Source organism: Hypomesus nipponensis, chromosome 12, assembly GCF_054491055.1.
Source record: "Hypomesus nipponensis isolate SF chromosome 12, ASM5449105v1, whole genome shotgun sequence".
NCBI lineage: Eukaryota > Metazoa > Chordata > Actinopteri > Osmeriformes > Osmeridae > Hypomesus > Hypomesus nipponensis.
The window spans coordinates 7,183,685-7,326,989 of NC_140372.1; the positions used below are offsets into that span (position 1 = coordinate 7,183,685).

A 143,305-nucleotide genomic window follows, 5' to 3' on the forward strand; every position below is an offset into this window, starting at 1 on the left:
AGCTAAAAATGTATTTTGACCGAAAGTTGTTTTTTTTTGCGCTGAAATGTAGTGAGAGCAGTTGACAAGTCAATGTCTACACTTCCTGTCAATTATTTCAGCGGAGTCCTAAATAGCCATGCTGATTAATGTAACTGTGAGAGATTGAAGACAAGGTCTCTCTCTATGTGACTGCTTCCTGAGGTTCACTGGGCTCTCTATTAATTAAAAACCAGTGAAGGTCTTGTGGACTGTGTTCCCTGATGTTCTTTTAGGAAAAAAAATGAGCCTAGAACTTTAAGTTGGGATGTTGTGAACATTCTAGAATGATCCTGTTGTGTCTTCACGGATAATGCGACACGCGCAGTGTTGCGTAACCGGCGAAACTTCTGCTCTCCGTATTTGGACAGTTTAGTGTTCCCTGTCAGCCTTGTTGCTTTGATCACAGAGCAGGTCTGACACTTGTACGTATTATCCTCTTCCCAGCTTCCAGAAGCTTCCTACGTGCTGTTTGGTTGACGGGCTCAGTAAATTAAAAGCCAGAGGGTAGCGGAGTGGATGCCTAATCTATTGGGGGCTTATGGTGCACATTCAGCTCTGCATTGTCACAGGAGCAGTTTGAACCAAGGTGTGGGACAGCTTAGCCCCAGTCTATCTGTCTGACAGGCACCTCATGTTGTTGCTCGGGGATGTGGCTATGTAGAACTTTTTTGAATTTCGCCACCTTGCACTGAACTGAACATTATACCATGTACACCATATTCTAGACAGGGTGACTCACAATCTCAAACTATATGGGGGCATGCGCACGCACACACACACACACACACACGGACATGCAAACACAAGCCTCTGTCGTGAGAGGTTGGCTGTAATTCTCACACCGTTGCCCTTGTTTCTAGCGCAGTCCCAACACATTCCCCGGCTGCTGTGACTTTTTGTTGGCCTCCGAGCGCATCCCCGACCCTGTGCGAGGGGGGAGGAGAAGACCCCAGCCTTCATGTTCACACTATGTGACAGGCCGCACCACAGAAGGACACTGTGGCAGCAAATGTTTAGCCATCAGGGCCCGAATCTGCTGCCTTTGAGTTCCAAGTTCCTAACGTAAACTTGCCAGTGGGATGACATATCTGGGTCTGTCTGCACCGTGGATGAGGTCCCGAGGTTTATGGACAAACGTTACAGAAACATCCTCTTTTTTCAACAAGATGTATCAGTGCCTGCATGTTAACTTGCGCACTTGATGAGGTCATTCAAACTGCTTCTGGTTCAGTTGTCATTTTTCATGCAGGCACAACCACTGTAGTGAGAGGTTTGTCAAACACGGCGTATCATCATGAGTACGTTTGTCATGTTCTTAAAGATTTTGTTCTGTGTTGTCATGCAGTGGCAGGTTTACAGTATGGTACAGTAGGCTATGCCAGAGAGTTGTGACCACTGGTCGTAATTTTCATCAACAGAACAACACTTCAGTGCCTGGTTTTAGCAAAGCAGGCAGACGGCATGGTTGAGGCCTGGTGGACAGAGGAATGTAGACGGACACACACACACACACACACACACACACACACACACACACACACACACATTAGCATCGTCTTGGTAACCTGTCAGGAATGAATGATGGTGTCAGTCTGTGTGTCACCCAAATCCCTCCCAGCACAGATATTTTCACCCATGCTTGGAAACATGCCAACCCGACATGGAAACCGAAAGATGCAGTGTCATTTTGCTTGCCAGTGAAGTAGAGAAAGCGGAAACTACAAGATCCTCACATTTGAGTTCAGTGTAAAAGTCCCTGAAATCAATTATGGGACTCAAGGTCCTTGCCAACATTTGATGTCATCAAGCTTGACGTGCCTGACTCTGCCTGTCAGCCTATTGTTGACTTCACAGGAAATAGATTGTGGTTCGCAAAGCAGGCTATCTAGCGCGTGCAGCTATGCCGCGGTGCCTGAAGAGTTGTCATAGTTGTTTTTCTTCTGACACCCTCTTGGAAGGGAGGGGAAGCAAATCCGGATTAAGTCATGAGTTCCTTACTTTGGGTCCAACGTCAAGCGGCTGTGTGTCTCAGGGACTCTGCTGAGCTCAGGGAGGCGACTGAGAATGATGCAGCAGTTTTCTGAACCGTCCTGGGCCAATCTACACATCTAAAAGTATGAAAGTAAAGGTTCCAGCTGAAGAGAGACTAGGAGAAAGAGAGAGAGAGATAGAGAGAGAGAGAGAAAGAGAGAGGGAGAGAGAGAGAGAGAGAGAGTGAGAGAGAGAGAGAGAGAGAGAGAGAGAGAGAGAGAGAGAGAGAGAGAGAGAGAGAGAGAGAGAGAGAGAGAGAGAGGGGAATAAAATAATTCCTACATTTGTCTGTCTCTTAGTGGCCTATAGCGGTGGTAGAGTTGTTGCTAGGCAGCGAGAGTGGAGCTCACAGTGAATAGCTGAACTGGCTTCTTCCACAAGGACACAGAGCAAACCTTCTCTGTCTGTCACAACACAAAGAGCCTGCATAGAGAGACACTCTAATGAGCTTGATAACCACCTCTTGCTGAACTCCCCATAGTGGAACAGCATTGGAGCTCACTTGAGAAACGTTCAGTGGTTCTGGTCATTGAAGTGGAGCTGGAGAGTTTTGTTTCTTTGGATAACCAGGGCTAAAGTCACACATGAAAGTGTGTTCTAATGACGAAATCACAATCAATCCAGAGATCCGCACAGGAAAGAGGAGAAAAGGGTAAACAAGATCAAATCCAGTGCGATGTGTTAAAAATAAGGGACATTATTATGAGAATGGCAATTATGTTGTGCCATCGCCAACCTGTGATTTGACATTTACATTTAGCAGACACTCTTATCCAGAGAGACTTACTGTAAGTACAGGGACATTCCCCCCGAGGAAAGTAGGGTGAAGTGTCTTGCCCAAGGACACAACGTCATTTGGCACAGCCGAGAATTGAACTGGCAACCTTCTGATTACTAGTCCGACTCCCTAACCGCTCAGTCATCTGACCCCCATTACTGACATAGACCCCAGTGTTCTGACCAATATTATTAGACATGGGCCTCATCAGTACTTTATAGACACAGGACACCATCATAGCCTCAGCTATAATTAGCATTTCTGTTAGATGCAATGCAATACAACTAATTATGCCAATGCTTTCAAACTCTCTTGCGGCTGTAATGTGTTTTAGAGCTTTCTCTGTGAAATTTAAACTCTCTGGAGATACAATGAATGACAAGCAGATATTGTTCAAGCCAGGATTGCTTCAATTATTTTATATTGGTTTCCTATATACTCCAGTGATGCAAACCATATGCAGTGAAACTTTTCAAAGACATTCAAGTCAAATAAAAGTCTATTTATTTAAATCTTGACTCTTAGGGAATAGAAGGCATTTAATCCATTGGGTGAGCAGTTCAATTATTACAATGCATTATCCTAAATTTCTTTCAAACATTTTTCTTTACACTGGGGTATCAGAACAGTGGAAGGAAAATGCTATTTCTACTACCAATTGGCTTTCCACAAAATACTTTTTCAAATGACTAAAACACTATTGAAAAATGAGCACTGCGTAACATCGTTGTCTTTGTGCCACCATCAGGACCTGAGTGATGTAGAGGTTAACGTTTCAAAGCCCAGGCCAATCTGTCACTTTAATCGCAGTGCATCTTTTCTGGGAGAGTCCTGTCAGAAACAGGCCTCTGGGCATGTCAGTGGAACTGCTTCCCTCAGCTCCCCTTAGCATCGTAGGACTGGGATTCAACACTAACTTGATTGGAAAGTCTTGAGTTCCAGTGGTTGTTCTCTGACGATGCTGCAGAGGAACCGGCTGAAATGCTGTGTTTCAAAAAGCCGACTGAAAAATGTGTCTTGTGCTACTGAGAGTAGAGTTAGGCTTTTTGAGTAAATGTTCTGTCACACATCTCAGGGGTTGGTAGCACACGGATTGTGTATGTGCACACCTGTGTGTACGTGTGTGTGTGTGTGTGTGTAAAACCGCTGGGATGTTTCATCAGTGTCATGGCTGTCATGCAGCACTCTGAGTGTCACTGATGGAGAAGGCTTCCTGTGAGCCCTCCATAGCCGCGGGCTGATGTTCATCCTCTCTCCACAGAGGGACTTACTTTCTCTTCTAATGCAGCTTTCCACACCCAAGCCTAGAGTGGAGAAAGGATTGTGAGGATTTTGCTCAGGTCCTTTTTAAAAGTCTTGGACAGAGAGTTTATTATAGATGCTTCAGCAAGTATGACAACTGAAAGGAAGGATTTAGATATTTGAAGGAATGTTGACTTTAGGTTTAGTTTTGTCTACATAAAGAACATCCATTCGTTTCAGCACATCTTTGGATAGTTTTTTGATCTTCTGATATTTAGCTTTTTATTGTATTGGAATTAAAGAGCATAACTAATATAATCTTGTCTCATTTTCATATTCAAAGTGTATTTTATGTGGGAAGCTGATAATTTAGTTGACGCTTCACATAGTTCATTCCTGTAATTTCAATAGCTGTTTTTTGCATGTGCTCAGAAATGACTGAGTATTTTTTCTCTCAATTAGATTTTTCACCTTCAGAAATAATAGCCGACACCTACTGGGATGATGACATGATCGCTGAATTTCATTATCACAGCTCACTGAATTTCTCATCTTGTGAAGTGGCCAAAGCAGTTTATCTGGTAACTTGCTTAAATAGCTAATGAAATTCTCTCAGAATAATTTTTTTACAGAAGTGATGCGTTAACACTTTCATTACTCCTACCGTACTTTTTGCAAATGATGCACAAGGAGCACAGGGGTAAATATCTAACAATAAATAGGGCAACCTACTCTCTCAACTGTGACCTGTTTTTCACTTCAGAAACCTACAGATTTAACAGTGAACAAATCCCTGCCCTAGTAAGGGATATCCAGAGTGACTGGAGGTGCCTGTGGTGTGCCAGACCAAACCAGACCAGGCCAGGCCAGGCCAGACCAGGCCACACTCTAAACTGCTGACCTGCTACAACAGGAGTGTCTGTTGTTAATGTGAGGGGACAGTATGTTGTGGTAGAACAGACGATCAGTGGGACCTGTGTTGTCGCCTTACTGGAGCTGGTTTCATGGAGAAAACATCACGTTTGTCGTGGAGGCCTTTAACAATTTAAGATGACACTTCATTAAAAAAGCTTTAAATGATACGGCCATGCTTTCATTGAATAAAATATACTGATACTGATATAACATTCAAGAAAACCATCAACTATACATAGTGCAGCAATATAACTCTCTGAGGTGAAGAGAAGAGGATTGGCGGCCAGTTCTTTTTCGAGGTGCTGCCTCTAAGTATTGACATGACCTCCTGATCAATCAATGCCTTGCAACATTGTTGTTTACTGTCATGTTTACAAACTTGACACTTTAGGGACAAGTTTCAATGCACAATCAGGACCGACAAAGACTGATGTGTCCACTGGGCTTCTGAGTTTGCATCACTAATCACATACACATACTCACACACACACACACACACAAACAGACACACACGCACATGCACACACACATTCTCAAAAGACCAGGTTGTTTATATAACTGACATGATTGATCATTGAAAGGACAAAGTCACTGGTGTCACATGTTGATGTCTTGAAGCACCTGTGTGTTTTGCCTTGCCTTATTCAGATGTACTTCAGCCTTATTTAAGCATAACATCTATTTTCTTTTATTGAGTTCATCAAGTTAAGTTGGAAGGATGGTGGAGAGTCTTAACATGAAAGGAAAACCTGCATTCCTATGAGAAAAACACAAGAATGGATAACAGTAATTATTTGAGTTACCCAGGAGGCGAGAGAAGAGGAAATGGCAAAGTGGTGTTAGTATTGATTATTCTGGTTGCCCACTGATCTGATGAAATCGGAGTGTATTTTTCTTCTTTGTGCCTCTTTTGTCTTTGGGATTTGAAGAGAATGTCACAGGGAACGTGTGGGGAGTGCAGCCATGGACCCCCCAAGAGGGGCTGCAAACGATATCTCAATGAGGTAATGTGTTCCAGAGTCTGTGAAACGTTGATAAGCCAGGTTTCAGAAATGAATTATTTTGATGAGCCCGAATTGAACGCTGCCATCAATCGTGGCGCTGCACACGTCTCCTTTAAAGAAAGAAAGTGCACAACTGTTCCAGCTTACAGAAAACATGTCAGTCAATGCTTTTTCAAAATGATGAAGATTAAATGGTTCAAATATGGCCCCAAACAGATTGTACTGTGCCGTATACCTTGATGAATCATATGAGCTTTTTTCCTTTCTATGTAAATTCACATCTTTGCCTGTGGCCCTGGAGGGTGGAGCCCATTAACTAATAGTGTTTATGTAGCGACGTTGTAAAACCTGGTTTGACAGCTGTGAAAACGCCCTTAGACACAGACACACTGACCTAGCCCTGTTTGGCTAATTCATACCTCTTACCACACCTCAACATTGATGTCTGGTGCAGAAATATGTTCAAATACCAACTCTTTACTGCATCCTGGCTAGACTGTTTAGCTATTTAGTCCACAAAAGGATTACACAAAGCTCTCTCCATTCACGGGTTTGGACTGCTGGGTGTCCTTTTGTTTGTGACAATGAAATCCTAACCACTGGAATTATAGCGAAAATATGGTCTTGTGAGAGGCTAAGTAGAGTAAATACTGAGGTTTTCAACCATGCCCCCTGGCAACATCAATTCAACAATGTCAAGCACTCATGTACTGAATGTGGAAGAAATGACTGAATGAAAATACCACATTTTATTTCCTAAATTGTAGCCTTCTCCACTGACTTCATTTTCAATGGCCTTTGATAAATTGTTTCCAATAGCTCGTAAATCAAATGTTTTTGCACAGCTGTTCAAAACAAAAGGCTCTTAAATCATAGCCATAAATCTATACACCTATATTAGAAATAAACAACTAATTGGTTAAAATAAGGTATCCACTTTACAATGGTGGCAATTAGCAAATATTTTAAACTTAACTACATATATAACTATGTGCACACATATGTATAAATATATGTATGTATTGTGTACATACAGTGTGTCTTTTAAGGCCCATGTATACGACACATATGGCACACTGCAGTTTCACATTGTGTTTTCCTTAACCACTGGTGTTGTCAGACGAGACTCTTGATAACAGTAATTTTCTCCCTAGATTGGAATTACTAAGGAGAGAACCCCCCCCCTGGGCTGCACAGCCGACACCACTGCCTGGCCTGCTCATTGAGCAGAGACCCTACGCTGGGGTGGTGTCAGCGCCAAGACCACTTAGCCCCCGTCGAGTCTCTGTCACGCTTAATATGTGACTGGTCTGGCAGAGTGGGCTACCCTGATGACTGTCTCTGTTCATCCTCTGATATTAGCATAATGTTCGCGTCAGCTCAAAGCCATCCACTGCTGCAGTGTAAGTCATAAACTCTGATTGGCATGACAAGGTTTAGCCTAGAGCAGCCAGATATGAGAACTTGGCAATTAATAGGACACAGTGTCATCAGTTCGATGGTGTCAAGCAGTCAGACGATATACAGGCTGAGGGGAACAGGGGAGAGAGAGCGACTGTAATCGCTGGAACTTAAGTTCATCGTCTCCGGTTTGAACCTTGAGCAATCACCATGTTTTTCCTGGGCAAGGTTGAAACCTAAACACGAAACACTTAAAGCTAAACATCTCCTGATGAAACCTTTGAAAATATACAAGAGAAAATGATTTCCTCCCCACACGTCTCTCTTTCTTGCAGTTTTTTTTTCTGGCATCTTGAATCTTTTAGGATACTTCAACAGAGGAATTGTGGGGCATGCTGGGGTGTCTAAATCACGTTTGGAGAAACCGTTGTCGTGTGTGGTTTCGGAGCGATGTTGACTGGAAGGTTATGGCCATGGACAGCTCCCATGGGGGCCTCCAGCGGCCCTTCGTGCCGGGCAGGAGGAGCATTGCAATGGAGGACACCAAGTCCCCTGACTCCCACAATGGGCTCAGTAGGACAGAGGCCACAGCTATCTTTGGCAAGGTCACCACAGCGCCTGTAGGTAATTGAACGAGGCTCTGCTGTTCTGCAAATTGAAAAATGCACCCGTTTCACTGAAATGTCCACACTGGTAGACCCACTCGATTTGCAATAAATTAAAGAGAAGTCACAGTGTATTTGCATAAAGATTTTATTGAAATCTTCTTTTTACTGAAGGATCAACTCTTGAAAAGTTGAACACAGAAGCAGTGGGGAATTTAAAGAAGCAAACAAACTGACTCATGAATAAAGCCATTTTCCCAAGTCCATCTCTCTCCAATGTTTGGCTGAGATGGCAGGTCCCCTCAGAGGAATTCAAGACCCAAGCTAGCTGAGGCAGTCCTGTAAGTGCACCTGAGAGAAGGGGGGGGGGATGTTGTTATTTTTCCTCCCTAGACCAAAGGTACATCTGTGCTGACTGCTGTCCTTTCCATAGTGAAGAGCCTCTCTATCCTATCACTAAACTGCCACAGCCAATCACGTTCCATGCTCCGCTAGCTCCTGCTCCGTTAGCTGTGAAGCTCCATCAGCTTTCAACAAAGGTCCCTCGTCTCCCCAGCCCCCGGTCCACCCCTCTTCCTCATCCTTGACCCTCTTCTTCTGTCTTCTCCGCTCCTTCCCAGTGCATTGTGCTCTAACCTGGCAGAGCCGGAAAGGAGTCTCTGTTGTTGCGTAGGGTTGTCCTTCATAGAGCTCTTTTCATTGGCATGCTGCCTGGTTCAATGGTGTTCCACACAAGTCACAATTGGCAATTAAGGGAATAATGATTTCAAGTCCCTTTAGAAGCCGGGAAATAATTAGATTTCTTAGTACCTTCACTTCCGGATGAAGGTTGACTTTGTTTGCTCAATATAATGCAGTCATATTTGTGGATGTATTTTTTGGGGGGGATTTTATCATTGTATTCTTTGTGTTTGATACATACAGTTTTTACTGTATTTCTAAAGGTTTTCTTTAAGAACAAGAAGCTGACATCAGTCGTAAAAATGTACGTGGTGAATATGTGTCCTTGGGTTTGCCTGCAAACACGGGCTGCCACCCAACAGTTTGTCACCAGCCCTGCCATGAGGGCTCGTAATGTCCTGTCAAAACCCATTTAACTCTCTCGCCGGTCTGGCTGGCACTCGGCGGCCCCGATCTGACAAGGGCCAGCTCCAGGGGAGGAGAGGGGGAGGAGAGGGGGAGAAGAGAGGGAGGAGAGAGGGAGGAGAGAGGGAGGAGAGAGAGAGGAGAGAGGGAGGAGAGAGAGAAGAGAGGGGAGAAGGATGCTGTCCTTCCCCCAGCCCTTCCCTGGGTTATTTCCAGGCTGCCTGGAGAGGCAGGATGGCCCTTACTGTAGGCTTTCACACATGAAGTCCCAGCTTTCCATAGTCCCAAGTCCATAGCTCAGATCCCTTCCAAACTGAAAGGGGCCAAACAGAAAACGATGGTTTATGAAACAGGAAATATTTCATTTCGTAGGCAAAATCCGGTCAAATTAAATTGGAACCAGTCTTTGGGGTTTTAAACGGATTCTTCTGGTCTCGGTGCCCTTCCAAAGTTTGAGAAGGACCCAGTCCTCCTGTACCAAAGTCATCCCTGGATCTCTTATCAAGTCCAAACTTCTCCTCAGATCCATGAGAGCTTTTGGATTTGTGGATGTGTTGTTTGCTCCACCCTGCAGGAGATTGAACCGATCTCTGTCGCCTGCTTCATTATAGCACTTTCTCTCCCAAAGTATTGATTTGCTTGGCCTGCTCCCCTGTGATATTAGATAGGATCGGATTGGAGCAACGCTCAGGGCCCGGCTGCAGCCTTCTGAGCAGCCTACCCTGAGCCCTTATCGAGGATGGACAGTGGGTTACATGTTTAGCCGTGGCTGGGGGAAGATAAACCATGTATCGACTGCTAGCCCCCTGGAAGGTGGCTGCCATTGATTGGGCAAACTGTCAATGCTTGACCTCGAAGTACACCAGGCCAATCAATATGCCCAATCTAATGGGGGAATTATTCAAGAAACCTGCCCCTAAAAATGGTCCTGCGTTTTTAAATTCACGTCATGAATTGGCTACCATTAAACATTTGACAATTCCCAATTTTAGAAAAAGCTACTCTATATTTTCACAACTTGGTTTGTGGTCTTTTCCACAATGACATGACAAAAGGTCCTCTTGAATGAAATATTCTCTAAGTGAGAAAGCATGGCGTAATGTACATTGAATATTACCTCTACTGCATTTCTCTGAACACTGCCCTGTTCTCACTTAAAATGTGTATTTTTCATTTCTGTGTTTCAGCGTGGCTCCTGGGTAAATCATAAGTCTGACCTTTCCAAGTCGCTGCTAATCAATACCAGCTGTCTCGCAACAGATGCAGCTCACCTTCTGATTCCGTGTGGTCTGCAGTCCACCAGCCAAAAGACAATTATAGTCTTAAAAAACAGTCCAGGGGTGCCTCGATGCTTTAGTGGTTGAGTGCTTTCATCATGTAGGCTAGGGGCCCGGGTTCAATTCCAGCCTGGGCCATTTCCTGCATGTCCTCCCCTCTCTCTCTCCCCTACATTTCCTGTTTATCTATACTTTTTATATCCCAATAAATCAGAATTGCCTTAAAAATATATGAACTGTGTAAATATGTATAGAAAAAAATTAAAAGGTGTTGTTCTGCTTTAACAGCCCATGCCTTTACGGTACTTTATTATTGAATGTTGCTTTGCATCCAACAACAGAGTATGGTATAAATGCAGCCTGATTTAAACCCATTTAGTCATTTATTTTGCAGCCAGGTGGTCTAGTCTCTGAGAATGAGCAGTTTTCAGGAACTGATTGGGAATTCCCTTTAATGAGTGCTCTTTTGGAAAGCCAGGTGGTGACTGACACCATGTATAGTCTTGCTTTGGTCTGCCTATGCCACTCTTAAAGACATCTGCATTAGAGAGATGTGAGGTGAAGGAGAGCAACAAAGAGGTTTGACATTTGGGTATAGATTCCACTTATCTGAAATCACACTCTCCACGTTAAAGGAGCTGGATAAGCTGTTGGATAAACCCTTCTACGGTTTCCATCGATAAAGGGTTTCATACACCCCCATCGGTCATCATCTGCCCTTTGAATTTTCATTTAGCTGAACATGATTGGAATACATTTCTCACATGAGCAAATGGTAGATCCATAATTCATACCGGATGGTTTGCCGAGTTGCTGAACGCTACGTAGCCCCTTTTTCCACCCAGCAGGTAGGAGGGCTGTGGAGGTTCAATGGGGACCTCATGGTGTTTTGGTCTGACTGAACACAAAAGAAGCACCTACCCTGAGGGCATTGTTGTTTGGCCTTGATAGGTTTCTTGAAAGGGATTTCAGCCTGTTAGGCTGATGTTTTACAACACAGCCGTGAGGGGAGCTAACAGGTGTTTCCCTATCCTCTTTGCCGTCACAATGTTTGCCCTTCATCTCCCTCCCGGCCCAACGCGTATGATAAATGAAAGAGAATTGGTACCTCAGAAATATGATGACTCCACGAAGGATTCACCCGAGAGATTTGGTCACAGCCTTGCAGTCTATAGTCACATCCTCTGAGTGACAGGTTTTAATATGGTGGTTTGTACTCTGACCCACATGTGGAGAATCCTTCAGACAGTGGGCTTGTTCACTGAGTTCAGCTACCTGATGGTAACATGAGCAGATCAGAGACACCAGCCAAATGAGGTCACTGCTCATTGGATCTGTTCCCCTGTCTGATTGGGGTATGGTCGGGTGCTCTCACCTGGTCTGAGCCTCTGCCTGCTCCTGATGCTGTGGACCCCCCTGGAAGCCCACCACACACACACACACACACACACACACAACGCAGACAGAAGAGGCACCTGAGGCATGGCTGTAGGGTTTGTCTGATGTGCAAAACACTAATCTCCTTCAGGGGCGAAACCCTCACACACACTGTACACACCCACACACACCCACACACAATGTTCTCATCATTCTACTGTAAAACTGGAGGATTTCACCAAGGTATACCCACCTCACCGCACATTTATCTTCAGGCTACGAATTAGAATGAATGAACCTTCTAACGTCTGGGACTGTGTTTCTAGGAGTTTTTGCAGAGGTTTTTCCTGTGTTCTTTTCTCATCATGCTGTAGATATATTTGTCTTCGGTGTTGTTCTCAACCCCTGTGGTCCATGTGAGAGGCTCTGAAGCAGGATACTGGTCACTAGAGCGTGTACAAGCCAAAGAATCACACAACATGAACGCATCAATGCTTGTTAGGGCTCAACACGTTCGGTCATGTGCATGATAACCAAACTTCTTGCGCAAGTTGCCAGAAATACAAAGTGCTTCAATGCCACCTTAAAAACTGTATTATTTATCAGTTTGTTGTTTGGTTTCTTGGTGGGTGAATTCAGACAAAATGTTGGTGAAATAGACCTGACAAGGCCTTTTAGATGACCTCAAATGTGAGTGTAGGCTGTGAAACCAGATATTCTTTTATAATACCTTTGGGCAGTGAGTGTGACAATTGCCCTCCTCCTATCAAAAGATGTTAGAGTTGTGGGGCCATCTCTTGCAGACACCATCCCCTCCATAGACAGGACAAAGCCCATAGACATATTCTGTGTGTAATATGATACGAAGGTACAGGTTAGTTGGGTGATACTAGCCCCAACACAAGGGAACCACTTCCACACCCTGTGAGCAAGTAGCCGTCAGAAAGATATCTCTATGTCATTCAGCCTCAAGCCAAGGTTCTCCCTGTTGCCTTTTTCCTTTTAGAATGTGAACCAAATTGGTAAATTATTGTACACTTCCTGAAAGAAGGATTCCTCTGAGCTGTTGAACACAAAGTTTATCCCAAAGATTGAACCTCTCTCAGTTAGTGTGGCCAACTCCTTTTGTGTCACTGTCAGAATAAGGTTGATAGGAGATTACAATCTCTTGGTTTGGAGGAGCCGGTAGGTGTGGGTCAGGTTGAGAATGCCATCCCATCCTGAGTTTATCTGTAAAGATGGCAGAAGAGATTGTGGCTACAGAGGGTATCTGAATGCCGATGATTCTTGACAGCCAGGCCCAGTTACAAGAATAATCCTGAAGAATTCTGTCCTGAAGAACACAGTTTTTGAAAACTGACTTGACTTATTGTGCTAGTATTTTGATACAGGAGAAATAATTCAAATCTTATGTTTTAACGTTTGTAATGAAATATACTGTAGCTGGCACTTTAAATTAACTCCACCTGGAGTACAGGGTTTCAGCTGTTCTGTATTATTATTGCACAGTTTGACATTCCGGCGAAACTGGAGCATGTTATCTTTCCAATTCTCTCTTTTTCACTCAGTGCATTTGAGGAGACAGAAGTTTGCTTTCTGTAAACTCACTTTGAGAGCTTTCTCTTCATGTGAGCACACATCACTATCTTGATGCAAACAGACAGCGCTGGTCGGAACTGTCAAGGTTCTCTGCGCCTTCAGAGATGTCAGCAAGTCCCGCCTCGGCCCTAACAATCCAGGCAGACAGGGGGGTGGGAAGGCGGGCGGGAAGGCGGGCAGGCACAGACTAGCTGCTCCAGCTGGAGGCAGAACAAGCTGTGTCATTGATATGCGCCCGGGGACAGAGATGATGTGATGGAGATATTAGTTTTCTCATCAGTGGAAATTATGATCTAGAAAAAAAGGATCTTGGGAATGGTGGCATTAATGGGGATATTTCCTCACAATCTCATTAAAACATTGATACAGTGTCTCTAGATGGCTGTGGCTGCAGACTAGAATTGCAGAGCTGAAATGATGTTCTACCTAGCTGCACTTCTGAAATTTAGCTTTGTGTTTAGAAAAATGACCAATTTTCTTGGAAATTCTCTTTAAGAGCTGTCATGTCTGGTCCCCAGTGACATTCCTTTGAATATTGGCTTCATTTTCCTCTTGCTTCGCCATTCAAAATAACAAGTCAACTGTAAAACAAGAACTGGGTGAAAGCAGGCAATAAAAATATGCTTTCATTTTTACCCTCCCATAAAACTACTTTACGGGCTTTTTTTTTGGTCAAAACTAAAAGCAGTTGCATACTCTGTTATGACAAATATACCTGCATCTCTTGGAAACAGCTCTCTAGTTGAACAAGGCAAAATCAAAGAGGAAAAACAAAGATGAGGGTGTTTGACTTATTTTCTATCCCAGGGTTCAGTTAGCAGTGACAGGACTAGAGGTAGTTAATGGAATCTGCTGAACCGGCATCTCCGTCCTTTTACCTCAAAGACGCTTCCTTTCCAAATGAATACAGACACCTTTGCAGGAAAAGCCTCTTCTGAGAGAGACCATGCACTACCCACTTATAGGGCTTGCTCCGGGATCTTGGTTAACTGTCACCCAATAGTCTGTCTTTGATGGCAGATGGCACAATAACTCACTTTAGCTTGTGTTGCTCACCCATCAATCGCCTCAAAGGCTTCTCTCTATCAATAGGTGCCTTCTCTAATTTGAGTTCTGAATGTGCAGAATGGTTAACACAACAACTTGAAGTATCTCATAAAGATTAATGATACACATTGCCCCATCTTTGTTGACTATCCTATAGATTTTCCTTGTTCATTAGAAACATGGCTCTAGTCCATGCCTGTTGTTCCATAGGGTCCACTTAGGCATATGGATTACTTATGGGAAATCACAACTGTACTTTGCAACTGACCCCATAAATCAGAGACAAATCAATCTGAGAAAGCATGGAAAAGGAACGTTCTCTTCTCAGCTAGTATCAGCAGATGGCGAGACATGCATGCTAGCTGCTGCTCTGCAGAGCACGTTCAGGAACAGCGGCTGTTGACCTGGCACTGGTGTAGAGCTGTGTTTCATTCGGGGCTCAGAGGTGCTCCGAGGAGGTTCATCAAGCACATGTGGTTCCGGCGGCAGATGGGAAGAGGCACACGTTCCGTTCGTGTAACATTCCCGAGAGTCTCACGCAGTAATTGAATCTGTGTAGTTAGTTGGCCTGACAGCACAGGCAGTTAGAGCACAATTCTCCCGGTGTCAAATGGAATTTTCACTGACCACACAAAGGAGGGTTCTTAAAAAGGAGGATAAAATGGCAGTAGGAAAGTGCTGATTCTTGGCAGGGGCTATGCAGTAGCTTGACAGCACTGCAATAAAAACTTGGCCTGACTCATAACTCTGTCTGGGTTTCTCAAGGCTATTACCCTCACAGAAATACATCATTCACTTCACTTGGTGCTGGTGGAATAGCTGGACAGGTGTGCTACACTCTACATTCACTGGATGTTGTTTTGTCTGAGGCAAAGAACAAATGGGTATTTCCTTTTATGTGGGGATATGTTGATGGTTTTACAGTGAGGGGTGATACAGATTTTTGTTTAAGAAAGCGACTTGCTGAGTGGCCTACTGCAATTGTTCTTAAAGCTGACGGATGCTGAGAGGCACAGTGAAAGGATCCAGGCTGAAAAGAAGAAGAATTATTAAATGATGTGTCGCCTCCATTTCGGTTATACTCAGAGAGGGTGTCACTCTGCATGTTATACCCAGAGAACAGGCTTGTGAAGAGGTGTTTACCCCAGAAGAGTGTTTGCCCTTGTCCTCACTGACCTGCGCTCCTCACTGGTATCATCAACATTGCCTTCAGACTCACTTGAGTCCATTCTCCAATTGAATATGCTAAAGCCTTATAGAAACTGAAGACAATGGATGTTTGCAATATGAGATGCAACTGCTCCATCTACAGACATTGTTTAAAGAATGAATCGTGGTCAATCATAAGCTCCAATGAATGCTGATTTGCATAATAGGTCAAGATTGATTAGCCCAGTGGGGTATGGATGAGGGGTAAGAGGATTTCCTGAAGATACTTTGTTAATTAAATATGCAGTAATTTGCATTAATCAAGGGATCTTAAATAGCTGTTGAATCCCAGGGGTTAACTAGCAAAAAACAAATAATTTGTTGTCTACACTAAATTCATGTTTCAAATGTTAAGTGTAGCTGAAAAATAAATATTCATTTTTAAGATGATCTCACTTTGAAAGTAGGCGACGGTAACTATTGGCTTATCCAATCGTCGTTTGAGAAGTGCAATTCTATTTCTGGGGATATACTGACATTTAGCGGCGTAAGATAATAGACAGAGTTCATGAGGCAGTACGGTTTGTCCCTCGTTGCATATCGTCATGTTGAGAACGCGCATATGGGTGACGGGTGTGTGGTGTGTACGTGCAAGTGGAGAGCTGTTAGGTAAGAACAAAATGTTCTTTTATAGAAAATGCATTTTGTAAAAATAAATGTAATGACACAATTAAAACAAATAACTGGGATTGTGTTGTGGTTGAATGCTTTTTGGACATTTAAAATGTTACCCATGACTACTCACATACAGTAGTGAAAGTGACAAATCAAAACAAAAACAAGCTAGTTTGGTTCGCTAGCTAGCTGTCAGCTGTTAGCTTGCTGTTGATCAGCCTGGGTAGATAAATAGTCTACAGCTAGCAGACGTTATGTGTTATATGCGTGTCTCCTGCGTCAAGACAACCAACGTTATTCAAATATTGTAACTGCTAATCTTGTACTATTTCGATGGTGCTACATGCAAATGTTTTGAAACGTACAATTCTTCAAATGTCCAGGCCTACTGACTGTAACGTAACATGTAGCCTAGCTAACCAGATGGCGAGTTATATAATCTGAAAAATAAGCCTAACGCTGTTTAGGTTTAATCATATTCTCTTTCAGTTCCTCGTAGTTAAAGCGAGTAGGCAAAATTAAAACATTTTTGCAAGGGTCATACACAGCATCACCACAGCTGTACTGTGTTTCCCAGGTCTTCAAAGGATTAAAGCGCTAAGGAGGGATCAGGATGACTAGTGTAAGTTAAAGAGTACACTTAACATCATCACACGGGATGTGGTTACAGGATCCAGGTGGTTTTGGTACTTAATGGCAGCTGTCCCTATGCAGGTGATCTGTGGTCGAGCCAGGCAGGTCCTGACTCACACTGCTGGACGCCAGGCACTGACAGCCTTCCGGGTCGCACGGATCAGAACGTTTTCTGCCACGAGCTCTGACGAGCCCTACATAGCTGTATCACACACAGACTCAGGTACTTCAGGTGCTATATTCTTCAAGTTGCAGATCCAGATCTATGTTGTGAGGAATGTTCCAAACGAACAGCCGTTATTAATTCTAGGTGTGTGTTGTAATGTAATATTATAACTTAGGCGTTCTCTCCCAAATATTCATCTTTTAGTTTTCCAAAATGATACTTCAACTCATTGTCAATGTACATGTTGGCCCCCCTAGGGACTAGAACCGTGTGGCCCGATGAAAGCATGGGGCCGTTTGGCCCTCAGGACCAACGATTCCAGCTGCCAGGCAATGTGGGCTTTGACTGTCACCTGGAGGGTACTGCGGACCAGCGGAGAGGCCCCGTCCACAGGACAGTACCCGACGTCCTCACTACCCCAACCAGCTCTGAGAGGCACGAGTTTGTCCTGGCTCAGATCATCAGTGAGTTCCAGGTAGATGAAAAAATATCATCATCCTTGAAAGAATATTGCCTTTAAGTATTGTTACAGGTACTTTAACAGTGTATTTCTTGAACACTCACAGTTGTTGTTTCCTTTCAGGTTAAAGAGGGTCACATATTAGCAGCGAGAGTTCGCAAGGCGGAGCAGTATTTTGATCATTCAAACGTGGACTGCTCAATACAATCCTGTCCAGAGCTGCTAAAGAAAGGTGCTTAATGCTAACTAGCCAAATCCAAAAGTTGTATTCTCCTTTTTCTTAATACATTTGAGTACAGAATGTTTTATAGTTTGTGTCCACTAGAGGGTGATAAGAGCCTGTGCAAACAGGCTCTTATCAAAACATTTTTGTGTCAATGTCCAGAAAGGCTACCAATGAGCTGGTGTAACGACTAATATGTTTGCAACTCTTCTCTTTTCACGTCAGACTTTGAGTCATATTTCCCAGCAGCCCCCGCCAATGCCATAACCGTGGTCACTGTGACTCACCGAGACACGCCGTGTGAAGAAACAGACGAAGACAAACAGATGTTGCAAAAAGTGAGTACCAGCGCCAGAACGTTTTTCTTACCGAGTTAGCTCCAGTTCTCAATTCTGACTCATACTTATATGACTTTTGACAGTTTGTCAGTGGTGCTAAGGAGATGTGCTTCACCCTGTGGACCGCGGGGTTCTGGGCTGACTTCATCAACCCCTCATCTGGAGAAGCTGTGAGTATCTAGCTGGTGTTTGGTCTTTCATTCTTGCCTATCCCGTTTTACCTGTCGCTCTGCATCATGTTAGGTACAGACCCAGTGATCATTGTGCATTTGGTTAATTAGTAGACGCTCTTATCCAGAGCGACTTACAGTAAGTACAGTGACATTCCCCAGAGTCAAATAGGGTGAAGTGCCTTGCCCAAGGACACAACGTCATTTTGCACGGCCGGGAATCAAAACTGGCAACCTTCAAATTACTAGCCCGATTCCCTTACCGCTCAGCCACCTGACTCCCACGTCCTCATTGTGCTATCTACAGGCTCCATGGCCTCTGGGGTGATCAGTAAAGCATTCCTGTCCCTCTTCCCCCTCACAGTTTTTTGGATCTCAGTCCAGCCACGCCATCCTGGCATCAGAGGATCAGTGGGTCCACCTGGGCTTCAATATTGAGAACCAGGGCTCCTGCAAAGTCATCAACCACGTCCTGAGAGGAACTCCCGTGTTTGTAGGAACTGTTTTTACTAACGCACCTACCAATAGTCATGTTATGGAGAGGCTGCAAGGTCACACTCATGGACTTGGAACTGGAAACTAGCTTCTTTTTAATTGCAAATCCCAATATGAGTGTACAAAGACTGTCCTTATGCACCTAGGACAAGTCTGGAACAGAAACCCACCTACCTGTTGCATTGACGACACATGCACAGGAAGTGTCTTTTAGGATGCCCAAAGGTTGTCTATATACTATATACAACTAAGGCATCAAGAACTGTGTCACTCAACTATGTACTAAGTAGCAGGTAAGGTGGGGTACTATGTTGACTCATGTGATGTCATTAACACTTGATTCATGAAGTTTCCTTTGGCAGCTATGGTTAACAAATGAGAATAATCCATTGAACTACATTTGATAAACACCAGGCTACTTTCAGTAAGAGCCAACACTACTTATATGCAAGTTCATCATGATCATGGATTTTTCACATTTCACTAACACTATGTCAAGAGATATATGACCTGTTGTTGTGATGCACGTTTTCAACAGCATTGTCTGCTTGTGCCAGAATGGAGGAAAATAGTGTCAGTGTTAGGAATGACATGAGGACCTGTTCACAGTTGGTATGCAGAGCTGTGGTAGTTCTCAGGATTATTTTACTCTATAAACCTGGCACAGACTACAAGAAGTGCATTGTCGTACACAGTAATATACAGATATTGAATTTGTATACAGCATTGGATAATCCTGTAATCCTGAAAAGCTTTTCACTGGAGTAATTTAATGAAATTACACAAGATATATGAGAACCTGTTTGTGAGGCTAATATTAAAACAACAATATGGGTAATCCAAATTGAGATTTTAAGATAAATTTGGAGGCTAAGATGTTCCTGCCAGTGTCAGACCTGGAGGAGTGTTATTTGAGTTGTAACATGGATTCTTTACAAATGTCCCTGAAATTTAAATAAATAAGAATTTGGTATGGTGGACCAAAGTTTTTTTTTTTAAAAGAGAATAGGAGAAAATAAACGTTTTATTTTCCAGTAGGTGGTCAACAGAGGCATGGAGGGTGGGATCTTATCTGAGAATACTTCTCAGACTTTCAGAAAGCCTTGGCCAGAGAGATAAATTAACACCCTGCTAAACAAGAACAATCCCCTTCTCAAGGACTTCATATTACACATCCAGGATTTAAAGCCCTTGAAAGGCATAATCTTTTTAGTGCTTGGAATAAAAGGAGGAAGAAGTGTGTTTTCTTACTCCCACGTCCTGCATTACTACACAAGCTCACAACCCCTGGGCCCATTGGGTCAGAGGGGAGCTGAGCTCAGCATGCTTTTATTTATTTTTTCTCTTTTTCTTTCTTATATTCACTTTCGCATAACAGTTCACCAGCACACATGCCATTTTGAAAACTAGACGTGTACTGTGTAGGCAATCAAACAAAGTGCCAGCCAATGTTTTAATTGGACGAAACAGATATACAGCAAAATAAAACTCTTCGTCTCTGTCCACAAACTAGTTTTAGTTTTCTCATACTATTTCATCAAAAAACATTAATTATACAACCTATATAATAGTTCAAAGCAACAAATTGTATCCACAAAATTCATATAAAAATAAATACTTTCTATGTACATGCTGCAGAGTACAATAAATTACCATAACAGTAGACTTGTGAACATCAAATTTCAAGATGGAATCCAATCCCAAACTTTCATTTATGCACCTAGTTGGGAAAGAGCACGCAAGTATGAAAACATTTTCTTACTTACTGATGTCCCTTTAAGTTTGAATCGTGTTTTTGCTAACCTAATTAACATTCAGCTATGTGGTATTTACTGGTACTATGTTATCTTTAAGGTCATTCTTTGCCAATAGCCTAGTAAACTCTGAAAAAAGTAAAGATGAAAGAAAAATAAACAATGACATCCTATATGTGTGGATCTATGAATTAATACTGCTCCGGTACAGTAAACATTAAATAAATTACACAACATAAGAGATAATAATAGGAGATCTTAGACCTCTACATACAGCCACATGTCCTGTTAGGCTCATGGCTACTGTTGAAGCCTTGGCATTGTCATGCGTGGCTGGCTAGTGTAATGCTGAGGAGGTTTGCAACGACAGAGCCAGTGAGCAGCCAGGTGCTGGTGAGCTGCAGGGTGGCGCTTCGGAGCGGGGAGGAGGTGGAGAATACTGCACCCGTCTTGTTTCTCGGCAACTGCAGGTTGCAAATGTTTCCTTCGCAACAAGAGATGCAGACCTAAAACCAGCATCCAAGTCAGTAACTCGCTTTCTGTCCTTGTCTAAATAATGTAACCCCACCGGCATAGAATGCTGTTAAAAAACCCTGCAATGACAGTAGGTTTAATACAACTATATGGTGGTTAGTTGTGAATATTTCAGTTGGAAGTTCTCTTACTCAAAGCATGTGTGTCTCTTTATGAGTGGTGGGTGGGGTTTCTCACCTGGTAGCCGTCGCTGTTGACTTCTGTGCAGCCGGTGGACAGACAGTCCTCCAGAGCCACACAGCGCTTGGTCACCGACACGCTGTCCCCCTGGACGTCCATCATGTGGAGTGTGTAGCAGTACCGTGTTTCTGTCAAAGGAAGTGTTCTTTTTGTATGACTTTAACCAGGTCTTTAAGTGTAACTAGGAATGAGGGAGTATCACTGAATTGGCTGAGTGAAAAGTATAGAAGAAACCGTGATTTCCAGATACCTGGAAATAATTTTGAATCTGATACTGAACGGACACTGTTTTGGATGCATAGTCAACTACCAGAAGCAAGAAGGCATAATCATTCATACAATCTGTGAAGTTTCTGACCTAATCTTGTGCTTTGTTGGATGGATAAAAGGTGAGGAGTCGGGTCATTTCTAGTTGTGGTCTGGAGGAGGGTGTACAGGTACAAAGCAGGCTGACTGTGGGCCTTACCTCGAGGACAGTACATGTCTGGTGCCCAGCGGTTACACTCATAGTTATCTGCAGAGTCTTTGCATGTGAAGCATTTGAATCCACCGGGATGAGGTGTTGCTATGCAGAGAAAAGAAGAACTTCTTTTTCAGTTTGCACAACATGGAATAACAATGGCTTTAACTACATGTAATCAGTTGTACGCCACTTAAGATAAAAGTGTCTGCTAAATAAATGAGAAGTGTAACTCAACCCCATGTCCTACATCCATCTAATTAGCTGCACGGTCCAAAAGCCTAACTATGGCACATAAAACTGTCAACGCATCAAAAAAAATGGACACGTCATTCATTCAACGGGGATACAAATAAAGACATAGAGAACACCATCCACTTACATAAAATATTTTCTAAAGATGCGTTGTTTGCACACAGTATCAAACAATCAATTCCGCTGTCTACATCGTCCTAAAACTCTTTAGAAAAACCATCTGTTGTGATCTGCGGCGGTCTGTTTGCTGTTCCCATTGGCAGCTATTACATGAACAAGAACAGGCCTCTCCATCCACAACAGCTATAGGTCTGGGGGTCACGCAAACTTCACTCACAGAACAAATCCTGTCAGTCATGTGGGGCACAGACGCAGTCATGACCACCACCTCTCCCTCCTCCTCACCGTTACCCCCCCCCCACCCAGCCCTCCCTGCCCCTCTACTAATCCTCCATATCCAAGCCCCAGCGAAGGTCACTCTATACTCCGTATATGGTTAGCCTGGGGCCCAAATGTACGCACACTTCTAGAGGTATTCCACCCCCCCCCCCCCCAACCCTCCATCCCTATGAAATCCAGAGCTGTGAACCTGATCCTAGCGATTCCTCTGACTCTCCTGATGTTAGAGGCAGATTGGGCTTAATAAAGTCTAAGTAAAAGACCTTTGAGATTTCATATGTGACTGCAGGGGCCTGTTGGGGGAAGGGGGCTATTGGTGCGATGGCCGCCCTCCTACATGCTTGTCTCTCTGAGCGAGTGTCAGGTTGTTTTAGCCCTTAATCTGTGGATTTACATACCTCTCACGCGCCGCCAAGCCAGCTTTATCAGACTGGTTTGAGCCAAGAGGCGGAGGGCCAGAGAGCGGTCTCATGTACTCTGGCAGACATACAGTATACTATCCTCAATACAGACAGAATTAAGAGACAATGGTGTGATTCAGGACCATTCTCACTGGGGCTATGACCTTTCAGGGATGGATGTAATTGACAACACTCTGCAATTAAGCTCCACTGCTCTCGCTTTATGCAAGACAGACTTGGGAAGTTTCCATTTGAACCCCTCGGACAAACAAACTATGACCCAGTATTTTGCCACTGTGGACTGTGGCTGGATGATGCTGTTGTGGACAAGTGCCCCCTAGTGATGATGAATGAATGGGGTGCCTTTGCATGTTTTATTGAGAGGAACATGGGTATTATAACATAAATATAAAGACAGTATGGAAGTTATGCAATATACTGTACATGATGGATGGAGCAGGATGATGTCTTTCACTGTAAAATCACGTGACTGGGCACTTTTTGGCCAATCAGCGAGGAGTGCCAGCAGCAGGACCCGGGCCACTGTTGGCCAGGCCTCCATGGTTGGTTGAGACCCTCCACATGCAGGTGTCGGATTGGCCAGCAGCGTCTTCAGAAAAAAACATCCAGCAAGCTGTCAAGAGAGAGGGAAATAACTTGATCTTTAACTCACATATTCAACAGCACACCAGATACAAACCCAGTAGGGTGGGGACATGAATAAATTAAACATACAAGATTGATTTGTTCACCTTGGTGATCAGCTGTTCATCTCAGCCATGCTGTGTTAGTCTCTAATTAAAGAAAGGTCATGTCAACCCCCTAGTTAGTCTTCCAGCAAAATACTTCTGTAGGCTTTTATCTTCAGGCTTGATGGAAGACAAATAGAGCAGAAGACCTGGTTCATTACTTATCTTTTAAGGAAACATTGAACCTTGCACTTCCCAGGATGTAAAGAGGCATTTTTATCCACAGGCCTTTTGACCCTCTCGGCCCCCTGGGTTTTCTGGATGAGTCGTCAATGAGGAAATACAGAGACTAGATTGGTATTAGCTGACAAGCCATTTAGCTCTGACCCTGGTTGTACTGTACCAGTCTGGAACAAAATGGCAGCTCAGCATATTATAGGGAGGTGGCCCCTCTCTAGACCTGCTCTCCTTCCATACTGTTGCCCCTGATGAATAGGACCACTACCCCGTGAGTAAAGCCCCCAGAAAGAGGGGAAGGGGGGGGGGGGTGGCCCAACAAAGTAATTTCATTCAATGATGTTGTTTTTACTTACAAATGAAAATGCCTAAGCAGAGAAGCCATCATAAAGGAATGAGTGAAGAGGTCGAATAAAGTCACGCATAAACCCGCCTACTTTATAAATCTTGGTTTGTACATACTTCCATAGTCCCAAATACCATTTGAGATGTTCAATGGTTTCCAACCACAAGGATGTAACGTCTTGTGACAACTTGTACATTCTAGTCTAAAAGGATCTGAAGTGAGCTAGTATTGCCTTGACAATTCAGCATCATGTCTCCATTCAACATGAACTGGATCTTTCCATCTGCCTCTATATAATTAAAAGCCCCCAAAAGGAAGGATCCTTGTTCCTCTGAATAGTTTATCAGCATGCCACTTCTCATGGCAAATGTGTTATTGGGTCTTTTTTTGTCGTGTGAAACTACAACCAAACTGTGTTGTTTACTTCTTCCTCTGAGCTTAACTGAAAGCTCTTGTATAATAGTGTTACTTTAAGATTTGAACCCAAAACGAAAAAACAATATAAAAATAATAGTTTAATGCTCTATGAGGTATTGCATTTTAATGCAACATGACAGTTTGAACTACAGTATACTGACAAAAGTTCCGGGATGACTGGTTTGTTCAACCCACCTTACTTAGTAAGGTATGTATTTTTGCAAGATTTGTTGTCTTATTACCAGGTTTTCCTTAATTTCACTTCACAATACCTGTCCTCTACTTCATTCATGAATGCACAAAATGTGGTAATCTGGTATTTCGCAAGCCCTTGGGTGATGAGTGTGTCTATACAACTGTAGGAGTGGTAGAAGTTGCATGTGCCAACGTGTTGTTATTTATTTCCAAGCATGCTCACCATAAATACTTGGGATGGAAACTTCAATCATTTCTTCTTTCAATTCTACTGCCAGCCCTGAAAGCTATGAACATATCCGTCATCAACTTTGTATTACCTTGATGCATTCCTTTGTAAATTAAAACTGCAGTGGTGTGTGTTAGGTAAAAAAAAACAACATTTTATTCAGTACAGATTTAAGACAGGTTGATAGATGCCTGGTGGCAGGAAATGGCTGAGGTAATTACTAGATTTGGAGCAATTGTGCTTCCTTTCCTATACACAGGATACAGCTTAGAAACCACTTTCACCCCCCCCCCCCCCCCCCCGCCTGCCCTCCTCCCCTCTGCCTGTCTGTTCCTCATTCCTCTGGCCGTCTGCCAGTAATCACACGTCGAGGTAGGACTCGTACTGTAACTACTCAGATGATCAGGAAAACAGTCAAACTGTATGGTGTCTGACACTATCATTTCAGTCCAAATCTGTCAACTATTCCTCTGAGTAGAGAGAGAGAGACATCCACATGGAACTGACACTAAACATGATCCCCGTTAAAAGCAAACAAACACGGTAAAAAAACTACAGCCACAGTTTAGTAGAAGCCATTTTAATTCTAATTGACCATGTCATCGGCCTTTCCCCTACATTGCTCTTACATCGGGACAGCTTCTCCACCACAGCCAGGTGGGAAAGGCAATCCACGCAATGTGATACTCCAGGTCAACAACAGCCTGTGAATGGGCACTCCTCCCTTCAGACAGAGAGATCCTGGGACTGACTCAGAGCCAACTATACTGCTTTGCTGGTGTACCCAAATCATAGATTTATGAATTTCGAAAAAAGTCCACAATTATTTGTTGAATCTGCATTCATTCTAAGTCAATATACAGTACATGTGTGAAAGAGAGAGCCAGAAGGATAGACACAGTGCAGTGATACAGGTCATAGTGCCAGCTTAGTCATGCACTGATGTCTGACCATTCACTCTATTTGCAAAACATTTTGAAAAAAAAAATGGCTTTGGCTGTGAAATGGCTTGCATAGAAAGGGTCTGTCTATATAGATAACCACCCTCACTTGGAAAGTTATCGGCTAGACAGGATGTCGTCACTGACCACATACCAACTGAGTTGATACGGGAATGGAAACAGCTTCTTGACGTTCCACAGTGACATTGAAGAGGACTACACTACAGGGCATTCTGTACTTGATGCAAGCTACTGTAGCTAACGGTGTGCCCAACTACAATGTACCTGATGGCAATTGGACACAACCTACACTTACACAAGTGTAAATGGTCAAGGCTTTAAAGTGATCGTTAAATAATTAATAATTTCCAATTATTTTCTATTGGTCCGAGTTTTTGTTTAAAAGGTAAACCCCTTTGAAGGATGGCTGGCAAGGCTCCCTTACATGTGTGTTGGAGTGTGTGAGTGTGTGTGTGTGTGTGTGTGTGGGGGGGGGAGGGAGGGGGGTGAGGGAGCACAAATTGGGTCTATCCCACTCCTGCCACCACCAACACTGGGACACAGTTAAAAGGCCAAAGGGAGCTAATTGGGATTTGAAGGGGAGGTTTTTTCCAAGACCCTTCATCTTTATACAGGACTGTGACAAAGCTCACAGATTACCAACCAAAGCTTTCACATTCACAGGATGAGAACCGCTGCTTTCGCCTGCTTAGAATCTGAGCCCCGGCTGATGTTTTTTCCTTTTTCAAGTGCAGTTCAAGACCAGGTCAACTTTATATAAATCTGTTGGCGGTTACTTTCTGTTTTCCCACGTCTAAGTACTGTAAGAGCAAAATATACATGATCAGTATCCAACTATGAGATAGGCAGACGTAGATCTCGCAGCACATCCTCTGCAAGAGTTCTCTCTAGACGATTAGGAGATGTTTGATGTCAAGCTCTGGCCGCTTACAGACCAGACTTTTAAACACCCACACATCAACAAGGCCAAGATAGAGCACCAGTCCTGAGGAGAGCTTTGTGGGAGACAAGCTGCAGTTCAAAGCAAGGGCCGAATTAAACTGTGTGGAAATTAATTCTAACCCTTTCTTTGATCTGCAATTCTAAAGACACCAAAGTCTCTGAGAAAACTGTAGAGTGAATTGATTTTACTTTCCTTTCTCACACGGGATAGACTGTTCGTTCTTCTGATAGTGAGATTTTCCATTCCAAGTATGCAGGCTTGCCTTATTTAGCATAAAATCAACCTTCTGGTTTTCAAAAGATATTACGATTGAGAACAACAAACTTGCAACTGTTCCTATTGAACTTCTTGCTATGTCGTTGCTAAATACCCATGTAAATCACTGCTATGGGTCTACAAGTGGAAGGCCACTTCTGCTGGGTCCTGAGTTGTACTGTACTGTAGAGACCTGCATGGCACACGAATGGGGCAGAGCTCAAACACGTCTCCCCATGACCTCTCTCCCTTGTCAGACCCAACCAGGATCCATTATGCCTGTCAGTTCCAAAGCATGGTTTAGGAAGCCATGTTTCCCACATGCTTGGAAGAGAGACAAGCAGGAGAGCATGTCCACAATCATCCTTTCACCTTTTTAAGGTCCTAAATGCTATAACCCAAACTCTTGGTTTGTGAATATAAGTGAAAGAAAAAAGGAGAATAGAGAGACTCACTAAACCCTCAGGAATCCCCTGGCTGTCTTACTCGAGCCATTTCAGAGCAAACAGTTCATTCTAAAATGTATAAAAACTATCTTGGCTGTTAAAAACAGCTAAAAACAGCTATACTGTTATAACAGGCACCTTTGTGTGGCAGGGCCAACATCACGCTGAAGTGACACTAGACATTCTTCAATGACTCTACCTACATGTGACACGTGTGACCATCATCCACACACGGTGACATAGACAGATGTGTACGCAGACACGCCAGAGCACCAGACGTGTTTTTTCTTGCACTAGGTCAGCGAAAAAGATGCAGGAATTCCAACAAACAAGTTAAATAAAAACGGGCTGCCGTTAAGTCGTTTTTTTCGACGGTGGCATTATTGGTAAGATTTCTAAAAGCCTGCCAAAGAAAAAAAAGGTGAACAGGTAATTCCTTGTTTGGAGTGTGCGTGTTTCTAGAGGGAGGACTCCAGTCCGAACAGTAGTCTCACAACAGAGCCGAAACACTCACAAACAAACAGTACATTCATCAGCGCGCAATGCTGTAACTGTGAGAAGCCTGTACACCTGGACGGCTGGAGCTAACCGTTGATAGCAGGGGCCCCAGGCAGAAGCAATTTAAGCCTGCCATACATAGAGCTGTAATAACACTTTGCCTCAGCATATACAGTTAGTGACTGATGAAGTCCAGGTGTCTTGTGGTTAAAAATAATGTACATGCCAATCAATCAGAGTATTGCTTCACAAACTGGGTTGATGCCTGCAATAGGCTATAACTATTCAATGTAATAAAAGTTTGCAGCTGGGTGGTGGATATCCTTGCATTGTGGTGTATTGGAGCTGCTCTTGGGAGTTTAGAGTAAGACACCCAGGTTCTTTATCGACCAGGCACATATGTCGCGGCTTAGAAAACTTCTGCCATGCACCTGCTGGTCTGTAAGTCAGACCGCGATGCAATTTCAACTCCTTGGATACGAATCACTTTAAATAACGGAATGGATTGGACACGACGTGTTAATAAACTCATCCATTGTATCGTAGTTTGGAGATAAGGCTACATTTAACGCTACGTAAGGGTCATTTTTACACGAATGTTTTAACGTTGAAAGGACATTCAAAAATCAGTACAATAACGACTAGGCGACCAAAATATAATATATATTATAGGTTAATACGTGGGGGGAAAAAGCAAGAAATTATAGAAAAAGATTATTGAAATCTAACTTATTCACTGCACAATTTCTAAGACTTGCAAATAAAATCTAGATATGACTTAATATGCTATTTGGGTACACTTACCAAAACACTTTCTTCTTTCGTTAGGGTTAGGGTTTCTCCTTTCGTCTTTATGTAACCGTAAATGTTTGACAAATATTCATGTATACAAACTAGTTACAAAGCTATGGAGTGGATGAGCGCTTGCTCATGTTGCTTTCATGTCAGATCCTCGCTGTTCGGGTCCAATCAGACGTGTCGGTAGGCGTGCTTTACGCACTTGTCAAATGTGTGGGCGCAAATGGAGAGTGGAGTGTGTGTGTAGTCATTGCTCATGACAGTCATGATACACGAAGTAAAGGCTTGGTCTACATGTGTGCAGTCATTTACAGTCATGTTGCACGAAGTAAGTCTATATGTGAAGTAACATTTTATACTTTAAACTTCAAGTGAATTCGTTAAAGTGTGAGCAAGGGCAGGGCAAAATAAAAAGTGTCAGTTTGTGCACTAAATTAAGACTTAATCTAGTCTAGGCCATCGCAAAATGCAACATTCCTCTGGGTACTATGGATAACTGTATAGAATGTGAGCAAGGTGTCCATTACAAGCTTTTTTTGAAACGTCATGGGAAAAAACTCAGGAAACATTAACATGATGAACATGGCAACAATGCATGCAGTGACCCATGTCATGTCGGTCAAGACAGACGAACTATTTTAGAGAGAGGGCAAAAGTGAAAATGTCCTGAACTATGTATGGTATGCAGTGAACATCTGAACCTCTTTTTCCTCAAGAAAAATATTATAGTTATAGGCTACATTATGTGCACACTTTGTACCATACCCTGATGTTTTTTCTATGTATTATACATGTATTTGCTCTACTTGCTGACAATTAAATAGACAATTAAAGAAACAGTACTTTTCTATTATAATGACACATGGTGATAGTTAAGAGCAGGTCAGATGGTTTGCATGGTTGGCATCTGCTGCCTAACGAACCAAACTGTGTTCCAGACGTTCCTGAACTAAAATCATCCATTATGAATTATATTTGTTTATTTTGTATGTATTTGTTTGTAGATGAGCATGCATGGATGTACATGCATCAGTCAAGTGTATTTGTGTTTGCATGTGTGTATTTGTATGTGTTGACGCACCTGCTTGTTTGTATATCAGTGGGTGAAAAAAAGCTACTGTTACTGTAGCAAAGGCTGGATGGCCAGTGAGAGCGAAGACACTGTCTCATCTGTGTTCTGCCCCGGCTGTATCAGTCCCTCTCACTTTATCCCTGCACATGCCCAGAACGCTCCTGGGGCCTGTCATCAGCAACAAGGCGGAATGCAGAGTCAGTTCATTTTCTTCCCTTTTTATGATCCCAGTCACAGCCACAGTAAGTAGACACGGAGGATGACTGCTCGCCGTATATCATGAAGGGGCCAACTATGACGGTTGTGTTTTTTGTGTGATTGCAAAAATATATATATAAACACGTTTGTTTTGCACTAAGATACAGACGTTAGCTGAATTTCAACCTATTCATGTTTTTCATTTGGCCTCACTTGTAGTTTTTCAAAGAAGAAAACCATGCTTGTCTCACCTGATCAGTCAGTTTACTCTCCTCAGCCCATGTTGAGGTTGCGACTGCCTTTGAGGACCCTGCTTAGCCTTTTGAATAGTCCTGAAACCAACAAGGCTGAAAAAGTGTTGGAATCCCTTCAGAACATCATGACCAATTAGTACAGTGACCCCCGGCTGATAGGGGAATGTTAATCTTGCAAATGTAGTGAAATAACACCACACTACAGTACATAAACATCCGACTCTGAAAGGGCCATGTGGACTGAAATGGCCCTGTGTGTATAGTGTCGGCTTAAGGAGCCTACAAAACATTAAACATATTCTGAACTTTATATATTCTGTCACTTCATACATTTCTAATTAGGCAACTTTTGTCCAGGGAATAGGTGCTGGTACTATAGCAACACAACATACATTACGAGTGTTACGAGCGTATCTTTGGTGACATGGTGAGAGACCTTGAGGACAATTCCAACAATGTCTTCTCCCAGCTGTAAGCAAGACTAGATATACTACCCAACATAAGGGGGAGTACATTTGTCTTTTAGGACCCATCAAGTCAAGAGCTGACCCTTTTAACCCTCTTGACATGGAATCTTCAGTGTGAGACACACAGGAATGACTGATGCCATGGTATACTGACAGTTTCTTGTCAAACAGTGATATTTCGGTAGCATGTGGACTAGCGTGATCCCTGCCCGGCAGACAGATGTCCGATCTGTCATGTCCGACCCTTCAGCAGCACCTTACAAGACACACCCCCTGGAATGAAGGAATGACAGCAAACAGTTCCTCCCAGGAAGTTCTCGGCAGGCTGCCAATCAATGTGTTTCCCAGGTTTCATGTGCCGATTTGAGAAAGTGCTTTGAACGTCAGGACACTGGTAGCTCTCAGCTGTCCAGTTGTTTACAAGGCGACAGTCTACAGTCTATGAACGTGCTTCATCAGATCAAGTGGACTTTAAAATGAAAAAGAATGGTTGAGAACTGCTGTTCATCAGACACGCAAGAGAGATTTAGTACGTTTGTCTTTCTTGTAATTTAGATGTAAATGAATGAAACCCTGCTCATGCAAAACTAAATATTTTTTTGCAGTTGGCTCGAGGAGGCCAGTCGGTTCTTTAGAAAAGTTTCTGCCATAGTGGGACAAAGGCTCTAAAAGATAGTCAGTGTCGTACAAGCATTTCTTTTCACCAATGTTCTCCTCAGGCCAAGAAAACGTCCAAGTTTCCATCACAATCGTCGTGTGTGAGATTCCATTGCTCAATGCAGCAGGAGAAGGATGAGCCACTATGACATGATGTTGTTTAAAAGTCAAAAGAGCACACTCGTTCCCAGATCAGTTTGTGTGTGTATGTGAAGTTTTCTGTAGAAGCAGTATGTGGATGAGGATACGTTTCACAATGTTCCCATTGGCTTGCCTCCAAAGGTTAAAGCAGTGTTTGTTTGTCTGTCACTCTGACACTTCTTCCCCTGGAAAAGCAAATGAAAAATCACTGTCAGACTGACACACACCGATCAGTGGTCTTCTCTTATTGACTAATTCCATGAAATAAGTAACTGCATTCCAACAGCGTTGACAACGTTTCCAGACAATGTTTCCTGTGACCATTGTGACAAATTCGGTTCACCTTCCTCTCATATTCCATTCGGTTCACCTTCCTCTCATATTCCATTCGGTTCACCTTCCTCTCATATTCCATTCGGTTCACCTTCCTCTCATATTCCATTCGGTTCACCTTCCTCTCATATTCCATTCGGTTCACCTTCCTCTCATATTCCATTCGGTTCACCTTCCTCTCATATTCCATTCGGTTCACCTTCCTCTCATATTCCATTCGGTTCACCTTCCTCTCATATTCCATTCGGTTCACCTTCCTCTCATATTCCATTCGGTTCACCTTCCTCTCATATTCCTAAACTCGTCTTCTGTCACTCTCAGGTGACCCTGTCCCTTCATTACAACCTGGGTGAGACCCCAGCCTCTAGGTCATTGCTATTGGCAGTGGAGTCTGGTTTTCCCCTCGGTTGTCACATTGGCAGTCCCATATAAAATGAACACCAGAATCCCCAAACAAGGCCTTTCTTTGTGCACCCTTCTAGGCAGGAAATCATGATGCCTTTATTGGGCTTTTGTTCAGATAACAGGGGGACCAAGAAAGGGACTGGGGACAATGGGTTTCAGGTATCCAGGGTTTACATTCCGCAAACAGAACGGTACTTTTGTGAAGGCCCTAGTGGCATTTTTCCAGCCTGACAGCTTGGGCATTTGGGAGGCTGGCCAGCAATCAGGTAGGATCTCTTCTGCAGTTACTCAATGACATTTCCTTCATTCAGAGAGAGAGGCCTTAGTGATTGAAGAATCCATGCATGCTCTGTCTGTTCTCTGGCTAGGCAATCAAAACGGCTCAAACTGAACACAATGGATGCCACCTGCTCTGATACCCTTTAAAGGTCACACACTGACCATGCTATTCAGCATTGAAGACAGAAACTTTAGAACATTACTTCTGCATATTAAGTTTAGCTTAATAATGACAAATATAAATTGGAGCCTAACACGTAAGGAATATGTGTTCAACCTGTACCATAAAATACATCTATTATTTATGGAAACCAGAGTTTGAAATTACACCATACTGTAGCTACGTATACAAACGCCACCACTGTCTTTCACGTTGCCAATACACTGGTCTATTCATCATTCCATTGCACACCTGAACATAGGGACAAAAATCTGTTGTTATTCGTTCAAAGAAAAGCATATGCAGCACCGGCCTGGTCGGGTCCCATTTCCTCCAAGAACACTGTGTTTTCTTTCAAAACAGAGCCTGCTTTTAAAACACACATCCCATACAGGATCTCAAAGGGCAAACAGAGATCAGATTTATTTGCTTAAATCGTGGCCACTAATCCAAGCATCTCTGGGGCTTTGAGTCCCTTTTCGGTGGGGATATGTCAAAGTATCATCTCCATGGGGATGTCATAGTGAACTGGTCTGGTGGTACCTGTGAGGACATGTCAGGAAGATATTCAAGCAGAGAAGGAAGAAGGCCCGATTTGGGTTTAGTTTGGGTTAGTGGTAGTTTGCTGTTTACCAAGTACAGTGTCTGCATCTGTATTTCAGTTCAATTCACAGGTTAACCTCAGGTGAAAGTTATTTTTTTTAAAGATTAAAAAAGGACAGCCCCAAGATTATTCGCAGTAATACATTACCACTACGAGATAAAGTTAAATATCTTTATTTGCTCTAATTCAAACATTTCAAATTAGTTATACAACATGCACTTATACAGTAATTGTCATTATCAGTCAAGTACAGCAGGCGTACCATATTCCTTCTGAAGCCATCCATGTTCAACAGCATTGTCCATTGTAACAACTGAAAGCTAAATACAGAAACCATACAACCATAAATAATTAGTCCTGCCATGATAACTGCTATCATTTGCAGATGAGCACATATACACAATGTGTACACCCAAGAACATGCTGAAATACAATAACATGTAAAGCAATGTAGGAACAAATTCAACTCTGAGGGTCATTTCTGAGAGGGGGCACATTTCTCCATTGCAAGATTTCTTCTAGTTTTGTCATCAAGGCTCAAAGGGTTGTTCAGTCAGTCAGAAACAAACAATACTGCGTGTCAAAAAGTCTCCAAGAGTTTTCTAAAGGCACTAAGGTCAGCAGGATGAGCCAAAACCTGCTACTGTTTGCAGTGGGCAGCTTGGTCGAACATCAGTTGACGTATTACTCGTGCCACACTGTGAGAGAAAGTTCTAGGTCTGTCGTCTATTTAAAACATACATGTCTCCTGTCCGACTGCAGGGACATCTGATTGGCTGATCAGCATCTCAGCTGCAGGTGGAAGACAGTACCATACACCTTATCCCTTCACCTAAGAACATTCCCAGTATCATCCAATGGTATCCCTTGGTACAGTGTGGTATTTCATTCAATCTCAAAAGTAAAAGGTATCACTAAACCAGTAAATCGCAATCGACAGGTCTGTATTGTAACTAATGCTGACAATTCATGCCAAACACTGTTACTTACCACTAACTCTGAATGATCAAGCTAGTAGTGCCCCTCTCTCATAAGGAAGTTGTTATGTATCATGAAGGTAACAGAATATGCAACAGACTATGCAACAGACTATGCAATACCAAACAGACAAAAAGAAAATAACAGAGACGATAACTACATATCTATTGTAAGCGAGCGAGGAAAATGTGCAACTTATAATTGTGATAAGCTATTTTAGTGCAAAAACACAGTGCAGGTGGAGCTCAAATGCCAATGCGATTTTTCTACAGGTGCATTTTGACGCTTCACAAGAACGACCCCTGTAGATCTACTACAGTACACTTGGAGAGCTCTCAAAGCAGTTAATGCAGTACGCGATTACATTGCATGGCCATATGTACTGTATCATGTAAATATGTACAGGAGCTGAGAGAGTTAGGTGAGGAGGAGGTTTGTCTGCCAGTCAGTGAAAGATGAGACAGTCAGGTTGGCGTTCCAAGAACAGGCAGGGGATGCAGGTAGGTAGGGGGCCATGGATGTCCAGCTATGAGGTGGTCTGTACATGCAGGTCCTGGGTCTATCTGCAGGTGGAAGGAGGAACAAAGGACTGATTCATATACACAAATTAGATACAATGTCATCATATCCAGGGTGCCTTTTTTCTCGATATCATGGCAGCCAGTCCTGTCAGTCCAAGAAACAAAGCTCTCCTGACCTCTAGTGTTCATATGTGTGCACTACAACCAACAGTTATCCCCGTGCTCTGCCATCGTTGTTAAACCACGCCGTCACTAAGGATGGGTGCCACTCCCCAGGTGTAACTTACTTGTTGTGGTTGTACTGGTGGCTGTAGACAGTAGGAGAGGACAGAGGGTGGTGTCCTGAGCGGATGGGCTTAGCTGGAAGACAGACAGACAGACAAGGCAACACCAGACATTAATAGATACTCCGCAAGCTCTACCGAAAAGCAGGACAGCTCCCCCACCTCAACCAGGGTAGTTAATATAAACACATAGTCACCGATCTGAGCAGAGTGGCCCCTCCTGGCCATGTTCTTGGCCCTCACGGCCTCCTTGATGCGGTCCACCTCCGTCTGGTAGCGCTTGCGGTCTCTCATGGCGTTCTCCTTGGCCTCCTTCAGGGCGTTCTCCAGGGCCTTGACCCGCTCCGCCGTGGCCCGCAGACGCTTCTCCAGCTTGGGCAGCTCGCAGCGCAGGTCTGCGTTGTCACGGACCAGCTGCACACACATTACACCGTCGGACACACGCAAACCATCACATGCAGTAGAGCATGCTTAGACAGATTTCAATCATTCATTTTGAGCAATCTTCTTGTTATGTTTTGTTTACCAATAGGTGGCCATATTTGGTTGATCATCTCACGTTAACTTTGGCAGTTCACATGTAGTCAAGGGACAAGTGAGGGATGATTCCATGTGACATTACCTGCTTGTGGACTTTGGTGAGCTGCTCCAGGTTGTTCTCCAGGAAGGAGATCTTCTGTTTCTGAGCGGCGCTGCCCACTCCATCCTCACAGTCCAGCTCTGCGCTCTGAACAGAGGCAGAGCACACAGCAGTCAGTCAACTGAGAACTTACAAACGTCTGCTTAGGACAATGACCCCTCACCACGAAAAGCATTTTTTTTTTTAAGTAGACAATGTTATTTTGTGTGACATGGCCTAGAACATGCATGTGTACCTTCTTGACACGCGTTGTCAGGTCTTGTACAAAGATTTTGCGCAAGTTGTGAAGAGTCTGCAGCTCCCTTGCCTGTGGGAAAAAAAGAGTTTAGAGAACTTCTGGTTGATAAGGACTTTGTAAATGGACGAATCCCAAAGCGGTGACATACCACAGTCTCCTCCAGTCCCTTCAGGTCTTCCTGGGCCTGCTCCTTCTGTTCATTTAGGAGCCTGAGGCCCAGAAAACAAACACGGTTGCTAGTACATGTACAGATGTCTTGACTACAACAGTAAAGAAGCCAGACCTTCAGAACTAGCGTAGAATGGGTTTGAGATAGAAAGGAGAGAATTCAAAAGAAAAACAACAATTTCGAGTTAGATCCGAGGTCAAGGGATACCTACATAAGGTTCTGAAGTTGGGCGTCTTTCTCCTGTTCCTCTGCTTTGAGTTTTTCATAATCAGACATCATCCTCTCTTGCTCCAGCAGTAGTCCTTGGTTCAGACTGGGGAGAAAGCAAGTGGGAAAGAGGACAGCAGACAGAGGGAGAGAGGGAAGGAAGGGAGAAAGGAAGGGAGGGCAGAAAGGTGGGAAGGCAGAGGTAAGTCCTAAACCAGAGTTTGCATTTGTTGAACGCGTTCTGTGCTACCATAGCACAGCAATAAACATCCTGGTCACAACTTTCTTTGCACATGGAGGCGTGCCCGGAAAACAGACGCCCTCAGAGTTGAGGGGTTGCGCCACTCACTCGGTGAGCTTGTCCAGCACCCTCTGCTTGTCCTCGATCTCATCGCGCAGGCGAGACAGCTGCTTCTGGTGGGCCTCTCGGTGGCACTCCATCTGCTCCTCCAGGGTCTTCTGTGTGAGGGGCCACCAGAGGAGGTTACACACCCACACCCACACCCACACCCACACCCACCCACCCACACCCACACCCACCCACACCCACACCCACCCACCCACCCACCCACACCCACCCACCCACCCACACCCACACCCACCCACACCCACCCACCCACACCCACACCCACCCACCCACCCACACCCACCCACCCACCCACACCCACACCCACCCACACCCACACCCACCCACACCCACCCACCCACACCCACCCACCCACACCCACCCACCCACCCACACCCACCCACCCACCCACACCCACACCGACCCACACCCACACCCACCCACCCACACCCACACCCACCCACCCACCCACCCACACCCACCCACCCACCCACACCCACACCCACCCACACCCACACCCACCCACCCACCCACCCACCCACACCCACCCACCCACACCCACACCCACCCACACCCACACCCACCCACACCCACCCACCCACCCACCCACACCCACACCCACCCACACCCACACCCACCCACACCCACACCCACCCACACCCACCCACCCACACCCACACCCACCCACACCCACCCACCCACCCACCCACCCACCCACACCCACCCACCCACCCACACCCACCCACACCCACCCACACCCACCCACCCACCCACACCCACCCACCCACCCACACCCACCCACACCCACCCACACCCACCCACACCCACCCACACCCACCCACACCCACCCACCCACACAAACCCACCCACACAAACACTTACCCACTCACATATACTGTACGTGCAGTCCCACGTACACAGACACACACACACCCATACTGTATACGCACACATACGCACACACGTGCTTACCTTGATCTCCTCCTCTCCCTGCAGCCTGCTTACGCTCTCCTTCTCCTTATCCGACACCACGTGCATTTTCTCTGAGAAAACGACAATCCATTTCAGCAGTTGGTGCATTTAATAACAACACCGAGAGCTAGACACAGTACGGGAGCCAAACGGATGTCTGAAACCTAGGGCACTCAGACACCATCTTAGAATCACAAGCAGAGTGGTGAGCTGACCACACAGCGTAAACGCCTCCCTCGGGTCATAGCAGAGGGTGACTGCGAGGTTCGAGGCCTTGTGAAACGGTCCTGAGTGCTGTGGGAGAGTGCAGCGGGCGCGGCTGCTGAGGCTCACCCTGAGCGTGGAGCTTGGCCAGCTCCTCTGTGAGAGCATCCTGGGTCTCCTCCAGCTGTCTCTTCTTCTGCTCCATGTTCTGCATGTAGTCCATCAGGGACTTGATCTTCGCCTGGTGCTGCAATGTCGCCGTGGCATGGGAGGACACACACACAATATACCCTAATATTTAAAAAGTATATTTGGGATATCTACTGTGCATTACATGGTCATTTAGAAAACAAAATCTTAACTGTGGTATCTGAAATTCTATGAACAAAATACCGACTTTTAAAACACGAAACGATATTGAAGTAAACCCAAATAAGATTCATCCAAGCTTCATACAGTTTTTGCCATTATTCTACTTTTGACCTTGACACATTTTATTCTTTACCCTGTCCAACCGATCCCACACAGTTTCAGGTATGTTCAGGTCAGGACTCAAGGTGGGATCAATGACATCCTTCACAATGCCCCAGCACTTTTACACACGACAGTATGTACGTACTGTATGCTTGGCTACGACCCTCCCGGTTACCTGGGAGATGAGTAACTGGCAGGAGGCCAGCTCCTTCTCATTGGCCTGCATCTTGCGGCTGGTGTCTGCCTGGGCGGTCTCCAGCTGCTTGCTGCGGTTGACCAGCGACTTGACCTCTGACTTCAGCTTGCTGATGTAAAGACGGGCCATGGTGAACTCTTCCTCGATAGCCACCCCGTTACCGTTCCCCTCGGAAGTCTATGGGACACCCAAAAAAGTGTGTTTGCTGTTGTTTGCTTCACAAAATGGATGGACTGTTGTTGGTGTGTGCGTCTGTGTGACTACATCTGTCTGCGTTCTGTCGGTCGGTTAGTATATCTGTAAGTGCATGTATGTATCTCTCTGTGGTCTGAGGTTTGGTGTGTGTCTTGGTGTGCGTGTGTGTGTGTACCATCTTGACGTCGTGTGCGCCGATGATGCTCCCTATATCGCTGAGTTCCCTCAGCAGCAGGTTGAGGATCTCAGACGCTCTCTTCTTCTGGTGACCACTCAGCTCCTGGATATGAGCCAGCTCCCTCTGCACCTCCACCAGCACCGCCTGACACACACAAACACACGAATGACCATCCAAGTTCCGTTTGTGTCAAACATAGAATTTTCATAGCCGTATAAATAGACCGGTCGGTAGAATAGACCGACTCCCTTCTATGAAATGTCATTTCAAATGTCATCACAAACATAATTTTTGTCGTTTTAGACTTCTCACACAGGTCCCCAAATCAAGTCTCTCCTCTCTGTTTTCTCCCCTGTCTCCTCTCACTCACGGTCTTCTGGACCAGCTCCTCTGTCAGCTGGTGATTGGAGTGGCTCCTGTCCTCCACCTCCTGGCTCTTCTGGTCGTAGTTGACAGCCAGCTCCTCCAGGGCCTGCAGCACCTCCTTCACCTCCTCCTTGGCTGCCTCGTTCTCCTGCTGCAGGCGCGTCAGGATGTCCTGCACCTTCACGTAGTCCAACTTTGTCGATGCCAGCAGCTACAAGTACACACACACAAAGGAATATAGAAATAAAAATGCATTCTTACTACTAAAACATCCGATAGTTCTCTTCTAAGTATAGGTACATGTAGTACTAATATATAGCTGCAAGGTGGCGCTTTTGAGCCATTGCAGTCACCTCTTCCTGGTCCAGCATCTGTTCCTTCAGCTTCTCCACCAGCTGACTCTGCTGGTTGATCTCATCATCCTGGGAAAGAACAAATAAGAAATGATTATACACATATTCAAGGTCTAATCATCATACTACATCATCACCGTAACTGCTGGGTCGCCTTCCATGTCGGGCGACATCCAACCCTGGACTTGGGCCGACCCACCTTGTCGTCCAGCTGCTTGTAGAGGTTGCTGATGTCCTCCTCATACTTGCTCTTGTCCTCGCTGGAGACGGCGCTGCTGGCCAGGACCTGGTTGTCGATGACCGGCGTGTTGTCGCAGGGCTCTTGGTTCTTCTGGTCCTTGGCACTCAGCTGCTCTTCTTCTGGAACGTTCTCACCTGGGACCCGGAAGCAAGACAGAGAGGGGAAGGTCAGGGGTCAACGCTCTGGTCTCACATGGTGACGGTAGGCTACTGCATGATTAGAGTGGTTTTGTTCAAGTCACACGCAACATGTAACACTGGTTTGGTGGGCAACTTCTGTGGGTCTGCAGTATGTGTGTGTATTATTGTGTAGGCCATTGTTGCTGCCAATGTGGGGAATGTCAGAGCCAGTGTTAGTGACAATAATCCATCTCGGTGTTCCCAGTTCCTTTCCACTGCTCCTCACCGTTCCTCCAGCGGTTGAGTTCCAGCTCCAGGCGCTGGATGATGTTCTTCAGGCTCTTGTTCTTGTCCTTCTCCTTCTCATACTTCTTCTTCCACTCCTCGGCGGTCAGCTCCAGGTTCACAGACACAGTGTTCTTGATGGTCTTTGCCCTGCGTGGGGGTTAGGATGAAGGAAGTGAGTCGGAACACTCCGATAAGAGTTTTCTCAAGGCCTGGGGTTTTTCCACAGATCCAATCCAGATCGATCCAGCAGATTCAATTTTCTAGTACATTCATTACCATCATTATGAAGAACCTTGGAGGTGGTATGGGAAACAGGCCCTTCCATTGGTGCTTCAAGGCTGGGTTTATCTGTGGCAGATGGCTTGCAGTCGCTCATCCACTAGTGAACTACCGGGTGACAGTAGGAGCGTGTGATTGTCTGCACCTCTCCTGACTTCCTCCTCTATGTCCCTCTTTGGTGTATGCCTGATAAGTGGTTTCATAATCAAGCCCTGACCTTTTCATCTCAGTCCCCTGATGATGAAAACAGAAGGTTTGTCATCTCTCAATGACCCCGGACACACCCTCAGCTTAGTACGTGAACCGCCGCCGCCGCCCCGCCCCCCCAAACCAGCCCCTCTCTTTAAAACGACAGGGCTTTTTTCTCTTCTTTCTTCGCTGCGGCTCCGATGAGAGAGCTGTGTGTGTGTGTGTCTACTGCGCGTGTGTCTACTGCGCGAGTGTCTACTGCGTGAGTGCGCTGCGTGAGTCTGTGCCAGAGGACACAGAGGACAAACAGTACGGCTCGGCTCGGCTCTGGCCGTGCTGGCTGGAGATGGAGTAGCAGGTCTCCCTGGAGCGGAGCACTGTGTTGTGGTGCGCTCTACTGCACTGTCATACCATGTGACCTACAGCGGCTGCAGAGCTGCAGTGAAGCTCAGAGGAGAGAGGAGGACAAAAAGGAGGAGGGGAGAGGACTAGACTAATGAGTCTCTGCTTGCCTTTGTACAATACAACAAGCCCAGCTTAGGGATCTCCCAGCCACTCAGCTAAGTAGGTTGTCATGGTTGCATAATCTACTGGAGACAGGTTGATCGAATGAATTTATCTCCATCAGTTTAGGAGCACTCTTCGATGATGTGAACAGACACAATGGGACATGGATAATATTACCTTAGAGTGGCTAGTTTGTGTGGTTAGTAGTGGGTTGTCTTCACTGTGGTTCACAGTCATTAGCATGCTCATAGCCACAATGGCACATTTAGTGGTTTAGACCCCACCAGATTAGTGGAGTTGGAGAAGGCTAATGTTTAGAATGACCTCAAAGAGAGCTCATCTTTATAATAAGGTACTCACTTGAATTCTTAATTGTTTACAGGCTCATAATCACGATGATAATCGCTACAGATACCATTCCACGTCGTGCATCTCTGACCTTGCTCTCCAGTTTCTATGCTGTTGTCATGGGCAGGAAGGGAAGGACGTTAACTCGTTTTGTAGAGAGGAGTAAGGAAAAGGAGACAGGGGGGTGGAGGTAGTGGGGCGGGGGGGGGGGGGGGGGGGCGGGAGGGGGGGGGTTCACCTCTGTCCAAACATGAGGGTGGACTTGGTCTCTGCCTCGTTGTAGACAGAGGGGGAGCAGCAGATGATGATGGTGGTCCGGCAGTTGCCCCCCAGGGAGTCCTGCAGGATGCGGGTCATCTTGCTGTCTCTGTACGGCACGTGGGTTTTCTAGCAAGCAGACACATCTGTGAGCTCAGACTCGTAGCAAAACCACAGCAGGGTGCAGAGGAGGCCTCCTCATTCCTCAAAGATAGAGTGTCTAAAATACTAGAACTTACGGTGCCCTCAGCCAGAGCGGAGATGACGTTCCCAAGCGCCGAAAGGGACTTATTGATATTTTTAGCTTCGTCCAGCACGGCTCCTTCCGCCCCAGTTTTGCTGACCTTCAGGAGACAGAAAACCGAGTCAGCGCCTGGCTGAGGAACCCTGTATCAGCACCTTCAACTGACAAACCCGGGCGATGGCACACAGTCGTGTATTGACTAAATGTACTGTCCTGTACGCGTGTATGGCCTGCCCTACCTTTTCACTGCCTGCTAGGTCAACCAGGTAGAGTTTTCCGGACAGTTTCTTCTCTGTCTCGATGTTCTCCTGTTTGATGTTGATCAGGAAGATGCTGTGACTCCTGGAACTGTGCTCGTTCATGTCTGCAACAACGCAACAATGAGGCCTGCAGCTTAATGCATACAAAAGTGAACTACACAGCATTGACTGCACAGGTGAGAAGGCAGATACTGTGTGTATGTCTGGGTGCGAAAGGCTGACAAGCTAACAGGGCACGTACTTGTCACAGCCACATGTCGGTTATTCTTGCCCTCATCGATGACGTCCATGACCTCCTCCGGGCTGGAGACGAATCGCTCTGTGCAGCCCTGGAAGATCACCACAGCTTCATCAGCGGTGACCCTCTGAACCACATGTTATTGAGAAAGTGTCTGTAGCAATGTTTTCCTTACCTTGACATAGGGCACCCTGTTTTTGTCCTCGTGTACAGCAAGGTTGGTCTTTGAAACTTCAAAATAGAAAACAAAAGGTGTTCTCTTAAACACACACACACACTTTTGAACATGAAAACATCAAAATCCAGCCCATTTCTTACCATCAAGCAGATCTCTGATCTTGTCCAGGTATATTTCAAAATATGAGACCTTAAGAAATGAAAAGTGAGACAATGTTTGTTATCGCAACATACGCTGCCATGCTGCAGTCAAGAGTTTTGGATCTAAACCTGCAGTGTTTACCTTAATGTGGAACTCCAGGTTCTCGTCCATGGAGTAGATGTGGTCAAAGATGTCATGGGCGATGCGGGGGATGATGCCCATCAGCTGGGGGTCATGGAGCTTACCCTGGGGTGGAGGTGGGGTGGAGGTGGGAGGTTACAGCATGGTACCAAGCATGCTCATCAACAGTGACTAACACAATGTCCATCCCCCTACTGTCCATTTAGTGTATTAGGTTACCAGCCAATGATTCCTTATTGCCGGTGCTGATGTACTTAATGCCTCTTTAAACTTGAGGGCGAATGAGACCCATAGTGCTCAAAATATTCTCAGAACAATATAAATCTACTCCAAATGAATTGTTAATCTCTGAGTAAGACCCTTATGCAATGGCCTGCTTAAACGAAATCCAATATTTTGAATGCTGTCAGAGTGACTGACTAGGTGAGTCATGGTGAAAAGTGTTTATATTCTCAAAGATGCCTTGATGAATCTGAATCACAATCTCTAGGTGACACTATTTATCCCCAAAACCTGCCTCAACATTTGTCTAAATACTACATGTTACACTCAAATTGTCCTTGAACACTCTCCTATCTACACATCCAAATGTAATGGCATACAATATCTCAGTTACAGGTCCCCCTGTTGAACAGTAGGGCAGGACGAAGGAGCTCACCTCCATTGTGTGTGTCTTTCCTGAGGACGTTTGCCCATAAGCAAAGATGGTCCCATTGTAGCCTCCAAGGACGTCTGTGTGAACACAAGCCCGGGCCATGGTTTAGCTGAAACACTGATCAGCAGGAAGATGGCTCACGCCTGGGCCAGAGGACATCGACTCAGCCTACCTTTAACAATCTGCTTGGCACACGCATCGTAGACCTGCTCCTGGGCAGTGTTTGGGGGAAGGACGCGGTCAAAGACATATGGCTTGCTCTGTCCAAAACAAAGCAAACGGTGAATCGCAGGGACATACAGCAGGGCAAGGAGACACACAGACAGACAGGCAGATAAGCAGGAACACAGATACAAGTTGATGGTTCTACAAACATAATAATGTTTCGGGACAAATAAATCATTAGACTGTAATGGGAGCAAAAGCCTCTCAGGAGAAACCCAGGCCTTTTCTAACAAGTCTGCCAGCACATCTCTGGGGGCAACAGGGGATGTCTCTCCCAGCAGTCTGCCACAGAAGCCTCTTTTTGTCCAAAACAAATGTGATTGCATCAACGCTCAAAAACGACCGTCATCAAAAAGAACCCCTGAGGTGCCTCATTTGTGTTGTGCTTTAGACACTTTAAATATTTACAGATACAATAACATAAATAATGTATACACTGGAGGAGAGCTGAGAGAAAGACTAGTACTGTGCTGCAGTGTACACCACAGTGTACAGATGAAATATTGTGCTAAATGTGTGTATTTGTCCAAAAATACTGTATTTGAGCTATTTCGACAATGTATTTATAGATGACGCGTAACCTCGCAATCTGTAGGCCTAATTAACTGGCTGAAATGAGGCAAACAACAAAGTGGTGTGGATGTCACCATCTAACCAACAAACAGTTCCGTATTCCCACCAGATAAGGTGATTAGGCCTACGATCAGTCGACTGTACAGTAAACTGACTGCTTAACGCAGATTAAAATCGTGTCCTGTGAGGGTTTCCTTTCCCAAAATGGAAATAACTGTCAAAGGCCCATTATATTTCGCCAATGTTTCAAAATCAACAGTAAAACTATCAAGGATATAGCCTATAGTATGTGTTGACATCGCCACAGGTGACAAGGCAAAACATAATCTCATTAATGTTACATATGCAAATTCAGCAGAGCGAAATACCGCAGCATTGTTGAAGTCCAAAGTACACCTCAATGCATTGGCCGTATGCAATATTTCTATAGGATTGATCTTGTCAAGAACTGCAGTAGACCGATGCTGCGCAGCCAAAACAACCATAATGGGATGACAATCCTAGGATTGTAAATTATAGCCTATACGGATAAGGGAAATGTGAAAACTCAAATTATGCTGCATAACCTTTTGTGTAGTTTGTGCGTGCGGAGAGTTCATATGAGCACCGCAGATTTCCGCTGCATCGGTTTGCTGATGAAGTTGGTTTTACGCCATTCCCGTTGGCAATGTCTAGGCTAAATAGGCAACGAAACAGGCTACATCATTTAAGATGAAAAAAGCCAATTAACTTACTGTTATAACCACGGTGTCCTCTTCTTTAAATTTGGGAATGTATTTATCTCCTCTCGTAATTTCGGATTCATTTAATGGCCTAAATCGGCACAATACTTTGATACCGCATTCGGCTGCGTCCGCCATGTCTGTCTTTGCAGATAAGCAAAAGCCACAGCAAAAAAACTTAAAGCCGACCTAGTGTACCAATTCTGCGAGTGTTTATCTGTTGAATAGCGTCAGATAAAACGTCCTTCATCGATGCACCTCTCGCCGTCTGGGCAGAGGCATGGGCAGATCATCTGCAGTTGCCCATTAGGCTACGTTATAGCGGTAAATAAAAGTCGAACAATTGCCTCCGTCTAAAATCTGGCAGTAGATATTAAAGTCTGTATTGAAGGGAGCGGCTGAAGATGTCCATTCAGAAGCCTACAGAAGGTGTCCCGAGTTCAGAAACCGCATCATCCTGATCCTGCGCGCGCTCACCGCCCTGCATCAGCACCACTCTTGTATTACTCCCTCCGCCTCTTGGGCTGGTCATCACTCTAAACTCTCAACCAATGCGCAGTTGAATACAAGAGTTGAATTCAAAACGTTAGACTATTAACAATTGAAATACAACTTTGTAAAAAAAATAATTACCAACAGAGCATTGTCTTATTATGTGCAAACTGTTTAATAATGTACCCAAGTCTATGTTTATTGCTACCCATTTAATCAGGCCAGTGCTAGCTGGTACTAATTTGTGTATTTTATGCTGCAATAGAGCCATCTGCTGTCTCATTATCCACCCCAGTTCATGGTGTGCCTGCTTGTATGTGCTGTCCCAACAGCCTTGAGGAGCAAGAGTTCTTCCAGTCTGTCCATTTATAGAATACAACATAACAAAAATAAATAGGATAAATATGTAGCCTACACATGAACCCATATGTTTATAGCTCAGCACAAATTCTAATGCTGATTTTGAAGGACTACTGGGAAAATGTGTCAAAACATAGCATACGTGTGAGACTTGTTTCTTGTGATGTTTGACATCCCCACTAGAGGTAAGCATTGAATTAATAAAGGAAAAACACAAATCAGCAGAGAAAAAGTTCTAAGCTGTCAAAAAAAAGCCAATTTGACATCAAGTTTTCAAGTAAGAGTGACCAGTTTTTAATATCTTAAACATCTGTGCAACATTGTTCAAATGTTACATCACTGCATGACCTGTAATGTTCACAATATTTACAAAAACATCTGGTTACACAAATCATAAAAATCCAAACAATTAGAAATGATGGACACCAATAAACTATTACTAACACACACCAACGCAACAAGTGAGATCAAGTGCACATCATACTTCACAAAGTCTATTTTTGTAAAGTATATATTAGTGAGAAAATATATACTTAATTACAAGTTGAAAACAACCCTGACAACAAAATGTTTGTAAAAGTTCAAAGAGCAAGCAAAGGTAATGGAACACAAGGTAAAACAATAACCTCACTGGCATATCCAAAAGAAAACTAACTGCACATACTCACACACACACACGCACAATCTCAGTGAAAATAAAATGAAGACTACATTTGATCTTTTGAAGAAAAAAAAAAAAAAAAGAAAAAATTGTTGCTGACCTGCGTGGTCAAGAATACTTTCAACTAAGAAAAACGAACAAAACAATCAGTTTAACAAACAGGACGTTACTGGGTCTTGGTGTCTTTACAAGGTCAGAATGGACTTTACCAAAAGAGCACGTGTTCTCTAGACTGCAGACATCCCCTATCATCTTGAAAACAAAAAAAGTGGGAAATGCTTCTTACTTGAAGTTACAGTAGTTTGATAAAACAATGTAAGAAAGGGTATTCTGCACCAAAACAGCTGTGAACGAGCCCATCATTGGATGGAAACCCTCTGAAATGCGTAAACCCTTGTCTACTTTGTATTGCACTTGACAAGTGTGTAGTGAATGAAATACTCTGTAACTATAGAAAAACTAATATTACAGTAGCTGGACTGATTGCACAATCGTGTACAACCTCTATTTCACTGCAGTTTTGTGATAACCTCATGTCGTTTTAGTATCTTTGCTCCCACTGAACACTAACAGAACACTGAAAGCCAAGGTCTCTAGGGGCAGGTAAGAATTTCTTCATGATTCACAATCTTTAATTTCAACAAACGTCTTAACTATCCTAACTAACTGTCTGAAATAGTGTTATAATATTGTCATAATTAACCATACAGTTTTTGAAGCTGACATCTGTCTGCATTCTTGGACCGTCATGGACTGGACTTGCTTGTCCAGGCAAGATATCAATACTCTATTTAAATACTACAATTCCTGCAAGGACCCAATAAGCTATCACTTCTGGACATTTTAGCAATCTTCTGTTGCAACAATAAGCAAGCAGATCTGTAAAAACAAGGTAATGTGTTAAAAAAGCAGACTTTTAAATAACGGAATAGTGATGTTAACTGCTAACAGAACATTGTACAAAGATTATTCCTGTGTAAAAAACGCAGACACACATAAGGCTGGAGCTTTTAACTCTTGGTAGTATTATTGCCATCTAGCATATTGTAAAGCTTAGAAATAAATATGAAATACTGTACATGAATAAGTTATAACATTAAACAAACAAAAATAAAAACATTTAAGGCCTCCAATTGAGAAACTCTTTCACCATTTCTGAAAACATAGGCAGTTAGTGTTTTTTTTCTTCACAATCTAGGCTTAGGTCGCATACTATATTGTACAGTACTCTTCAGGATGGTTACTCTATCTTCAGGAGAACTGGCAAGACAATAATAATAACAATAATTGAAAATCATAAGAAGGATGACCACAAAATCATATTGCAACAGCTGAATGGTCTTCTACTCCAATGTAGCCTGCAGTTGGGTGAGTTGAGTTAGAAGCACAGACACGCGTTCGCCTGGTAAAGTTCATTCTGTTTGAACATAAACGAACGCTTACTTGTGTTGAGTGGCTGTCATTTTCAAGGGGTAACATCATGCCAGTTCACCTGCTGTTTGATACAAAAACAGCAGGTATAATCATAATTGTATAAAAGCTTTACCCTATGCATACAGTCTCAGTGACTGTGTACCGAATAAAAACCAAGACATTGGTACACCTCTGCTTTGTTTTGTACAATAAAAGATAAAATTTGCATTAAGTACGCTTGTACATGACATTATTGTACAATATTTACAAACTTTCTTAGGATCATGAAATTTCCGTATTATCTATATACATATTGAAAATGTATCAGAAATATTTGGACTGTCTATTTTCTTAAATGTAAGATTTTTTTGTCATTTTGTTTAATATCTTATTCTAACAAAAAATAGTTATTCAGCGAGCTGTAGACAAAATGCAACCGTTGCTTACAGTTTCAAAACTGTATTTGTGATTGGCTTTTCCAGCACCTTCAAAGTCAGTCAGGGAATAAATGGAACAAGAATGTACCACTATCCATATTGTAGCACCTGGTAGGGTTCAAACGGCACAAGGCTTGGTGAACGTTGTTCCAAGGCTGAGTATAGTTCTTAGAACCACGCATTCAATGTTATCTGGAGATCTTTCTTCTCTTGGGCTTGGGCATCCTCACCTGCTTATCTCTTGAAGGTAACTGATGAACCTGTTAACAGAGGATTGCTACCATTAGGTCATATTCCATAACGTGTACCACACATTTCCTTTAGCATGCATTTAATGTAGTGTTGACCAGTTGTAAACCAGTTTTTCCTTTTGTTGCTAAATGTAAATGCGAATAGTAACAGTAAATGCTATCGTGCTAATGCTATCTCATGAAGAAGGGGACCGGAGCCAGGCGTCCCTGTCAGATGTGGACTGATCAGAGATGTGCACCGGCAGGGCAAAGGTTGAGGGGTGCTGCGGTGTCGTGTTTATGTAACCCTCTGACTAGCATCTTCCTACTGACACAAAGACAGGCCCTCTGGCTGTCTCTGCTTAGCTTAGCTGGTGGGGAAGTGCACACACAGAAAATATATCTAGAGAGAGATAGATAGATAGAGAGAGGGAGCAGAGCAGGAGGGGGACGGAGGATAAAAGGGTTGGGAAAAGGAGAGTAAAGGAAGAGAGAGAGCACAAGAGAGGTGGGGTGAGAGAAACATTCTCACCGTGCCCGACATCTTGTCCAGCTCACTCATGGCCTCGTGTATAGCAGCTTCTAAGTGATTATTCAACTTCCCAGCTCTGGTGGAAATAAAGGAAGCAATGTTACAACAAACAACAACACGCAGCTCATTGGACACTTTTCAACACTCTATTCTAGTGCGAAAATTCTGTCTGGAAGAATTCTATAGGCTTAGAAGACTATCACTTAACAAATCCACAACTTCCTCCATGTAGACGAGAGGAGAGGAGATGGAGAGTTCTAGGAGGAAGTGAGGGTTCCTAAGGTGAGGGAAAGAGGATGAACAAGCGCTGGTTTTTAATCTCCAGCAGTGACTATGGTTAACTTTTTTGAGCTGGGGGTGGGGGGGCTAATGGTGGGCTTGGTAGGAGAGCTGCTGCGTAGTCACACACAGCACAGGCAAGCTTGCGGCCAGTGCTATTCACCTCACCCTAGCCACCAGACTGGAGCTGGTCTGGATGGGGACTATTGAGGGGATTACATTTTTTACATTTTTTTTACCACAGCATACACACAAGAGTATCCTGTTTCTGTAGGCTGATGCCTTTCTTTATAAGAGCTGGATGTCAGTCCAGGAGAAGAAAACACCAAGGATTTGACAGGGGTCAGATGGCTGAGTGGTTAGGGAGTTGGGCTATGAATTAGAAGGTTGTTGGTTCAATTCCCAGCCATGACATTGTGTCCTTGGGCAAGGCAAGAGAATGTCCCTGGACTTACTGTAAGTCGCTCTGGATAAGAGCGTCTGCTAAATGACTAAATGTAAATGTAGTATTCGTTTGATGGCAGCTCACTTTCTGTTCCGTTTCGTGGCTCTTTCAAGTGCCTCCAGGTCATGAGTTAGTGTCTTCAGTTTCTCAGGCTCCACCTGGGCGAAACAAGCAAGAGCACAGCGTCAGTCTCAACATCATCACACCGTTCTAGTGTTTTTTCTGCCTTCACTAGCCAGACGCAAAAAGGAAATCATCTAATATCAGTCCCTGTTGAGTGCAACCGAATCAAATACAACATTTCAAACCGCACCGCATTTTCACAGACAAAGCAGTGATTCTCCCCCCTAGATTCCAGCTCACCTTGCCCTGGTCTCGGAGCTGCAAGCTGGTGTTGTGCACCTGTTCCTCGCCGGCCAGCTTGCCGGGCCAGGAGGGGAAGCCGCCCCACACCAGGTCCCTCATGTTGAAGCTCCTGGGCCGGTACTGGAGCAGCTCGGACGAGGGCGAGTCCGGGTGGCGCAGGTCCTCCTCGCTGCTCAGGCTCTTGGTGTCGGAGGGGCTGGGCGCGCAGCCGTTGAAGTGGCCGTTGTAGTGGCCGTACTCCTTGGCCAGGGGGCCCTCCAGGCTGGTGGAGGAGCTGGGAGACTGGTCGTCCCCCGTCAGCTCCTGCCTGTGGGGTCCCAGGCTGTCTCCGTAGCTTCTCACGGAGAACTGGGCGCCGCCGTTCGCGTGGGCGCAGCGCTCCACCATCTGCTCCAGGCGCTCCTTGTAGTTAATGGTGGGCGTCCGGCTGCAGGCGTTGAAGCGGAAGCCGTCTTCCAGGAGGGGGGGGGCGTGGTCTTGCGAGCCCTCAGCCGGACACGGGGGAGCGGGGGCCAGGCTGCCCGGCCGCTCCACGCAGGGGCTGCTCCTCACCTGGGTGGAGCACTCCAGGAACTCCTCCCCCCCCCAGGAGGCGCCGTGGCCGTCCAGGCCCGAGTGAGCCTCGCCCTCCCACTGTCCTCTGGGGGTGCCGCAGCCCGGGGACCGGAAGTAGCCGTGGGCGTCTGGCCCTTCGCCGGTGCTCTTGCCCTGCTCGGGGTTGTTCTGGGGCAGGCTCGGCCTGGCCTGCCTGGGTCTGTGCTGCTGGCTCAGGGCTGCCTCGGCCTCCTGGTGGCCCCTGTGGCTGTGGACGGCCGCACAGGGGAGGCTGACCGGATCCCCTATGGAGGCAGTGAAGGCACTCATGGCACTGAGGGCGGGCACGGGGCTGGTGTTTGTGGCGCCGCTCACCGTGGTGGTGATCACCACGTGCATGCCCTTGCTGGCGGCGTCCACCACCGCTCTGTAGATGGCGTCAACCGATTCGCCGCCGCCGCCTGCCGGTAGCCTATCAGAGGCCGGCCCCCCCTTGGGCAGCCCTTCGCCTGGGCCTGGCCGCTCCCCCCGCACCTCACCAAACTGCGGGTGGGAGAGCATGCCCTGCGGCTCGGTAAGGGACGCCATCCCTGCCTGGGAGTTCATTTGAGTTTGGGGGACAGGGACATTGTCAGGTAAACACACCTGAAACAAACAGATTGAGCATGGAGTCTGTTGGGTCAAATCGAACAGCTCAATTGCACTTGTTGAGTCAAATGAAACAAGCCAATTCGAGCTCATCGTGGTCAAGTTAAACAGCAAAATCGATAGCTGTGGTACAGACCTGGTAGTTCTGGTAGAGACAAGCCATGGAGTTGGAGGAGGAGCTGCAGTCTGGGTAGAGGACTTCAGAGTAGGCCTGGGAGCCCTGGAACCTGGGCAGGCCCTGCAGGCTCTGGTGGTGGAGGGACTGGTGCTGGGCCTGGCCGTGGTGCTGGTACACCTGGCCACCCCCACCCCCACCACCCCCACCACCGTGGTGGAGCTGCAGGCTGCCCAGCTGGGGGCTGCGCATACCGCAGTTAAGGGACGTCGGGTCACCTGTTTGGGAGCGAAAGGGAACATGTCATCAAACACAATGTTTGAATGGTAATATACTACCTGTTTTATGGTGACATAAGACGTTGTCTGAATATAAATTTTTTTGGACCATTTTTGTCTACACTGTGGCAAATGTGTGGAGAATGGCAGAAGAGAGAGAAACGAGAGAGATGGAGAGAGGGGAAACGTGTGTGTGTGTGTGTGGTGTGTGTATTTGTGTGTGTGTGTGTGTGTGTGGGACATGTGGCTGGCCACACTAGCTGGGAGGTGACTGGGGCAGCTGGTGCAGTGCTGCAGAGTTAGAGAACTAGCTGGGCAGCTGCGTGCTAAGCTCTCTCTCCTCCTCTTCATCTCTTCCTCTCTCACTCACTCATTCACTCGTTTCCTGTACGGCCAGCAGCCGGGGATCAGCCACTGCGACCACCCGCTATGATATAGCGATGGCGGTTGCCGAGGAAGTTACTATGGTAACCGCGTGATGATTGGTGGCGCTGTCTGAGGCTTTCGGGCAGCAGCCTGGAAGCAGGGGGTTTGAGGGACATGATTTAACAGGCCAGGGGAGGAGGTCAGAGCAGGGGCCTGATGCTGGACTGGCTGGCTGGTGGTGTGATGCAGGGGACAGAGGGAGGGAGGGGCTGTGGGCATGAGCTAAGGGGAAACATGTGACCAAGCTGGGCAGATAATAGTCCATTTTCAGAGCGATATAGCCATGGTTTAGCTACACCTTGCTGTTTGTGAAAGTTCACCTTTTGAGACGGTGGATCTATCCAAGCATTGGCATGAGGACATGGAACCATGTCTCCACCAAAGACATGAAGCCTGGACCAACGATGCACAGTGAAGACTGAACTTAGCAGCACCTCTGTAGGAATAGCTTACCGCATATTTTCAATGGCGTTTAGTCTACAAAACTGAGATGTACAGACTACACGAGCCAAATACAGTCACATTCAACACTGCTGGCAGAAAGAGGGAGAGAAAAAAAACTGGTCTATTCAGTTATGTCAAACCACAGACACGTAGGGCCTAAAACCCTTCAAAGGCTGCTTTCCCGGCTCCATTCACGACCCACCGTTACTATAGCTACCAACTAGCTCAGAAAAGCTTTTTAGTATATCTAGGCTGTGTTTTTTTTCCCCCCTTTCCTTTCTTAACGAGGGAGGCAGATCCTATTTTCGTGTTGATCTGAAACTGAGCTGGTGCATTAACAAAACGAAGACAGCACTGGCTAACCGTCGTTGTGTTCTTAAGCCTGGTCTCAAAATGGAAACGGGCAGCATCTCCTCCTCCACGCAAAGCATTGGGAAACCTTCAGAAAAATGATATTCTGCACAAGCACTGACAACCAACTACCCCACAGAAGACTTAGCCCCAATCCAGTGTGAAACTATTGGATTCACCCACATAAATGGGTTGAATCTGACACTGAAAGAGCTTGTGAGGCTACTGTGAAGAACATAACACCTTTCTCAGTGGCCCTTACCTGGATTAGAGAGAGGCTGGCCACAGCTCCTATCGTTGCTGTTGACAGCCATACCCGGCTGGTTGCTATGACCCAGGGTGCTGTGGAGGAGGTTCTGCTGCTGGGGGTGATGGCTTGGGTGGGACAAGGGTGGTGGGTTGATGTTGGGCTGCCCCAGAGACAAGCTGTCAGGCCCTCCAGGCCCACCAGGCCCCAGAGGGCCACAGTTCCCTAGCGATGCAGCCTGCATCTGGCTCATCATCCCTGGGAACTGGCTGTGGCCTCCTGGGTCCATGGTCTGGCAGTGCAATCCATCCCCCTGGCTGAGGAGTCTCTGCTGGGAGAGGAAACCTTGCTGCGAAACTGCTGGAGCCATGTGCCCATCGCTGTAGTGCATCTGACCTGGGCCGGCCGGCCCTGGCCGGTGGTTCCCAGCCATGTGGGAACTCTGGCAGCTCATAGACTGGAGCAGCTGGGCCATGGAAGTGTTGGGCGGTAGCCCCCCGAGCCGGGCCGCCTTCCTCAGCTGTTCTGCCGGGCCGTTGGGCATGGGCCCTCCCATGGCAGGCTTGTTGAGCATGTTATAGACCATGCCGTCGTGGTTAGGGGTACTGTTGGCCTGCTTGCGCTTGCGGAGAGGGTCTCTCTGCTGGGCCATGAGCTTGTCCCGGAGAGCGGCCCTTCCGCTCTGGCCCTCAGACATGGTCAGCAGCATAGTGGAGTTGGGGGGTAGCATGGGGTTTAAAGTGCTGTGCCCCTCCGCGCTCCTGATGGCGCCCAAAGGGCCCGGATGACCACTGCTGCTGTTACCGCCCGTGTTCCCACCCCCACTCCCCACGCCGTCTGCGCCCCCCAGGACAGCACCTCCACCACTGTTGCCACTCAGTTTGTTTTGATTTGCTAGCTGTGCTTTGGCTGCTGCTGACAGTAAGCTGCTCGCTGGGAAGGAGGCAGCATTCTGCTGATTCAGTATCTGGTTGAGAGGCATCCCCAGCAGGCCTGGGTGGCCCTTCTGGGGGGCACTGGTGCCCGAGGTGGGGGGGTACATGGGGTTGTGCTGGGTGCTGATGGTGTTACTCATCCCAGACAGAAGCTGGCTGGGAATATCTTTGTACTGGTGGAGGGCGTCGGGCTTGGCTGAGGGGCTGGAGGGCATGGCAGGACGGGGGGAGCCCATGGCAGACCTGGGGGAGCGAGGAAGAACCTTCATGCCACCGCCTGGAGCTTGGGGCCCCGAGGGCATGACGAAGTTGCCGTGGTCGGAGGAAGTGGAGGAGGACCGCGAGCGGTGGGGTGAAGCCTCCATCCTGCCCACAGCCGGCCCTGCCATGTGCACTGGGGAGGTGACAGGGGAGGGGGACATGGAGGCGGTGGTCTGGTGAGTCCTTTGAGAGTGGCCCATCGGCCCAGGCTTGACTGTGGGTAAAGGTAGGTTGCTGGGCAAAGGGACAATGGCAGGGGGGATGTTTACATTCATCATTGGTACCTGAGAGTGGACACTAGGTTGGAAGTTGGAGGTGTTGGAGTTTGTGGAGCTCTGACCAATGGACTTACTGGGGATGGGGTCCAAGATGCCTAAAGGGTCTTTTTCAGAGGTCATCTGCTTTTTCTGGAGGGCGCAGGAAGGAGGTATCGCTGGCGGGGGCCCAGGGTGAGGGGCTGGCTGTGTTTTGTGGTGAAACGGCATACGTGGCATATCCAGACTTGGAGGGAAGTTCCCTCGGGGCTTGTTCATGACTGGGCTTTTGGCGGTGGCAGTGGGAGAGAGGGGCGTGCTAGTCCTCCCTGCCATAGCGCAGGATGGCTGGGCTGCAGGAGAGCCGTGAAGCAGCATGGTAGGTGGGGAGAGGCGAGTCCTGCTACTGCCGTGGATGGAGCCGGGGCCTCCAGGGAAGCCACAGGGGTTGTTCCGAGGATACCCATCTGGGCTGCCCATAGAGTCTGTCCTGGGAGAGAGAGAGCCTTCCCCAAACAGCTGAGAGCTGGAGGAGGGTGGACTCAGCATGGCCCCGTAGCCCGCGCGGTACGGAGACTTGGGGCCCAGCTCGCTGTTCCCAAGCCTTTGCTGCCTGGGGTATCCAGGGTAGAGATCCTGATGCTGCTGGGAGCCGCTCATCTCTTGTGGATAGTGCCTTTGCTGGCCCGCCACCATCATCATTTTGAAAGGGTTCTTGCAATCAGGAACCCCAGAGTTGGGCAGCGCCTCGTGGGGCCTGTTCCTTATTGCTCGCTGTGTTGTGGAATGTGTGGAGGCCACCGCTGATGAATCTGTAAAGCAGATAAGAAAACTGTGTTTAAAACTGGGAATATAAATATGATGGTTCTTCGATTTCTTACAATAACATTGCCAGCATATTTGTAATGGGGGGGGGGGCATCAAATAGCCGTCCCGATTAAAAAGGTGGATAATGTGCTACATACTTGTACCTCCCCCAGGGGTGGTCAGGGTCAGAGACGGGTGTGTCTCCATACTCTTGTGTAGCGTTGCTACAGCCAGAAGCTTTCTCTTGTGAATGCAGAGCTTGGTGACATCTTCATCTGCCCTCACATCCTCCGCTGTCCTCTGTTTGACCGCAGCTCCTGGATCGAAGTTAAACACCTGAGGATGGAGAGAGAGAGAGAGAAACAAACTTAAACAGTCCCATTTATGCATTTGCATTTGAACATTGACACTTTGACTTCAACCTTGAATAATCATGAAGTAAACTTTCTACCTCCTCCTTAGAAGAGAAATAAACTGGCTGCATCTGGATACCACATAAACAGCCTTCCACCCAAAGTAACTTTCCACCAACTAAGAGCACAACAAGGCCTTCCCCCCAAACCCATGTGCATCCGGTCACCAGCTTACCGATAATGAAGCCCCCTCACTGTGCTCTGAAGTCACCCTTAATCTTTGGCTGCACTTGGACTCCATTCAAGCTACAACTAACAGAAAACACCAGCTGGTGAAAGAAGCCTTACCCTTGGAAGGATAAGTGGGCACTCCAGGCCACACTTACAGGTCCCATCTGTGAGCAGGTAGTTTTTGACCTGCTCTTGGCTCGACAGCACAGATCCACTAGGGCTGCAAGTTACAGGGGAACGAGATGAAATCAAATGACTGCCTCAAGGCGGACCACAAAAGACATCAGGTTATGGCGTTCACCTACTTATTTCACCGTAATAAGGTGGTTGAGGGTCTTACCTTATGTAGTGGACCCCACTGGGATCCACCTTGCGCTGCCAGCCAATGGGAACCTGGACAGGAGCAGTCTGCCCTTCCAACCCCCCTTCCTCACGATCCTTTCCTCCATTCATTGCTCTGGTTTTGCACACAACACCTCAGAGGATATTACACGTCAGCCATTGTCTTCACAACACATGTCATCGTTGTCTTCCAATGGGGGAGGCCTGTGTTCTGCAACTTCCCTTGCACAGTTGGATGCTTGGCGGTACGGGCTGGATCAGGGGTGAGGCAAGCTCCCTGCTAGTTCTACCCTTTAAGGTCCTTCATGGCCACCCTACTAAATGGCAATAAGAGTTCCATAACTCTATCTTCCATTCAGGGCCATAGACACCAAATCCGATTCAGGAAGACCACGCAGCAACATAGGTGAGAGATGGAGTGAATCATGGGGAAAAAACACTGTGACGGCCCATAACTGGCCAGACACATGTCCATCGGTTTCAGAGATTCAGATTCTCTCTCCTTGTTCAAACATCAATTTGACGACAACAGTAGTTTTCCTTTAGTGACTCCACACCCCACCAGAGATGACATCTTAGTGTTGTGGTATTCCCATGGTTCCTGAGTAGAAGTAAAAAAGCATTTTTGAAAAATAAGACAGAAAGGATTGAAGTGAGATGTGATGATCACCATTAAGCGGTTTTAGCTACAGTTTACAATACATTAAAGGTTGCATTCAATTGAATCAATGCTCTACTTAGCTACAAACAATAGACCAGGGTTCTTGTTTTTGAAGCCATGCAGCTGCCATAGGCTGGCCTTGAATGTGAGAGGGCTGCAGTGTCATGCCCTGGCTAATCCCTGCCCCAGTGCTGACTCATAACTCTGGCTCTAGAGTCTAGATCGAGATCCAGGAGATCTCAATCACACAAGATGTATCTGGAGTCCAGGTATTATGACCATTCAGTCACACGCTAAATGCTGACTGCAGCCTTCCACTACATTTACGCTGTATGAGAATTATACTCAATTGCGTGCTGTGACAGAAACAAACTGAAGGGCTTTACTCATTAAGTACCATTTTAACAAATACAGTAGTGACCACAAACATAGGAACTCAGTGGACACAGTCATAAGATACAGAACATTTAGCTTCTTAACTTCATTTAGAATGACACCGAACATGTGTGGAGTCATTGCACAATAATAGGGGGTTCAGGATAGTTTTCCAACAGAAAACATGGTTGTAGTTTATATATATATATATTTGTATGTATATATATATATATATATATATATATATATATTTTTTTTTATGCTGCAATGGGACAATTGAGTACGGCAGTCTGACATACGAGTGCGTTTGAGTGCGTTGCCAACTCAAAGCACCACTAAGGGTCTTAACAATGCCTGGCCCTATATAACAGTTCTATACATTTAGACCTAGAACAGTTGACAACACAATTGTGAATGCACTCTCCGTGTTGTGTCCAATACAGAAGAGGCAGGCTTCACTTCTGTGATGAGAATATTCGTGTCTTGGTATCGAACCAAATGTACATTACTGGTCATTTGCAATTTTTCAGGGGGAAAATACTGTGACTTTCTCAAACCCACCTAACTGACAAAGTGAAAATATACAGATAAACGCCATATAATATAGCTTTATTTCAAGTTGCATTTCAATTTCAGCTACCACGCAGCTTTCTTATTTTGCAGACTTGGAATAAGATATCCAGCTGGCTAGCAAGCTAAAAAGTTAACTAACAATATAGCCAACTGTCTAGATTGCACGCTAACGAACCAAAACAATGTAGCTAGAGCTATTATTAGCTAGCTCGCTACCACAGTTGACGTTTGCTAACTTGCCGAGGCCACAAGCTAACGCGACTGAAATTTCAGATAGCACGGTTCCAAGATAATTAGCGACTAGCCTAACAAGCGGGCCTTTTTGGCTTCGTAATCGTGAAGGGTTTCTGTCCGAGTGCCTGACTATACTGCCATATCGCATTGCTCTATATCTTAGGCTAGCTAGTAGGAAAAGAATTACAGTCAACTACAGCAGCCTAGCTTTGTAGCAAAATAGCAAGTGCACTTACGTTAGCAGAGTAACTAGCTAACTAACTAGCCAACAAAAACCCTACTGTTGTTGGCAGGCACATACTTTCAACTTAATTCCACGGTAGAAACACTACGATTACATCCAGACATTATAGGTCGAACAATATTTTCGTGTGAGTAAGTGTTGTGTTGCTTGAGTATGTTCTTACAAATTATCCCTATCTAAGTCCGATCCAAAGAACTAGGCTAGCAGAGGATCTACAGTAGCTGGCTAGCCAGCAATCGTGTTGAGCTAGCTAGCTGCGTTGCAAAGCAAAGGGCTAAAGAACCTAAGGCTTGTGCTAGCTAATCTATTCCAAAGTAAAGTATAAACATTAATTTCACAATTCTTCCAATATCAAACGAATTTGTTAATTGATGTACGTGCTAATAGAGTGGGTTTCAACAAGATGTGGTGAGCTTCTGTCTCTTTAAAAATAAAAATAAAAAGCCCAACGTTACCTATCGACAACTGTCTGTGGTTCTCCTAGGTTTGGGATGTGAAGATGGAGTGGCACAACGCGCTTGCGCTGCAGAGCAGTGGAAGATAAACCAAGAACATGTAGCAAAATCAAGATCTGCGCGAAGTGTCTACTTTACTCAAAGACAGTACACAAGTCGAAAATATTTGTTAATAGTAAATAAATTACTAAATTAACAATTTGATGTGAACGAATAAGAATGTGTGGTGACTAATATGTTTTTCACGACCACCACCACAGTTCAACTGTATCACGTACACACACAGAGGACGTAACCTCTCACTTATGGAACTGACAACTCCTCTTTTAATAAAATTAAGATTGTAGTAGGCACCCTCAACTATTATCATGGCCAGCTGCACATAGTAGCATTTAATTAAATAGCAATTGTATGATCTAAATGTCAAAATACTTTACATAAAATAAAACTACAATTAAACACACCTACACACACACATACTACCAGGTATATTCTAGTGCTACACATAACATACGTTGAATATTTAATTTTTTCATACATCGTCTTAGCACTTAACCCGGAAATTGGTTAGAGTTGGAGACCTCGTTTCAGACGGATCTTGGATTGTTTTGAGTGTGACTTCCCACGAAGACGATAGCAGTGCACAGCGAACTGATATCTAGGTTAAAAGACAAACTCTTGTTTTGCCTGCATTAGTGTGGGTCATTTATTATTTATGAACTAAGACCACCATTTGATAAAGAATGCTTAACTGGAAATGTTAAAGTGGGCCTGCCTTGCTTTTGGCTGAGCTGCTGTAGCCTATTCGTGGTTATTTAACCAGATAGCTAGCTTGCTAACGCGTTCAAAGTAGTTACTGTATCTAAAGAATCGATACATTAAACTAACCCTTAACCCTGTTGCTGCTATTATCACATGGAGCTATTATCACATTTTCAGTTGCGTGACCCTACTGTTGTGATGACTGACCATGTTTTCTAGGCTGGTGGAATGAGTAAACGAAAGGTAAAGGAATTGCACCTAACAGTTGGAGAATGCATCTCACAGGTTTGTATGTTTTTAGGCTATGGCAGTTTCCCAATCATCAGCGCATACGTATTCAAAAGGTTTGCTAAGCCGGTATTGTATATTTTCAGGTTCAGCGGCTGTTAAGAGAGCGATTCTGTCATTTCAAACTTCCCAACGAGCCACAGGGAATGGAATCTCAACATAAGTAAGCCTGCCTGTCTCTTACCCCGAATCCAGAGCTGTAGATTTGAATCTCTGAAATCTTTCTTGGCTACTGGTCCCTGGGCACACAGTGCTGGACAGGTGGCAACTTTATGATGGATCAACATTTGATGTGGAGAGTGGGTAATTGCATTGTCCACATCTTTAAGACATCTTCTGGAGCTTCTTAAGAGGACTGCGGTCCATGGGGAGAGCAACTCTGTAATCATCGTTGGACCAAGAGGAGCAGGGAAAACAATGGTACTACAGTGTTTCCATATATTTAGCACAGGCTGCCTTCTTGTCCACATTAGCTTCACTTGGCTGTGCCATCAATCATTGTTCAGATCCAGATAAATCGTCTGCAAGCACAATACCATTAACATTTTATTAGTTACTAAAATAAATATGATCTGTGACCCCCCTCTCTGACCCCTTTCTCAGCTCCTGAATTGTGTCTTGAACGAGTTGCTGGAGGTGAATGAAGTGAAGAAGAATGTCTTACAGGTTCATCTGAATGGTAGGCAATCAAAACCTCTACCATAAGAATCTGCACCAGCTGTCCAGCATACCATATTAACAGCTTCCTCCTGTCTGTCCAGGCCTCCTACAGACTGACGATAGAATAGCCCTCAAAGAAATAACACGCCAGCTTCACCTGGAAAATGTAGTCGGGGACAAAGTGTTTGTAAGTGTACACAACCACCCATAGAGAATCAGAATGTTATGGTTGTGAGTGACCCGTGCTCTGAAGTCCGGCACAGCCTCTGTTTTACTTGGGTCATTCTCACTGGGCAACGTTGTCTTTTTATTTATTTAGGGCAGTTTTGCAGAGAACCTGGCCTTCCTGCTTCAGGCATTAAAGAAAGGTACCTTTTCAGAATGTATTTTGCTTATTTATATAAAGGTACCACTGGAAACACCAGTTTTACAGGTGTATTTTTGTGTCGATGACACCGTTTTGTAATGTGGCTGTGCTGTTTGTTGTGGACCTTCCAGTGTTGCCTCTTTCTAATGTCCAGGTGATCGTAGCAGCAGCCGTCCTGCCCTCTTCATTCTGGATGAATTTGACTTGTTTGCTCACCATAAGAACCAGACCCTTCTCTACAACCTCCTGGACGTCTCCCAGTCTGCCCAGGCCCCCATTGCTGTGGTTGGACTCACCTGTCGGCTGGTATGTCCCCCCCCCACCCTCCAGCTACCTCTTTTCTCTTTCATAAACACCTCCACCAATGTTACTTCATCTTGATTGGGCAAGATGTAAAAAAATAAAAAGGGGACAAGGGCCATCTTAACTTTTAAGATTAAGAGTCCTAGGAATTGCTACGCTGGTGCTCAACGCTCATGTTCATGTCTCCACCACCCTTGTTTGCGTCTCGGTCGTCCAGGATGTGCTGGAGCTGCTGGAGAAGCGGGTCAAGTCCAGGTTCTCCCACAGGCAGATCCACCTGCTCAGCAGGCTGAGCTTCACGGGGTACCTGGAGGCTGTGTGCACCCAGTTAAGCCTTCCCCAGGACTTCCCTGACCCCCGCTTTGCTCAGGACTGGAACGCCAGCATCAAGGTTGGAGGGGAGGGGGGGCATGGTTGCACATAGATTGTGGTAAATTATGCTGTAGGGGAAAAAAAATATATATATATGTATATATATATATATGCAATTGAAGAGATGGGATTTTTGTCTCTCCCCCAGACACTGTGTGAAGACAAATTGGTTGTGGATGTTCTACAAAGACATTTCAACTCCAGCAAAGACTTCCGTTCTCTGCATATGTTACTGGTAAGGACGGGTAGTGTTTCATTTGTCATCACATCAACATCAGTTCATTCTCACCTTGACAAAGAGTAACGCATGCTCTGGGTTGTTCTGTGCAGATGCTTACGTTGAGCCGTGTGACTGTATCAAAACCCACCATCACAGCCACAGATATCCTGGAGGCCAGTCGAGTGTGCATGGTCGACTCCAAAGCCAACATTCTCCATGGTAAAGCCCAAATGTGTCTGAGGGCTTCATTACTAAACCTATGTATTAAAGCTCAGTTGCTCCTGTCTCAATCAATGTCACACTTCAGGGTGGATGAGATTTCCGCTCATCTCCCTACAATGAAGACACATCCAGTTGTTTAAGGAAACTCAATACTTTGCCTCTCTCTCAGGTCTGTCCATTCTTGAACTTTGTCTGATAATTGCAATGAAACACCTAAATGACATCTATGACGGAGAGCCCTTCAACTTTCAAATGGTTCACAATGGTAATCAATCAAGTTCTTCTAACTACAGTTTGAAATTTCTCCGGCCAACGCTAATACTTTCAACTATTCCCTTTCTTTTAGAGTTCAAGAAATTTCTGCAGAGGAAATCCCATTCCATTCATAATTTTGACAAGCCAGTCGTCCTGAAGGTGCTTATGAGCGATCCCTTAGTACAACTAGTATTGATATGGACATTAGTAAAACAACAACAAAATCAAACCTTAATTCATACATTTACGGTTAAAAGATGGTGTCTTTGGATGTCCTTCTAAAACACTTAACCTCTTTCAGGCATTTGAGCACTTGCAACAGCTAGAACTCATCCAGTCCATGGATGGGTCTACAGCTAAGGTCCAGAGAGAGTACCAACTCATGAAGCTCATGCTGGACCACAGCCAAATAATGGAGGCCTTGCAGAAATACCCACAATGCCCCACTGATGTGAAACAGTGGGCAATGTCTGCGTTTGGTTGATGGTTTGTTTCTGGACAGTTCCCACTCCTCCAGAAGGATAAGGACTGAGCTGAAAGAGCTTCCAAGTCACTACTAAGTCATCAAAACTATCAGAAATGTTCCAGAAGCCTGCTTTTCTTGCACCTGCAGGGGGAGTATTGAGCTAGACTGGAGACACTTCATGCTGCTTTTCTTTCAAATATCAAAATGGAAGTTTTGGTTATAGACATTGTCAACTCATTTGTAGTCTAAAACATTTGCAGTTTCAGTAAACCATCATTTTGAACGCATACGTTTGTGTTGAGCTGTACATTTGTCTTGACATGGGGATAGCACCACTGTGTGGACCTAATAGCATGTAACTGGAAAGATTCCCAAACCAAGACACCATGTAGAGCAGTCACTATACTTTATTTCAAGGGGAATAGCATACTATTTCTCTGTACAATATTTAACAATCACTTCTAACCAGGCCACTGAAACACTTGGTGAAATTCTCACAAAGCAATTAAATTGGCAAGTCCACTGGGTAAATGTACAGTCAATTGTGCCTAATATGCACTGACTATCGGCAGATACTGAGAGTCCAAACCAACTTATTTTAGCTTTTGGACTTGTTTTAGAGGTAATGCGTTTACAGAAAAAACACTGCTGGTCAAATCCCAGGGATACATCCATGCTGCCCTGCTGGAATAGTGTACCAAAGGTATCAATGCTGTAGCATCTGGGCCAGAGCTTGGATGTCTGAGGTAAAAATCTGTTCATTCAAGGTTGCCATGTGAGGAGGCTTCATCAGACCAGGTTGGAAAGGAAGAGAGCCTTATCCGGGGAAGGAAAAAGTGACTTTGTTTGGGCCATGATGACAAATTAATACAATTTCAAAATACATATTTATATATAAAATAAACAGCAAAAAAATTATGGAATAATACATGTGTAATATCTTGTGATAAAAGGATAGAAACAACCCCATGCTCTTTTCACAATCTAAAAACAACATTGATATTTATTTACATAATGTGCATTATTACCATTTAAACTGAACATGTAAAATGTTTAGTTCCAGTTTCAATGTATAAATCAACTCAGAATAAAAGGCCCATGTCGAAGTCATGGGGTGTAGAATGCCTGTACAGAGATTGACGTGAAACCAGGAGGTTTCAAGAAGCTGTAGGGGAAAAAAAATCTGCATGAAACTGAAACATTGTCAAAGATCAAGTCGCATGGCTACGTTTATCCTCTGAAAAGAGTATTTTTGGAATCTCAAAAGCCTTTTGATGTCACCTTCCCTCACCGCCTGCTCAAAACCTCCAGGAAAGGATCTGAGAGACTTTTGAGGCCCGTCTGATTCCTCTTTATTCATTTGTAATTACTTGAGACTGATGGCCTACCAACAATGCCCTTATATGCTATTGCTGTGAGCTACAGTGTTCCAATCTGCATGGTTATTCTCATTACCTTCCATCCACCATCTCATCTCGCCCGATAAGCACTTCTTCCTAACACATTCCGTAAGATCTTGCCTCGCACTGTCATCCAGTGAGGTAAAGGAATAGTATTATTTGAATTGGCACCTGCCCTCCATTCCCCTAAGATCATGACAAGGTCAATGTTTTAATAAAAATGCTACAGATAGGTGACAATTTTGCACAAGTATACACACTGCACCTGCACTTGTTGCATATACAGGTTCAAACTACTGTAACTTAGAAAAGCATAGTATTGTTGGATCCCTGAACATTGTTGTGGTATCTGTTAAAAGACAAAGTGTGAGGAGACCTTTCAAATGTGACCGCACCAGTGTCAATGCTACTCAGATGAAAAACTGAGCCGCTCAAGCCTATAATGGAACACATTCACAAATAAACCCCACGAGAACTTTCGAACGTCCTGTTGCCCAGTATCCATTGCAGTAATGTGGCATAGGAATGGCACTTGGCATATGAGAGAGGGAGAGAGAGAGAGAGGGAGAGAGAGAGAGGGAGAGAGAGAGAGAGAGGGAGAGAGAGAGAGGGGGAGAGAGAGAGAGAGGGAGAGGGAGGGGGAGGGAGAGGGAGAGGGAGAGGGAGGGAGGGAGGGAGGGAGGGAGGGAGAGGGAGGGAGGGAGGGAGGGAGGGAGGGAGGGAGGGAGGGAGGGAGGGAGGGAGGGAGGGAGGGAGGGAGGGAGGGAGAGGGAGGGAGGGAGGGACAGGGTGTGGGTGAGGGAGAAGGAGAGGGAGGGAGGGAGGGAGGGAGGGAGGGAGGGGGAGGGAGGGAGGGAGGGAGGGAGGGAGGGAGGGAGGGAGGGAGGGAGGGAGGGAGGGAGGGAGGGAGGGAGGGAGGGAGGGAGGGAGGGAGGGAGGGAGGGAGGGAGGGAGGGAGGGACAGGGTGTGGGTGAGGGAGAAGGAGAGGGAGATGGAGAGGGAGAGGGAGATGGAGAGGGAGATGGAGAGGGAGATGGAGAGGGAGATGGAGATGGAGAGGGAGATGGAGAGGGAGATGGAGAGGGAGATGGAGAGGGAGATGGAGATGGAGATGGAGAGGGAGAGGGAGACCCTCCCATCTGGAAAGCTGAGGAGAGGCCACTGGATAGATGAAAGCTTCCTGAGGTGCATCTCAAGAGACATCACAACAGACCTTGCACAGGCCAAGTGAAACCACCCAGAACAGAATACAGATGTCTTACCATGTGACCGTATGGATCGAAGCGCAGCTAAATGTACACGTGTCACAGCTCATACAAGAGGATACGTATACCAAAAAGATAACTGAAAAAGGCATGCTCACATCATTAGATAGACTACTCTGTAGACACAGCAAATCATAATAGGTAAGTGCTTTTTAAATAAATACTTTAAAATAATATCACTGGTAAGGTGGCTAACAGTGTAAAAAAAAAAGAAAAAAAAAAAAGAACATTTTAAAACCAAGTTGTAAAGACAAAGAAAAAGACAAAAAGGAGAAATCAGCAATAAAAGGCAGAAACACTGGTGTGTATGTATGGCCATACTTCTCTTGGCATATGTCTTCAGAAATGCTGCGAGTGGGAGTGCCATGAGTTCGATCCCTTGACAAAGTTCTATACCAAACCAAAATCATCTGAATAGTAATGTGGATTGTTTGCGTTAACGAGAGCAGATGTGAAACTGAGGTATACCTTGTTGAGGGAGGTTCATGGTTTTCATAGTAGTAATGCTTCCAAATGTACACCCCGGCCCCCCTCCAAAAAAACAAAACAAAAACAATAAAAAGAACCCCAACTTGATACCATGTTTTTCTGTTGATATATGTACACCAGCATTACACTAAACATTCAGAAGCTGTTTCTTATTGGCATTAAATTAGTAAGTCATATAAACACAAAAAATAGTGTTGAAAACAAGTTGCCCTTTTTATACTGAAATGAACTGAGCTGGGAGCTTTCTTCTCTTCTTTTCATATAAAAACAAGATCCAGTCCGTCTCATATTATATTTATATACACATATATAGATATGTATCTATCCATATCTATATATATCTATATATATATATCTAGATATATTATATATGTATATATAGATATATACATATATAATATAAATATGAAGAAAAATACCTGACAAAAGTTTGATTTGAATGACCGCATCCTTTTGCCCAGCACAGCTGCAGTGTGTCTGTTGAGGGACCTGGCTTGGAGTCTCCTCAGGATGGCTCTCAGAAGAGTCCAACAGTGCATCTCCAGACACATGTTACTACAATGTCAATAGAAACAAGTGTGGGAGGGCCCAGGTCTTCCTGAATGAGAGTAGTGGCCCGCACTAAAACACACCACGCCACGTCAGTCTGAGGCTGGCGGTGGCTTACCAACCAGGGTTAGCCAGAGTCACGTCACGTTTTTTGTCTTCTTTCTTTTTAGCGGGAGGAGGAGGAGGGGGGAGTGGGAGAGAGTGTCTGATCCAGCCAATCATAAGCTGGACTCTTTGGGCGGGAGGTCCACGTTGGTGACCATGGTGACCACCGTGACGATCTCCTCCGGGGCGATGATGTTGGTCTGCCGCTGCACCTGGATGATGCGCTCCTCCACGCAGCCGGCCGAGAGGCGCGCCTCCGCCTCGTGATCCCAGCACTCCTCGATGGTCTCACACAGCAAGGACAGGCCCTGCAGGGCCAGAGAGAGACGAGCACACAACTAAGAAGCTACACTGGGAACAAACGTAGGTCATTCAATGTAATAATGAGGAAAGAATTCACTTTTTTTCTCTCTCGTGTGGATTCGTTGACGATAGGCCGGACACGTTGTGGTTGTGTGTGCTAGCGCAGGTGGCGCTGCCCCCCCGCCCCCCCTCACCGCGTGTTTCTGCCAGCACTCTCGGAGGACGGGCCGCAGCTTCTTGTGGACCACCACCTCCTGCATGTCCTCCAGGGAGGGGTGCTGGCCCACCTCCTCCTCGAAGGGCAGCATGTACTCATCCACCGGGCCTGTAACACAGCACCGGTCAGCCACGCACCAGGTCCCCTCACACACACACACACACACACACACATCAGACGACGCCCACACAACCAGGGGCGAGAGAGAGACACGAACACCGGACTTACACACACACACAACCACACACACACACACACACAACCACACACCGACCCCCGGACAAAGTGTTGAAAAAGAGCGAGGGCCTCAGAGGATCCGATTCAGCCATGTAAGTGTTCTGACCATTTCCGTTCTGCGCGGAGTCAGCTTTGTCCCCGGGTCATTGATCCCCATACTGCAGGCGGCACACCAGGCCAGCTGGTCTCTCTCGCCCTGGCAACCGGCCCGCTCAGACCTCACACCAGCCAGCTAGGCTTGGGGGGATTCAGGAGCAATACACCGGCCACGCAACGACAACGATGGGGGGGGGGGAGGAGCTCCTCTCACCGTCTGCGGCCGTGCAGCGTGCGGCCAGCTCCCAGAGCACCAGGCCCATGGCGTACATGTCTATCCTGAGAAAGGAGTCCCTCTGGAAGTTGATGGCCCCCTCCAGCACCTCAGGAGCCATGTAGCGCCTCGTCCCCACCTGGACGAGCACAGGAGGGCACAGGGGGGCACAGGAGGGCACGGGTTACACACGTTCACACACACACACACACACACATCAGTCCTGAAACGTGTTTATAGTGCAAATGGACTCTAAGCCTGATAAGAAGTTCAGGTGATAACTTGAGAGTTGGAAGGTGGCTCAGAGTATTTTCACTATAACTATTAAAAGCTTCTTCTTTTTTTTTTTTTTTTTTACCAGCCGTCACCAGCCGAGCTCACCTGGCCGTGGGTGTCTCCGGCAGATTTCCCCGCCTCAAACTTGAGGGCCAGGCCGAAGTCTGCTATGCAGGCCGTCAGGTTGGTCTTCAGAAGCACGTTCTTGCTCTTCATGTCCCTGGGGTCGTGAGAGGAGACATGAAGGAGAGTTACAGAGACGGGGACACGGAGGAGGACGCAGTGGGGAGCTCGTCTCCACTTTGTTGGAGGGAGGCTGAGTGGGGAGAGTGTTGGCATGCATGGATGCTGACAGGAAGGGGGTGGGTGACGTCATCATTCACAGTGAAGTGTTGTGGCTGGCTGGGGGACGGGACCACATTAACAGGAGTGCTGGCAGCAGCATAGCGGGGTTCTTCAGGGAAATGCCTCTCTCCTGAGACGGCAGTAAATAACACCCTTCAATCCAGCCAGGGGAACGGGGGGCTGTGAGAGGCAGACAGGCTGCTGGCAGTCAGACAGGCCTGACATGAGGAGGAGGAGGTGCTGAGGGGGGGGGGGGAGCCCTGTGTGCAGGCCCGGGGCAGGGCCAGACAATGGGAGCCCACCTGTGCGCTATGGCTGGCTTGTGTCCGTCCTTCAGACCGGGGATGTCCTCGTGGAGATAGGCCAGGCCCCGCGCCAAGGTCTGGGCGATGTGGCACAGCTCGTTCCAGGACACCACGTTGGCCTTCAGATAATCAGTCAGCGAGCCCTGTTCACAAACAGAGGAAAGGATGCAGTCATTTAAACAACGTCTCCCCTACTGCCGTCTTAGTTCGACCGCATTTGAAGTGGTTGTAGTGTCACAGAGTTACCACCAGAGGGCGTTCCAGACCTGTGGAACATCACTAACAGCCTCCCGTTGTGTGTGAATGAGATAACAGCAGGCGGCCCTAAAAGTAGTCTTCTTAAAAATACAGGCAAGCAAAAGCGCGGCCCTGTGCGTGAAGTCGCACTAACGACATGCTTGTACAACACGCCGCAAAAGAGACCCTTCCAAATATATCTGACTCACTGACTTGACAAGTTTACAGTACAGTAGTGTTGCCAGTACACTGACACATTATCCACAGAGCTGTTTAGCGGCGCCACGTTTCGACGGCCCTGACAACGACAGAGAGGGGGGGGGCAGGGTCGGCGGGCGGGCGGGCGGGCGACACCAGTACCTTGTCGTGGTAGGCCGTGATGAGCCACAGCTCCATGTCCATGTGGCTGCCCCTCTTCTCCACGCCGATGAAGTGCAGCAGGTTCTCCTGTTTCATGCCGCTCAGGGTGTAGATCTCGTACTCGTTCTGCCACGACAGCTTGTCCTGGCACGCCGCCCGCAGAAACAACACACACGTTTTACCTCAACGCAACCCACACCGGCTACAGTGGGGGATCACTACACAGATGAGGGGGGGGGGGGACTAAAAAACACACAATTGAGTATCAGGTGCCGAAACAAACGCCCGTGTTGTGAGGGGCTCCGTTTACAAGCTTGTTCCAGGTCGGAAACAAAGAGCCTCACTGGAGCGTTTGACCGATACCTGAATGGGGAAGATCTTGACGGCCACATAGTCGCTGAGGAGCTGGGCCTTCCACACGCAGCCGAAGCGCCCCCTGGCTTTGATCTCGATCAGCTGCAGGGGCTTCTGTCCCAGGACGGGGGAGGGCGGGGTGGTCCCTGGGTCCTGGGGGAGGGAAGCAGGCCAGACGCTCGTCACCTGGCTCAGTCCGTGTGGCTCGGCCCACATGCACTCTCCGCCCACGGCGGGTGTTAGCTGGCGGCACTAAACAGCCCGACGCTCAAATGACGAGGGTCAAAAGGGCCATCTGAAGTGACTGGATGAGGTCGAGGGCAACTGGTGCTTACATTTGCTTTGCACAGGAGTCCAGGAGAAGGGCACACTCCAACCCTGACCAGAATGTAACTCCAGCTGGAGCAATGAGAGGGCCTGACAGACAGGTCTACACCGTCAACAATTCATCCGATCTCGACCAGGTAGCACTGGGTTACATTTACTGAACTACACAAGTCGAGCAATAACAAGAGTGTAAGCGAAATCAAAGCAGATAGATCGGAGCAACGATGTACTGTATATTTCCGCGCCATTGACAGCTAGGGTTCGGCATGTTTGGCAGTGTTTGGCGAGTCAAAGAGGCTACATTTAGCGTTACCAAACCCACATGTGCCTCAAATGAGCGGAGGGCCGCACATACAGTATTACACATCCACACTCGATCTGTTAGACTAAAAACAAGGCGTGGCTGCAACGAGGGATGCGGCCCCGTGTATTTTTATGTGGCTGCGCTGGCTCCAGGAGGAGCAACATGATCTCAGTGGGCCTGACGGGTCAAGCCTCCCTCTGCGGTGGCTTAAGGCCGGACGCCCTCACGTAAACAAAGTGAGAGGCAAGTGTTCCAAATATAAGAGGGGGTTAAGTCAGCTGGTGCCCTGGATTAAACTAATCATTTCCACGTGTGACTTTCAGGTGAAGATAAACACAGAGAGCATAGAGGGAGCAGAGGAGAGAGCAGAGAGAGAGAGAGCAGAGAGAGAGAGAGAGAGAGCGAGAAGAGAGCAGAGAGCAGAGAGAGAGAGAGAGCGAGCGAGAGCGAGAGAGAGAGCAAGCGAGAGAGAGAGAGAGAGCTTCAGGAGCATGAATGGTTCTGTATGTTGGTCGATCCAGCAATGTCATGTTGCGCCGATAACCAGATGGTTCAATGCCCACTAGAGGGCTCAACCAGTGGAGGGGATGGAGGACTGGGAGGGAGGGAGGGAGGACTAACGTCCCAAGTCTAGGGGAATGCTAGGATAGACAGCCGTCGTAAACAACAGGCAGCATGCTGACATTGACCAGGGTCACAGTGAAGTGTAAAAAAAGCAAAAACACTTTCACGTTTTAATTTCCCCCAAAGTCTCTATTCCAATACATGTCGTAAAGATAGCATTAGAAATTATATCCCTTTTTAATGGACAGGTGTACCTGGGGGTGTCCTAAAACTGTAGATGTAACTGTCATCTCCAGTTTACAACGTGTCCTTAGAAGGAGATGGGAACAATGTTGCAGTATTTTACGGGCTATATTGAATCTTAAGGGGTTATGAGTCTTGGCAGGCCAATGGTGATGACTAATGGGAGGGGGCGCATTCACAGCGAAGGACGATGTTTACACGAGGGCTCTCTGACCGAACAGTGCGACGAGGACAGAGGCTATTTTGACACCCGCAGGACGGTGCGAGGTGGCGACCTCGAGCCCATCCCATGTTGGGTCCAGCTCTGTCAGAGGGTGAAGGGCTGCATTGATGACAGAGACATAACTGCAGGCTGAAGCCAACTCTGTTTAACCAGAAGCTGCCGCCGACTTTCCAGGAATTGAAATGGCCTTGAAAATGAACAAACATTGCCGGGAGAACCACTGAACGAGACAGTGAATTTGGCTTTGTTTTGGCCAGTGTGGAGGCCCCCTTGCTATCTCCTGGAGACGAGGAGAAGACTGACCCTGAGGGAGCGAGGGGACAGGGGGAGGTTGGTGAGTGCATGGAAGGGGAGACAGGGAAAAGGGAGGGATGGTGATAGCTGGCTTGCTTTCCATCTGCGCCAGCATTGTTCTGAAGCCCATCCATCATTCCAGCCTGTGATCTGTGTACAGGCGGGGGAGGGGGGAGGGGGGGTCATCAGATCCGTGGCTGTGATCACGGGGCTGACACTCAATGGGGCGCATTACACTTTGTCAGCAGACCAGGGGAAATGAAAAAATATCTGTCGCCTGTCACTTACACCCCACCACCCCGCACCCCACCCCCCACCACCTTGCACCCCACCCCCCACCACCTTGCACCCCACCCCACCACCCTGCACCCCACCACCCTGCACCCCACCACCCTGCACCCCACCCCACCACCTTGCACCCCACCCCCCACCACCTTGCACCCCACCCCACCACCCTGCACCCCACCCCACCACCCTGCACCCCACCCCACCACCCCGCACCCCACCCCACCCCCCACCACCCCGCCCCCCAACCCACCACCTTGCACCCCACCCCACCACCCTGCACCCCACCACCCTGCACCCCACCCCACCCCACCCCCCACCACCCTGCCCCCCAACCCACCACCTTGCACCCCACCCCACCACCCTGCACCCCACCACCCTGCACCCCACACCACCATCCCCAGTCAGTCTCCTTCAGCTTTGCTTCGGAAGTCCATCCATTCAAAAAGGTAGGCACACTATGAAATGGCTGCATCTCTCATCAGTAAGGGCCCCTTTGTGTAAACTGTGTGCACACTGACGTGGTGTATGACTTCACTCAGTAGGCTGGAGCTCCCCATTCACAAACAGCACACACAAGCCTTCATAGGTCTATAGCTAGCAAACACATCAAAGGGAGCAGACTCTCTATTTCATGATGTTTGCAATGACTAGTGATTATATTGAACATGTCATGTTTACTGACATAAACAACATTCTCTTTTTCAATGGACAAGGTGAAAGTCCCAGACACAGGCTATTTCTAGATTAGCTACTGACACCTCTCTAACCCATCTGTCAACACAAGCTGTACAATACAGAACTACATACTGTCGTTGAGCAAACTCCATTTCCCAGAGTGCATTGCACCAGACATAACTGCAGAAGACAATCACAGATAGGTTTCCATGCTCATACACAGTGCATTCAATGACAGCGTTCCTTTAATCCATGCATTTGGTTCTTTGTAGTTCGCATTTTTCACAAGGGTTAGACATCGATCATGCAAAAAAATAAATATATAAAGAATATATCTATAATTGAAGAAACAAATACGTATTCATACTGAGCATAATATAGCACTTGCATATAAACAAAAATAAGGAAAATACATATATGAAAACAAAAAGGTGTGAGGGGTAAAAATGGCTAAAACCCACTGAAAAAAAATTCAATTAAACTTATCTTACCTCCATCATTATATGAAAGGCGTGCTAGTTAAGAGGGGGCAAAGGAGGCAAAGAGTAGTTATTGTTTTTGTGGTTGAAAAGGCTGCAGATAGTGCAGTGTTTCTCCAGGGGAGGGGGGGGGGGGGGGGGTGATCGATGACTCTGGTTAGGGAGAGATTTCTCTCCCCTCTCCTCTCCTCCCCGTCTCTCCAGCAGAGAGCACTGGGTTTTTCTGTGTGCTCGAGAACGGAATCAATTCCTGCTCCTCCTCGACCTCGCACGGCCATGTGAGATATGGAGCCCCCATGACAAATACGTGGGCCGGGGGCCGGCGTGGCGGCCCTCGACGTCATGGGGATGACGCTGTGGAGACGGTGCAGAACACGTAGGCTGCTTCCCTGGGCGCTCGGCCCTCTCTCCCGAGGCGCACGTGTTCGGCCCCACGACTGACACCCAACACGCACCGGCAGAGTTGGGTGTCTGAGGTGACTGGATACTGGCGAGGTGACTGCTCTAGGTATGATGCTGCCTCCAAAACACGATTCTGAACAGTGCTGCGAGGTTAACGTTTCTATCGCCTCCTGGGTGATCCATCGTCTGTTTATCCATCCCATAATCTACACCCCCACCCATCTCAAAACTCAGAACAACACCGTATTAAGTGTTTGCCTTTCTAAAGGCTCATCAATAATGTACAAGGCGGCCCCTGGCTCAGGTTCCATACAGCAGGAGCAGGGCTGGATCCTAGGCAGGTCTGGACCTGCATGAGCTGGTCTGTTCCAACTAGCCCCCAAGGGCACATTGACACACAGAACCATTGTATGGAGGTGCTTGAGATAGATACATTGCAGAGAGGTCAGCTTAAACCAAATCAAAACGACCCCGGGCTTGACATGTACACTGCATCACATGTACACGCGTGTCTGCTCAACTCAAGGACAGTATGTCGATGGCTTGAGTCAGCCCCTCCGCCACAAATGAGCAGTGCACCGACAACGGGTTCACGCATTCCATAGTTGCCATGGCGATATAGCGACGTTTTCATTTCAATATACTGTTAAGTCTTTGTGTGAAGCCGGCAGGCAAAGCGGTGCATCCTGAGAGCTGAAGGCTCTTATGTAAAGAGGAGGCGGACGCCCTTCCCCTCAAGGATCAACAGGGTGCATTTGTTTTGCCGAGGGCTGCTCCCCATGTTGAAAACCCCCCAGCACGGGGGTAAAAATAAAATACAAATAAAACATTTAGGGGCAGCGGTACCAAATCCGACACAGTGGTTAAGAGTAAAAGTGGGCGAGATGGGCCGGTGTCAGAGATCACCTGCACGCGGGCTGTCAGGGCTGCTGCTCCGGGTAGATGCATTATTAATTAAACACCGAATGTCCTCAGGGCCTGCCTCCAAACTGGCTTTTTATAGCTCCCATGCTCAACCTGTGGCAGAATGCGAGCGAGGGAGACCTATGGAGGCTTGTGAAGAGGAGAGAAGTGTGTGCGCAAGAGGGAGGGAAAGATGGAGAGAGCGGGGGGAGGGGGGGGAAGAAAAGTGAAACTGCATTATTTATTGGATCTTCCCTTATTTTCCCTTCCTTGTTGGGATTGGAGTGTAGCAGGGGATCTGGACCTCACATGAATACATGACAGCATATAGCGTGCGTGTGTAACCAAGCAGAACCCACTTGCACCCCCTGACCTTATACATGTATATGAACACGTTCACCAATTTTCATCAAAGTGTGTGTGTTTGTGTGACCTTTCTGTGCACCGTGGCTGTCCGTGGCGAGTGTGGCGGGGCTGCGGGGACGCGGCCATCTCGGCTCGCCCCAGAAATAGATGACAAAAAGAGGGAGGCGGGAGGTCGGGACGTGGAGCTCTGCACGGAAAATAAGCTGCCGGCCAGCCCAGGGCTTTCTTCACCAAAGCACAGCAAAGGGCAGCTCGCAGAGTAGGAGTATTTTGGTGACCTTTGTGACCATTGAACTGCGCTTTAGAAAAACTCCAAAACCTCATTTTCCCACCTTTGTTCTGGCTTTTCTGTCTTTTAGATATGAAAGAAGATAAATGGCATATAGGGCACAACTCACACTCCTGCACACGGAGCCTGCAAATGAAAAAAGGACGGATTGATCGAGAGACCTGAGAAGGCATCTCTTGACGGAGCTAATGTTAGCAGTCGGACTCGGAGGAGGGGTCAGCAGAGAAGAGCAGGATCATTTAATTCAACCCCATACCAGTGTTTCTCAACATCTGCCTGTATTCTACGAAGCCAAGATGAGTAGGCGTCATCACAGATGGGCCCCTCCGTTGGTGCACACAACCAATGTGTGTGTGTGTGTGTGTGCGTGTGTGCGTGTGTGTGTGTGGGGGGATTCCGACATACCTGGGTGGGCACCAGGACAGGTGGGTATGCCAGCTTGTGATGGCGGTACATCCAGAAGGAGAGAAGGATGATGGCTGTGATCGCCATGATGGGCACCAGAGAGTAGAGGAGGGTGTTAAACAGCTGAGGCTTCTGGGTAAACGGGTTGGAGGTTGCTGGGGCCAAGGAAAGAAGAGAAAAAGGGAGGGAAGTATTAAGATCTGAAAGTTTGAGACTACATTTTTGGGTCTCCGAGCAAATAGAACTTGAGTAACTTGAAATACTAATCAGTTAAAACAGTTTTACTATTGCTCTGCATTGTAGAACATGTAATTCTAAAATGAAGAGTGATGGTTGTAACTTCCTCCATCAAAGACATCAATCAACAGCCCAAAATAACCGCCCCAAAGAGCCCCCTGACCCAAAAACGAGTCGTTAAGCCATGTGGTCCAGCCCCCTTATCCCCCACCCAGATACATAGGAGGCCACATTGGATTTTGCCAGGTTGCCAGTGTTAACAGAACCACAGCTCTGCACAGACCTAGGTTACTGCTGTGGTTTTCAGGTTGTTGGAGGGTTGCTGGTGTGCGTCTAACTGGTCGTGGACAGGGCCGACAGCCCCGGTGACCAGAGGAACTTACTCTGCACCGTCTGAGTGTCGGGGCTGTAGAGGAACTTCTCATTGCACATGTTCCCTTCACAGCAGCAGAAAAACACATCCGGGTTGCCTTTCCTCTCCACACACTCGCTGCTGTGGGACACAAAGAGGACACACACACACACACATCACTATCACATACAAGCTGAGTGCAGGCAACCAAACACTGATCTGGGCTCTCTAGGGAGGAGGACTGGGCCTACAGTTCACAGGAGGCAAAATAGATTTGATGTGTTACAGTGCAGGGCTTAAAATGACCCATAAACATACAGGACATTCATGATTTAAATGGTTAGTGGAGTCAACAAGGACAGGGCAGTAGCAACTAGATGGACACGACAGTAAGAGCCCTCTGCCTCCGGCATTCGATGATTTGACATTTGCAAGACGCTACGGACTGCGGTACGTGCCAGCACTAAAGCTCTACTGGCTAGGACTTTAAGTAGTTTCATTCAGGTCAAATGTTTTGGGGGCATCTAGAATGTTCTTTAGCACGCGCGTCATTCGCTAGCTGATACAATTACAGGAGAGACTCCGGCTCTGTCCCCTGTTCCTTCCGAATTGGCAAAGATAGGACAGATCATATACTGTAAACAAATGAGTTGGCATTCGCCTGGGCCACTGTGTAAGATGAACCTTCAATGGGCAGAGAGACAGTCGAGGAGGTTCCAGTAGACTGCTTGGCCTGTTATCTTATTTGTTTGCCAAAGGGTTAGAATAGTGTGCGTTTAGCCTGGACTCTTTCTTTACGCCCACAAATGTGTTTATATCACAACACCACGGAATATCAACAACTTCTGAATGCTAAGAAAACATTGTACAGCCACTCCTAGCCTTTCACAACTATATAAATCAAAGCTCTCAAGTCTTCATTCGCCCACATCCTTTTCCAGGGCGGGGGGGGGAAGACAGTGGCAGCTCCAAGCTGTGGGCCGGCCAGGCCTACCTGTCGTAGCAGTTGACGTCATCCAGCCAGCAGCCCTGCTTGACAATCTCCACGGAGCCGGAGACGTTCTTCCAGGTGGCAAAGCAGTGGAGCCTCTTGTCCTTCTCACCGTAGCATGGCTCTATGCCGCTGCGGTTGGTCCTCTCCTTCTCCCAGCTGGAGTTGAAGTAGACGCACTCCTGGGTCTCAGAGCGTCCCAGGATGGCGCCTGCAAGGCGGGGAGGGGACAGCGGGTGAGAGAGTTAGGGTCAGAGGATGTTCAGAGTAAACAAAACGTTTTTATAGCTGAAAACAAAATGCAAGCAGTCTGGAAAGGCATGACCTAGGTTGGCAAGTCGTTAACAGATTGCCTTGGTTGTTGTAGGGAGAACCCTGCTGTACTGTATTGTCAAGTGGGAACTAGGGAACAATGTGTGAAATAGGACTATTTGACCGCCTGGAAATGAGCTTTAAGTAACAAAGTCCCCTCCCCCTCCATCCACCATACATACTCCTTCAAAAAGAAAATAGAAAGGAACAAAACAAAACTTACCATGGCTTACTTGTCACTGCCTATTACTAAAGCATGAATGGATGCAGGGCAAGCCAAACTGAAACATGCCTTTTCAAACGCTGCTTGTGTAACAGGCTAACTTTAGCAAAGTCATGTATTTTTCAGCAGGATTCCAAATCTGTCAGGATTAAGTATAAAACGCAGCTAAAGGTAAACAAGGCTTAGAGCCTGGGTCGAGCTGCAGCCGGGTTATTTTAAACACAAACACTGGCCTGCTACAACAGAGAAACTGGTCTAGGCACTCAGGTTACACCTTAGCAATGCTTCCAGTACCTAGACCTACAGGCTACTGGTGATGAAATGAGGCTATCACGCATCTCAGCATACCAACTTTGTGGGTAATGTTATTTCCCCTCCTGTTCCACCCTTTTTCCCGTCATCTTCCCCATACATGATGCCCCCCCACCATGGCCTTGGTCTTTGCTAGGCTGGGCCTTCCAAGCTCCTCCTTGCTCCAAGTTCTCCCTCTGGAGCTAAGAACGGCTCTGGCTCGTGGCCTCCTAAACTCTGTTCTGCGGCCCTGGCCTGGTCCTGTCCACCTGGCAGCCTGCCCTCTCTAGTATCCCACAGTCCAGATGAGCGCACTGGCCGCTTCACTGCCGGTCGAGCCAGAAGGACCAGCTCCTCCTCCAGCATCGAGGGGCCAAAGGTAGAGCCCAAGGCCAGATGGTGCAGAGTGACCCATATCGGCCATGGGCTCCATGTGAACAAAGCTCAAAAGTATTTTTTTTAAGGAAACTACAGTAAACAACCTGCCTGAATGCACTACTATGTTTAACAAGCCATCTTAGTTGGAATGCTGGAGGGATTTTTTTTGTGTTTGTTGCTGAATCAATCTTCTGACTCAGTTGGCTTTCCCTAGAATCTACTAATGACAGTAAGTGCATAGCCCACACAATGACTGTGTCAAGCAGATACAAAGCCTTAAGAGCACATTCCCACCCACGTACAGGAACACGTCAGGCTAGGCCACAGAATGACCCTTTGTTGCAGCACATTCCATGAAGTCTGAAAACGTCAAACCGGACAGCATGTTTGTTTGCAGAAAGGAACATTTTTGGGACTTGGAAACTTCCTCGATACTCAAGGTTTGAGTAAAGGAAACAAAAAAACAGCGCTGAAAGAATAGATTAGCAAAAATATGAGCCTTCGAATGTAGGCCAGTCGGACAAATATACGTAGTGTTTCTTGGACAAGTCGCTTCCATGAAGTGGTCACAATCATTTAAGAAACATCTTACGGTTGGTAGGCCTTGAATGCGATGTGGTGTAGTGGTTAACCAGAATAATAACCTTAGAGGAAGTGTTTACAGAAACAGAAACATTCCTGACCGCAGCTTGAGAAGCACCGCCAGCCTGTGAAGCTGCTGATCCCTCTCTGGAAGGATCCATCATGTTAAGATAACAACACACAATGTAGGAGGATCTCTGCTTTCAAAGCAGTAGGAAGTATAGCTAGCACAAATGTTAACTCAACCGTCTACCATGTAGCTGACAGCACAGGCGGCCGACAGCAAGTCTATACGTACAGTAAGTGAAACAAGAAGGCAATCATTCTGGACCAATACAGCAGAGTTAGCTTAAGTGTGACCCTGGCTACAATTCAAGCTGAGGTACAGTTGTGAATTTGCCAAAGGACAACATATCTACTCAGTTCAGTTCAAGTCAATGATGTAGCTGTTTGGACTGACTGGAATTTGAACATAGTGTATCCACTGACTGGCTGCTGGAGTATGTGGCAAAAGTCAGGGCTTGGCACTCTCTCCAGTGCCCCGGCGGGCCACAAGCTACGTTGCTAACTCCCTCTGTCTGCCAGCCAAAGGTGACGTTGGGAAAAGGTAACCATGGAAGCCTGAGCATTACTGGAGCTGGAGAACTTAGCTGGCAATAAGACGAACAGGTCTCCAAATGGATGGGGAGGGAGGGAGAGGCAGGTCCTTTCAAAATGTAAATCCTTATGGGAGAATATAGCCAACTTCAGTACTGTCATCTGGGTTTTCAGACAGGCATTCCAGCAGAGTAAAAAAGTGTAGTAATATCAAACAGAACAGTGTGGCTTTGTTTATGGAAAGGAATCTCAGGAATCGGCAGACTTGGACCTCTAACATGACAGAAGGAACTGACGTCAGTGAGACCGAAACTACAGGCCAGCGAAATAAAAGGATTCCGTAACCGTGGCTGCAACATTAACACAGCCTCTGGAAATATTTCCTTACTCTGTCAGTCTATTTTCTAAATGTTCTGGTGGACTGGCCTTTAGGTAACCTACCCTCAGGCAAAACAGCTTGTTTACGGAAACAGCACGGGAAATCAACTGCAAGGAATTCATCTCAACAGCCCTAGAGCTATCTCGAGGCAACTGAAGAGTGGTCACTGACCAAGTCCCTGGACAGCCTGACTTGCTGAATGGAGAACCTGAATGACTAGCTCTCATTTTACACAAATCATTCAGCTGTTATGCTTCTGGCAGATATCTCACGGGAGCTGGCTGGCTAGTTTGCCTTCATCTGCCAAAGGACTACATTTGGACAATCTAGATGCCAGTTGTTTCCCCGTGACCTCCTCCTACCTCAAGCAGGTGTTTGGGGGTCATTAACAATGACAACAGGAAACCCTGCTTCTGGAACGCTGATGTGTCTCACTCCAGACTACAACTGAACATTGCTCTCTTCACCATGTCCATTGATCTGCACATCTGCAAGGCTACAGATCCTTGTTTCTGTTTCCAAATGATGTTCAAAACCATCTCTTCTACACCGATATCTACACTGAAGCCCTGGAGTCTGTTTTCAAGATGATATGACACCTAGTCATGTGATTATTATTTGATTTTTTTTTTAAACTTTTTCCCTCTCAAGAAAAGTGGAATCATAACATCACTGGTGATATATTCTGTGGCAGGAGAGTTGAAGACAGGAGGCCACTTCAACAAATCGGCAGATGAACCTGCAGACCTGGCCGGCGTGTACGTGACTCAGTTCCACTCATTTGTGGTGCAGCCCTTTAAGGCGTTCCAGGCAATCCTTTCTCCACACTACAGAACACCTTCACGGGCTCTTCTACCATCCTGTATGAAGAGCCATGGAAAATCACTGGGGCTGCTTCTTTGTGGTGTAAAGGAGCAGTGTATGGCTGGGACTGCTGCAGTGTTGGGTTCCTGCTGACTATCAGACAGCTTGCATTACTTGTGCAAAGAGTAGACTGCGGGCTGAATCGTGTGCGCGCTGCAACACACAGATTCCCTGTGCAGCACACCGGACTTGAGTTACAGTTATATAACGTAGGGTACAGTATGGGTGCTACTGTATGTCACCGGGGCACAAAGCTTTCACTGCCTGGGGTAGGCTTAATCACTGTTCCTGTGACAGGCTGAGGGATGCTGCACTTCCTACAGTAAGCTAGGAGTGCTTATGGTCAAATTACAAGCAGCCACGGATCTCTCATGATGGCTCACAAAAGAATAATCAGCGACGGCTTGTGCACACACTGCACCGTAACAAAGGCCTGCTGCTCCCTTGTAAACCGTGTTTATCTACAAGTTCTATGTAACACCGTCCGTAACAACAAAACCACATCCTTGTTTAGTGGCGGAATGAATGCAGTCACACATTAGTGATCTTGCGCTGAATCGTGGTGCCAGATATAGGGTCGGCCTACGAGCAGGAGAATTGCGTTAGCTTGATCTGACTCAGCCGTGACAGGGGGCGGTGGGGTAGGTTAGCCGGTCACAAAGGCTGCAGTCTTTCCATACAGGCATTAAAACCACCAAACTCAGCAACAGTATCCAATCCCCTTAATCCCCACTGGAATGTCCGACAGCCGATTGGTCTCCACCTCAATTAGGCTATACTGCTGATGGCCGGCTGTTAATGCTGCCCCAGGCTGAGCATTTGGGCTCCCACTGAACCGTCCACTGTACAGTACAGTTCGCCCATGTGCCACATTCCAGGGCTTGCACCCTAATAGGCTGCAAACCAGCCTGTGAGCATAGTGTTCTTGTAGATACAGGAAAGAAAAAGAGAAAAAAAGAACAGTTCTTTTAAAGAACAGGGGGGTGGGGGGGGGGGGCTTCACCCGCTTGCTAAATTATCTGGAATTATCAGGAGGAGGTTGGGGTACTAAAATACTTCAAGGGAAGAGAAACACTTATGTGATTCAATAATTATCTTGGGCACAACTGGAATGCTTTAAACAAATCACTGACTACAAACCACAAATCACTGCAGCTAGAGTAAGACAACTGTGAGAGAATAGTGAGGTTATACCACTAGGATGAACACACACTCTCAAATGCAGCATTTCCTAACACAGTCCCTGGTCCCTTTCTGGTTCTCGAGAGCAGTCAATAAACTACAAATCCACAGGCCAGATACTAATGGTAATGCCATACCCTACAGTATCAATCCCTTATGTAATAACTTACTATAACCCTCCTGACTGACCACTTTTTGATCATAATAGAAAAAGATCCATTAAAACAATGTACCATACAGGCCACATATAGGCTAGCTTACAATTTTCACTTTGTGCTTTGGATAACAGAAATGACTAAACACATTTCATAAAATTCAGTTAGAACAACAACATGCAAAAAGCCGCAAAGAGCCTAAAGACACCTGAAAAAAGAACAAGATAGATTTCCAGTTATTGCCTAATCAAAGATCAAAGCCAGGCCATTGCACAGCCAGTCTGTCTAGACTGCTGGCCTCTGAAGCATATCCAGCAACATCTGCAGGATGCATTTATTACAGTCCAGGCCTGCCGGGTCCTCACACTAGGCTGCAACCTATGCCATGTCCAAGAGTTCAGTTGCAGAGCACAGGAAACCCCTTCCTAATGGTTAAAGCTTTGCTTAAATAGGCCCGTCACAGGCCCCTGTTTACTTTATTACTAGATCAATATTAGGCTAATAAATTGGGATTCATGGTGTCTCTACCAAGTAATGCATATTAAACCACCCCCACATGGCAGTGAATAAACTCTTGCAACACTTAAATGACGGCACACATCTGGGTTTGATACGCAATCAATGTAGTTGCGTAACAATGTTTTGTGTCATCACCAAATCATAAGCAGAATCATCATCATCACCCTGGAAGCCAGTTTTGACAATATGCATTGCAGTTGTCATGGCAATGGTGTTAACTCCCCAATGTATGTTGTCACATTGCGTTATTGTTTACGTGTTGGTGATGTTTGAAGGTGACTTGATAATACAGGACATGAAGATTTGCTACAAAGATTTATCTCTGCCCCCTCTACAGTAGGCTACATTTAACAAGTCCTAATGAAGGATAACACTGTATATCTACACACTTCGATGTCCAACATTTACATTACATCTATTTAATCCCCGCCAAGGAATTCATATTTATTCTGCCCCCTGACTCAAATAAGTCTGTTTGACATTCTGCTAGAGTTATGCAATATGGTAGTTTGTGAAATCCAACTGGGAAAGAAAATATAATATAGAAAAGGGCCATAGTCTGATGTCAAGAGAGACGTTTTTAGATGGAAGGGAATTTTTCACATTATCCATCTGTCACTAAGGTCTAACACTAACGAGCAGGTCTACAAGCCAGCTTGCATTCAGTGTAGGGCTTCTACCACAAGAACAGAAATATCTCATGTATGGAACTGGATACGTTTGAATCCCTCAGAGGGTGTATAACTTTGGTCACAATGTTCCCCGAGGCAACACATTCTGCTTATGGTGACAATAGACAGGAAATGCATGGAATGGAGCTCACAGAAGGTCCAATGGGAAAGGAGTCTTGTCATGATAAACACACCTGAGCTTTTGGAGCCTACTGCATTATTCAAGCAGGAGTTATTTGGAAAAACTGGGACACAGCATCGGGCTACATGTCAACTTCTGTACCTATCAGGAAACAGCTAAATATTGCACCTGAGAGTTTAGTCTAGTGCTTGAAGGAGAGAAATGGACTTCGGCCACAAAATGTAAGCTCCCATAAATCATAACCTAAAAAAATAAACTTTACAAAAAAAATAAACACACAAAGAAGAGAAATGCTAATTCGAACAATATACACTTTCCAGGTCTTCTCCAACCTCTCAATGTATGAATTTCTCACATCCAAACACTAAATCCAATGTTACCTCAACCTAAATACAATGAATGGGCCTGTGTCTTGTTGGGCTTCAGGTTGAAAGTGACAGCATGATGAGAGTCTACAGGCCTGAGAAAGAACGGACATGGAAAAAGAGTTGTAGCAGCTACTGTGGTCGTAGCTGTTTATCATCCACACAGAAAACAGACCTGTTCAGACTAAAAAAATCACTCCAGTTACAAAGGTTGAGCCACTAATACACCGACAGAGACCATCTTATTCGAGATGAGGTCTTGATCTGATCTTGATGTGAAAAGGCAAACAAACTGAAAGTGAAAATCAAGGACAACCCCAGAAGTGGGGTTCAGCGTACTAGGTAGGCACACTTACTAAGAACAATACCAGGTCTGTGATTTAGGATTAATAATGAACTGTACTGAAGGATTTATTGAAGTGACCTTTATACATTTTGTGCAGAGGATTTGCTGGGCTCGAGCTACTTTACCCTCAGCATATGGCTGTGTAACCTCTTTAGCTTTGTTTAAAAGAGGATCAATCTATGTGTGGACCTTTGTCCAATTTAAGGGCCTAACACCATTAGATTACTGACCAGTACAGGATAGGCTACACATTGGACTTTATAATACATTATTACTAAGATACTCAACCCTGTGTCCACATAGTCTTGGCTGTATGCCTCTTCTCAACAATACCCCTGGACAATTAAAACATTTTTTACCAAAGTAGGCTACTGTATGGGAGACAAAGTATAACTTTAGACTACAACCACAATAGATGTAGACTGCAATAGGGTTAGGGCATGGAGAAGAGCAACACCCAACTCCTCATGGATTGTAGGCTAGATCTTACATTTGCTTTCTACATGCCTGAAAAGATTTGACAATTACATAATAGCTTTGTTTTGACTGAGCAGGGAAATATTTGCAGACCATGAACATCAGACCAAATATAGCCTTAATCAAGGACAACTGGTATTTATGACAACTTCACATGCCTGTGACAAGGACAAGGTGCATCCTTTGATAATGCCTTACTCATCAAACATGGGAATACAAATAACCAACCAACTTTTAGAGGTTAAAAAAAATACAATTATACATTATGCAGGGTTAGCATATTCACCAAGGACACCAGTGCATATAGTAGCTTGTAACCCTGGTCTGTGTCTTTACAATTAAGAAAGTGACGATGTATTGACCGGACGGTTGCTGACCAATGACATCTCAAACTCAATGAAAATGTCAATTCAAAGCATTCAATCGACTCAGTTTAAGACACAGCTATACCAAACCATTGCATTACAGAATGTCTGCTTCTGATAATAGACAAAGACAGACACCAGCATATCGGGCAATCTAGCAGGCTTTCCACAATCCACACCCACCTGAGGAACACGAGACGAGGAAAACGGCGAACGCCAGCTTGGTAGCAGCTACCATTTTCCATCCAAATGTAATCCTTTGATTTCGAGGAAATCACAAAGCTACAAATGTTGCTCCTCCGCCGACTTTTGTGAATGTCTGGACAAAAACACAAACATCGCTACTGGACTGCTATCCTAGTATGTCAACATGGTCAGTGCAGTGTGTTATTGACACTGACAGCCTCCAGTTGGCAGTTGAAGTACTGTAGCTTGCCCGAGTCCTCAGAAAATATCCCCGATGCCAGCTATGTCGCGGCAACCAGCAAGAGCTAGTACAGTATATGTCCAGGGAATTCGAGTCCAAATGTGCAATATATCCAAACGTGCTTTACTAAGGGTCGCAGTTGTGTTCGTAACGTTAGATTCAATGTCACAAGATTACTGAAGCGAGATAGCTACTGACTTGTTGACTCGACTCGTGGAAACACCTATCGCGGACAGGAAGCCTGGACGTTAACTCAATCCATTCATCAGTCATTGAACAATGTTGAAAGGACGAGCCGTCAAACTTGGCCAACTAACACGCTAATTACGTTACAACCGAGATACGCAAGTGGTGTAATGTAAAGAGTGTTACATGGGCGATATTGTTCAATGGCCGAGTTCAATTTAACCTCCCACTGACCAGCGTAAAAACGATAGCCATAGCTTTGGCTAGCTACACTCGTTTGGGATGTTGTACTTCAATGATAACTAGCTTGCTATGCGGCTACTTTGGGCGAAAGCTCTTCTTTTAAAGCTTTCACTGAGACGGCAGAGCTACCTATAGCAAGCGCTGTGATGGCGGAATTTCGTTGCATAACGTCGATCGTGCATTAGCATTCGAGAATATCTGCAATTAAATATGTTCCAAACAGACACGCGTCTTGCTGTAGAGTTCCATCCACAGGCGAAGTTCCACTTTTGTTCTGTGATCAGCGACGCAAGTTGTCACTGTCAGCTGGCAACCTCTTTCGTATGAGGCGTCCTCACGTGTACTGTTACCTACCGATATTATGGTACTAGGTTAGATTTTCCCCGGTACACCCGACAGCTAAAAAACTTATACACGTTAACACCTCAGACTGTTATCATTTGACACGACAAGACAGCTGCTTTCTCCGAGTATGAAAGCATGTGAAAGAATGTTTGCACACGTATCCTCTGGCTTTTAGAAGCTCCCTGGCTGACAAAACCGCATTTAGTTTCAACTCAATATGGCGTTTCTGAGGATTGTTTACGTTTAGTTGATTTTTGCCCCTCCCTCAAGTATGTAGCCTAATCGCATGCAAGTTTGACTGACTGTGTGCATGGCAAATGGGAAGCGACAAAGTAGCGTACAACAGAACAATGATAAGGATGACGACCAATCACATAAAACAAGAGTCTGACGTTTTCGTTGTGGTGTAAATTAAAGAATCTTTGCATAACCAATTAGAATTAGTGATGAGCATCTTTATCCGTCTTCAATTGAAATTCACAACGAGGAATAGTGTACAGTAGCTTCCATGACACAGTTACCTTTCCTTTCTTGCCTAAGCAGTGTAGGAGATTACTTTATGCAAATGGACCCAAGGTGAAGCAGTGATGAAAAGACTGATCAACAGTACTTTTTCCTTACACAGCAGTGCACTGCGCACGCTGCGGGGATTGTTGCTAAATATCCATTCTGCACATGCTTTGACAGTGTTTTGAAAGAACAAAGAAAGACCGGTTGTCATATGTCAACAATGTCAGTAATTGTTTTATATTCTGTTTTTTATTTTGTGAAAATGTACCACCACAGAAGTAAATAGGCCCCACTAGACTACACATGGGCACATTTGGATTTGTAATACAGTAGTATTACTCTTACCCCTTAGGTTGTAAGTTTTGTTGAGGCATGTCCTACTTGTATTTTATGCATTTTAGAGAATGATGTATGTAGATTTATCGGAGTGATTCAGCACCTGCTCTTCCTGAGGGCAATCCAGCTCTTTGAAGATGAGGTGTAAGACCATAAGTAAGTATCTGTTTAATGCCATGCGCAATACAAACAATGTTTTTCCCCCAAAATGTTTTAGAGTCTAGGTGTCGGTAAGCCATAGATCCCTTCCCACAGATTATTTCTCCACTGCTGCAAGGGTAGTATCTCAATGCATCTCTGCAAGTAAAAAGGAAGTGGATTCTCAGGTGCCTAGTGCCTAGTCCCTCCCTCCTTCACTTCTGTGTTCGAGAGGGAAATAAAGGACGTCATAATGGTGCTGAGGTTTACCTTCCAGCTAATCCCATTAGGAAACTATCAGACACTAGATTTCCTCAAAGGGTATTACAGATCCCTGTATTACCTATGATGATGCTAGCTGGGGCTTAGATCTGAGCTCAGGCAGGTATTTTCATGCAGGGTTGACATTCATCTTTAAAAGGCTTTGTCCCTTTCTTATGCAGCAAGAAGAGCCAACATAATTAACATAGTTAACATTTACTTTTTACTCCTTCAAAACTTATGAGGCACATGACATTTTGCATGTTGTGATTGATTCATGGTTTGATTCTGTAAACACCAGGTGAAAAGGTCTTGTACAATTCTCAACCTTCTTCCACTATATTGTTTACTGGATCACCATGATTTCACGGAAAAGTTATTACAAACCACTTGCCTATTTGTATATTAGGAAGTCCTCAAATAGTATCAAAACATTCCGTAGCATTTTACTGCGATGCTACTGTGTATGTGTCCTTAAATTATCTGATTGTTTATTTATCGTTGGTTCTCCTCTAGTCAATGTAAAATTTTAATTTAGTGTGTTCATTTAATTATCATGTGTAGAAACAACAACAATTTCCTAGCCCTCTGTCAAGATGGACAAAATATTCCCTTTTTGCCTTTATTGACTGCTTTGATCCTTCTGTGGGGAACACCACACCTGTAAACAAAGCCCAGTAGATGTCGACCTAATTGCTCTTTTTTTCTGGCAGCAAGCTCCGTCCATCCTCACGTGTACTCAGATATCATATCATATCTCTGTGAGGAGGCTTTGATCGTGCTGAAAGTGAGCATGTCAGTAAAGCCAGTGTCAATTTCAGAGTCACCAGCTATTGTTGCACTGACATCTCTGAAGCTATTTTAGCATTTAATTATCGAAGACATGAGAGTTCTGTAACAAGAAGTCATCATTTTAAACACTCGTTTGGAACAATGAATGAAAAGGAGAGCCATATTTAACTACTTTTAATATACCGTAACTGACAAAACATACATTTACAAATACATGCAATTGGAACAACCACATGAGGCCCATGCTACAGTTGCATTACAATACTCTGCTTTTGATTTTGTTAACATACATTATTTCATTTGACTTGTGTTTGGTCTCCATTTCTCCAGGGCAGAAACAAAGCTTTATTTCAATACAAGGAAGCCTTGTAGATACAGATACAGAATTATCACTACAACCAAGTTGCCAACAAGATTACATCATCTTCACAGACACCACGACGCCAGTTAAAACTAGGTCTAGCACCCTAGGGTTTTAGTCTCAGACTGTAAACTACAAAGAACAATAATGCATACCTATTTAATACAATTCATACTGAAATTAAAAACCCTACCCATTGGTGCATAGAGGTTAAACATATTTGATTGATTGTCTCCACTGTCTGAAATCCATTCTTGGACCAGTAATATTCCAACTTCCTAAACATTTTCAGCTGAACACACAGTCTGCATAAGGCGCTCTATAAAAAAAACTAATGACAGTTCACTTGTAGCTCTTTGAGACAAGAAAGGACATTATCTATTTATCAGTTATATTTGTCTTGCTGTCTCTTTTACTCTAGTCCAAATATTTTTTAAAGGCCTATCTATGCATTTTCTATCTGTAAATCCAAACCTTGTTCAGTACTAAAACCATCAGGGATAGGGTTCCATTTCCAGAAACCACTTTTGTAGTTGCAGATGATGGCCATCCACTTGGAGTTTGTATATTGATGAAAGGTTCCCAGCCTTTCGTACATTAAATTAAAAGTCAGGGATACAGTTAGAACTCAAATGCACATACACACAGACACGCTTGCACATTAACCTTTTTCGTCAAGACCGACATGGTATTGTCATGAAGCTTATGTCAAACCTTTGGTTCTTTGCATAAGTAAGATTTCGAGTAAAAGCATTTTGGCTGGAGGAATTTTTTACTAAACATAACATATTGTGATATGTTTAATTGAACAGTATTTTCTTGGTCTGCAACTCTTTTAGCATTAGACTATTTTAAACAGGCCATTGGTACCCCCAATTATCTGTGATTGATGAAGTGCTAATTGCTGAATTAGGGTTTAATTTGACTTGTGTTTTGTAGTATCTCCAGCTAAAACAACACACCACAATGCCATTCAACAGCATGTGGGAAAGGATTCCACAACAGAGAATTGTCTGCACTATATTCAGTGCACAGCAACCCAAAATACATATCCTATTTGTGAGGCTACTGCCATAGGGCTAGTTTAAAAAGAACACAAGATATCCCTTTGACAATAAAGCAGGCACGTATGATTATCAAATAAAACTAGCAAACTGTTGCACTTTCATCAAGCATTTTCGACTAATAACATACTGCACAATCTTCACCCTCCTCCATCACTGTTTCCTCCTACAGTATGTTTTCATGGGTTGATTTTAAAGTAAGTTCCCACTGCTGTTAGGTGCCTTCGTGGTTTGACAGACAGCAAGCATTGTACATGGATAATTCCCTTGCTCAGTAAGTCAGGGACCTGCCACAAACTGTCCAGTTCATCGGATCACAGTCTGAGATGTTCCATTGAATGAGATCTGAAAGCTGCCATCATCAGCATTTGCATATTTCCAGACCAAAAGGGAATTACCAGGCCCCTCTGTGTCCGTTTGGAAAGCATGGAAAGGGTTGTTGTCTAGCTAATCCGTAGCACGAGGATGGGGTGAGGGGACAGGGTGGAGGGGTTTGGCTGGGGCGGGGAGCGAGGAGTGAGCTGTCACTGTGGGTAAACACAAGTCATTACACTCCGTACAGAACTGGCTTTTATATCCCAGAATGAACTTGAGTTGCTGTCAGAGGCAGTGTAAGAAAGATTAACTATTTTATTAAAATGCCTTCTGCTGATATTCTGTTGTATTTGGAGGTGCATTTAACCACTTTCAAAAAAGATTTGACACTTAGTGTTTAAATATAGTTGTATAGCTGCATGTTATCAGGAGAGACACCTTGAGAGGGTGTGGATTGCACACATTCCAAGAACTCTTGCTCATTCAGAGTTGACAGCTGAATTTCCTCTTTTAGGTTTTGAAAAGAAAACAGTTGTAGATCCTCAACAGAATGGGCAGGCACTGCTCCTCTTCCAGCTCAGCTCGGTGGAAAGCACTGGCGGCTCATTTAGGAAACTCCTGGGCAGTCCGAGATCCTGCTCAGATAAGTGGCGCCGGCCCTGGTGATCTCACCATCTCTGGACGCGGCCCATTTCACCCAAACCTTCCCCACTCTGACAGTCGGCGTCTGTGAAAAATCCCAAACATTTCCTCAGGACTGGACAAACCGGTAAGCAATAGTGGGTTGAGGAGGTGTGTGTGTGCCCGGCACAGAGCCTCTGGAGAGGAGGGAGGTGGTGGGGAGTGGGGGGCGCCAGAACCATCTGTTTCAGGCTGGCTGGGTTGTTTTGACTGGGGATGTCTGCCTCAGCTTCACAACAGGCTGCTGCCTCACAGCTGAGGCTTTTCCTTAGAGCAGTGGCATGCTGTCTAGGAAGGCCCGCATTGTAATCAGACCTGCTCCTTGTCCCTGAACACACACATGCTCTTCGAGGCACTTCATTCTACTTGTTCCTGCCCTTTTCTTTCTTACTGTAATCCCTTTCTCCATCCATTCAAGTATTTTCTTGCAACACGTCCTTTGTATGACAGTCATCATCTACGTAATAGTTTGGAGTAATGTGCTATGTTGTGAACCCAATTCAACCAAGTACAAAGGTATATTCAGACAGGAAACAGGTGGATGGTTGTATGACTTTTGCAGCCTTTGAAGTCTGAGACTGTTTCACAGTACCAGCTTGGATTTTTGCTCCTGGTTGACTGGTTTGCAGAGGCCCAGTTGAAATCTCAGTACTGGAGCCCCTGCAGAGGGGACTGTGGGACTCCAGCCATCTGTTCTCAATGATTTTAAATGAGAGGAAAAGCAGAAAAGCTTCCTCCTCAGACGCCAGTCTTGTTTGGAGGCGTAGGTGCAACTAAGCTCGGAGGTGTGAAGACTGGCTGAATGTGATGCGTCAGATGGCTCGTAGTGGGTGTTTGTCACCTTGTCATCGTACACTCTCTCTCTCTCAGTTCTTTTGAGAAGACGCAATCCTTTTGTAGACTCACTCTGGAAATGACATGATGCAGATGGTCTCTACTTTCTCTTTCACGTTTTCATGCCCCCAAGATCATGGAGCTCCTGAGAACTCGAACCTGGAGGGCTACCCTTCTGCAGGTTTTCATTTCAATCCCAGTTGCAGCTAACCTAATTCCGCTTGTCATCTACCTAGTTGTTCAAATCAAGTGTTCTAGATTAGATTATAATTGAAAACTCGCAGGAGAGAAGGTCTGAAGTTACGGAGGATCCATGTTCTTTTTGAGGGCACATGGGATGGAAATGTGCGGGAGTTGTGGAAACCCTACTTTGGCTACAATTTGATTTGAGAGCCTTTCTTGTCGACTTCTGATCCCTGATCTCTCAGTGTCATAACATGTCTTGCTATTGCCCCAAAATGATCTAGTGAAAGCCTAATGGAAGGATGAGGCACGTTGTGTCTCTGCACTGCCGCAAGCCTTGCATGTTCATGTGTGAACCATGAAATATGCAGGTCTCTCTCTCAAACTCTCTCTACCGTGCTCTGGATGCATACATCACTGATTCCCATCGGAGGCTAAACTGATGTAATCGAATCAGATGTAAGATGCAACGGCGAAGTCGCAGTCTGCAGCGCTCAAGAACAGCATGTCCTCCGTCAGAGGGACGTGACCCACTTTTCACAGAATATGAATTCAGGCCCCTTGCGTTAATGCTCCATATGCCCATGTTAATGCTTTAGGCATGCAGAATCTGTCCCACATTTACATTTAGTCATTTAGCAGACGCTCTTATCCAGAGCGACTTACAGTAAGTACAGGACCATTCCCCCCGAGGCAAGTAGGGTCCTTGCCCAAGGACACAACATCATTTGGCACAGCCGGGAATCGAACCAGCAACCTTCTGATTACTAGCCCAATTCCCTAACCACTCAGCCATCTGTCCTTCGTTTCTGTTTGGCTACTGTATGTACTGCATGTTCCAACAAGCCTTGTGTCCTCTTAAGGAACAAGACGCTTTTGTTAATATTATCCTTTTCCAGTGTGGCTGTTCCATCAATAGGATAGGAGACCCAGGAAACTTCTAAACAATTCCAAGAGAATCAAGACCCAAGAACAAAGCAACAAGCTGATCTTATTAAATATCTCAAAGGAAAAGCAAAGTCAATTGAGCGTTTGTATTCAGAGATTGCCCGATGAAATATTAATTCACTTGTTGGGTGGGCTCTGCTCTAATCCATCGCTGTTATACCTCTCTGTGGAGGAATATGTGTGTCAGGCTTAACGGGGAGCATTCTAATTCATCTCTTTTCAATTGCTCAGGCCCTTGTGCAGTAATTGGTGGAGGGGCAGGGGGACTGGGCTGCCTGTCAATGGAGAAAGAGGCACCAGCCTGCCCAGGGGTTTGAAGTCAACCACAAATCTTCCCTGCTGCACAGCCTTTGAAATTGGACACTACCGACTACAGACCACCAGGAATCACTATGTGAGGCGTCTGACGGCTTGACTGTTTAGCACAGCGAGTGGCTCTGAAGTTTGCTCAGGTACATCAGGTCTGTATATGAATGAACCTTCACTGGAGGACTGTATGTGGGGAAGACCCTGTGGACTGAGAAACGAAAACAGCAACACCTTTTGAATTGACGCATCTCTGTGTTTTCATGTGAAGTCATTGACCTATTCAAGACGAATATGTTTTGATCATTCCTACCATTCAACAGAATGGCTCTTTCAGAGGGAGAAAGCAAAATTAAAAAAGATAAAACAAAAAGAAAATTGGCCTAAATCCTATAGTGTGAAATGATCTTCACTGTAACCCTGTGAAATTAGATCTGCCTGCCAGATGCTTTGGGGCAGTGCCTGGCCAAGCATGTCCAGTACAGATGTTCAATACATGGATGTAGCTCAACAGCTGGCAATTTCAAAACACGAAACGGAGCTCTCCAAGGGTGTCCAACTTCCTGATATGATGTAATGATCTTCAATAAGACACATGAGAAGGAAAATCCCAGGGCATTTCTTGAGTGCAGATCATTGTTACTGCAGGGTTCCTAAAGGATGTTTTACCCCTCTGTATGCCTACAAAAATGGGGTTTAGTAGATAATGGTTAAGTGTCTGAGTGCAGTATATAAACATGCTGAAGGAGCAGCAGTCAACTTGTCATGGATGGTGTGCCAGCTTCTTCTTCAAGATTTGCCCTCTCAAGCCCTTTGGCATGACCAGCTCATAAACAGGCTCTTTAGGTTTCCTGTCGACAACTGTGCATATTGCCAGGATCTGCTAAGGGTTGCAAAGATATTAGTAACAGTGCCAACAACTGTTTCTAACAATATCTATAGCTGTGTCTGTCCCCTGTTTTATAATCTAATCTATGACCAAATGATATCTTGCATTACCATACGTACGGGCCACATTGCATCCACAGTCTATCTTTATAACCCTCCCTACAGGGTCTCTCTGGAACACGGCCAACACAACCCAAGGACCTCTGACTGTGGATCAATGTTCACCCAAGGCAGCCTTCTCCATAGGGGCATGGGGGATATCTAAGCAGAGCAGTAGCAACCGGCCTTCTGAGATTTATGTTGGCACAACAATCAATAAGAGGCACAGAGAAGAGGTGGGAGTGATGAGAAGCACACACCTTCTACCTGGCTGCTTCCCTGGGAAATCTTTCACCGGAGCATCTGCGACGCATAACCTCACGCCTTCGACTGTGGAATGTGCCGCAGTGTTGGGTCTGGTTGAGTCACTCAACGATCTCAAGCTAACCCTTTTAAAGTGTCTCATTTATTATACTTTATTGTTCTTTTTCCCCCTGAGCACAGTGGAGGCTCATTAATGTAATGCCCGCAATCATGTACGCTGCTGTAATCAATCCGAGTTAAAGCGGAAGGTAACAGAGAAACACCTAGTGACAGATGAATGGTCACGGAGCTCCAAAGTACTCTTTTGAGGGTAATCGTCTCGTGCCTTTTCTTGCATTCGCGTGCTTCAGCCTGGTGCTTACGAACAACGTACAGTAATTGAAATGAATGCCTTAGTTATACCTGTGTTTTTGTGTGTATTCGTGTGTGTATTCGTGTGTGTGTGTGCAGCCCGTTTGCATGGCGGTGCAGCACTCTCAAGCTGTTTGTCACCGTGGCTCCTGAAGGGCGGCTGTCTGACAGTGATGTACTGGGGTGTGTGTTCCAGCCAGGCATGGCGGAGTGATGTACACGGCTGCTAAGTCAATGAGGAACCCTCCGGGGGCAGCGGGGAGAGGGGCTCCTACAGACAGCTAATGTGTTCAGGAAATGACTAGCCCAGACATCCTGAAGATTGCCTACCTTCCCTCAGCACTTAACAGCATATGCTTTCCAGAGTGGGCTTTGCTCCTTCACTCTGATGGCGTGTCCATCGTCTGATGACGCTAAGAGGTATTTATTTACAGACGTGACCCTCCATTTGTCACCGTGGTAATCAAATAGAGAGCGTGGCGGCGTGGCTGGCTGGATTTCAGCATGTTACAAATGATGTGCTCATGCACTACATGGACATAATGGAGAGCATAGCCACCAGGAGAGCTACTTGCGCTTGCAGCATAGGGACGGCAAAACATCTCAAACGGTATCCTCCTCCTCCGAGGAGCTGAGGGGCCATGGGCTGGCCCCCGGCTCCCAGACACTGGGCTCTATTCTGTAATTAAGCAAATGTGGTTGCCAGGAAGCCGTTCCCCAGCTCCTGAAATAGGAATAAGGTGTTAAATGTGGAAGTAAATGCAGCCTGCGGTGAAACCCTTCCTAGAATAGTATGAGTATCACACGGATGAAGACGTGCTGTAGATGTAAATGAGAGTCATATACACTCACACATACACACACACACACATGCAAATACACGCACACACTCTCTCATACACAAACACACACATGCACAAACACACACATACACACACACAGGCTCCTGGGTTACAGGACAGACAAGGCTTGAGATTTAGACGGGATCCAATGATCATGCAAGTCCTCGTTCCTGTCTGGACACTTTTTAAGGTAACCCCAGACCTCGAGTATCAAGTTTCATAGGGCAGGCATCAAAACATCAATAGACCCAATGGAAACAGGGAGCTTTTGGTGTAATGAAAAATAATTTATTCCCTTCCAACATCATCAGCCTTGAACACGGTCCCTGAGGGAAGCCTTATGTAATGTGTAAAATCCACAAAGCAAAAGGAAAAATCTGTGGTATCTCGCTCTAGGCCAGGACATATCTCTTCAGCTTGGTAAAGAAGGTCAATCTGCTTTCCCTAGCAGACCCCAAAGGGGAACTATCTCGATACATCATGCAGAGTGCCATCAAAGTTGGATCCTAGCCGTGTTTTTACCTACTGAATGATTCTGCAGTTCGCTTGCTTGGCTCTGTGGAGATCTTGACAATCAGCAAAAGCCTCCACCCTAAGAAAACCAAGATAGCTCAGCCTCCCCAAGGTCCTGTGTTTGCTTTCATACAAACAGATGCAATGCTTGTACATCGATTCTGTAATATTATTAGAACGAGCGTGGCTACAGTACTGCTCATTAATAAAGCTGAAGATGAGTAAGACTCACTCAGGGAAAGAGTTACCAAACACCATAATTACAGACTTCATTACAATGAGAGTGCCATCCTGCACAGCATGGAGCAATAGTAGAGTGCAGTGTGGGAGCCAGCAATGTAAATAGCCCTGCCCAGAAAGACCTATTCCTTCACAAATATTCCTATTATGTCACAAACACAAAATATACTAGATTCGGAAGATTATCGAACCATTCACTTTCAGGACTTCATGCAGGCATATTAATACACATATATATATAATTAAACAAATCACACAGATCATCTGCAAATTCACAGGTGTTTTAAACTAGGCTTAAACTAGGCTTTACAATATATCACAAGCATTACGTCTGATAAAGGCTATCAATGTTACATTTTATACTAAACTGTTCCTCTGGGGAACCAGGCAGTCTCTGCAAAGCTGATATTGTGACCCTCAAGGTTGTGTGTGGGAAGGCACAAGGGCCACTTTACAAAGTACTTCAGTAAAGTGTGTTTAAACTGAACCGAATTTAGAAAATGCTATGATTTTAAATGAAATTTAAAGAGTTTTATACGGATATATATTTTTTTTACAAACAAAACTAGTCAGGCCCTCTGTATCCTTGATCCACTATGCGCCTCAATTCATCAACCAGTGTGTTAGTCATAATCTTCAGTACTTCACCATGCAATTAACTGCCTTACTTAATTTTCCACACTTGTTAATTTGTCAGAAACCACTACTTGGCTAAAGTTAGATTTTCCTGGCCCTCACCATGCAAGATAAGAGTGTAATCTGTTTGCACTGCAAAGCCCTTGGCACTTGGTCTTGTTGGCAGTGTATTAACCCTCTGCATGTGGGGGCCTGCCAAACCCAGAGAGAAGGCCTCAGGCTCTGGTTTAATCTCATTATCTGCATCATTCCTGTATCAATATCTAGTGACAGCCATGTATAGGGCAGAATAAAATCCCCCCCCCTGGGTCACAGGTAGCTGAGTAATACCTGGCAGTTCGCTGTCCTGAAATGTATCCTTCCCCTTCCTTCACAAAGCTGCTCTGACTTTAATTCAGACTTTTTTTTGTATGATCCCCAGATAAGATTCTCTCAAGCAATACACCCAGCATCGCAACCTGATCCAAAGGAGTATATTTTGACCTGCGGGGGTGATAATATCATTTTCCTCTGGGTCAATGATTGAGATTACTTTATGACAATGTGTTAGTTTCTACTCGGTTCTAAATTAACAATGGATCTACTTGCATAGACAGGGCTCGCTTTAAAGATCCCTCCCCACCAAAGGTAGCCATAACAGCCCTCAATTCTCACAACCATATGTGCTGGGAATTGGTCTTAAAGACTGGCCAACATTAGGGGTGGTCTGGAAGGTCAAATCCTTCCACGCTGACCTTCCTCTCTACTCTGCAGTATTCTACTGTGTTATCGATTTCAACTGAACCACAGAGGAGAAGAAGCTTAGCTACTGTTTCCCCAGCACCAGAGACCTGTCATTCTGTGTTTTTCATGCGTGTGTATGTGTGTGTATGTTTGTGTATGTTTCTGTGTGTGTGGCGTGTCCAATTTCTTAGTAGAGAGAATTCTGTTAGCTTGCTGACTGTTGAGTAAGCTGAATCTGACTGTCAAATGTATGATTGAAGTAAATAATCATATTGTGTTCTCTGCCTTTTCTTGCCCCCTCTGCTGGTACAACCCTAACCCACCATTAACACCACATGCTCCATATTTAAGCTTTGGGTTGAAAACCCTGATTATCTGAATGCACAACAGGTAATACAAACTGAGGTCCAGATGCTTGCCGCTGGAAAATGTGTCCTTCAAGTTTTTCCCCCAAATGCTTTAACTATTTCCTTACTTGATACAACATTGATTGAAAGCTATACATCTGCAGCCAGTGGCAGTGTAAATTGTGGTGAGGAAGAAAATGGTTCTTTGGCACTGTTGCATCATGGCTTGCGTGTGAGCAGCTTTATTGATATTCCTGACTGTTGGCAGGTGCAGGGAGGGGAGGAGGGGAATAAGAGTGGTCTGTACAGTATAAGTGTAATATATTTCCTGACTGGTAGACAGTATGTGGGTCACAATGTTCTTCTGCCCATATCTGAATGTTCCTCTCCATAGCCTGTCCACTGCACAGACCCCTGTACCCTACATTGTAGCTGTCATTACATATCTAAAAAAGCAAGGTCGATAGTCTGAACTGATATGTCAAAATTGGTCATTCTCCTCCATTTAAGAGCTCTCTGATGAAAACATAGCAACAGTTCAGCAATGGGCAAGAAGCAGAGTCTCCATAGAAAACAGATCAGAGAACTGATGAAGAGGTTTCGACATTTTGAGAGCAAAATAATCATTCTGGGAAAGCTGTGCATTCAATCAAGCCCATTTGCAGTTGTTCTGTTGGCTGGTGTTTCAGATCGATAACAACAGCCTCAACCTCTGTGCCAGATAGACCTCAGGAAGCTTCTCCCCAAGCTCACTCTTTCATGTTTCATCTGCCAAAGAATGAAAATACAGCCATTGATCAAATAAGCAGAGTGCAGGTATTGACATTAACACCGCTCCTTATCCCTCCAAAGAATGAATCCATCCTCCATCACTGGGGCTGATGTGGACGTCTTAATGCAGTATTGTAGTTACTAACTAGAGCATGTCATGTAAAGCTAGGGTCTGTCCCTTGTTTTTGTGTCCTGAACAAGCTTGAAGCTGCAGTGACAACATACTGTTCCTTACAGGGCAAGACTGTTCAATTAAACTAGAAAAAGAATGGAAGTATTCAGCTCTATTGTTGACCGCCACGGAAAACTCAACATTCATTGCTTCAATAGGGATATAAGTAAGAAGAATACATATTTACATCCTTAATCCTAAAACTTGAACCCGCTTAAATTGATTGATAGACATTTTTTTGTTCTTAAAATTCAGAGAAGAAAAATACACGTTGCCTGTGTGAGGGAACATTAGTGAATTGAATTATCCCTTAATTTATTTCTTAATTATTAAACTGATTGTAATTTAACAGAGTAAGCAAAACAACCCTAACTATAAGAAGGGAGTGACAGCAAAACAAAAATGGAAGCCATACTGTTATACAAAAGGCTATGCATACAGTATACAGTACATCTACAGACATAGACGATCCTCAGGTGGTTTAAAATCAGGTGAACAAAGGTCACGGTTGTGACTTGCCTGGAGTCAATGTAAACCTGTTTGTGATCGTTTTGCAATTACTCCAGAAGAACAAGGAAAAGTATTTGTTTGTTATCTGTCCCCCACTACAATGCCACTACTCGAGGACTATGTGATCACATGCTAATTACTTTGTACAATAGAATGCGTTAACCTAGGAACGCTTGAATCGGTGGGGGTCTGAAAGGGTGCTGCAGAGGACGATGAATGCCACAACAAAGCCCCGGAGACCGAACGCCCCCCAGCTCACTTATCAAGGTTTGAAATATGGTGATAAGCACTTAGTATTTACACAGGGCCGGTGGGTGTTGCAGGAGAGACAGATTACGTGTCCCTCCACAATTTGCTTCAATCTACTGGCACAACATATGAGAATACATTTTAACTTGCCGAATCAGTATGATTTGCCAACTGTAGTTTCCCAAATTGACTGTTTCTAATGTCCCACATGGTTTCACTGCAGCAGTGCTGGGATTCGTCAGGGTATGTTATTAACTTTTTAACGTTGCAATCTCAGGTATGTTATTAAAAAGATCAATTAGGAGAGCTGAAACAATAAACTACAGTTTACTTTTTCAATAATAGAAGACTTCCAATGTACTCAACTGGCTCCAGCACACAATTTCTGTTTCATCATTGAGGTGCCCTTGCTGAGTGGTCTCGTAGAACATTCAGCAGCCCTGACAAGTGTTTTTGTGTTCTAGCCGGAGTTTCTCCAACACTGTCACAGAACATCCCATGGGACCTCGTCAGAGTGTGGCTCCGCTGCGTCACCCGCGGTGAAAACAATGTGACTCCATCGAATAAAACAACGATAATGCCTTCTGACCAGTAGGAGACCATGTACACACACACACACACACACACACACCCTCCCCCACCCTCTCAGACCCAACTGCACTTTATGTGTTGCAGCGAGTACTGCTGCCCTGTGCGGAGGGGAACTGGAGATGGTGTCACCGCAGCAGGTCAAGGGGTTGTTGGGAGGCGGGATGTTCTGGCTCTCCGTGTCCCTCAGAGGCCCATAATGCATGTTGTTATTGGACACAGAAATAGCCCCGGCATTCCTGTCCCAAGCCAGAGAGATTACCATCAGGATCAGAGATGCTGATGACCGGCCCAGGAGATATACGTACTTCAACTGGGTGGGAGAGGCAAAGTGTTTGCGGGGCTGGGGATGGGCTGTGTTTGGGGGGGTTTGGGGCAGGGCAGCTATTTTCAACAGTCTACACCCTGAGCCCCCTCCACCCACCCTCTAACCCCCCCCCCCCCCCCCGATCCCCCCCCACCCTCACAACCACTTCTGCCAAAAGTCTGACAGGCGCCACGCATCATCACACGCCTGCTCCGCTGGCCCACCTCCAGCTTACATCACCTCGTGGCCCCCTCTCCCAGCCGTGTGCCCTGTCAGTGTCCAACACCCTCCCCCTCCACCCCCCCCGGGGGCCCCCACTGTTAGTGCCAGTTTGTCAACGCTGCTTCATTCGGAGCACCCCGATAACACTGGCCTGGCCTAGCACCCGGCCCGCCGTTTATGAAAACCAATGGGCACGGTGTTGAGGCACATTTGTTTTTGTAATGAATGTGTCTGTCCAGTAACTCCTGGTGGGCACATTACAGGACTCAGGTCTATTTTCAGACTCATGTACACAATGTACTTTCTTAAAGGGCAAGGAATTCCAACCATCCAAGGGGGTACAGTCAACGGTGAAGGCTAGGGTTGTGGAAGTGACCTCACATAACCTTGGGTTTGAGGAGCACTGAAACGTAAGCCGGTAATAATGACAGCACATGGCTGTTGTATATAACACTGCTGTTTAAGAATATCACAGCCTGCTGGTTGCTACTTCTAACCTTGACAGTACTGTGAAACAAGGCCCTTTTGATCATCTGACCACATGCCACTGGTGAGCTTCTGCAGACAGTTTTATGAACTTAGAAAGTGTGATTATGTAAGCAATTCACCCATAGTGGCCATGCAAATAACCTTGATGATCTAGCTTTTGCAAGGCTTTTGCAAGGTTCACATGAATGGATGCAGTTTTACATTCTGAAAAAGGTTGATACAGTTATTGGGTTCAATACATCTTTTTAACCCCAACCCTTTGAGAGATAGATAGAGCATGTTCCACCTGACCAAGTTGTTTCCATTTAGTATTATGTTTTATTGATTTTCAATTGGTCACAATTGGAACTGTTGTATTGCGGCAGAGAGTACTAAACTGACTGGCAGCTCTCCTCCTTCTCTTGGCAGAAGCACTAGGTGAGGGGAGGTGAAGAAGGTCAGTGCTTCTCTTCTATCACTGTATATTTAAATGAATTCATTCTATTCTGCATTCATCCCACACAGTCAAAGTTCAAGAGAGAGCTGTGCTTGTTCTGCATACTGTATAATGCACGGTGCATGCTTCTCCTGAAGCAAGAACAACCTTGTTTGCCCTGTTGCTGTGCATGTACAATATGAGGACCTGTTTTCAATGACAATAGTGGCAAGGATACTCTACTGTAGGGGTTCATGACCCCCCCCCCCCCCTGCTCCTTTCCCCAAAATGTTTTAGACGAAAGAGACCCAGGTGACCCCATGGTTCCCCCTGGGAGGCTGAGAGACCTTGAGGGCTGTCACTCCCGAAACCAGATACTGCAGCCAAGTTGATTGATGAAGTCCCTCCCCAGAAGCCCAATGATGAAAGATTAAACATGCCGTTGCTGTGCTGTGCAAACACTGGCCCCCAAATAAACACCCCTGCACTCTTCTTGATGGAAGATTAAAATAGCATTTTTCATGCGTTGAATGCCTTCGACAACACGCACTGAACGAGAACAAACGACAACTTCAGAGGCGGCGCTTCACTTTGATTGGCGATGATAATTCGGCATCATGCACTCTCAGTAAACAGAGAGTGCAGACATGGTGTCTGTGATGCCCCAGGTGTGGATCAGACCAGAGCGGCAGGTATGCCTCTCCGGTGAGGCGGGGGTTCAGGGTCAGGCCGAGTCACAGCTGCTGGCACCTGATCAGCCTGTCTGTCCAGCATAATGAGGCTCTCACTTTGTCCCAGTTCTGTCTGAATGGAACCCGGCCTGCCTGGGCTGGGCTCCCTCTTCTGGGAGAGACACTGGGCTGGACAGTGGTGGGTTGGGAGCTTTGGGTCTATCTCGGGCCCCATCTTCCTGCTAGAGCTGTTCGTTTCCCTACAGGCCGCTGGCTTTGGTTCCCATGAATCACGCTGAGGGCTGGGTTCATCTAAGGTGAGCTGTTTTCAGCTGTCGCACTGAGCAACCGCCCCGAGGCTCAGCAGTGTTCATAACAGGCTATGTATTACCCTAGCTGCTCTGTGGTATTTCTATGCTCAAAGGCCTCTTTATGGTCATGCGCAGCTATAATTAGTTAAAAGAAAAGATGGGTTGTTCATGTATCAAGTTGATGAAGCAAGTAGGGCTAATATATGTGAATCTATACACTGGATGGTTCCTTTAGAAAATTACAGTCTGGAGAATCTGGATTGCTGGCGTGCTCCGATAACATTCTATCATGTGGCCCTGGCTTCATTTTGACACACAGAGGATGGTGAACACTGTGAGGGTTGCTGTCGTGATTGTTCATGAACAAGAGCAGCTGATTGGCTAGGGGTGATGTCATGCACCTGATGAATTATGCAATAGACTCCACCCACTCTGGGCAGGCACGCAGGCAGTATGAGCTCATCGCCCTTGGGCTGGGGCGTTCTGATCCGACGATTCAGCTGCATTTCATCAGTGGCTGCATCGTGTGGCCGGAGCTGGGCAGAGGGCTCAGCCTTTGCTGTGCCAAAGTGAATGACAGGCCCCCCTCACCCCCTCCCGCCCACCTCTCTCCGTTCCGTCTTTGGCCCAGCTCTCTCCTACAGTGGCCTCTGCCCCCTCCCCATCTGTGCCCCCACACTGCCCTTCTCCACTCCCTTCTCCCGCCCCCGCAGCTGGGTCTCCGGACGGATTACCCAGGCCACTTGGTTCACTCTCGCTGAGACAGCCAATGTGGTCTTTCGATTCCTGCTCGGTTATCACTTCATATATTTTTCACATGTATGATTACCCAGCTAGTGCTCAGGGATGTTCTACCAGTCCACACTAACCTAACAGGGAGATGGAGATCCAGTGGGGTGGTTCTCCCCCCTATCATGTGTCTGTCTGCCAGGTTGTGTCTGCCCCAGTGCTCCCTTCTCAACAGACCATCACCCCACCTAATGACTCCCATTCATTATCTACCCCAGGGAACACATATGCTCCTAATGATAATAGCACTCATCTCAAGGATTGATAACTGTGAGATTAGCTGAAGCACACTATTCCCCCATGGTTGTGTAACATGTTATGAGTGGAGAGGAAGGTCAGACTTTTCACAACCGAGGCAGTAGGGTGGAGTGTGTTGGAGAGGAGTCTGGAGTGTTGTATCTATGTATGTGCCATATTAAAGTGATTAAAGTGACTGCACAAGGCCAAGGTCAGACCTCATGCTACAGTTGATAATTTATCACAAATGAAGTGATCTACTCTCCATTGGCATTGCAGATTGTGTACTCCATAGATAAGCCCTTTTTTTTTTTTTTTTACTTAACAGGTCTGTTAGTTTCTAGTGATAATAAAATGTAACAAAATGTTGAAACCCCTTATCTGGTTCTACTGTAATATTTATTGTAGAATCCTGCCCTCTGGTGGCCATTTTGAAGTAACACTCAGGGAAAATCTAGTTCTTATGTTTCATTATGTTGATTCTTCCACAAATGTATGCTTATTCATCTAGAGTAGATTTTCTACCTGACCACCTTGTGCTGTTATGTTGATCCTTTACTTCCCAGCCACGTCGCTGACCACTGCCCAAACACCAAAGCAGAACTCTGCATACGGTACTAATTCAGAACTGTATCTGTGTTTCACCATGCATTCAATAGCACATTTTGACCTGTATCACTATTCTCAATGCATAACTGTTTTAGCCTATGGTCTGCACCTCCCTGTATCCCCTCTGGAGGAGGGATCACCAGTGTTTATTTTTTATTTTTTAAGTTTTCTCTTTTATCCAGGGAGTATTCCTTGTCTTCCTTGAGGGTTTAAGGTTTGTGTCGAGATGCAGTATCGCTGTAGCACTACGTCAATGGAATTGTGTGACACAAAATGCTGACACCTAGTGGTAATGTAAAATGTTATTTTAAACCCAGAATTGAGCATTTGAAAGAATCAGTGAAAATTCTCAACGAAAAAAGAAAGACTTTGTTTTACCCAGAACGGTGGAAAGAGCACGGAATAGGCTTATCATGATAACAGAGAACGACTTATTGCTTTTCACCCACATTGTTCCTCTGTGAATGTGAGCAACAAAAGAATAAGTATGCGAACACAAACAACATACAATACATTGTAGACCTTGATTAGAGGCTGCCTATGTGCTACCTAGAGAAGTAGATTACCGCGACACCAATTTGCGACACCAACTACTTGTTCACGGCGTATTTTTATTTTTTTTCTAATGCAGTTAAACGTCTAAAAAGGGCACCTCATCTCCCAAGGCAAAACATGTATCGAATAATGTTAACAACATTCTTTATAGACTGTTATGCTTCCCACGGTCCTGGTTTTCGCATCAGAGCTGCAGGAGGGCACCTAAAAGACCCATCACCTCGGCAAAAGCACAGAATGTAGGCCTTGTTCGTCCCAGTCTCCTTTAGAGTGTCTCCCAAGAGGAGGACCACCTGCATAATGAATGTCCAATGTCCGTTTTGTGGAAAATGGTGAGAAAATTAAGTGACGAAATAGAAATAGGCTTTGGCAGACATTTCTCTATAGCCTACCGGTGACAATCCTGCAAAACAGAAACCCTGTCCCATATCTGGAAGTACCTTACATATTCCTGAGACTCTACACCCATTTAGTAGGCTAGTCATTTACGAGGACAAATCAAAGTATTCTAAGAACTTGTGTGCATATCTAGTAGTGTAAGTAATCTAATGAATGTGTACTTCTGTTCCTGCCCCTAGGACCCACAGTGCTGGGAAAGGATTCCACACACACAGAAGACCACGGAGGTAGCATTGAGGATGCATTCTTAGTTTCTGATGTCACTGTGCTGTCAGTGATTATCAAATACCAAATAATATCTGAAAGATAGGCCTTTTATTCCAGAACTGTGTGCAGAAAGTCCTTTGACTCTGTGCTCTCTGGAGTGCTTTATTAATTATTTAGCTAATTTCCTCTCTAGAGCTTAGAATCAAGCTTCATTATTCGTTAAAACATCAAATGTGCATGTAAAATCGCACCATGCATATGAATGTAAAATTTGCATCTTGGTAATCAGGTTTCTATTGCATGCACATATCAAACAGTTCCACTTTACACGTGTGAATGTGCTGGCCTGTTCAGGCAGATGTATGCCGTATGTGCTCTCTTTTCTCTCCAAAAAGCAGGACTGAAAATACCTAAAGCAGCCAATAAGATTATCCAAGAAATTCTTCTGTTTCCTTTACCTTCCTTGTCTTAATTGATTTCTTAAGCATACTTAAGAATTATGGGTCTGACACAGTGAATCTTGCTATTTCAAGAAATATGGAACATGCTAATTGAATATAAAATATACATGTATTTCTACCTACCTGGGTGAAATGTATGTAATATATGCTTTTTAGTGCAGATTCTTTGACTATGCTCCTATACTTGAATGCAGACACAAAAATGAATAATAACAAAAAATAGACACAATTGAATATTATCCATTTAATGGAACACATTAAAGTAATTCTAGGGAGTCACATATGTTTACAATTCCCCTAAGTGGAAAATAATATATCAGACGGTTTTAATGAGAATTAAATCATGGATAATTGTACATTTAAACATGACCACAAACAAGACACATTTTTTCCACACCAGCCCACCTCTCTGTAGGCCATGTTTGGATATCTTGGTGACCTTTATTCATGTTTCTGGTTGTGGAAACTGGGCTGTGGACTACCAGTATATTATCTGCCTTTTAGTTCATCAATCACCAAATGATTGAAATCATTTCAACATCTTACTCAGTCCAAATGGAACCAACATTTATTTCTCAACGTCTGAAATCCGATTTCAAGACAGAGCCTGTGATTTATGGAGTGGAAATGAAAATGATCGGTCAAGTGTATCTTTCTGAATGTCAATCTCTCTATCGTTCTCGTCTTCCATACAGTTTCCTTGGGAAAGAGAGGACGTGTGATATGACAGCCTTCAGCCATGCCTCAGCACACAAGCCATCTACTCCGCTGCGGAGCAGCAACCGTCAGGTATAGAGTGCAAACGTGTTCATTTTCAAACCTCTCGCCAGAGCTCCTGAAAAAAGAAAAACCCAACATGAAATGTGAGCCTTGCTACTCGCTGTTCTACAATGGAAATGATACTCGCAAAAAAAGGGACAGTAGAGACAACCCAGCCTGTCATATCTGAGCACCACATTAAAAGTGTAATAACAGTTTAAGGATACAATCCATCAATGCTGTCCTTTGTTGCGGCAAAAAAGTGGATCCATCTCTTAGGTCATCATTTTCAGCATATTAGATGACAAATAATTGCCCATTCATCAATAACAATAGATGAAAGCTGAAATGATTTATTGCAGTTTGGCTGGCATTATGATAGAGCTCCCAGGTCACTCAAGCGCTGCGAGAGCAGAGAGAGAGAGAGAGAGGAGAGAGAGAGCTCCAGGGAGAGAGAGAGATAGAGAGAGAAAGAGAGAGCTAAGGAAGTCTGTATCTAATTTTCACAGGGCACACGAACACGTGAATAGACAAAGAATAGGAGCACCTCGGACAAGGTGGATCGGGGGCTGACAGACAGGTGATTGGTGGTGTGGTTCTTCATGAGCGGCCGACCGGGGGGAGGCGTGCTCAGGCAGCCCCCGCGCCTGCAAACCTGTAAATCACACTGGCCACGCCCGCTCCAGGGCAATCACTACCTGGTAATGAAGTGAAATTGTTCCACTGATTCGACATTAATGAGGAGTGCAGAAGGTGCTCGGTGAGACTGCTGGCAAGTGGGCTCTAGGTGTCCTCGTTAGTCCACAGAGCCCCAGCACTAGTCCTTGCTCCTCAGGGGCCCCAGGCCAGTCCCGAGGTCCCCAGGGCCAGGCTGGAGCTTGAAGTGTGAGGACCTTAGGAGCCTCAGTAGTTCCCACCTCCACGTAAGCTATGTCTTTGGATTGGTAAGGTTGGGCCGCCTAATCTTAAAGGACTGTTTGATGATGGCATTTTCAGTCTTGAAGATGAAAGACAGTGTTTATTTCTTTCTTGGGTCGTCTGTTATGAATGGTTTGTCGCTCTACCGTCGGTCACTCACAGAGGATATCTTGCACAGCTGCTTGTTGTGCCCATGCAATAACGCTATCGATCCTTTAGTTCAGAGCAGATCTGTGCAAGTTTTCTCCTTCCATCTTGTACCACAGACAAGTGCATCATTCCATCTCGTGCTATCAGGGCTGTTTCTCTTAGGTGTTTCTTTTGTGTACCGTTTATTATCCATCAGCTGTCCCTGTTCCTGCTTGTAATGGGTAAGACTGAACTATTTGTACACCATGAAGCAGCCCGTCTGGCACTCAATTGCAGTTATCAAAACTCATAATCTCTATATTTCTCTCCTGGGCAGCTTAGCTGGCAGGAGCTCTGTCACTGAAGCCTCGGGTTCCTCGGCCAGCGTCTCTCTCATCTAATCAATAAATCCTGTTACTGTAAGAGGTCATTTATCTTGTCATCTTACCAGGAAAGGGAGCCAGACTCTGTTGCTCACTCACGGGTGCATTTTGGGAGTCTGATTCGCAGGAGACAGGAGCAGAGAGCCAGCCAAAAGGGCAGGAACTACAGGGGGTGCACCATCTCTGGCCAGGTGTGCAACAGCAGACAGACCACTGGTAGAGGAGATCTCTGCTGGGATTGTCAGTGCAGGGAATTCTAGTGACTAAGTGTAATACCTTTTGTGGGCAACCTCCCTCAGTTCAGTGCCCTCACTACAACTGTGTCGTTGGGACTTCCTACGGTTCAGAGTGTCCCCTCTTCTGCTTCTGTGAGTTCTATTATTCTGTTCGCTCTCTCCTTCCTGAGTAATTGAAGTAATTTCCCACCTTGGCTATGATGAATGTGTCCTCGCTTCCTAGCCTGCCCTTCTACTTTACTGAGCTTAATTAAAGAAAACATTTCATGATTGCCTATTTTTCCTCATGTGTGACAACCTATTATTCTTCCTACTACCTGATTAGAGAGTTATTATGCTTAGATTTAGATTGATTTAACAGGGCAGCCTAATAAAGGACTACTTGGTTAGATTTAGAGGGAATTGCAGGTTTGAGACAGTCAGAATGTAATTGTTAATACTGGTTCATGATATGAGTGTGCTAGAGGAGGTTCCAGGCGGCCAGGAGGCTGAAATTGAATTAGGAAATTAGAAGGTCACTACATGGACAACAGGTGACATCATCTCTGCACAATAGAGCTGTCACGCGGGGGGGGGGGGGGGGGGGGGGGCGTTCCCTGGTCGATTTGTCCACAGTGATACATCACATCCATCATGCCCAGCTGAAACTGACATATTTCCATTGTAAAAAGATTAATCTCCCCATCATGAAGAACATTTTCACAATCATCTGTAAATATTGGACTCAATTAGGCCATTGTGTTTTTAGTTGCATGGGGACTTATTTTACTGAATGATGCTTCAGTGACCCTTAATAGTTTGTTTCTGGATACAAATATGTTTCCGTTGTCCAAGGTTCTTACACTTTTTTTTTTACACACATTTTGGTAGATGAATGCAGGATTTGCAAGGTCATTAAGGTAGTTAGGGGAGCTGGGTGAGATGTGCAAAATGAAAATGTAGAAGTTAAACTAATGATAGCAATACAGAAACCCAGATTTAAGCTAAATTAAGTTGCACTCTTTTGAATTCACTTGAAGTTTGGCCTAAATGATGGCAAAGCCCTTGTGCCCTTGCTTAAATCTAGTTAGTCTAATCACACATATCAACGTGCTTGAGCAGTATTTTGATAAATGACACGATTAGAGGTAAAATGAACAATTTCACTTCAGGCGTGTGATGAAAGCATTAAGATTTCACATGTGCCACCCAAGCACACTAAGTCCATCCTTTTTTCTGAAATAGAAGGGTGTGTTGTAGAGTCAAATATGACCTGGCTTTGACTTATATGCATTTTATAATTTGTTTCCATCCTATCACAATTGTCTCTTGATTCTGTTTCTGTGCAGTTATAGTAAAATAACAGTTTGTTAGGCTTCCCACTGTGTAACTCTGGACGACTCTGGAGGAGAATATCAGCTGACATCCAGCAGACAGGATTCCCTTGGAAGTTCTAGCTAAAAAATAAAGATACGTTTTGTGTAATAATCTTTTGGTGTTAAGATTGGGGTTAAAATTTAGTGTATGCACTATAGGCCCAATACATTTGATGTGTGCAGCAAGTACTTTGATAGAGGATGCGAAATAATGCAGATAAATGATAACACGTCAAGACCTGATGCTCTTAAATGAACCTATTATGGTAGTAGATGTGTCAGTGTGTGTGTGTTGTGTGTGTGTGTGTGTGTGTGTGTGTGTGTGTGTGTGTGTGGTAGCAGGGGGATGGGAGGGGTGACGTTCATTGCCTCATTACAAAAAGTGTTCAACTTGTCAGTTAAGTGAAAAGACCTGGAATGATTTCCAGTTTATTTGTCATTTCAGTTATTAAAGCTGTCTGCTTGCTGGCATGAGAATGAATGGAGGACTCTATACAGAGTAAATTGTGCACAGGCTTCCGCAGATAGATCTCCTATTTGTCCAGTGAAGCAGCGAAAATAAACCTTCAAGTGGCCCTCACATGAGAGCAGAGAGGATCAGGGACCCATGGTGTTTATTAAGCACTGCTAAATGAGATGTTGCAAGCGGGAGATAAAGCTAAACATTAAAAAATAGATTTCTAAAAGGATTAATAGCGTTCTAAAGCCATTGATGATCACTCACTGAAGACTTCATTATTGCAATTAATGGCCCCCTAAGCTACTTGACCTGAGTGTCCAAATGAGTGCGAGGAACCTTTAAGACTGATAGATGAACTGCTGTTGCCTCAACTGCTAATTGACAGTGACAATCAAGCGATATTATAGACATGAAACTGAAATATAGGCTGACAGGGAGAAGAATATGAATGTCTGGCACTCACGACACAAGCTCAACTGTGCTCAACTGTCAAATAGTTTCACGCGTGTCCTGTGGCAGGATAACAGCAATGTTTGTTCGTAGTAATGTTAAGTCATACATCTGGATATGTTCTTACACAGTAAGAGCATGTCTCCACCACAGTATTGTGGCACAAGGTGTCTGTTTGGAAATGTTGTGACTCGGACACACCTGCTGAAGCGGTTAGGGAATGACAGGCGTTTTACATTCCTTTTGAATCGCTGGAACGGAAGGCAGCAGCGTCTGTGCGTGTGAGCCAGTGGCTCCTCTGGGTAATATAAACACAAGATGTACGACACCCAGGTGAACCATCCCTGGGCGATGGGAAGGGGCATGCACAAGCAAACATAAATGATAGCTCCCCGTGTTCGCCCATTGATTCGCTTTTCGGAGAGTGTGTGTGTGTGTGTGTGTGTGGGGGGGGGGGGTAGAAAAAATTGCTGAACACTTTCCTCCCATACATCAGCCAAGTCAGGCATAAAATAGTCCGTCTGGATGGGCGATCATGAACTCTGGCTGATGGGGAAGTTTACCACAGTTAATGTCTGCCCAAGCCTCACTTTTATCTCCCTGACACCTCGTATTGCAACTGTAATTTATGGTAATGATGTCCCTTGACATAATAGCAAAAAGCAGGAAACATAGAGATAAGCGGTGCATTGGTCGTTGTGTTTACATGGACATGACATTATTGTTGAAAGGGGGGTGGTTGTGGTGGGGGGGGGGGGGTAGAGGGAGGGACTGTGATGTATTTGAGTAGAATTGATGCAGTCTGCTGAAGCAGAAAGTTCATCTGAAACACTGTGACAGTCATTACATGTCCACTGAATCTTGCTGGAGGAATGGTTCTTCGGACTGGAACTTTTTGTAGCTAGCATGTGCTAATGACAGCGAAGGTTTCCGTCTCATCTCCATAGTATTACCAATATTGAGTATACACTGTAGAAACTGAAAAGGAAGAGATCATGTTTGCATTGTGTAGAATGGAATATTCTGTTGAAAGCCTACCAAACAAGAAAGCCAAATAACAGCTGTGATCAGATCAGTGCAACAAAGACAGGACGGCCCTTGCCGACACCACTGGTCATGGCAGACACAGTGACTACAGAGAGTGGAGATGGAGAGCTGGTTAAGATCATTTGCTGTGGCCAGTGAGAGTTAGAGATGGCTCATTAACGCCTGGCGTGTAGATAACGCTGGAAATTGACAAGCACAAAGTATGGGTCTCTCTCCCCATTTGGAAAGACCAAGAGGAGGCCAGAGATTGATGTTCCTACGCTCACTGACTCTACTTTTCTACGTATTCCGGAATTCCCAGAGCTTGGCTATTGTTTCTAAGCGTACCCTCAAGGACAGCCTTCACAATTTGACTTGAGCAATGACAGATGGCCTCGAACATGCTACATGATGGATAACAGTGCAGCACTGGGACTTAATCCCTCTAATTGTAACAGCTACATTATCATGGAGATTAATGGGGTTGTCAAAACTTGACTTCTCCACCCCATTCACCCCCCCCCCCCCCGTTGTTATTTTTTTAACCCTTTTTTAATATATTTTTTAAACCATTTTTCATCTGTTAAAAATTGCTGCATCAAACAGATTTATTCTAATTATCCCGGGTCCTCTTCAGCTTTTTCTTTCACTCTTGAACCTTTTGCTGCAAATTAACGTAACAAAAAGTCTATTAATTAATGTTTGTGGCTTTTAATTTCTGGCAAGGATTCTGTCTTGAAGCAGCTGGCTGTTTAGGCCCATCGCTGTTGAACCCATGCCAAAGAAGTGCAGATGTAATTCTGTTATCTCTTGCTTAGTCGTTTACGCAAATTAATTTGAACAATTAGCCCTCTACTGGTCTTTCATGAATCATGCAGGAGAAGCTGCCAAAAGGAGCCCACTGCTGACATCGAAGAACCACTTAATGTCTGTCTCTACCATCTCAAAGGTAGATAATGTGCTCTGCTTTGCCATGGTTAGGTAGCATTTTATCCGATATTAACTGTATTTAGATGTTTTTCTTAATTTGATCTAATCCCGTTCTAATATAAAGTTTTTGCAATGACACGGTTTTCAAAAGAAAAAATCCATAGCTCTTTAAAATATCACTGCCTTGGTCTCTGTGGGTTTGGATTACTCTGTGTTCCTCCAGATGACTGTGTCTCTTCCTCACCTTATGACATTGCCTGAATGGAAGTGGTTCATAAATGGGACAAGTTGCAGAGAACATTCCTTTACTTGATTATTTACTTATCTCTGGGTGTAACATGTCCAGTGCACCACTTAGATCACGATGACATCTAATTTAATACACTAAAGAACAAAGTAACTCAAATTCCGAGGTTGTGTAGTTTGATTTTAGGTCTAGTTTAGGATTTAATATTTTTGAGGTGTCTTTTCCAAAGGTGGTTAGAGACTATTTCCAGTGCTAAAACATTGCCAAATTAAGTCAGTTTGGTTCATACGGTAACTGGGTTCTATTTTTACCCTTCATCACCAGTAGAGGGAGATTTAAATCTAGGGAATATCCCTTCTAATCTCCTCACCATGTTCGGTCTGCATGAATCTTCTCCTGGCTGTAGTGTAGGAGCTGGAGCTGGATAGGAAGTGTCCAATGAATTTGTATGGCGGCTAAGCTATCAAGATGTTACCAAAATTACTCTAAAATTGAGGTTTAGGATGTTATTGAATAACCAAGTTTTTGCTTTGAAAGGGAAACTTGTACATTATCGGTAAATGCTATGCTAACCATGTTTTAAAAAGACATCACTCCAGTAAGTGCAATGAGTGGAATCCATACCCTTTTACTAATGACATGTAATTTCTGTGACATTTATGTGTTGTTACGCAAATGTATCGGGCGCATTCTCCAGTAAGTGCCTGCTAACTCAATTGTACTTGTATATTTCTTCTGTTCAGTGTTTAATGTCCATTAAGAGTTGAGACACCATGACTGAAAACTGAAATGGTGTGCAGTGGCCATACACTACACAACACCATCAGTTTTTCATGGTCTTTTTAAGAGCAATTACTGCAAATGTCTTCCTTTTAATTGTATTTCCTGTGTCACTCTCTTATAATCAATTACATCAAACAAGGATAAAATGACCATGTATGGACAGAATCTGATGTTCAGCTGTCACAGGAGTTCACTACATGTATTTAAAATGTTGTTTGATTATCCTACAACACCATAACTTTGTTATTCAAACATAAATACGGTTTTATAAATTCCTTATGCTTGTCAACCCCCATATTGAACTTCAGAAGAAAGTAATTGTGATTCAATTTCAATAATGGGAGAGGGGGGGGGGGTGGTGTGGCTTCTTGAAAAATGATTTCAAATCAGTATACCCCACATTATTGTTTAAACATAAAGTATTGCGTGACTTAGGAGATCTTTATGTCTTTAATACGTGGACAGTATGACTGAAATGGTATTTACTGCACACATCTGTATACACGAGTTTACTGTATAATGCAGCATGAAAAAGGGACAGGAAGTGGATGTGTCTGGGGATATGGTCAGCAGTACTGGAGTGGACTGCGGGGGAGTGGGAGACAGGAAGGAGGGGCAGGGCTTGTGTTTAGAAATGGACTGCCCTGCGTAGTGCTTTAATGGCATGACAGCATCTGATGTGATTTGTTCAGGACTGGTGTGAGTAGTAGCAAGCAGCCACATTGCATTATGTGACTTTGGACAAAAATATAATTTTCCTGCCCGTATCCCTCTAATGTAACAATGTTGTGATGTGCCACTAGAACTGCAACTACTACTTCTACAACTACTACCACTACTACTTCTAGTACTACTACCACAACTCCCTACTGTTACAAATGGACAAGTCGAAAAGTATCAACAGTAGTGTAGTACAGCAGTGTCATTGTTACCCACAACGATACTCAGCACATTTATATTCTCATTGCCTGTAATCATCTAAATGCAAAATTAGATGAAGTTTCCAAGGCAAAGTGCATTGTCTGAAGCCCTTGCATTTTGTAATGGTGCTGTCATAACTATTCTTCTCTATTAAAAGCTAAATGAATCTGAGGCACATCTTTTAAACTAAAGCTAACAAATGAACACATTTTCCATCATCAAACCAGCCCCGACAGTGATGTATGGATTTCAAGATGAGCTCTGAAAACCTGATGGATTTGTGATCTTATAAATGCTCAAACAAACTAATGCATGTAATTATATTTTCCATTTGAAGTCTATTGCAAGACATCTTATTACAATATCATTAGTCAAAATGGCCAAAAAATGATACAGTTTGCACATTTTTCTTGGGGCAATTATAGGAAGGTGATTTCTTTGACTGGAATAAAAACGAATTCAATTTGTTTTCTTGCTCAGGAAGACATTATTGGCTATTGCCATGTAAGTGTTGGTAATTGTAGAAAATCTTATTTACCAGACTTTCGTGAATAACCCACTGCCAATAAAGATTTCCTGTGTTGGGCATGCGAGCATACAGATACGCTGTGTATGTGTCTATGATGCATTGAGCCCGCACAGTGTGTGTGTGTGTGTGTGTGTGTGTGTGTGTGTGTGTGTGTGTGAAAATAAGGAGAAAGCTGTAGAGAAAGGCATGTGTGTGTGTATGAGAAACACAGCAACCTACAGAAAGAACAAGAGAGACACAAAGAGAGCAAGGGCATGTGTGTGGTGTGTGTGTGCGGTGTGTGTGGGTGGTGTGTGTGTGTGTGTGCGGTGCATGTGTGGTGTTCCTGAGAAGGCATGGGAAACATGTTAGGAGCGGCAGCAAAGCTCATTAGCTGTGTATCAGGGGACCTCAGACTCATACCCGTCCCTGAGCTCATTCCTGGGCTTGGGCGCAGCCTGGACAGCTCTTCAGCACAATCTTGGTCTCCACCTAGGACGTACCACACAATACATACAGTGTTGTATGCAGTGGGAGTCTTCTGGGCATGTTCCTTATACTATGTTCTGCACGTTCACATGGAATGATCAAATGTGCAGGCCTACTATCAACTGACAATATGGAATTCCAACAGACAAATTGAATCGTGTGTTCAAACCACACAACACAAAAACTTGCCTGCTTCACTACAAAGTAGTTAGAGAAGTAGGTCAATTACACAGAGAATACATTTGTCATAGTCCATACAAGTAAAAATGTCAGAAGGGCAAATGTCACTATTGTGAAGGGGAAAAAAGTTGCCGTTCTGTATTTGACCCGGTGGCACAGTTTTCCCATCTAGCATTGTGAGGATATCGTAGGCGCTGGTCCTGAATTCAGTCGCAGTAATTCCACTGCTCTGCTCCAATCTGAGTTTAAACTGAGGCCATGCTCTGGTGCTGAAATATGAGGACAGTGACGTGCTCTTTATAGTGCCAGAATTCAAAGCATAATGAATGTATTAAAAGATAATGAAACATACTTAGGTGCCTTATAAAACTTTCTTTATTACAGCCGCATTATTTCACACAGTGAATTGGAAGCTAAATCCATGCCATATTTCCTCCTCCTTTTTGACAAATGAGATGTTCATTGACCAATTATCGTTTTCAGGATCGCAAATGTGTTAATAGAATTTGTCACTGTCTTCTTTGTGTGTTTAAAACCATATTAATCAACTGATTAATTGCCAAAATATTACTCATGGAACAAGCACCATGTTTCTATTCCAGAACAACGCCCAAAAACACGACTGAATTCGAGTTGAATTATGACATTTAGCTTAGTTAATGTGCAAGAGCTTGACATTGAAACAGGCCAGGCTAGCTCAGTTAAGGTTTCCCAACAAGTACTATAATTTCATCCTTTTTTATCACTGTTGTATCTAACATCTACTGTACAGTGATTGTGGCGGGTCAGCAGCGTCTACTTGTTTCTTATTCACGAGTGTTTGCTTATCCCTGACACACTGTCTAGCACTGACTAGCACTGACTCTCACGGTCTGCTCATGATTGAGTAGGAAGACAGGATTGCTGCCAAATTCTTAGTTAAAAACTACAGTGATTATAAAAGGCAAACGAGGATGAATGAATGACCACCATGGTTATTTCCACAGTAGATCATGTCACTATTTTCATATTCATTGGCATAATATATTTTTTTAACCCTCTGCAGAGTTAATACTGTGATCAAATTGATTTGAGAAATATTAGACTGAAGTTCAATGGTAAATAGACAATATTTTATCCATGTTTTAGTGTTGCTGTTCGACGAAATGCTGAAGTCTAGCTGGAGCGTTGAATGGACACTAGAGGGGGCTAAGCTAATGTGTCATGCAACCTTTTTTCTCAACGTCTCGTTCTCTTTGAACACACTCCAGTTTCTCCAGTTCAAAAACAATTCTAATTGGGCCTTTTGCTCCTTCTTGACTCCGTGATCGACATATACGTGTTCTTTCCATCTCAGATGCACAATTTAATTCTGACAAACGTGATGTTTCAGTTAAAATGTTAATGGTGCTACAGGACGAGGAGAAGCAGACATCAAAGAGCATACATTAATACTTACCACTCATGTTATTTCTTGTTCTGTTTAGTCTCCTGGGGAGAGGAATATTTCACAGTGTCTGAGGATCCCCTGTTTTCTTGCCGTTAATAAACTCTGATATGTCTTTCCTAAGGTAATGCACCTCAGCATCGCAAATGAGAAGGCTTGATGTTAGTTACTCTCCAATGAGAGATCTCAAATGAGGGGCAGAGCCAGATGATGTGCAGATGTAAGAGGCTGGCTTTGAAGAAAATTCCATCAAAAGGAACAATAAACGAGGGGGTGCGTTTGCGTTAAATACCTTGTGTTTTTGAACTCCTAAAAGTCTCAATTGGCCTGCGAACAGGAATCTCAACAACAATGGCAGGATCTGCGGGGTGGATATTAAAAGCTTTTAACTCTATATTTTTCCTCCCTCTCAGATAAGATCGTTTCCATTTTTCTCGTTAGGTTGAACACCTTAGTGGAAGTTAGTTAGGCTGTTAGTCCCCCCCCCCCCCGTGGCTAGATGGCTGTGTTGTACATTAGAGGAGAAAGGCTGAGCGGTGTTGCCTAGACAAGACACCAGCGAGGTACTGTGAGCTCCTGCCTTCGTGCAGCTCATTCTCTGTGTCTCTCCGAACTCCCGAGGCTATATCATCCAGTCTGCCGTGTGCGCTGTGCTCACTGTCTCGCAAAACAACCCTGCCAACTGCGCTAAGTGTCTCTTAACCAGGTGAAACACCGTTGACCTCCACCGCCACCCATCCTACGTGTGATGAGGGGAAGTGGGGAGGGGTGGATGGGGGTGACATTTTGCTGAGGAGTCTTTCGGCCTCACACGTCTGCCAGAAGCCATTTCACGTCGGTGTAAGACAATGCAAACATTGACATGACCAATAAGGGCCAGGTAGCAGTGAATCTGTCAGTGTGGATTTGTACAGCCTTCGCTCTCCCTCCCGGTGCTTCACTGTGCTCGCAGGAGCCAGAGTCTGTGGGTTGAGTCATACTGCATGAACACAGCTTGTTTTTCGGCTGCGGGATCCAAACATGAGACGTTCTCTGAGTTAATTGATGGACGTCTAGGCAAATCACCTTCAGACGAGACGAAACCCAGGAGAATGAAAGCATGATCTTGCTGCCCATGCCTTTCCTGTTTCTCCTCACTGAGAGCCTCAGTGCTCTCGCAGAGTTGCAGGCTGGTTGAAAAAGCCAGGGTTTGTTTCTGGTATTCTTATTGTAACCTTTTTAGCCGTTCCTTCTGTTTTTGATTTCCCCAAAGTATGTGTTTTATGTGTGCTTTTCTTTGGACTCTGGAGCTGGCAGAGTCCAGAGGAGTAGAGACAACTGTCCGGGACGTGGGAGTGAAATGGAATGGCTGTTTATTCTTTCTGCAAAGCCACATACCTTTTAGAGTGGCTTTGGACCATAGCCTAAAACAACAGTGGAGGCCATGTACACAAATTACAAATCTCGCTATGAGGGAAATGGAATGGTTCACAGTATAGGTCTACAAAAATAATAATGTTGAAATTTTCAATATGTAAACGATACCCACAACTAAAAGGTTGATGTACAGTATGAAATCCAAAACATTAAAAAGCTAATTTAGCCCAATGTGTTTTTTTCAATAATCTCAAATGTCCATCTTCATGTATTCATTTATTTTCTCACAGAGTTCATCTTGAGGCCATGCAAGCTATCATAACATCAGGTTTAGAGATTAGAGAAGAAAAACAAGATGTAACTAAGACAAGACAGAAGACAAGAAATAATGACTAATTCAAATGATTAAATACTGAACATTTCTACATTCAAAAAATGCATAATACTAACACAAATACTGCTACTACTAATGTTGATTGTATAATTATTGTTAGCACTTTCATCATTATTCTCAGGAATATTATTTTTGTTGTTAAATTATTATTATCAACATTAGTAGTAATGTTGTAAATGAAATCATCATAAAACTAATGTTGCTACTACTAATACAATAGTATTATTTTTATTTGATTTACCTTTATTATAACAGTAATAATAAGAAAGGTAATAATACAAATTGTGATGATTAATGATTGATTAAAACGCTACTGTCAATATTAAAAGAACAATAATGGAATTAACAATAACAATATACCAACATCATCAAACAATTTTCCATATCAGTCTGAGATATTTTAATATTTACATCATGATTCCAGTCCCTTGATAATGTAGCTATATCAATGAAGCTCACAAGACCAGCCGCTTGGGCAGAGCTGGAGCGGTACAGTGTCCTGTGTGCCAGGCCACGGTGGTGAGACCCAGGCTGGGCGGGTTGCTGTCTGCTCCCTCTCTGGGCTGGGAGCTGGCTTCCCATCCAGTGTCTGACCTCTCTGGCCTGGGGTGGATCCAGAAGCCTGGAATTGGCCAGTGGCTGATGGGAGCAAGGGGGTCAACAACTAGTAGGAAATGGGGTTACTCAGCACTGGCCACGGATGTCCAGTGGTCTGGAACACGACTGCTCATCCATCATGATCTGGTCTCCATCACACCATGTTGCAGTGGTCTCTGTCAGTAACCTGTGAGTTACTGACATATCGGACAGACAAGCATATTTCTTACCGGTTTCAGTAATTATATCTCAGCTTTTTTAGTTGCTCTCTGAATAAGTGTTTGGCTGGTCCGTTGTTGCGGGAAAAGGTGGAAAATAGGGGCTGATATCATAGCGTCGTTAAGGGTGAGAGAGATGAGACTGAATATTCCCTGCGTTCCGTATTGGTTTGGCAGTCAAACGTTACATTAGTGGTGTTGTGGGCTTCGACACACCCCAGCTGCTCTGCGTGTGAGAACACAGGTTGCAACTATTTCCGATTTTCCATCGAGTCTGCGGTGTACCGTGGACATAATCACAGAGGCATAGCGTGCCTGGTTATTTATACGTTTCAACATTGGTAAGCAAAACCTTTCAATTGAAGTTTTACAAAGGGGGGGCAAAAAATAGGACTTAAAACAAAAAGGCCATGCTGTAGAGAAGCAGAGAGAGGGAGAGAGACACACAACCGCAGTGGGTTAGGGCAGGCCACAGCTGTGGCTGCCCAGTCAAACACGGCTTTGGCTCTGGGCTCTCTGATGCTGCACAGATGCACAAACCCGGCGGCCACATTAAGACACCCTTAACCTCCCCAATCCAGCTTTTAGCGCCTACAAGCACAGTTATTTGTATATTTCATCCCTTTTAGAATCTTTCAATTCAAGAGGAACTGGCTCTTGTTTTCTTACAAATGGGAGGGTGATTAACATGTCCATTTCATTTTTACCAAGAGCATTATAGATTTAGAAATCTGTGTTTTGCATTTATGAAAGCAGATACATAGTGGCAACAATAGGCAGAGCATATTCTCATGAAATGGTTACATATCATGTATTTTCCCCTGACTGAGATTGGCTTGTGGAGGGTTCACGTTAATACAGAGAAATATGTAAATGTTGTCTTTGTGAATCAAAAGGAGGACTCAGACGTTAGACTGAGAAAATACTGCCCAAGTGGGGTGTGAGCAGGGGAAAGTACCATGATGGGCAAATAGCCATGAAATCCCTGATGCCTTCTGCCAGGGTAGAGATAGGCTCCGCCAACTGGCCAGATCCAGAAGAACTCCTCTTTCAGACCAGCTCCAAAGCAGGGACATTGCTAAAGCTTCCCAATGTCAAGTGGCATTTATTAAAAACACTGAGAGGAAATGTTTTTATTTATTTATAAGAATGTCCCTGATGATCTGTGTGGTCCAAGAATGAGAGACAGTATTCTCACACGTCTTCTCCTCCTTTCTTTGTCTTTCTTTCTTTTTTTCTTCTTCTTATTCCAAATATGGTATTGCAGGTTTTGGTCACCTCTAATCCTTTACAAGCTTCAAACGCAGGTACGCCTGCTACAAATGCTTGATAAGAAAGGAGCGACCGGCAACAAGGACTAAACCATTAGGAATCACAATACATTTGGGAGCTTATTCACCAATTCCAAAGAGTCATGTTCCATGCTGCATTCAAAAGGCCTGAGAGGATTTGGATGAAAATCACTTTTTGTTTTACGGTTTTTGTGTATGATGGTATGCAGTGAAGAAGGGTGACATATTTCACATGCTACGAATGGAGCCATGGGTGGTAAATCTTCCCCTGTGCAGAAACATGCTACTTAGGAATGAGCCGCGGGTCTGTTGGGCCTGAGATTAATTCTATTTTTTACACCCTGGCTGCATGGTGTTATAATGGCCCTGTGAAGTCAGTGGATCTTGTTTCTCTGTGCTGCAATCTGCTGGTGCAGATGATACTGGCTACGGACCCCAAGTCAACCGCTTATTGTTCATTTTGGTACAGCTGTCCAGCAATCGAAGAACATGGGAGTTCATATCCAAGGATAATCTGTTTTTCATTCGCTTGCAACGTTAATGCCTTGTCTCCAGTGTATTGTGGCTTTTGGTCAAAGAATAGAAATGGTAAAAACAGAGCTGATGAGTGCAGCCCTTAATCCTTAGGTGACCACTGGTGAGGCCCCAATAATATGTTACAGTACGGGACTCAAATAGTTTGGAAACTACTGGGGCACCCTTTTGTCTTTTCAATGGGTTGTGCCGTGGAGAGGAAATGGGGAGCAGAGGCGGAGGAACAAGGAGGCCACATTTGTCAGTTCACAGTTTAAAGGATATTGCAAATCAATTTATTAGATTAAGAGGTCTGCTTTGAGCTCTGCTTTTTTTCCAAACATAATATTTTAAAGGAAACTCAATTTCCAGATTAGAGACCACTTTATCTCAGAACCAGGAAGTATAAATTCTGTCCGAGACAATCCTATTTTCACTCCCTCTTATGGTAACATGTCTTCATCTTCTCAAGGATATTGTCACAAAGAAAGTTGAGTGTGTGCCTTATTGCCCAATATAACCTTCCAACATTGATCCCTGCATAATCCAACATAAGACTTTGCATGTACTTTGTATGTATTATACAATAACCACAAATTAAAGCATACTTTTAGCTAGGCAAAACAAACTTTTCAAGATAAACTAAGCACATGCACATTTCATTTTTATTTATTTTTTTATTTTTATTCAATTCATAAAAGGAATGATTTTAGTATCTCAAAATCAAATTATTGTGCTCCAACAGTAAGATGTACTGCCTTTAGTTCAGTTACTGTAATTGTCACCTCCAGGACCACCTTGTTATAGTAAGATGCACAGTACAAAAGTAAGTAATCTAATGTTAGAAAACCAGTATTAACGGACTAAGAGATTAACCAGCCATACAGTTTTGGACTGTCTCAACATTTGCACTTCATAGAACTCTGGCCTATGACATTTTTTAAAGTCTTTAATGAGCATAAATGCTGTATATCACATCATAACTAAATTACTATATTTAATTGTTCAGAAACTGATCCAATTATCCAATTGAAGTCTAAATTTATGAGCACATGGCTTGTTATGTATTGAGATAAAGCTCTAAATCCTCAACGGCCAGTGAGAAAGACTAATACGCTATTATCCATGTTTGTTAGTTGTTTCTTACTCAACAGATGTATAGTGTGTGTTTCAAAGGCATTTATGCTTTCCACTTGTGTGAGATAATGTACAATGTTAATCAATCCTCTTTAATTTTGGGGTTCTCGTGTTGGAATGAATTCTCATGATAAAACCATCAAATGAAACCCTGTTACCATTGACAGCTGTCCTTGTAGAGAAGAACAACCAATTTGTGGCTGTAGATTACACCCATGTAGTTTAATGGCACGTTATTGCACTTGTCTTTAAACCTATAAGCTCTATACAGGTTATGGCAGTTTTTATTGCGATGATGCAGCTTTCGTGCGCAGGGTAACATTTGGGGTTTTGTTTGTGCATTTCATATTAATAGCCTCTCTTAAGTCTCAAACTCTTTACTGCAGTAACTTGGGTTTGTATCATTCCCTAAGCAAACTGCATGTGGTGTGGCTTGTGTGCACCTGTCAGTGCGCTCCTATTAGAGCCACAGACACAGAGAGCAAAGGCACGTCTCCTGTCGAAATGAGACCTCCCCTGCTGATTCTGTTTATCAAAAACACAGTTCTCTACAGGCTGTAATGGACTGAGATTTAAATCAAATTTGACCCTCAGAATAAAAGCAGGCATTATTAAAACAATAAAATAATTATTTTTTTCTGTCAAAACAGCAATAAAATTGCCAGCGTTCTTTAGCTATAATCTTTTATGCGAGGAAAATGATATGTAAAAAATGCATAAAAGGATACTGGAAAGATATGTTGTGCAGGAGATTTGTGTTAAGGTGGAACCTTTTGAAACATAGCTTCTATGTAATTGGTATCCTTGTTGTCAGCACATGATTGTATCAACTTGTAAAATGGATTCACCCACTCCCTGTCTTGTTTTGTATACTTTTTCTTTCATAAAGAATAACTTTAAGAGTACCTTGCACTTACATAAATAAGGGCAAAAGCAAAAACAGACAGTGTTGCAGTGCCTTTTCTCCTACAGGATTTGACTTGATAAATGCAAATATACATGGAGGTGCCTTGATGATGACCTCATCCATCAACAATACACCTCCTTTCATCATCGGAATGTGGTGTGTTCTTTTTGATGAAAAAATAACGTCATGCATGCAGACATTTCTTTGCAAGAGTACCTTCAACATATCTGCATCATTGACTTTAATCAAAATGACAATGGTTGGAAAATGTGTTTGGCTTGTCTGAGGTACAGAACAGGTATTCTGCTACATGGTCAGAACCTACCAAGAATCTGATGTGTTTGATGTGATTCTCAAGACGGAAGAGGTAAGGTGTGTATGGCATCATTTTACATGACACTGCACCTGGAAACTGTTCCAACCAGTGTTTGAAAAACTTTCATTTCTGAGCTTTTGAATAGCTCAGATAGAGTTGAGTGCTTGGAGACATAGAATCATATTATTCACACTGAATGAGGAAGGAAAAGCCTTTGTATGAACCAGGGGTTATAATGTAAACAGGCCTTTAACCCAAATTGCCTTGGCTACAATCATGCCCAAAACTACCTGAATCCGAAAATCTGATTCACCAACTGCTGAAACATTTCTGTGCAGAGGTCATCTAACAGTGCTATTTTTTAGATGAACCAAGACCAAGTATGATTGTATTTCCGTGTGTTTAAATCAACTTGAAATCCCCTTGACCTCACAAAGGGACCAGGGAAAAGCTCCTCTTTCCAGAGAATATCTCTCAGGCAAATGATGGACTTCAACTTTCCTCTGTTCTCTTAGTCTTCGTTGAATTTCGATGGTTTGTGTGGGAGGTGACGTGGGATACTCAGGAAGCGGTGGGTGTTGTTTTGGAATTAGGCCAGCCTTTTGCATTGTAATTTCAAATGGGCAAGACTCAGGAAAGCATTTCAGTATTCACGGACAGAAAACGTAGCCTTTCTGAATCTTTCTTCAACTTTATCTTTGTAAGTTTGTCTGTTCCAGGCAGCTACAGCTCTCTTTGGCACCAGAGGCTGCTCTGAATCCAGCACATTCACCAAGTCTCCTCTCAATGCCAACCTTCCACCTTAAAGAAAGGGAAGGGGGAGTAAAGCAGATAAAAAGGCGTTATTAGCTTCTCCACAGTCGGAGCCCATTTGTGTCCATTTGCATCTGGCTGGAACCTGCAGCTGAGAGCATCTCTCCGAGGTGTAATGACTGGTTGTCACAACACACGGGAGGTGGCCCTCTGGGCAAAATGATGCCCTGTCACTCCTCTGCTAAGAGGCACACTGGCAACCTGTAATTCCCTCGCAGCTCTTCCTTCCTGCCTGGGCTTGGTTAAATGGCACTTTGAAGGAAGTAAATCTACAAAGTTGTGTTTAATAACATTGCCAGAGTGATGTTTGATGGGGGGGGGAAGGCAGAGAGTGAGAGGCTCACGGGGTTAAGAGGGATTTGTCATTTGTTTGCACCCATAGGCCCTAATCTGTTCATTGAAACACCCCATCTTTTCAGCTAGCCATGTTGAAGTAAATGAAAACAATTATACGCTGCGTAGGAACTATGGTGACTCCATGAAATATGCCTATGTTAGATTTCTCTAAGATTTTCAACGATCCTGAGACTACCCACGTATTTTGGTTTATCTTATACTCTTGAAGACTACAGTTAATTTTCTCTTTGAAAGGCAGTACCTAATCAATGACAGGTGTGTCACAATGATGAATATTGGTATTACTCCTATCATTACCGTAATAAGATATTTTAAAGTACCATCCACCATCTGAATGAGCTGCCTGAAGATTAGAAAGTACTGTAGGTGTAAGAGTTGTATCATCTCCATGACAAACTCCATCAAAACAGAGAGCAGATTATGGTTATGGCCTCACTTGTCTTTTCATTAAACATCACAGGCCTTTTAATATCAAATGCATATTATAAAATAAGATGTATTCCTATCATAAGCATATATAATATTATTAAGTACAACAAACTTAGAAGAATAGTTGTGAATACATTGCATCACAGTGCAATAGCTGCATTGCTTGCAATGAATTGAAGAAGCAATGTACCAACCCACTGTTTGGAATTAATTGACATTTCATGAACATCCAGACAAGTGAATCTAACCATGCATGTCATCACATTACAGATGTTTGTGTGAAGTGACACATTTGTATGTGAAAACAAACACAAAACTTCAGCCGGAAGACCCCAAAAGGCAAACACATAACTTAACTAAACCTGTGCAAAGTGCAGAGAAAATTAGGAGCAGAGCATTATAATTTGTCACTGATGCATAAATCTTGCTGACAGATTCAGTCACTCTAATGGCTTCGGCTGCTTCTTGAAAGCTGTGCAAACTTGCGCACTTGCAGAAACAGAAAACTATATGTTGAACATCACCTTATTTGCATAATTTACCAAAAGCCAATGAGGCAGCGCAAGGAGTACGGGTGATAGTAATAAGTGTTTGGGAAAGGCAGAAAGATCACTAATGGTTTGCCTATGGGGATTTCTGTACACCATGGGGGAGGAAAATGAGAAATATTTTTCAAACAGCAGGGGTAAAGGTTTTAAAACTAGGAGCACATGTGGAGATAAAGATGTTAATGCCATGGGGTGCAGCACAGGAAAAATGTAGCGCTGGGAAAGACAAAAAGAAGGCCCCCGTAATTTCAGCATTAAGAGGTAATAATCATGTTTCACCAATGATATTAAAACCGTAACCCGCCAAGTCTGGTGAGGGGGTGATACATAAATAAATAAATAAAAATGTGCTGGAGCGGCTGGGTCATCAGGTAGCAGGGGTAATGAGGTGGTGGAATGTGTGCACTCTCCTTCCTGAGTCTACTAAAGTGCTTATCATAGACTCGGTGTGAGAGTAAACAAAGATGGTACACAGGAAAGGAGCATCTACAGGGATCACCACCAATCCACTATCTTCTCCCGCTGAGCATGAATGGGCGAGAGGTCTAAGGTAGTTGACTTATGTGCTTGGGAAATATGTACTTTATATAGATACAGAATGAAGTCGAACATGGATATATCTGTACATTCTGGATATCTCCACAATATCGGCTTCTCGTTTTAGCAAGCATGCTACATGCTACTCACCCCCTTTAACCAGCCTCAACCTTTACCTTGCCCTTGTTAACGTGACTGAAATTGTGGATGTGAAATGATCAAGTGCAATGTAATACCATTCAGCTTGTTTACTAGACACAAATTGCAATCAGAAGTGGTTGACGAGATTATTTGTATGTTTTGAGAATGAGTGGGGAGAGGGCTTTGTGAATGTCAATGGGAGTTCCGTTAACTTTCCATGAAGAAATGACAAACAAAGGCTTGGAGACAGTCGTACAATTCATTGTGATAATGACATTTGGGAAGGGATACTGTTGCAAAGCTGTTAAGCTCTTCCATTGCACCAAGAAGATTAGTGTTGAGATGGGCCTGAATGACACTGAAGGTAACATCCCCAGCCTGCAGAGGACTTGGCATCCAAAGGTCCGCTAAAAGCCAAACACTCACTTTACACTAAGGACCAATTGTCCTTCAGTCACAAACAAACTATTGCAAAACCCCACATAGCAAGGACATTAGATATTTTCGGCATACCTCAAATAGATACATATTCCAACCATACATTTGCGGTTTTATCAGTTAACTCTGTCTTTCACCTGTTTTAATGGTTGGTTGTTTTCATTTGCAATAAAAGAATAGTATTTGATTTCTCTTTGTCTCCAAGCTGTACGTTTTCTCTGTGTTTGCCAGGGTGAAGAGAATTGCGGTCTTCCGTGCAAAATACAGTCTAGCAGTGAGGCTCCAAAGGAGGAGAGGGTTATCTACCCCGACTGCCCTGCCACAACCCTCTCTCTCTGAAACCCCAAATGGTAGCACTGTATTAGACCTGTATGACCAAATGCAGATGGGAAGCAAGCAACTCTGGACAGCTTTGTGTGTTTGTCCCATTATCTGGGACATTGGCTTGCCACAGCTTTAACTCTTGTCACATTGCCTATTTCCATTATAAGCCTTTTGGGACCAACCCCATATCCTAAGTGTGTGTGTGTGTGTGCCTGTTTCTGTGTATGTGCATATCTGTGTGTGTATTAGTCATATCCCTTCAGATTGTTTGTCCGTCTCTTGATAGCCCTTGTCTTCCAGCCACAAAGGAGACATATTTATTTATTTATTCTCTGACGAAGTGGACTGAGAAAGCATTTTGTCAGTTCTTATGTGTGTGACATTCTGAATGAAGTTTAGCATGCTAAGAACAAGAGGGCATCTTCAATTCTGATGGCTCGGACAAAAAAAAAACAGATGGAAATGACAGAGGAGCCACTGAAGCCACCAGTGCATTAAGGAATTCTCATTCTGTCATCAGAAAGCTCTGACTGGAGCAGAGAGTGGCGCAGGAGGACACATCGGCGCTGACCCCGGGCTCGCACTGGGGTCCCTGGTGGTCACAGTCGGGAAAATGGGAAAACGCGGTGAAACACGGAAGCTGCCAAAGTGACAGCAAAGTCATCTCAAGAGGGGATCAGTCTCCTTTACGGCCACTCCTCGCCTGTCAACGATAACACCCCCTTGAACTTGTCGTTGATTTTTGTCAAATTGTGAATTACATGAAGGACGCAGTGTGACGCATAAGTGGGGAGGACTGCGGACAATTAGAAAGCTTGTTTTTCTCTGTGAGGTGGATTGTTTGTTGGCCCTCCCTGGACGAGGAGAGACAGCTAAAACGACATGTGAGCATCGGGGGGTGTTGATTTTTGAGCATTTTTTAACATCCCAGGTGGGATCTCACAGTGCCCCTCCAAGTCATGAGTGCTCGATTGCTGTTGGAATCAATTATTAAGTCCAGAACGTTGTTTCTATCATGAAAGGACAGAGGCGCACAAATTCTTTCCTCAAAAACATAAACTGTGTTTTCACACCAAACTACTTGCACTTAAGCTGGCAATGATAACAACATAAATGCAGTGTTCTGGGTTGGTAATTTGCGGTCAGGGTGTTTAATGCGAATTAGATGTTTTCCTAAACAGATTCACAGGAAAGTGCGACAGCAGTGAAAGCATCGCAAAGCACAGCAGGTAATCTTGAGTTACACTGTAACAAATACCTCTAAAAGAATCTTATTTAAATGCCCCATCTGCTTTGACAGGTGCTGTTTGAAATCTAACCCCACAGGGGACAACCTTGTAACTTTTTATGTGCCTCTTTGTAACTGGGAAAGAAAACACCGAATGTGATCTCTTTTTCAACCCGTCGCACATCGAAAAATATACAGTACAAGGGGTTTTGATGCTTTCAAACTTATTCAAAAAAGATTTGTGTTCACGCAGTGATTCTCCAGTCCCCCACTGGAGTCCATATTTGTGAAGAAAATGTCCCAGTGTGAATGCCTTTGTGTGCTTGCGTGTGTGTTTTTTTTCCAGAGGGTTATGGTTAGAATGATTTGATGTTATAAGGTGGATTGTGACCAACACAAACAAGTATATGCTGTATGGGAATCACTGTGGTGACTTCTAATAAATCAGTATACCTGTTTTCGTCACTTTGGTGTGAAGATGAATTACACATTTAATAAATGATGACACCCAGTGCACAATGACAATTACCTGACTTATTTTCCATTAGGGCTGGAATGGAAGACACCTTACACTGTCACGGATGACAGAGCGTAAACTGCACGCTTTGGCTTTAATTACCTTGTTGTTTCTCCCCATCACAATGGCCCCACACTCAATCATAATGCTGCCACACTAGTCTCCTGTCCACAGACCCTGCAAATCATCCGGTATGGGCATTAAGAATAGATTAATACACAATATTAATACCTTTTTTTCTCTTTTGTCTAGGTCAAGCACTTCTCCGAGAAATACTTGTTTATTCATTTTTTACATCTCATCATCATTCTTTGTTATCTTAAAAGCTTCACAAAACCATGCTCTTAATTGCTCATTGCTCAGTACCGTTAATTACAAATACACTACACACGTGTGGTTGTCATTAGGCTTTCTGGAAGATAATTGTTATCAGTGTAAAGATCACAGACTTTACCTTGATTTGAATTTGATATCTCACATCTTTTAGACAAGGTTTACTGTGCTTGCTTGAACTGAGGACAAAGGGTCATGTTTCTTGTCGAGATAGAATAAATAATTCCATCATAAGGCCAGAGAGAGGCGAGGATTGTGAAGGTAAGATGTCTGTGATATCTATCAACATTTTACTAGTGATGTTAAGCTTATAAGGACACTTTATTGCCTATTAAACATTTCCAATTAAAGCCCACTCCATTTAATATGGTCCCCCTGATACTACCGAAGAAACAATAGAAGGAAGCAAGGCTTAGAATGACATTTATTTTATATTATTAAGGTTCAGTGGAGGCAAATATTGACTTTAACTTAAAGTCCCGATAACTCATACAGTAACTCATTCTGGGATCTGTGGTTGACTCATTTCCTAAAGGTTTCTAACCCTGTGATAACCCTGAAATGTTGTATTCAGGAGTGAGACTGAAGTAAACTAGGAGACAATTATAATAGTATTATTTCAAAACATTAAGAATGCAAGACCTCTCTGAGAAACAAAGAAAAAAAGAAAAAAAAAAACTGTAGCCAGACATCCTGGCATCTGTTACTATTAATTTACTGCGCACTGCTTTCAATGTGATTTCCCTCCATATGTTTCAGATGCTGCTGCTTTCCCCTGAAACAAACGGCTTTTCTTTGAATTATTCACTCAATACACAGAGTGGATGGAATATGGTCTCCGTAAAAGCACCATAAACAATTTATCCCCAGCTTTATCATTAAAAGATGTCATTCCTACAGTATGTTCCTCAGAGAAACATATTGTGGTCAATATGTCCCCACCCTAAAAACACACACACCTTCACGCTCAGTGAGTAGACAGGAAACTGTTTTGGGAGACTGTATTTGGTTCCCATTGCACTGTGCGTTTCCCTATCAGATAAAGTGCAGGTGTGTCTTTTGCACTGTAATGTGTTTAGTCTAAAACATATCCAAACGTAATCTGTTACACTACGACACAATGAGACAGGAACCTCCTGAGACTCCCTTACAGATAGCAATCGCCACAATGCTCGTTCCCTATTGTAGGGCAAATACAATGCAATTTTCAGACCAATCCCAAGGTTGCAATGTCAGTCACACTAAATGCAATGTTGACATCATATAGATGGTCCGTTTTTTAATCATATTAGTTATACGTATATATCCGTGGCCATCCAGCACTATATGCAATATTTGTGCAAAATGTTCAAGAACTTGGAGATAGCAAACAAACTACTACTACTTTTTTCTGATGCTCTAAAAATAGTCAACCTAGAGGTGAACCATTTGATTTGTTCACTGTGAAACCTATTACAGTTACTGGCTACTGAAATTCCTCAACAAAGGATAGTCACCATCTCTAGGTATCCACCCCGAGTTCACTTCCAGCTCAATTGAACAAGAGCGTCTTTGTTGGTGAAAGGGGACTTTCCTACATTGTCTACACTGATGACTGCATGGTACATTGGTTGTCATGGGAAAAGTATTCAGCTATCCAACATGCACTTCAAAACAAGGCCAATGATGGAATGGAGAGAACCTGTCAGAAATACTGCACAGAGACTGAAAATGTACGAACATCAAAGTGTTGTAAAGCGCAAGGTCAATCCTGATGAAGAAACAGGGGCCATACGCGTTATATCTACTAAACTCTAAATGGATTGTAAAACATTACCAGCATTGCAGATGAACTTAGTCTCTTCAATAGTAGCCTAATACTTTTGCCATCTTTTGACTAAAAGTCGCTACAATAGAAAATGTTTTGATGTTGGATTCTGAACTGTTAAGGAAGACTCTAAAATGGCAAAAGTTTCCATCTCCTTGTAGGCACAGATGCTTGGAGACACAAGTCCCTGGCGTTCCTGGCTCAGTCAGTCGCAGACAATCGTAATGGGAAAATAGATCCTTCTTTACCTCAAGTGCTTCTTATGTGACAGCCTGAGTTCTGGAGTTGAATGATGTCATTTATTGATAAGATGATGTTCTCTCCTCCAAGACAAGGATGTCACCGTTTTGCTTCAACCTCTCCACATTTACCGTCACTGCTCAGAGAATTATCTGAAAGATGAAGATATACTACTTCAAAAGAGAACAGATCAGATTGTTTTTCTGATTAGGATCAGAGAGCATTTTGGTATAGTGACTCAGCCTACCATGGGCTTATTTTCTCATAATTTTTATTACAGAAAATAAGAGAAAATGCATTTAACCACACATAAATGTAATAAGTGGTCCACAAGATGGATAACATATTCATTTAGTAACGTAGAGCTTAAAGCGAAGAACTTCCATCCTTATCTTGTCCATTTATTGGGTTCCGTTTTATAAAACTAAAGGGTAAAATCACCGGCGGCATCTATAATTTCCCCCCAGCTTCGACTTGAACTGGTCTGATTTAAAGAGCAGCTGATTCTATTAGGAAGTGTACTAACTCAGGAAATGAGATCTCAAAATATGAGGATTTTTGATGTACTCAGATTTTCCTCTTCCCTGTGATCTGATCACTGCACTTTGACTTTGTACTCAATCTTTATTAAAAGCTTTGGCCTAGATAGAGCTCCTTTACTAGGGTACTTCTGAACATCTCCAGTCACACCAGAGAACTGTGTAAGTCACTCTGTTAAAGCCCACTATCGCCACACAATAATAATTGTATCCCCAACTTTTGAGTGAAGCACTTATTGTTTGTTTTCCATTTGCTAATGACAGATGCATTTAAAGATTCGTCAATTATTTTCCCCCTCATTCTGCCTAGATTGAGATCTGTAATTACAGACGAGCCCGGAGCTGTGCTGCCCTCGCAGCGACCTGTAACGAGTCTTGCGTGAGTGTCTCTCCCTTGTTCACCCATTGCTAGTCGGAGCACAAAAGGTTTAACACAAAGACTCGACCCAGTGCCCACCATTTGATTAGGACGGTGTCTGCAGGCCTCAGGCCATCCTGAGGTCACAGGCCTCAGTAAACCCACTCTGGCTTTCTGCCCCTCGAAAAACATTTCGGTCTCAGACATGAATTCTAGTAGTTAGTGAACAGACACTATTCCGATGCTGCTGGTGTATGCACGTGCTGCCAGACCCAAAGATGCAAGTTTGTCGAGGATTCCCAGTGCGGATTGTTGCAGTTTATCAACGCTCATATGTGGTCTGTTACCCTCACGTCTGGGAATTTGTGGAACTTTCAGCAAGTAGCACGAGAGTGAGTTCTGACTAAATATAGACGGTGGAGGCAAAATGCTCTGGGTACGGTTGTATTCGTCGAAGGGCATTTGGGAGATATCAGTACTCAAGTCACCGATGAGTCTTGCTGCTTTGTTACTGACAGGGAGTGTCTATGACTGGCAGGGTTGATGGCAGAGAGCACACGTTCCCCCTGACCAAGGTAAATGCAACGTGACAGGCAGGATTCCCTAGGGATTGCGTAATTGTATTTTCACATATGCAGCACAAAGAAAACTGTTTTCCCCTCAAGCCCCCACAGATGGACAGTGCTGCATATTTTAAGGTGAAGAGGCTGCTATTCTTAAGACATTTGTAGGTTTTCATTTGTATTTGTGTTAACCGAAGCTTACAGTAAAATGCTTTTCCCTTCACAAGACTGTTACAGTAGGAAAAAAGGTCAAACTTCATCATGAAAACAGTAATTCTTTTTGGTCATTCTGGATTTACTGAGGCACTCATAAGGGAATTAGACAAATGTGAAGTCAATGTGGCTCCATGTTCACAGAACAGAAGAGAGGCAAGTATAGCTGGAAGGTAGATACCCGAGGCTAGCATAAATACAACAACAGATGTCTTGCTATTTCTGTCACAGTTGTCCTACTGTATGTTGCTTTTTTGCCATTTGAGAAAAATACATTTCGAAAGGAAAACCCAGTATTGTTATTAATTAACTATATTAGTGTTATGCCCTCTTGCTAAGTCAACAGGGTTTATTTTGACAATGTTAATTGTTGTAATTGTTAGCATAGTACCTTTGACACTGAGAGTAGGCAGAGGAACAGTTATCTATTGATGAAAGCGATCATACATACTTGAGCTCAATGAGCTAATACCACTCTTCTCTTTCTTCAGTTTGAGTCTTATGGGACAGTACAGCGTTCATTTTCTAATTGCCTTTAATGAAATACCAGTGAGGGATGGTGATCCACTCCCATTTACATCCCCCCCTCCCCTCCCTCCCTCTCTCAGCCTTCACCCCATCTCTCTCACTGTAGCTGGTGTGTAAAACCCAGCAAGGGAACAAGGGAGTGCATATGATTTAAATGTGTGTTTGCTGGCTAATTGGAGGGTTAGTCATGACTAAGATTGCTCTGGATGTTTCTTGACAGAGCGATATAAATAATCTGCTGGTCAAGTCCAAGTTGACCACAATGTACGTTGTTATACATGCGTTAGTATTGTAGTGGAAACATGACGACACCAGATGGTGCTGTGTAAGTCATGGACAGCCATCATGTTACACTCCCAAGTTTCCTCTGCTCCTTTTCCCTGAGAAACAACTCAGAAAATCTGCCATTCTGACTGATCCTAACAAGCTAGACTGTTTCCAAACTTTGGCAGCAAGTCTTGACTTGTTTTACCTAGATAATCATGAAGCAATAATTGCACCAGCGAGGGTCCCATCGATAGATAATTAGGTTGAGGGGTTCAAACAGAAGAGCTTAACCAATCAGGTTGTGTACTGTGGTAAACAGTGGCAGGGTTATCTGCAGAAAGGTTTTTGAAAGCCAAACAAGGGCTGGATAGAGTATAATTTCAGAGAGCACTCAGGAGAGAGTCACCCAGGCAGGTCCAGATAAGAGACTTACTGTATGACAAGGAGAGTTTACAGCTCTGCTAAGTCTGTTTATTAGCATCAGCACACTTCATTAGAAACAGGAGATCACATCGATAACCACCTCTCCACCCCCATTAGAGTAAATAAGCAATGGGAAATACACTCTCCCCCTGTACCTTTGGGGAAGCTGTGCTCCACCTCGATTCATTTAATAATTGTCCATAAATGGTAACCATAGTCCAAAAAAAGAACAAAAATCAGCAGTAAGGTATTTTTCTTTTATTCGAAAGATTGATAAATATGGTAGAATCTCAATTAGGCTTTAGAGGGAATGCAGATATTAAAAATTTGGTCAAGAATCTAATTAGCTCGAGGTAATTAAACAGTCTCACACGGGGTCATTAATCTTTTCTGTGGACCTTTGATGTTTTGCATACTGTCTTGCAGTCATTAATAAAATTCATAACGCTTTTCTTTGTGGTGTTTTATCATCACAATTTTTTGTAAGAGCACAGAGCAAGTGTCAACACATCACAAGGGCTCTCTTCAGTTAATTTACTTTTTGTGCATATTACATTTAAAGTTGCACTGTCCCCTTTTTTTCGGAGCACAATTACAGCAGCAGATCAAATTAAATTCTTGTGCAAGCACAGCTCATTTGGAGTGTAAAACATCGGTGGCAGTGTGCACCAGAGTGTGTGGCGTGTCAGCGCCTCAGAAGAGGGCTGGAGAAGAAAACAGGACTGTGTGGCCATTGTGTCCCCTGTAATTAAATTCTACAATCGGTCCATCTTAAATCAGTCACGCTATAAATATGAAAGGGATGAGCTTGACTACTTCATAGTCGGCTGCAAACACAATCTACCAAACGAGTCAGCGATAGTTGCATTGCCGTGACATCAACAACAGCGTTAAAACGCTACCTTTTCCACCGAGGTCTGTGGGTGTATGCTCTTTGTCTGTGTGCACGGTATGGAGCATGTGTTTGTATGTGTGAGGGAGAGAAACGGGGTGAGTGACAGTAATGCACAGCTATCACGGTGAGTGTGGAAGTGGGATACATAGAGTTGGGGCAGTCAGCCTGGGAGGAGCATGTCTTCCATACTGACAGCTTAGAGCAGAGCAGGGGGAAAGGCCATGGTTTGCTTGTAACTATAAGCAAAACAATACAGTCTATATGCATATGTGTAGTATGTAGTCTTAAAAGTCTTAAAAATCACAAATGGGAAAACACATTTATAATGATCTGAAACCAAACTGTATCTGTTTTAAATGACGCATTGTCTTTTCAAAGCTGGAGTCGTTTCCTGTGAATCTATTTTTATTCCCAACTGATAAAAAGCTCCCTTTCTGCTTGTCACAGCACAGGAACTCTTCACGAGAACATTCTCCTCGTATGAGAGCCGATGCCAAACATGCCACCTTACAGCTCCCAGTCAACTCAAAGGTCACACTCACAGCAGCTGGGCATGGGAGAAGCGCTCAATTCTGAAACCATTATATCATTTCCTGTTCTGTTTCCTGTCAACCGAAGCTGCCAAAAAAACCTTTTAATGGGCAATTTCCAGAGGGCAAAGGGGGAAGCCAAAAGGGAGTGCTAAAAAGTTCTTTATGCAGAAGAAAAAAAAATAAGCTGAGCAAAGAGTACCATGGGGAGGTAGATCACATTTACATGATGATAGTACAGGCACCAGAGAGAGAGATAAGTTACGGGAATTCTTTTGGAAAGATCTGTGTTACCGTAACCCGAATCATCTCAATTGTCTTAAAATAGTGACAGTAAAACCTACAGTACAGGAGGTACAATGTAGGCGGATTGTGTCACACGCCGCCATAATTCTAGAAGCTTCCGTACAACCGACTCACTTCCTCCTCTTTACCTTTCAACCAAGGCTGAAGATCCTAACCGTGGGGTCTTTATCTGCTCGGCCCCCTCGGCCACTCTGTGTCACCCGCTCCCTTTCTCAATATTGAAAATGAAGTGGCGCACTGCTAAATATAACCTGGTTAATGGAGGAGATCCTCAAAGGCGCATTTCATCTGCGCGGAGGATATTCAGTTACCTGATAAACGCAGATTGTCGCTGAGAGCGCTGCAGATAAAATTATTTTGAGAGGGAGCACAATGGCAGAGGTGCTTATGTTAATCCCCCACTTTAAAAAAGCAGCAAATAAGATAAGCTCCTGCCTCAAGGTAGGGCCCTGTTTTGTTGGGCCTGCTGTGCGACTGGTGAATATTCCTTTGCGAATCCTGTCCAAGTATGTGTCAGAACATTTGCATAATTCACACCTACTCCACTACACGGTGACAGCCCCCAAGCCTCCACAAACAGTGTCTCGTCTCTGCACAGGGGACAAACAAGCATGTTGATATAAGTTTGACACAGAAAACATTCATCCGTCTAACTGCCACATTCTCAGATAAACTGCACTGTTTTCCTACCTTGCGTCCCCACCTTTTGGTAGGCCGAACATACTATGTAGCGCTGTGTAATTTGTCGCAGCCCTGGGATTCTTTGTCTTGTTTGTTTCTTGTTTCTTGTGTTTGTCAGATCGTGGAGTTTCTCAGGGAAGCAGTCTCATGAAGCCGCGGGTGCAGGTATTTTCAGGAGTGGTATGTTTGTTTTTCAAAGTCTATTTCTCCCTCCCCCTCCCCCCTTCTCTCCAGTGCTCTCTGCGTCTCTGATTAGACAGGGCTCTGACTCTTCCTTTGCAAGGAGCTTCAATGATGGTCCGCTCGGAAGCATAATTAAACGTGCTTGTTAACAATAGCAACTAATGAGGAACACAACACTTCTAAACAATGGGAACTGATTAAACGAAGACGTTGCACGGCCTGATAACACTTAAAAAAGGAGCGGGAGCTGACAGGACACAGAGGAAGACGTTTTGTCAGGGCTTCAACGTTTGGAGCACACCTTTTCTGTCTGGCACCAACGTGATGGCTGCCGTGTTTGTGTCAAGAGTATGGAAGGTGGAAAAACACCAGATTTGCTCATTTTCAAGTTCCAATACAGCAAGGGTGCACCTTGTTTGGTTGTAAATGGCCTGTGAAAAATGGAGTCTGGTTTGCGGCATTCTTTTGAACAATTATGCACTGTACTTTAGATGAAACGCGTAGCAGTGTCCTGACATAGCTCAAAATGCTTTTTTAAAATCCCTTGAAAGTGTGGAAAGGGTTGGCAAATGAAGGAGAGTAAAGATAAGGGTTAGACTTGTAAAACATAATTATATTTCCATTGCCGAGTGTTAAGCCATTGAAAGGAATGCATTGAACCTGAGATTCAAGCATAGCAAGTTGGGGGAAAAAAAGAGAATCGACTTCACTTCAAATGGTGTACGAGGAGGGGGTTCCTGAATAACGTAGCTAAGGTCATACCATCTTAACGGGGTAATTTTATTTTGGATCTTTCTCCTGTAGACATTTTTCACAGGGATCAGGATTAGGGCTCCTTCTTGTTCTCTGTCTGCATTTGGAGGAGGTTAGATGGCCTAGTTGGAAGTGAACAGACGTGTTTTTTCCTTAAAGTCATATCATTCATCTAATCACTATCCTCATTGTTTTAATCAAACAACTTTTTACATGGAGTATTGGTGTTGTTTGGTTTTGGAGTTACAATCCCTAAATGTAAATGGAGATAATTATGACATTGTTGCATTTCTGTTTTTGGAAATGGCAAACATTTGTGGATAGCTTTTCACATGCGTACAGTTTTTCAGACCATGTTTACTTTAGAGTGGAAATCAGTTGCGCAAATGGGAATTTTATTGTGGGATTTCTCCTCTGCGCTCGCACTTTCAATGTCAGAGTTGCTTACCTTCCTGGTTTCCGTCTGTTTTAGAACAATGGTAAACACGTTTTGTTTGACTGGCACAGGGAGAGGTTTCCAGTCATTGACAGATATTCCTGTTACAAATCTCAAACTGACATCCGTCTTCTTTATGCAGGCATGATTTCAAAGGAGATGGAAAGTAAAACCCATTCCCTCTTCCCCTCGTGAGAGAGACGCTTCACATTGTTCAGTGAAACATTTGTCACTTCATTGCATTTGTGTCCTTGAGGAAATGGTACAAAGCATTGGTGATACTGGACACTAAGTATATTGTTAGAAAGTTTGTTTTGTAATTGCTGTAACCTGTAGAACTATAAATATGGATTCAACACCACTGCAATTATTAGCACTGTGGTCGCAGTAGGACACTGTACATTTTGAGACTACGTTACGAGACACACTTTGCCAAATCAATTCTCAGTGCAAATCTATGTAGTGGCAAAAAGTAAAAATGAGACATTAATAAGAGAAGTATTTGCAGACTGATCAAAGTCTGCAAAGTCAATTATTCCAGTGCATGTGAAAGGTGATAACGTTGCCTGTGAGTTTCCTGCCACCACTGCGCTCTGGTCAGAAGCGCTTGCCTCTCAAACTTCTCCAACCAGAGACAGTCCACGTCCTAAGCTGCAGACACAGTGGTGTTCCAAACAGTAATTAAAACTGAATAATTATTTCTCTGTGGTTACAGTACAAACAAAAAGACAGACAGCTTTTTTTGGTGAGGGCCCATGGTTAATATCTCCCCGGTGACTTCATTCAGTGGCTTTCTGAGGCTCCCGCTCTATTTTATTATCTCTGTCCACAGCCACGGCCCTCTGTCCCCACGCTGGTCCTGCTGGCGCCCCTGCCCCAGGATCCTCTGTTCTCCGCTCAAGTTTTAGCCACATGAAAGTGGCTGCCTTCTGAGAGTGTCACATGACCTGGACGTACCTTTCACTCCCAAACTTTCCTGACCTAATTAGCTCCAAATTAAATCGGACAGAACACATTAATTATTCATTTTTGACGGGGGGGGGGGGGGGGGGGGGGGGGGGGGTAATGTTGATCTTGAAATAGACACAACCGCCGACAGTTGGGTTTCCTGCCTTTTAAAAATCAGTTTATTTCTCTTTATGTTGTGACAGATGAGTTGTGGTGCTTTTAGTTTTGTAACAATTACTCAATTACAGATCCAAAAGTAAAATGCTCTGTCACTTTTATCTTCTAATGGCAAATGTAAGCCAAAATAAGAGGGATTTATGACCCCAACCTCCAATTAGGCCAGAAATCAGAAAATAAATAAAACTGAGCAAGCAGGACCACCGAGGGTTCAATAATGTGAAACACCTTGACTATAATGACCTGCGATTTACGTTGAGACGGTTTCATATCCATGTGTGGGCTTCCTACAATATCAACATCCACATGTTTTTGGGTAAGGGAATATTAGAACCAGCGACCAAAGAGATATGAATCAAGTCGGACATGTCATAGATAAACAAACCAAACTGCAGGTTAAAACTGAAGACAAACACAATTGGTGGACAGCTGGAAATATGATCGCTGTACATGAGATGGAGGAAAAATACATAAAAAATGCTCAGCCATATTCCATAACTTTCATTTCACGCATGTACTCCGAACATTGGGTTCTTTTTTACTCTGATTCTGTTTAGTAAGGCGGTAGACAGACTGCGATTGGTCCTTCATGTAAAGATCAGGGGCTGGCTTGTAACAGCTGCAGGCTACCTCCTCTGGCAAACAAGATGAGAGCAGTTGACTTCCCAAGCGGTGGCCTGTCAGTGTTCAGGAGAGGAAAATCGCGCTCTGGGATTTGCTTTGCTACAAAAGTGATGCAGGCCCTACACATGTTGACTGCATGCTCCATTCGTAATGTGTTGCTCCTGTACTATACAGAATATACTTTTCTTTTTTACAGCTTTTCCTATGTAATAATTATGTAATGATTATTACATATGTATTAATGTAATTACATAGAATGTAATAATTAGCATTATTAGTGTTATTATTGGTAGATAGCTATGATAATGCAGCCTTTCTTTGTGGCAATTTAGAAGTTGTTTATTTGTTTTGTAGCAAAAACTATAATGCAGAAAGACACTGTTTATAGAAATCGACTAGTGAAGATATTTAATGTATGCTTCTTTAGGTTTGTGACCATCAATTCCTAAAAGCTTAAAGGCATTACAAGAACTGTAGGATATTTCAATCTTCAAATGTAAACACTATGTACTATAGAGGATATGCTTGAGAGCCCATTATTGTCTGATATTGATCAAGTTACAACAGTCCGATGAATGTCTTTATCAGCGCTTTCTTAAGGAGTCGTCAGAATGACAAAGTGAAAGAGGATGGAAGCAGAGGTGTCATACAAGCAGAGGTGAGAGCTTGTCCAAGTTCTGGATTCCCAGTTTCAAACACAGCGCACGCTCCTCGCAGAGAAAGAGCGATATGTAAAAGAGACAGATCAACCATACAGTCATGTCGTCGCCCTAGGCTACTGCTGCAGATGTAACAAAAATGGCAGGGTGGATTGTCAAGAGGCATGGATAATGATAGCTTTGCATGTGGGTACAAGGCAAACTTCAATGCCGAGCGCGGCTCAGTGCAGGACATTAAAGGCAGTGGTGAGAGGGTGCATGGGAGTAAAAATGGCCCCACTGGCCCCCAGTGGCCCCCTGCTTCAACTCTGATGGCCAAGGCAGGTAACCTGGAACAAAGCAAATTAGGCTGGCAGTGACGACTAGGCCTTTTTTGTTTTGTTTTGGTCTTGTGCTGGAAAAAGTTCAGAAGAATTCTTTTGGAATGGTAAAGCAGTGGATTTCGTAGTCAGCCAGAGAACAAAATGTTACTCTGACAGACAGTGTACAAACCAGGGCAATAGCACAATCAACGGAATTCTTAGATTTAGCCTCTCCCTGCTACTTACTTAAATTTAAGCCACATGGTTTGATAGTAAAATTGTTGTTTCTTCTTTCAAATTATGAATTCTATTCCGCCCTTCAAGACTCTGCAAATATACACACTCTGTCGATGCCTTCAAGGCCATAATAATGAACTTGTGTCAGTTAAAGTAAGTTGAATGAGGGGTGTAATACTGAGTCTTCCTGAGAGTCATGTCTTGTCTTGTGGGTAATATGTTTTAGTTAATCTATCTCTATAATGCTGATTATTTCAGCTAATGCAATTCCAGTGTAACTTTGTACTTGGCTTTAGTTCTCTTAATGATACACTGCCAGTATTTTTGGCATTCACAGGAATACATTTTCTTTGGGGCAATATTTTTTTATTTGGAGAAAAAAATATGTATCCAAACATGTCACATCCAATTAAGAGGTTCAGACAGATCCAACGCTCGTTATTGATTGTGATATTTTTTTGTGTTTTTTATGTTCAAACCAAACACAAGCCTACCAAGTGCGGTTCCCTGAACTGTGCAATGACACTCTCCAGACTTCATTTGAAAAGTGAGTGTGCAGCATGATTTAAAAAAAAGCACTACCTCAAATGAAGAGGATTTTTAAAGCAACAATTTCATCAATACTATCGTAAGTGAGATCAATCAAAACATTACTGACCATACAAGTGCAGGATCCAACAGGACTTCATGTGCTATTATTTCAACACACACACGACACCTCAGATTAAATCTACTGATAGCACCTCAACAAATTGCTTCCAAAAATCAGAAGAAGAGAATGTCCCTGCTTGCTTTGTGACATTGTCAGAGGGACACTGACCCTTTGAGGAGAAAATCCCCTTTGAGAGCACAGTGGAGGTGACAGAGGCGAGTGTGTCTTTGTAGGGGATGAAGGTCCGGCCTCCGGGGGAAGAAAGGGTGGGATAGTGTGGGGGACGTGGGTGGAGGGACTTGAGCAGCTATGCTCGGTTGGAGAGCATTTCCCCCTCAAGCCATTGGTTGATGGGATCTCAGTTAAAGCCCAGCAATGACGGGCTCGGAGTGGCCATACACTGACGTCGACCGGGACGTGTCTTACATATCTCGTGTTCAAAGGTCAACTACCCTGTTAGGAGTTCTACTGCTGTCCTGGGCTACTGCTGCTGCCCTCAGGCTCTTTGTCATTATAGTGTAGAGACTGACATAAACGTGAAGCTCTTTCTGAATGGAGCTCTGAGCGTAGGCTGGGATGGCAGTGACTGCATGCCATACATTGAACAGTGTACTGTGTCTTCCTTGAGTAGTATTATTTTGTAATCACTATTTCATACATATCTGGGACAGTTGGGACGTCTTTATTGTTTTAATGGTTTCTGAAAGACTGGGAAAGGTCTGGCCTCTCAAGGTCGATCCTGTTCTGACTTTGGTGCAGGATGTTCTTATTAGCTCCAAACTCTACTGTAGATGACCTAACCCCTTAGCGTCTCGTGGTCATGACCAATTCAGTCTAGTATGTCACCATGGAGCTCCTGTGTGGATCCCCACACCCTGTTTAGGTCATCAATCTACTGAAGTAAGAGGCCTGCCATTTGCTCATTCAAACAGTGCCGTCAGGTTCAGGAAAAACGTGACGCAAATGAATGCAACCGTTCTCAGTGTTCTATAGGAGAGGCCCAACCTGGTATGATCAAGCATCCATTTGTCCAGCCACTGGCAACAGTCCAACATAAATTGTAACACAGATCCCCACGGTCATGGCGTATGTTTCCTAATGATGTAGGACCAGGATCGGCCATGCTGTCATTTCCCTGGGAGTATGTGTGCTCATCTGTGGTAGACTGGGGCCAGCCTGGGTGAAGTGCTCTGGATTTCCTGAACTCCTTAAATCAGCCCCTGACTTGGCTCCTCCTGATGACCATCCCTCCCCCAGATGAGCAGGCTCCTCAAGGAGCTTGATCACATACTGGACCTTGTCTCCAGCTGAGCCCACCATCACTGTGGAGCGTGTTCCGTTATCAGGTCCATCATGTTCATGGTACATGTTCTGTTGAGCTTTAGCATGTTTCTCTTCAGTAATGTTTGTTAGGCCCTATTAAACCCTATTCAGGTTTTGTTTTCAGTGTTTCCTGTTTTTAACAAGTCGAATGGGTCATTTTCAAACATGTGATATGTTAATACTTTCAGTGCAACTATTTACTGTAGCTGTATTGCAAAATTGAATAGGAATACATTTGACAAA

The 143,305-nt window shown here is 44.6% G+C and overlaps 6 protein-coding genes and 1 long non-coding RNA gene across 12 annotated transcripts; 3 read left to right on the top strand and 4 right to left on the bottom strand.

Moving 5' to 3' along the window:
- The first annotated feature begins 16,116 nt into the window (after positions 1-16,116).
- Positions 16,117-19,677, top strand: mmadhca (metabolism of cobalamin associated Da). Its single transcript, XM_084668339.1, has 8 exons — positions 16,117-16,201; positions 16,785-16,829; positions 16,922-17,063; positions 17,264-17,481; positions 17,590-17,698; positions 17,915-18,027; positions 18,111-18,197; positions 18,562-19,677. The coding sequence occupies exons 2-8, from the start codon at positions 16,821-16,823 to the stop codon at positions 18,778-18,780; spliced, it is 897 nt and encodes a 298-aa protein (XP_084524465.1). The 5' UTR covers positions 16,117-16,201; positions 16,785-16,820; the 3' UTR covers positions 18,781-19,677.
- A 311-nt stretch (positions 19,678-19,988) lies between these two features.
- On the bottom strand, positions 19,989-28,849 carry LOC146260853 (ly6/PLAUR domain-containing protein 6-like). The gene is made up of 5 exons (XM_084668340.1): positions 28,697-28,849; positions 23,120-23,309; positions 21,627-21,725; positions 21,158-21,288; positions 19,989-20,952 (listed from the first exon to the last, which is right to left on the bottom strand). Exons 2-5 carry the CDS (start codon positions 23,235-23,237, stop codon positions 20,770-20,772), a joined length of 531 nt encoding a protein of 176 aa, XP_084524466.1. The 5' UTR covers positions 23,238-23,309; positions 28,697-28,849; the 3' UTR covers positions 19,989-20,769.
- Positions 28,850-35,042: 6,193 nt separating this feature from the next.
- On the bottom strand, positions 35,043-45,595 carry LOC146260854 (kinesin heavy chain-like). The gene is made up of 25 exons (XM_084667709.1): positions 45,200-45,595; positions 43,840-43,927; positions 43,671-43,744; positions 43,013-43,117; positions 42,871-42,919; positions 42,728-42,783; positions 42,556-42,643; positions 42,294-42,418; positions 42,050-42,154; positions 41,791-41,939; positions 40,228-40,376; positions 39,781-39,956; positions 39,582-39,650; positions 39,233-39,439; positions 38,860-39,006; positions 38,469-38,666; positions 37,949-38,066; positions 37,616-37,686; positions 36,647-36,756; positions 36,302-36,403; positions 36,070-36,130; positions 35,919-35,990; positions 35,666-35,770; positions 35,241-35,457; positions 35,043-35,119 (listed from the first exon to the last, which is right to left on the bottom strand). The coding sequence occupies exons 1-25, from the start codon at positions 45,323-45,325 to the stop codon at positions 35,043-35,045; spliced, it is 2,844 nt and encodes a 947-aa protein (XP_084523835.1). The 5' UTR covers positions 45,326-45,595.
- A 714-nt stretch (positions 45,596-46,309) lies between these two features.
- Positions 46,310-59,236, bottom strand: mbd5 (methyl-CpG binding domain protein 5). 3 transcript variants are annotated; one of them, XM_084668192.1, is made up of 11 exons: positions 59,171-59,236; positions 56,627-57,229; positions 56,404-56,506; positions 55,867-56,038; positions 53,461-55,707; positions 51,721-51,977; positions 50,400-51,581; positions 50,121-50,194; positions 49,521-49,589; positions 49,313-49,388; positions 46,310-48,810 (listed from the first exon to the last, which is right to left on the bottom strand). In XM_084668192.1, the coding sequence occupies exons 2-11, from the start codon at positions 56,737-56,739 to the stop codon at positions 48,739-48,741; spliced, it is 4,365 nt and encodes a 1,454-aa protein (XP_084524318.1). In that variant the 5' UTR covers positions 56,740-57,229; positions 59,171-59,236; the 3' UTR covers positions 46,310-48,738. The 3 variants fall into 3 exon arrangements, with proteins under 3 accessions (XP_084524318.1, XP_084524320.1, XP_084524319.1); XM_084668194.1 differs by lacking the exon at positions 49,521-49,589; XM_084668193.1 differs by lacking the exon at positions 49,521-49,589 and having other exon boundaries at positions 55,861-56,038.
- Positions 59,237-59,745: 509 nt separating this feature from the next.
- Positions 59,746-64,037, top strand: orc4 (origin recognition complex, subunit 4). Of its 3 annotated transcripts, XM_084668657.1 has the most exons (14): positions 59,748-59,832; positions 60,152-60,217; positions 60,307-60,383; positions 60,550-60,640; positions 60,824-60,899; positions 60,982-61,067; positions 61,200-61,248; positions 61,402-61,553; positions 61,768-61,941; positions 62,071-62,157; positions 62,253-62,361; positions 62,534-62,629; positions 62,711-62,778; positions 62,921-64,037. In XM_084668657.1, the coding sequence occupies exons 2-14, from the start codon at positions 60,161-60,163 to the stop codon at positions 63,101-63,103; spliced, it is 1,305 nt and encodes a 434-aa protein (XP_084524783.1). In that variant the 5' UTR covers positions 59,748-59,832; positions 60,152-60,160; the 3' UTR covers positions 63,104-64,037. The 3 variants fall into 3 exon arrangements, with proteins under 3 accessions (XP_084524785.1, XP_084524783.1, XP_084524784.1); XM_084668659.1 differs by lacking the exon at positions 62,534-62,629 and having other exon boundaries at positions 59,746-59,832; XM_084668658.1 differs by lacking the exon at positions 59,748-59,832 and having other exon boundaries at positions 59,839-60,217.
- Positions 64,038-65,883: 1,846 nt separating this feature from the next.
- Positions 65,884-86,458, bottom strand: acvr2ab (activin A receptor type 2Ab). 2 transcript variants are annotated; one of them, XM_084667800.1, is made up of 11 exons: positions 85,212-86,458; positions 77,184-77,391; positions 76,221-76,327; positions 75,601-75,755; positions 69,848-69,991; positions 69,485-69,628; positions 68,885-69,030; positions 68,343-68,457; positions 67,962-68,100; positions 67,392-67,522; positions 65,884-67,202 (listed from the first exon to the last, which is right to left on the bottom strand). In XM_084667800.1, the coding sequence occupies exons 1-11, from the start codon at positions 85,264-85,266 to the stop codon at positions 67,008-67,010; spliced, it is 1,539 nt and encodes a 512-aa protein (XP_084523926.1). In that variant the 5' UTR covers positions 85,267-86,458; the 3' UTR covers positions 65,884-67,007. The 2 variants fall into 2 exon arrangements, with proteins under 2 accessions (XP_084523926.1, XP_084523924.1); XM_084667798.1 differs by having other exon boundaries at positions 76,221-76,330.
- An 18,381-nt stretch (positions 86,459-104,839) lies between these two features.
- Positions 104,840-108,488, top strand: LOC146260858 (uncharacterized). Its single transcript, XR_014724805.1, has 4 exons — positions 104,840-105,088; positions 105,335-105,382; positions 106,519-106,612; positions 107,092-108,488. It is a non-coding gene; the product is annotated as an uncharacterized LOC146260858 (long non-coding RNA).
- Positions 108,489-143,305: the final 34,817 nt, after the last annotated feature.

Coding starts and splice junctions, on each gene's coding strand:
- acvr2ab (XM_084667798.1), bottom strand. CDS start 85,266: ATGGTAGCTGCTACCAAGCTGGCGTTCGCCGTTTTCCTCGTCTCGTGT. Junction 75,756..76,220: donor CGACACTCAGACGGTGCAGA/GTAAGTTCCTCT, acceptor CCTTGGCCCCAG/CAACCTCCAACCCGTTTACC. Junction 68,101..68,342: donor CCGGAGACACCCACGGCCAG/GTGAGCTCGGCT, acceptor GTGCTCGTCCAG/GTGGGGACGAGGCGCTACAT.
- mbd5 (XM_084668192.1), bottom strand. CDS start 56,739: ATGAATGGAGGAAAGGATCGTGAGGAAGGGGGGTTGGAAGGGCAGACT. Junction 51,582..51,720: donor GTCTCTACCAGAACTACCAG/GTCTGTACCACA, acceptor TGTTTGTTTCAG/GTGTGTTTACCTGACAATGT. Junction 49,590..50,120: donor GCCACGAAACGGAACAGAAA/GTGAGCTGCCAT, acceptor CCCTCACCTTAG/GAACCCTCACTTCCTCCTAG.
- mmadhca (XM_084668339.1), top strand. Junction 17,064..17,263: donor TGTATCACACACAGACTCAG/GTACTTCAGGTG, acceptor TGGCCCCCCTAG/GGACTAGAACCGTGTGGCCC. Junction 18,198..18,561: donor ACCCCTCATCTGGAGAAGCT/GTGAGTATCTAG, acceptor TCCCCCTCACAG/TTTTTTGGATCTCAGTCCAG.
- LOC146260853 (XM_084668340.1), bottom strand. CDS start 23,237: ATGGAGGCCTGGCCAACAGTGGCCCGGGTCCTGCTGCTGGCACTCCTC. Junction 21,726..23,119: donor CATCCTGCTCCATCCATCAT/GTACAGTATATT, acceptor TTCTCTGCATAG/CAACACCTCATCCCGGTGGA. Junction 20,953..21,157: donor TCAACAGCGACGGCTACCAG/GTGAGAAACCCC, acceptor TGCTGGTTTTAG/GTCTGCATCTCTTGTTGCGA.
- orc4 (XM_084668657.1), top strand. CDS start 60,161: ATGAGTAAACGAAAGGTAAAGGAATTGCACCTAACAGTTGGAGAATGC. Junction 60,218..60,306: donor TTGGAGAATGCATCTCACAG/GTTTGTATGTTT, acceptor GTATATTTTCAG/GTTCAGCGGCTGTTAAGAGA. Junction 61,942..62,070: donor ACTGGAACGCCAGCATCAAG/GTTGGAGGGGAG, acceptor TCTCTCCCCCAG/ACACTGTGTGAAGACAAATT.
- LOC146260854 (XM_084667709.1), bottom strand. CDS start 45,325: ATGGCGGACGCAGCCGAATGCGGTATCAAAGTATTGTGCCGATTTAGG. Junction 43,745..43,839: donor TGCCAAGCAGATTGTTAAAG/GTAGGCTGAGTC, acceptor GTGTTCACACAG/ACGTCCTTGGAGGCTACAAT. Junction 36,757..37,615: donor AGGGAGAGGAGGAGATCAAG/GTAAGCACGTGT, acceptor CCCCTCACACAG/AAGACCCTGGAGGAGCAGAT.